The 118326-nt window shown below is 39.6% G+C and overlaps 1 protein-coding gene, 1 long non-coding RNA gene and 1 pseudogene across 8 annotated transcripts; 2 read left to right on the top strand and 1 right to left on the bottom strand.

Moving 5' to 3' along the window:
* Nucleotides 1-4998: 4998 nt before the first annotated feature.
* Nucleotides 4999-6730, top strand: LOC148351656 (uncharacterized). The gene is made up of 2 exons (XR_015852841.1): nucleotides 4999-5186; nucleotides 6309-6730. It is a non-coding gene; the product is annotated as an uncharacterized LOC148351656 (long non-coding RNA).
* Nucleotides 6731-8493: 1763 nt separating this feature from the next.
* Nucleotides 8494-104542, top strand: unc79 (unc-79 homolog, NALCN channel complex subunit). Of its 7 annotated transcripts, none has more exons than XM_088353988.1 (51): nucleotides 8494-8596; nucleotides 12912-13032; nucleotides 18262-18575; nucleotides 21101-21271; nucleotides 25233-25328; nucleotides 25425-25480; nucleotides 28497-28626; nucleotides 28720-28784; nucleotides 33785-33873; nucleotides 35872-35912; nucleotides 36150-36178; nucleotides 42479-42708; nucleotides 44231-44402; nucleotides 44525-44755; nucleotides 47254-47444; nucleotides 48657-48780; nucleotides 51085-51225; nucleotides 53382-53597; nucleotides 55213-55440; nucleotides 56037-56172; nucleotides 59136-59215; nucleotides 59293-59441; nucleotides 59521-59678; nucleotides 64146-64327; nucleotides 64408-64609; nucleotides 68425-68607; nucleotides 69702-69770; nucleotides 70844-71133; nucleotides 71225-71407; nucleotides 73125-73287; nucleotides 74799-74948; nucleotides 75022-76230; nucleotides 76412-76513; nucleotides 77708-77824; nucleotides 77903-78005; nucleotides 79402-79542; nucleotides 81842-81880; nucleotides 81978-82090; nucleotides 83199-83284; nucleotides 83636-83809; nucleotides 85990-86058; nucleotides 86138-86248; nucleotides 96191-96295; nucleotides 98712-98789; nucleotides 98855-98944; nucleotides 99002-99177; nucleotides 101591-101774; nucleotides 101849-102052; nucleotides 102658-102735; nucleotides 104090-104131; nucleotides 104202-104542. In XM_088353988.1, exons 1-51 carry the CDS (start codon nucleotides 8575-8577, stop codon nucleotides 104388-104390), a joined length of 8022 nt encoding a protein of 2673 aa, XP_088210114.1. In that variant the 5' UTR covers nucleotides 8494-8574; the 3' UTR covers nucleotides 104391-104542. The 7 variants fall into 7 exon arrangements, with proteins under 7 accessions (XP_088210114.1, XP_088210113.1, XP_088210115.1 ...); XM_088353987.1 differs by having other exon boundaries at nucleotides 70841-71133; XM_088353989.1 differs by having other exon boundaries at nucleotides 18421-18575; nucleotides 70841-71133; nucleotides 77708-78005.
* On the bottom strand, nucleotides 47915-48035 carry LOC148351655 (U2 spliceosomal RNA; annotated as a pseudogene).
* Nucleotides 104543-118326: the final 13784 nt, after the last annotated feature.

Below are 118326 nucleotides of genomic sequence, written 5' to 3'. Positions count from 1 at the left end.
CCCTGTCCCTGCTGAAGAAAAGCAGGCCCAAACACTGATGCTGCCACCACCATCTTTGAATGTGGGGAAGGTGTGTTGAGGGTGATGAGCTGTGCTGCTTATATGCCAAACATAACGTCTTGCATTGTTGCCAAATTTCAATGTTGGTCTCATCTGACCAGTGCACCATCTTCCACATGTTTGATGTGTCTCCCAGGTGGCTTGTGGCAAACTTTAAACAACACTTTTTATGGATATCTTTAAGAAATGGCTTCCTTCTTGCCACTCTTCCATAAAGGCCAGATTTGTTTTGCATGTCTTTCTGAATGCACCAAGTTGCCAGGTAGAACTCTTGGAGCGGCGAATGGCAGCTCGTACTGTACTATATTTTTTACTTTGTATCGTGAAAGACTTAGTGAACTGTCACTTGATGATCTCAAACAGGTGGTGAATGCGGCCAAACCGACAACTTGCCAGTTCGACCCGCTCCCAGGTTCACTTATTAAAAGTCTTTTTGGCGTCCTTGGACCTTCAGTTCTAAATATTATAAACATATCACTCTCCTCAGGTGTAGTTCCAGCAGCTTTTAAGTCCGCCGTTATTAAACCCACACTGAAACGACCCAACCTTGATCCAGAAATCTTATGTAATTATAGACCTGTGTCAAACCTACCTTTCCTTTCTAAAGTACTTGAAAAAGTAGTGGCACAGCAGCTGAATGATTTCATATCCGAGAATAACCTTTTTGAATCTATGCAATCAGGATTCAGGGCAAACCACTCTACTGAGACAGCTCTGATCAAGGTAACAAATGATCTTCTACTGGCAATGAATTCTGGCGCTTCATCACTTTTGCTGCTGCTGGATCTTAGTGCTGCTTTTGACACAGTGCACCACAATTTCATACTAAAACAGTTGGAAAAATGGATTGGTCTCTCAGGAACCGTCCTCTTGTGGTTCAGATCCTACCTCTCAGATAGGACGCACTGTGTTAAATATGGCGAAATGACATCTGAGCCCTTTAATGTTACCTGTGGTGTTCCGCAGGGTTCAGTGCTTGACCCCCTTCTTTTCAGCATTTACATGCTTCCATTAGGTGATATTACTCGCAAGTACAATATCAGCTTCCACTGCTACGCAGACGAGACTCAACTATATCTTCCGTTGGAGGAATCTCCCACACTAAACTGTGGAAATTTGGAGGCCTGCCTCATTGAGATAAAAGAGTGGATGTCACTCAATTTCTTGCGTCTTAACTCTGAAAAGACAGAAATGTTAGTCATTGGTCCATCTAAATGCCGTGACTTATTCTCAAAAACTGCTGTGAACATTGACAAATGTCACATCACACAGAGTGACTCAGTTAAAAATTTAGGTGTCATATTTGACCCTGATCTATCCTTTGAAACGCATGTAAAGAAAATTACTAGAACCGCTTTCTTCCATCTTCCTAACATTGCTAAAATCCGTTCAATACTGTCTCAGTCGGATGCGGAAATTATAATTCATGCGTTTGTTACCTCCCGTCTCGATTACTGTAATGCACTACACTCTGGTCTCCTGAAGTCTAGAATCAAGTCTCTTCAGCTGGTACAAAATGCCGCAGCGAGGCTTTTAACTAGGACAAAAAAGTACGATCACATAACACCATTTTGGCTAACCTGCATTGGCTCCCAGTTAGCCTTAGATGTGATTTCAAGGTTCAAGGTTCTCTTAGTATTATACAAAATCATACATGGACTTGCTCCCTCTTATCTTTCAGTTTTGATTTCCCCCTATGTCCCGGTCCGAAGCCTACGATCTGAGCGTGCCGGTCTTCTGGTGATCCCAAGAGCAAAGAAGTGTTCTTCTGGTTCGAGAGCATTCTCCATCCGGGCACCGGTGCTGTGGAATGCTTTTCCCCCTGAGATCCGATCTGCCACCTCAGTGGAAATGTTTAAATCTAAGCTTAAAACTCACTTCTACTCCGTAGCATATGAATAACCTACTCTTCCTGTCGGCTGAAAAATAGTCTGTGTAATATAGTGTAATAATCTGTGAAGCCCTTTGAGACTCTTCCTGATTTAGGGCTATACAAATAAAAATGACTTGACTTGACTTGACTTCTGTAACTAAAGGCAATATTTTCATGTTCATGAACTCTGTAACCTGAAACTTTTGTAATAAAGCCCTGCTTGATGTCTTCTTTCTGTACAGTCATTCAGCGCCATCCCAATTGTGTTTTAGAGGGACCACATTTCATTTTGTTTATTTTATTTCCCATTTTTGGCCCATAATAATGGGTCCTAATAAAATTAGTGATAAGGGTAAGGCAAAATTAAAATGTGACAACAACAATCAAGTCGAAGCAAGAAATGATTACCAAATACAATAACTCTGTGTTATAAGATGAGCAAGTAGACCACTATTAGTATCTTATACTTTAATTATTTGTATTTTATTTCTAATGTTATTGTTCGTTAATGCAACCTGCATTGCAGCCTGGTCATCCTGGAAGGGGGATTTCCTCATGTGCGGTCCCTTCTCAAGGTTTCTTCATTTTCCTCATGTTGAGGTTTTTGAGTTTTTCTTTGCCCTGATGTAGGTTTTCGATCAGGGGATGGTGTAATAATACAATTAAGTTTGTAATAGTCTTTGGTCTGTACAGCCCTTTGAGACTTCTTATGATTAATGGCTATACAAATAAACATGATTTGACTTTACTTGTATGTAGAGACATTTGTAAGTAGAGGTACCACTGTAGCCCCTCTTTAGCGACAATAGACCTTACAAACATAATGCAGCAGGACCTATTTTCTCACGGCAGACCATGTACAATAAAAACAAGGACAATTTGTGTAAACAACTTTATTTCATTTACCAAATAAACAACACTAATTCATTCGGCATCTTTCTTAGTTATTTCCCCACTTGGAATAAACTTAGTGTGGCTTCGTATACATAGCAGTATATTTAAAAAAATAAATCACCATACAAAAATATCCTAAAGGGCATACAAAATTTGAAATGATCAAAAACACATAAAATATTGGAAGTCATATAGTCAACAGGTATGAGGATAGAATAGAATAGAGTAGTCTTCATTTGGAGGGACGAAAGCATGACCAACTTAGGTGCTGAGGTGCCTAACTGGTTTGGGTGTTTGGGCATTTGGGTTGGCCATGGTCTAAACATTTTTGTGTGTGTTTTCTGCCATTTTTTTCCTTTTATTTTATTTGTTATTGTATGTGTTTGTCTTGCTGTCGGTCACCCCTCTTGAGGGACATGACCTAGGTAGATAGATAGATAGATAAATAGATAGTCTTCATTATCAACATGTAATAAAAGACTTTAAAGAAGAAATATGATTAGAAAAGAATATAAGGATATGTAAGCACATTTTACAAGGTAGTGCTTGTGGCTGACCTAGGTTTTAAATACACCAGAAACAGTGCAATGAAAACAGTGCAATTACACGTATCTGTCACGTTGTGCAGCACGGCGGCGCAGTGATTAGCGCGTGTGCGGCACAGTTCTACGGTCTTGGGAACCTCCTGTGTGGGTTCAAATCCAGCTACCGGACTTACTGTGCGGAGTTTGTATGTTCTCCCCGTGCTTGCGTGGGTTTCCTCCGGGCACTCCGGTTTCCTCCCACATTCCAAAGACATGCATCTCAGGTGGATTGGCCGGTCCAAATTGTCCCTAGGTGTGAATGAGCGAGCGAGTTGTCTGTCCCTGTGTGCCCTGCGATTGGCTGGCAACCAGTTCAGGGTGTGCCCTGCCCACTGCCCGATTATTGCTGGTATGGGCTGCAGCACCCCCGCGACCCTACTGAGGATAAGCGGTGCAGCTGATGAGATGAGATGAGAAGTTCCGAAATGAAAAGCTCTTGTATGTGTTATTTTCCCCTGCCATAAACTGTTAGATTCGCGGAAGATTGTAAGGAGGTGTGTTGTCATGGAGAAAGACGGTAGTTTAAATGCCTAAACTTAGTATCAATTCTCTCTGGGTTGGGGGCAGATAGTAACATAAAGATTCCAAAATGTTTGCAAATATTGATTACTGTATTCTTTTTTATCTTAGTGAACGACCTGTAAAGCCACGTCACATACCGTAATAAGCTGTAGTTGTTTTCTCTGCCTGTGGTAGGCGCTACAGGACACAGAAACGGAATATAGAAGTGTCATGACTCCCAAGTTAATTAACGTTGCTGCATCTCAAATAAATGACTCAATTTTTTTGCATACAACAATTAGAAGATTTTTAGAATAAAACGAAACTGATTGCTTACATTTAATACTTCTTAGACCACAAGTACTAAATTACATATTTTGTTTAAGTCATAACGTGCTGGTGAAGATCGTTCTTGACACATTATAATGATGAGCTCACACAAATGATCAAATGTTTTCTGGTGAAGATGCTTCTTGACACTTTATAATGATGAGCTCACACAAATGATCAAATGTTTTCATAATGAAGACTCGGGCGGCTGAGTGGTTAGCGCGTCTGTGGCACAGTTCTGAGGTCATGGGATCAAAGCCAGCTACCAGTCTTCCTGTGCGGAGTTTGCATTTTCTGCCCGTGTTTGCATGGGTTTCCTCCGGGCACTCCGGTTTCCTCCCACATTCCGAAAACATGCATGTCAGGTTAACTGGCCGGTCCAAATTGTCCTTAGGTGGGAATGAGCAAGGGAGTTGTCTGTGTCTGTGTGCCTGAAGATGGCTTGGATGGCCTCCAGCACCCCCGCGACCCTACTGAAGATAAGCGGTGCAAATAATGGATGGATAATGAAGACTCCACATCCGCTCAAATAAGGCAGAAAAACATTTTAACTCTGTTTATAATTGCTTTTTGTTTTGTTTCCATGGATAAACAACCATATTTGGCTTTGTTCTATTTATCTATGTTTATCATCCTACATCCTCATCGCGTCTTGATGAGATATTGGCTTGTGTATTTATTTACACAAAGCTCTGGAATTGACTCCTCCCAGGATGAGGGTTGGGAATTTCTTTCGTCTTTAAGATCTCATGGGAAACTAGGGAGAATGTCAAGAGCGACACTGTCCCAAGTTCAGTTGAGGAGAGTGACCCAAGCCAAGAAGAAAGATGTTCTCCGCTCTAAAGGTGCGTTCACTGACAAGCTCCAAAGTGAGAAAAGTCTTCCAGCAAGATCACAGGTCAATCATCCAGCACAAGCCACCTAAAGACAAGATCGGCCCTGTGGTAGGACTCGTTCAATTGGATTTTACGTTTTAAACACAGAGGTGAACATATATGAAATGATACAGGAATTGATGTCTCTCTGATGCTAGACAGTCAAATTAACTTCTCAGTTCAGTAGCAAAGCAAAGGTGTTTTCGTATTATTTTTTTCTCCATAAATGAGTTTTAAGGCTAAGAGGTCCAGATGAAAATGAATACAGCAGTTGCTTGTTTACCCATTTATCCGTCCTCAGAAACATGCACATGTCCAGCCCAAGTTAGCGAAATCAAAAAAATGATCAGCAAGAAAGTTTAAAATTGTAAAGTATGTATTGGATGTCCTAAAAGCCATAGACCTACATATTTTAGCAGCCGATAAAGCAATTATTTATTCTTTCCTTATGAACTAAAACAGTGGTCTCCAACCTTTTTAAAACCAAAAGCTACTTTTTATTACTAATTAGTGCAAAGGGCTGCCAATTTCACATGTATTTCTAAAGCAACAACATACTATTTTATTACTTTTCTATGTTGTCACTATGTTATTACCAGGTTAATTTTTTTGAAGTATTGATCTTTGTACCACTCATAGTTCTGTACTCTTCGGTCTGCATCATTGTCATTAAGAGCATGGACTGATCTTGGAATGCAACTTCTCCATTGACGTTTCATGATGCGATTTACTGATGATTCTGAAACGCCGACATCATTACCAGCTTGTTAAAAAGACTTTTGGGATTTTGTTGAAACGTTTCCAGTAATCTTTCTTCTTTGGGGGCTTGTCGTGGCCTTCCGGAACACTTGTTATGGAATTCCTAAAAGTTGAATCAGCTTTAAACTTATCTGTAATTCAAGTGATGGTAACTTGTGTTGGTGTTGTATTTTCACATCTCGAGCGTTTTTATACTTAGCATTTCAGAATAATTGCCTTTCATCACAGTCAAGCCTGGTTGCCATGGCACAGTTCAATGGGTTCGGTCTATAAAGAAAAAATAAATGATTGAGTTATCGGCTGCTTTAATGTGTATGCCTTTTTTGCGACGCCCTGTATATAACTGGGAGATTTGGTGAAAGTGACATGTGCACTAGATTGGCATGTAAACACCGACAGGCATGTTCTTACAAATGCTGTATATTTTTTCAGCAATCTACGTTCGCCCTATGCGTGTTTGCCGTGACTCTTCTAGCTCCAGCTGGATGGATCTTGCACCATATTCCTCACTACCAGCAAAGAGCATCTGACCAACACCATGATAGGGGAGCTGCTTGCAACTAGAACAGTGGTGGGAAAACTACGGCCCATGGACTACATACTTCCTGTCAAGCTTTTGAATATGCTCCCCCTCCCGGATGAAATGGTATATACATGTATATATATATATATATATATATATATATATATATATATATATATATATATATAATGGTAAACAATGTACTACTAATATAAATTAACTGTTGGTACCACTTAACCTTTGTGTGTTCTCCACCACCTTGAGAATATATATTATTATGATGCATCAATGTGTACTGCGCTCAAGGCCAAAATAAAAATAGCTGGCTACACTTTTTTGTACTTGCTATTTATTTAATAATTCATTTATATTATTTGTCAAGATATTTAACAAAGAAACTACTTTTGCATGAGTTTTTAAATGCATATTATCAGATTTAGCGCTTAAGAATTGACGTAACATAGTACTTTGCTTACATTCTATGTGTTTTAAAACCAATATGATAAAAGTAATCTACTGATTATAATATAAAACTAAATGTTACATGCATGTTTCTGCATGTATATTTTTTCAAATGCAAGTGATACATTTTAGACCGGTCTCCATTACCTTATTACGGCCATACCACCCTGAGAATATCCGATTCCAGGTCCCAAAGCAGGGTTGGGCCTGGTTAGTACTCGGATGGAAGACCGCTTGGGAATACAAGGTCAAGTCAAGTCAAGTCACATTTATTTATACAGCCCTTAATCACAAAAATGTCTCAAAGGACGGCACAGGATTACAATTACACAATTGCACGATTACCTGATCTTAAATCAGCATGCAGGCAAGGAACAACTCAAAAACCTCAGCGTGAGGAAAACAGAGAAACCTTGAGAAAGGACCTCACACGTGGTAATCCCCCTTCCAGGATTGACCAGGGTGAATCACAATTAGCATTACTGTACACAGAATAGTGAACACGAGGTAAGATGTTGAAAATGTTCGTAAAGTGCATGACAGCAACGACGCCCCAGCCTGTAAACTAGTCCACGACGCAGCTTCCCATCTCTGCCAGCTGGTAAATGCAGGGGTTGACATGCTTCAGGTCAGGTGCTGTAAATTGGTCATTTGGTGCACGTTCTGCTGCGACAGCACTGACTGTACCCCTGGTACAGTCTGTAAAAATGAATCTCCTGAAGAGAAGCAAATAAATTGAGTTATCATTCTTAATATTCTTGCTGTTCTTCTTCTTCTCCTCTTTTCCTTTTTCTTTCTTTTCTTCTATTCTTCTTCTTTTTATTATTATTTTTCCTATTCTTGTTCTTATTCTTATTCTTATTCTTATTTGCGTGTTACTCCCATATTGCGGAGGTATCAGATTTGAGACAATCTGCAGATACAAAAAAAAAAATCGTATCCGTCAATCATTTTTCTAAATTTCCTCTACAGGTCCTCTCCTGGGTTCTCTTTTAAATTCAATCTCCTAAATTACCAATAGAAGATCTGTTCTAAGGGGTGCGGATATCAAAGAAAAAAACCATTATTGGCCAATAGTGACAATGATGTGAACAGTATCAAAATAACAATCATGGCACACTATGTAATTTCCTTTGCAATTGTCCAATATTTAAAACAGACACGCAGAATAAACTTGTCAATAACATTTCAAAAATATCACCTTGTTAGGGTCCTGAGCCATCTGTTGCACATTTGTCCTCTTGCAAATATGCCCAAATATAAACAAGAAACCTCAAACCTTTCCAGTCCTTCCCCTGATCAATCATTTCAAAATGTTTAAAGGCAATGTTGGATTTCCTGAATGGCAATTTGTCAGAGCAGGGTGAGTCCATTTGGAAAGGTGTGCATGTTTGGAGCATCTGCACAACAAGCTGCCTCCGTCTTTTTTTTACTCCCCAATCTAATTGTTAGTATGCGCGCAATAACGATTTCCTGCATTAAGTCTGGCTCTTTTAATATGACTGAAAGCACCACAGAGAGAACAGAAATACTGTAGCGCACAAATCCATCGCGCGCAGTGGTACGATCAAGCTGAGGGGAAAGAGCGAGAAAAAAGAGAGAGAGTGTTCACTTTTCTACCAGTAAGGGACAGACAAAACACTGAAGAGGGTGCAAAAAATATCCAATCTAATTTTACAGCGTGGCTTTTATGTCTCCACAAGTGTCTCCGCAATGTCCACTAAGGCAGAGCAGTGTAAGTATATAAATGTCTGCGTATGTGTCTGTGTGCTGTTATCTTTATGTATACCTATATATTTAAAAAACATTTTTGGGAGAGAGGGGGCGAATGTATCCGTCCTTGGTGATGATGAGAGGTCGGTTGCCAAGGCAGCTTGCAACACGTTTTCACTGCAGAGGAAGGCTGCAAGATTCAATGTGTGTGTGCGCGTCCTTCTTCACTCCCCCTCTGCATTTCTTTGCACCTTAAAACAAGTCCGTCAATATTTTGTGCCGGTTTTTGAGTGACAGGTACATTGACAATTTCAACACGAAAGCGGGCGAATCTTTTCGAGACTCCTCTGTCAAGGTCGATTCGGCGTATGTTTTTTTTTCTCCCCCTGAGCAATATGGTGGCGGGGCGATTTCTCATTAATATGCTGGCATCATGCTGGTGGCAGGTTCTTTTCCCCCCTGTATTCCCTGTGAACAGGTGGAAAGAGCAACCTGTATTGTTTCATAATACTGTGAGCTCCCCTTCACACAGACTCCCAGTCATTAGTCATTCGCATGCTAAGAATTATGTCAAACTTAAAGGTGGTTGCGTCGTTTGAGGTGTCCTTAAAAAGTTGAAAGTGAAATATTTTCTTTATTGAGTACTCCATGTGTTAACAATGACCAACTGATTTCAAAGAGCCCCTAGATTTGTATTTCACCTCGCCTATTTGCATTTATCTTACTTTTAGCAAAGCTGTTCAGGCAGCAGAACAGAGTGTGGGATTTAGGGTAACTCCACGCTCATCATTGTCCTTCGATTGGTTAGTGTAATATGAAAATTGTGAGAAAATGCCTGTTTCACATACAGTCCAAATGCCAGCCAAAACCCCCAAAATGATGAAAAAAAGAAAAGTTTGTTTTTGAGCACATCTAAGAAATGCATGTACTTGCCCGTGCCACAAAAGGAGTTTGACAGAGGCTGCAATGATGATTTCAGCCAAAAAGATGGCCTTAGCAAGTAGAACATTTCCAAATTCTGTAGAGAACTTTAAAGGGGGTGTGCGTTGTTAGGGGTATCATTAAAAAGTTGAAAGTTAAATATTATGTCTATTAAGTATGTGTTAACAATGCCCAACTGAGATCAAAAGCCCTCATGCTTTACTTTCTACTGCGCCAATCTGCTTTTGGGAGAGCTGTTCGGGTTGTAACACCTTAGGTTTGAGTAACCTGGGCTGGGGGGAATGCTGAGAATGACGTCATGCTTGTCCTCTCATTTTTTTGTTAGTATTTGTCAGTGTAGCATGAAAATGGTGAAAGTAAGAAAAGGCTTGCTTCAAGTAGAGTCCATAAAAGATCAAGAAAGAAGTGTTTATTCTTGCACGTCTAAGAAATGGACGTACTTTCACGTGGATCATGAATGAACCTACTAGTGCTGTAGGAGTTCCAAATTCTATACAGCTCCTTTCAGTATTCACAGTTGGCTAAAAAGTGGTATCAATCATCCTTAGTGCTGTGCATGGGAGTCTGCAATAGAAGTAATGGCATCTTATACTAGGATTGTTTGAACTTTTTCCTCTGAGGACAAAATACAGAACATTTGAAAGCAATAAGGTCCATGTTTCTTTTTTTATTATAAATAACCAAACAGGACAAAATCTTTTTTTGTTCTTCATTTTTATTTTATTTTATTTTTAAGGGAAAGAAAAAAACATCAATTCAAATAGATTTCTATAAATTTAGTTTACAATTGTACGTAATGAAAGACTCAAAATTATCACTTTAAAAATTAAGATAGTAGATTTAATTCTGACCTCTCGTTGGATTAATTATAGTTTCTATAACATGCTGTGGGGTGGAAAAAAATGGTTTGCCAACACTGATGTCTTAAGCAACATAGATATTTCTGTTTGTTAGAAAGTAAATTAAATTTTGTACACATTAAAATTCTCAATAATGAATTAGGAATGTTTTGTCAAACCTACTGATTTCTTTTTATTGGTCGAAAAAATTCAGTTTCTGAGAAAATGAAAGAATTTACATGATCAACTTCTTTTAATGAAAATTCACGTCACGTTTCAAAGCAAAAGAAACAATACTAATAGTTATATTTACCCATCCATCCATCTTCTAGACTGCTTATCCTCAGCAGGGTCGCAGGGGTGCTGGAGCCCATCCCAGCTGTATTCGGGCAGTGGGCAGGGAACACCCTGAACGAGTTTCCACCCAGTCGCAGGGCACACAGAGACCCGACAACTCACTCGCTCAGTCACACCTAGGGACAATTTGGACAGGCCAACTAACCTGACATGCATATTTTTGGAATGTGGGAGGACACCGGAGTGCTTGGTGGAAACCATGCAGGCAGCGCTAGCTGGGCTTGAACCCTGAACCTCTTCTCCGTGGGGCTGCGCGCTAACCACCCAGCCGCCGTATGATTTTTTTCCAGAGGATATTTTATTAAAAAGTTGTAATAAACCAATACCCTTTGTCAATGCTTGGATTGGAATCTTTGATCATACTTTTTTTGTGTGGAATTGGAGAAATTCTTCCTGTGTGTGGCTTTTATAGTTTTTCATCTGTCCACCATGATAAAAACAACACCAGTATGGTCTCAAGACATTTTCACATGACTGTACTTTATTGTTCAACGCAATCAGTGCCTTTGATAGCTGTGAATGGCAAAAAATGTAACTATGCTAGCAGAGAAAGAGTTACTTTGAAGACACCTAGATAAAGCGACATGCAGTGAGGTTCTCATCTAGTGAGGCACGGTCAGATTTACAAATAAATAAAGCCTCATATTATTCATCATTGGATTGGCAAAGCGAGAAAGCGAAATATAAACTGTAACATAGAAAAAAAGCTTTTTTTGTCTTACCTTTGCTTATAAATGACCTCTATTCTTTTCCATAAAAGCATCAATCACTTTGTATTCCTACATTATGAAAAAAAGTCCATGCAAATAGAAACAAAATATTGGAAGTATTAACTTTCTTTTATTCTGTTGTTTGTGCATGAATTAGAATCATTGGTCTAACTATAGCCCTCTGCCGTTAGGCAAGAGAATTGCATGCCTCACTCTGAATCTGCAGTCAGCACACTTGTTCGTTACAAATTGCAGGGTTTGTTCAAATCCTTGAAAATGCTCGGATTTTAATGCTATGTTTTCAAGGTTTGAAAAGTGTTTGAATATTTCTTAATTTTTTGGGAAATGCTTGGAATTGTTGCCCACAGTCTGACTTAATACACCAAGTATTGAATAAAGACTTAAACATCAAGTCTGCTTAAAATGGCGCAGGCATATCTGCTCTGGTGGCTTCACTTTACCATTGCATTTCTTCTAATGGCAGCTGGCATTAGTTTGTATGACGTTGTCATGTGAAATATCATTGTCCTCTATGCGTTGCGCCCAAAAAGAGAGAGGAAGAGACCAAAATACCGAGTGCTGGAGAAATGAGAAAATTTGCTTTGAAAGTGCTTAAAAACTGCTTGAATTTAACCATGCACAAGTTGTTTGAACCCAGTAGTTGTATTACCAAAATTCATAATATAATCTTAAAATTCAGCGATTTGAAAAAAATGAAAATTGTGATGTTAAATGAGAAAGAACTTTAACACTGAAATAATTTAACCATTTAATAGATTTTTAATGGTATATTTCCATGATGACAGGTGAGGCATAGCCTTACCTGCCTTCCCTGACTTCACGTCACTGCCTAATAGCCCTTAATTAAAGCTGGCTGAGGTTGGCTTAGCCTCTGCATATGCAAACGTTTACGGTGGTTTTCTTTTTAATAAAAAGCGTCCCGAAGGTGATGTTCTAAATACAGAAAGACCTCTTTGCTGAGGTCTACTCCCAGCTGCTTCAACGATGTTCCTCAGAGAATTGCTTGCCCTGGGACTTGAACATCTTTTAGCACACGTTGATTCTCATTCTCATAAGCATTAGGTAAGCGCCGCCCTTAGGGCTTCTTTTGACCTCATGCAAATAGCTGAAAAGGTCATTAGGAGAGGGCCGGAAGGCATTGTAATCTAGCCTCCATTAAATTTTGTAACTGGAATTTGTGTGTTAAATGCATGGTAGAAACCTGCCGTATTTTAACTTGATACATTTCAAAAAAGGAACGTATCTTTGATGTCTTTAGCGGACAACCCTACACTGAATGTTTTTATGTAGCACTTTGAGTGGAAATTCTTTGTCCCCAAAGTTCTTCACAAATAAATTTTAATTAAATTTTTTTTGTGAAAGGCAATGAAGCTCAATGTCTTCATCGTGTTTTTGTTTTTCTTTGGAGGGTGGGGGGTGTTTCAAATCATTAATCCGCTTGTCACTCTGCTTTTTATTTTGTCTGTAGTTGCTTCTAAGATACGATACTTGCAAGAGTATCACAACCGTGTGCAACATAACATTTATCCCGTGCCCTCCGGAACTGACATTGCAAACACACTGAAATATTTCTCTCAAACCCTGCTCAGGTAAGTAAACTGCTCTGGAACCAACAGGTAACACAAGTCCAAATGTCTGATATTTAGATTTCTACACGGTCAGATAATTTTATTTTTTTGGGTTTGTTTTGGCGTAGTGTTTGTGACATATTTCCCACACCATCACACAAACAAAATTAAGGAGGGTGAATAGAAAAGCGCTTACAAAAGTACATTAAATGTGAAAACAGCTGAGGTGGAGCTTCAGGATGTTTATTGATTCAGTGGTCAGCTGCTGGATGAACGTTTCCCCGGTATGGCCCTCCCTTGGGGGCCTACAGAGAGGGTCGGGGGGCTGCTTCACAATTCTGAGGTCAGCCCACTCCCACGGGTGCCATGGAAGGCAGAGGAAGCAACATCTTCCAAATGGAAGGCCATTTTAGATACACCAAATAAACAATTTTGTCGTTCACATCGGAGGTAAGATTAGGCCTTAAAAAAATCCGACCCGACCTGGGGCCACAGGTATTAAAGCCCAACCCAGCCAGAGCCTGACCAAATAACCTAATTTGAAGCAGACTTGAAATTCCATATTTTATTTGTGAGGAGGAGAAGTAATTCATAATAACAACCAAATGATGTCTTTTGTAACAACTTGTAAGTTAAACAATACTGTATAAACATTTACATCTTTTATATTTCCGTGTCTTCAGAGGATCCATTAAACGGCAATTTTCCATCATTGACGGATTTTTTTAAAGAGTAAACAGTACAATTTTAAGGGCGTCCGTCATTTTGATGGTTTGAAAACTGGGCCATAAACCACAGCAGCAGTACGTCCTTCAGAATCTAGCATCGTACTTTATGAGAGATCTTACTTCTGATTGACATTATATTTGTGCACTCCATAAAGAAACATGGGCATTATTCATACACTATTAGCTATAACTCAGCACAAAGATAATATACATATTTTGACGAAGATTATTTCTCTGATTAAAGTTTCTTTTATTTTGGATTTTCAGAAACCTGTGTACAAACATCCCCAAAGTTTCGAGTTTGATATCTGTTGGAGTTTTTGCTAAAACTTATTTGACATTCATTGGTAAAGATTTGTGAAGTGTTTTCGATAGGTTAAACAGTCTCTCCACGTATTCACCAATGAATGTTAAAAATTGGACACGGGTTAAAAAGTGGAGAGACTGTTTAACCTATCAGAATGCACGATGCAGTGTTGTGACACCGTTAAAATACTGTGATGATGAGAGAAAGCTCTAATGCCATTTCATTTGTTTACTGTACCATTGGTAGTGTAGTGGTAATGTGTTGGTGCTCTCACTGGCACTACTTGGGTTCAATTCCCGTTCCATGCAATGTTTTGCGATTGGAGTGAGCATTGCATTAATATGTACCTGTACTCGCAGAAGTTCTTACATTAGTCTCAATCTCTTGCGCACTATGTATAAAAAATATATGACAAAAAAACTTTGTTTTGAGCGTATGCCTTATAATCAAGTGTGTCTTTTAGTGCGGAAAATATGGTCTTACAAGTTATTCATTTTAGATTTTACAATATTTTATAGTACTATTTATCATTTTCTAACCTGTTTTAAAAGTTTTATTATAAAGTTTTTTTTTCCTTTTTCTTTTTTTAGAAAAATAACAAAAATTATATTTCAATTGATCAAAAATGATATACCAGTGGAAAAAAATGTTTTACTTTATTCTTGTGTCAGAACCAGAACAGCAGAAGGACCCAGATGCGTAACATTTCTAACACAATCTTTATTTTACGGGAAGGGGGCAGTCATGCACGTTAACACAAACGCCAGTGATTCGGTGATCGCTGAGCGGAAGAAGTAAGGCAGAAGTCTGGCGTGGAACAACAGGAAGCCAGAAGCCGACGAGCTCGATACCAGTTACACGAGCAGATACCGGACAGATGGGGTCGATACCGGACAGGACAGGACAGACAGGATTAATATCAGATACAGGTGACTGGAGACAGATATCAGACAGGACAAGACAGACGGGATCAATACCAGACACTGGAGACTGGAGTTCGTTATCTAACAGGACGAGATAGACGGGAACGATACCCGATACTGGAGATTGTAGCAAGGTATCAGACAGGGGGAGACAGACGGGACCGATACCAGACACTGGAGACTGAAGTCTGATATCAAACAGGGCGAGATAGTGTCAAAACACACGTCTTGGGGGTGCAGAGGTTCGTTGACGGACTGACAAAGGTTGAATGAGAGCACTGAGCTTAAGTAGGAGAGAATCCAATCAGTCAATGAGCCGCAGCTGGTGCAAAACGGGCGGGGCCAATTAGGGGCAATGGGCACCCGTGACATCTAGTTTTTTTTTTGTTTGTTTTTTTTAAAATCAGAAAATATTTAAAATAGCATAATTATTTACAATTTTTTGTTTGTATTATTTATTTTTTTGCTTTGCAATCTTAAACAACTATATTAAAAAAAAAATGTTTTTTCCATAAAAATATATTTCCTGTACTACATCATGAGCAGATGATTAGTATATAAAAATAGTAATCTGCTATCACCTACTGATACTGATAAATATTACAGTTACTAGAAGAAAGCAAAGATATTGACCATTAGTATGCTTTTTTTTTTTAAATTTAAAATTGGAGTATTTCCTGCACCACACTAAACAAGGTCCGATACACTGGTTGAAAAACACTTATTTCGAGTGTATCCCAGTGTAGTCCAGAGAAATAATCTTCACATTTTTCATAACGGATTATTTAGTATACACACAAGTTTTCCCCGATATGAGCCGTCATCTCTGTTGCCATGCCTTTGGCACAAATGCAGCAGAGCTGGCACCGAAAACATGAAAATCTGTCTCAAGTGACAATGTCATCTAAATGAGACATCTTATCCTCAGCAAGCTTAATTCTGCCTTCCGTTAAACTGACTTGGGAAAAAAGATTGCATAAACAAATAATGTTTTCCCAAGACACAAATATGGAGAAAACTTTTTGGGGTATTATCTGACCATTTTATCAGCAAAAATAGTATTACTATTACATAGTTGTTATTTTTTATTTGACAGTTTAGAGTTTGACAGTCAATGTCACGTCTCTGTATCAGTGCATTTCTACATGTGTTTTACATGTATATGTTTGTATTTATTGTGTGTGTGTGTGAGCGTATATGTGTTTGTGCGTGTACCAGTCACGTATTTGTGTATGAGTGTCTGCGTGTTGTTCATGGTTCAATTAAAATGATGTACTTTGTAAATAAGCAAAGGGCAGTGAAAATCTGTGTATTGATTTGATTCTGTACCCAAGACGTACAGTGGATACAGTGGACACGCCCTTGTTGAAATAGTTTTTTTTCTGATTACAAAAAAATGAATCATAGTACTCATTAAATTATTCTTTAACTGTTCTTCAATTGTTGATACTTCAGTAATGAATTGAGAAGAAAATGAACATACAAACAACCATTCTAAAACTTTAACAATAAAAGCTAAAATACCAAAACAAGAAACGCCAATTTATTTGTTTTCCCAAAGAATTTCCATATCAATTGTACTCATTAATAATTAACAGTGTTTTAATGACAATAATTAATCAGAAAAATATAATACTTGTTATGGGGGTGTGTTTACTTACATCCACTATATGTGACCCACCAGTTCAACTTTAAGGGGATAATGTTGCATTTTCCTGCTAAAGCTCAAACGTTTACTGTGTAAAACTTTCAAGTGGATCGCCCGTTTTGACCTACTTGCCAAATGTTTTCAAAAAGTGGCCTTTTAACAAACATTCTTGGCCCATAAAAACGTGCAGCAAAAGAGCAATGCTCTCTGCCCCCCTCCCCCTCTCCTCCTACCCTAGACGCCCCCCAATAACCCCCAAAAAATGTTTTTCCTCCCCCTCTCCTCCTACCCTAGACGCCCCCCAATAACCCCCAAAAAATGTTTTTCCTTTTTTCTCCTTTCGTCCTTAAAATGCAAAATGTCCACCACCTTCCCCAGGGGACAGCAAACACAATTGTCCATCCCACATTAGCTCACAAACATAATTGTTACCAGTCATCCCCCCCTCGATACAACCTATTCCTTTGTCATTCTAGTTTCTCCTCAACCGTAGACTAGTGGCATTATTTTTAGAAACCCGAATCCATATGCCTGTTGGATCTCATTATTTTTCCCAATGATACTAGTCCAGTATCATACTGTATGCATACGGACATTATTTCTCTGGTGCAATAAACATGTGCTGTGAAATCGGAGCACTTGATCTTAACTCACACGCATGTTTATTACTGGCTGAAGCATGTTTCAAAAGTGTCACCTCTGTATTTTCCCTTAGCCAATTTGGTGTCACTCCCATCCTTGACAACCCTATTAAAGACAAGGAATTTTTTTTTCTTCCCGGCAAATTCCACTACAGTACATTGGCATATTTTTTGCATGGTAGCTGTCTCAGATTGGATAAAGGCAACCAGCAGGGGGGAAACAGATGTTGGCTCTGCCCCCTTTTGATTTGGAGAAGTATTACTAGTTTATTACTGGCTGAAGCATGTTTCAAAAGTGTCACCTCTGTATTTTCCCTTAGCCAATTTGGTGTCACTCCCATCCTTGACAGGTCTAACAAAGTCAAGGAGATTTCTTTTTGGCTCTGCCCCTTTTTGATTTGGAGAAGTATTACTAGTTCATTACTGGCTGAAGCATGTTCAAAAGTGTCACCTCTGTATTTTCACTTAGCTAATTTGGTGTCACTGCCATTCTTGACAGCCCTACTAAAGACAAGGACATTTCTTATTTTTTTCCTTCCCCACAAATTCCACTTCAGCACATTGGCATATTTTTTTTGCATGGTAGCCGTGGCTGATTGGAGGAAGGCAGCCAGCACAGGGGGAAACAGACGTTGGCTCTGCCCCCTCTTTATTTGGAGAAGTATGGGGTTGCCACTGAAAACATGCCATTTTTTATATTTTTGCTCCTTGTCACCAGATACGCATGAGATGCAGTGATCATGGCAGTATGTGTTCATACTTTTTTTGTCGTTCCAAGTCGACCAATCAAGAACAAATTGAATAGACCGAGCAGGGCGACACAGTCAAATAGTGAGACACTGCATCCTATGTGGGGTTTATCTGGGTTTGTTTTTTTCTATTTACGCTGTCTCTGTAGTGCCATTTCAATGTAATGTGCTGTTTTTTTGTGTCTTTGTTGTCTCTTTTTTCCCTTGTTCCCCTTCCCTCCCCCTTTCCTACCCTCTCCCACCCCCCGGAGCAGCATTCTGTCCCGCACAGGCAGGAAGGAGAACCAGGAAGCTTCCAAATTGGCCGTGCCCATGACCATGTGTCTTTTTCCTGTGCCATTCCCACTCACCCCATCTCTAAGACCACAAGTCAGTTCCATCAACCCTACAGTTACTCGCTCCCTCCTTTACAGCGTTCTGCGCGATGCCCCGTCAGACCGCGGGGGGCAGGGGCAGCAGAGTCGGGACGCTCAGCTCTCAGAGTACCCTTCTCTGGACTATCAGGGCCTCTATGTGACCCTCGTGAACCTGCTTGACCTGGTGCCCCTGCTGCAGCACGGTCAGCATGGTGAGTTCAAGGCCCCGGTGCACCACTGTTTGTCATCATCATCCGACCCCCTCAAACTTCCTCACCCGGCCTGCATGAAGCCACTTCCGCTTTTTTGGCCCCTCTTTTTGCTAACGGGATGGAGAGAAGTCCTGCTGAGGATCTTGAGGGATGCATGGGGGTGATGGGGGAGCACGCTGGATCCCGTCAAGCTAATCGTTCATAAGCCATCGGACCCACCGGCCATAGGCCTTCTCTTCTGTGGCATCATAATCGACTGCATGTTTGTTATGTGCAATGAGAGGAAATGTTGATGTACATTATGCTAAATGGAAAATGTATGCATACTGTAAGGCGGAGTTTGACTTTGTTAGAATACCAGGGAATGATTGCCAGTTCTTTTTTCAGTCTTGTTTCCTCATGAATATTTTACGATTGTTAAAGTACCGTATTTTCCAGACTATGAGGCGCACCCAAAAACCCCAAATTGGCCAGAAATTTGAACGTGCATCTTGTAATCCGGTGCACCATATATGAGCACAAAATTGACCTTGCATTACTACATCTGTGATATAATTGGTCAGTTAATAAATGTTGCTTAATAATGTGTTCGACGGGTTTTGAACCAGACAATATTGGTAAAAGCCCCAAATCCTAACTACTGGGCGGTTAGGGTCATGGATGCTTGTTCACAGTTGCATATTAGTTATCGCAACAGAAATCAAACCTGAATCACAGTGGGGAATGCTCCGGATTTTATCCACTAGACTGCAAGGGATACAAACAATACATAAAAATGCATTAGGTCTTATCTCTGTCACCATATTTTTAGTCATGTGCGAAATACAGAGAATATTGTTTCCCTTTTCCTCAGCTCTAACTAAAGGCATGGTCACACAGCCTTTCACTGGCGTATCGAGGCTGAATCACGGCCAGAAATTTCTGCCCGTGAAGCAGACGCTGTTGGACGCTTTGAGATCGCGGTACAGACGAGATACAGCCGTGCTTTACACGCGGTAAGAAATTCACACGCGGTTGGCCGCGCGAAAAAGTTTTGCGCTGCTCAAAACTTTAGACCACGGGTAACCGCGGGCGGCACACGTGGTACACACGAGGTAAAGACGCGGTACGAACGTGCTAGGACGTGCTACGGCCGCGGCCAAGACGTGGTTACACGCGGGTAGGACGCGAAATTTTAGCGGGTAATCGCGGGTGGAGCACGGTCATAGCACGTTTGTTCTGCGCCTGTATCGCGGTGTTATCACGTGCATTAGCGTGTGTAACGCGTGTAAGCACGGTCAAACGCGATGCAGCCGCGGTTACCCGCGATAAGGACGCGGAACAGTCGCCGGCGTCTGTTTCGCGGGCATACCAAGGGTAAACAGCGGGTTTAGCCATTTTTGCACATTTTCCACCGCGTCTGCTTCACGGGCAGAAACTTCTGGCCGTGATTCAGCTGCGATACGCCCGTGAAAGGCTGTGTGACCATGCTTTAAGTACTGTTAGTGAGAAACGATTAGAACATGTGCGACTATGCGTTTATATATTTCAGGATGACCCAATTAATTCCCACAATGCCTTTCATTTAATTCAGGATCTTGTGTGCTCCGTTGTGTGTATAATGGACGGGATTAATGTCCGACAATTTTCTCCCGGCCCAACCCAACATTAACAATTTGGTGCCGTGACTTAAAAAATTGTATGATGATTAGATAAGACCTAATGCCTTTTCATGTGTTGAACTGTCAACAGTGATACAGTATCTTTTGACTATTGAATCAACGCGAAAATATGTCAGTTTTTTATTTTTGTGCAATGCAAACCCTTACAGTAGTTTTAATTCCATATAGTACATTTTATATGAAAATAAATAACAAAAACTTTATTGGGGCTGCGCCTTATAATCCAGTGCGCCTTATAGTGTGGAAAATACGGTAATCCAGAAAGCATGAAATCCCATCACCTTGAATAGAATGCTTTTTCCTGATTGCAAAGGTTTATTTTAGGAGCTTTTTAAGAAAGCCCATACACCAATTGTCTTTTTTTTCATTGCTGTACTTCTCAATGCTGAAATGTAGTTAAAGTTGTTAGTATTGTGGCTGCATACAGTACATTGCAAAAATTTATTCTTACCCCATTGGCACTAGATTTCCCTTATTTTAAGTCTATTGTTTTTCTCATTCTCAGATATTTCTCCTTGTTTTTCTAGTGGAATAGGAAAATGTATAACCAATATATACAAACTTTAATTAGGTCATTTTCAGTATTTTTTTCTGATCTTGGTAAATACATTTCTTAAAATAAGAAAAATATATATAATCTTTTCTGTCAGTTTTTTTCAGCTTGTTTGAGGTTTTTACAAATTTTACAAATTTGATAAAATATCTAAAAATAAGAAAAATATATACTGCACATAAAATGAGCATAAGTTTCTCCCAATAGGATAAGAATTTATTTTTGCTATGTATGTGAGTACTGTATGGCAGCTTATTGAATGAGTGTGTGTATCTCTCTTTGTCCTTTTTTGCTTCTCTTCTTTTCCTCAGATCTGGGCCAATCCATATTTTACACAACAACTTGCCTTCTGCCCTTTCTCAGTGATGATATCCTCAGCACTTTGCCCTATACTATGATCTCCACATTAGCCACATTTCCCCCTTTTCTCCATAAAGACATCATTGAGTACCTCAGCACATCTTTTCTCCCCATGGCTATACGTAAGTATGCCCTTGTTACGTAAACACACCAGAAATACGATGGCGCATTGGCAAACATCAAGCATAGGAGTTCGAAATGATGACTCTTCACCCCAAAAGAGGACCTCTAAGTTAATGCCACTTGGGAGTTAACTCATACTTCCTTGAAAGACGGACAAAAGTTTAATGGTGAACACACTCACTAACAGCCAGTGTAAAATAATGCACAGATAAAACAGAAATAAATCAATGCAAAGAAGGTTCTTACAGGTGCTAAAAATCTTTGAAAATGCTTTTTAAATTGTGTTTCCAAGGATTGAAAAGTTCTTGAATTCCAGTTAAACATGAGGCCGCCACTCTTCCCTAGTGGTGTGGTTTTGCCATTTAAATTCTTCTTCCCTCATGATTAACAGCAACTGGCATTAGTTTGTATAGCATTGTCCCATGAAGCTACATCGCCCCCTACGGGACAGGTGCTTGCTATGCCTGAGCAGGGCACTATGAAATGTGTATTGTGCAACGATTTAGTATCAATTATGAACATTTTTTTTCAGGGCCAAAAAATGAAAGTAGCGTTCCCAGTGGTAAATTGCAATGGGAAGAACTTCTTACGACTGAAACTGATGCATATTACTGTTAGTTTCCACAACACCTATATGGGGAGAAAACTGGCTCAAAAAGAACAATATTCCCGGTTTACTAAACATGTAAAAATTATATGTCTTTATAAATGCACACGCACGATTAAAAATCGAAAATGTAAATGGTTGAAGTATTTGTGGATCTGCAAAATACATGATTCATACCGGAACTTTTTCTCTTAATGATACTGGAAAAATTTAAAAATTTGATTTAAATGTTCTTAAAATGTGCTTGAATTTTTCCAAGAGAAAGGTTTATGAACCATGTGTAAGAATAAAATCTTACCCCAAATAAAATTAAATATGTTATTCCATTTTTGGGTACTGGTATAATTTATCGTGTTTGTTAATATGAAAAGACACCCATAAATTAAGGAAAATAATTCAATGCAGCACATTTAAAAAAAATACTACATTAAAAATAGTATACTAAGAATAAGCTGATAGAAAAGATACATTATCTTATTTAAAGTTCAATTTTCCTTATTTTACTAGAAAAAACATGTAAAATTTATTGATTCTAGACAAATTACACCTAAAATAAGAAATTCATCTGCCTTTTATATGTATTTCGATAGTAATTCTGAATAAAACATTTAATACAAATTGTGCCTTAGAAAAAGTAAAAAAAAAACACAGGATAATATATTTTGTTTAAAAACGTAGTTGTTTTTAAAGTTATCGATATTGGTTAATATTTGTCCTCCATTTTCCTATGTATAATGATCCGGAACCATACATTAGAGCAGGAGTGGGCAGACTACGTCCCCGGTGCAACATACCGCACGTCAGGCTTTTTAATCTGGCCTGCAAAATGAAAATGGTCAAAATAGATAAACCTTCTAAACTAGTAGTATTGCAAATTTGAGTTTTTTTAATGAAAATGATTACATTTAGTGCTTAAAGAACAGTGACCTAAAATGTTTTTATTCAATAAAATTAATCATTTTACAGTGTAAACAGATATGAAATAATAGAACATGTAGAAATCTACATACATATTTATTTATTATGCAAATAATACAATTGGTCTATATGACCTTTTCCTCATGTTCTCCCAAGGTATCAAATTTGAGACTAAAACGAATTAAATAAATCATTTTCCTCTTGCCCAATTTTTTAAATCATTCAGCCCTTAACTCAAAGTTCGACAAGCCCTGCATAAGAGGAATAGCGTGCTGCACAAATGCTATTTATTCTATCCCTAAAAAGGGGTCAACAAAATAGCTTGCTCATGGACGATTATGTCAGTATAGTCTGTTTTCTTCCCACAATCCATCTTATTTATTGCAATCGCCACCAACAGAAAAAAAGTAAGAAAAATATATCCCTAAAATTGCATTAGCATAATTCACCACTGTACCAAGGCCAGCTCTGATCCATTGGCTTCTTTTTTTAGCTTTAATGACATTTGTAAGCCAGATCCATTTATTTGCTGATCATGAATATTAATTATGTACTTCATGTACAGTAGGGCAGGCATTGTGCTTTTTACATTCCTCACTAATTCCATCTAACTGAAAACTGTTATTTGTGGATATGTAGTAATTTTAATCATTAGTTTATAGTAGACACTCGAAATATGGAGATAAGATATCAATGAATGTTGAACTTGCAAGGAGAACATGGGTGGATTGTACAAGAAACCCTAACAATGCCAAATTCCAAATCCATTCTAAAAACCCTCCCGTGAACCCTTTGTTTTTATTAAATCTCCTTGGTTACAAAAAAGCAGATCCACCCTAATGGGTGTGAAAATTAAAGAACATCTAAATTTTTGGCTTATAGTGAACAATGATAAATGAATCAGAGGAGTAGCATAATTTTTCATGTATCATAAGTATCAAGTATTCCTATTTGGTGTCAGTATTGTGCTTACTCAAAACTGAAAGTTACCCAACTCAGGAAACAGTATTAGTGATTTAAAGGACACAATTCTAACCTGTACTATGTGGAAAATAAGGCAATTAGAATGATGACATCCTAACCAGAAATATAATTAGCTCGTATATCTTTCCAAGCGGCCTGATGTAATAAATGGTAACATCAGTAATGAATTAATTGACAGACCACAGTACGTTTGGCCTCGGGTAATACCAACAATCGTACCACTGCATATGAGTCACTGCCAGACTAGTACTGACATTTATTATAGTGTATTTAAAATTATTTTGTTGGAATGTTACTTCAAATATCTACTCTACTAAATTGTATGAAATGGCCATGTAATAATTTTGTGAACTATTGAGTTACATCAGATGGCAAAAATATCATTGGAACCACATAATTCACAGTTAAAGTGGAAGTCAATCCCAAGGATTTCCGAACAAGATTATGATGTTAGGGCCCCCTATCTGACCAAGCTCAAGGCAAACCCGAAATTTCATATTTAATTCGTGAGGATTCGGGAGGAGGAGATGTGATTTATAATAACGGATTAAAGCCTGTCTTTTTTACCTAAATCTAAGTCAAACAAGACTGAATAAACAATTACACCTTTTACATTTCTGTGTCTGCAGAGATTACATTACCCGCCAATTTTCCATCATTGACGGATTTTTTTCAGCAGTTGACGGGAAAATTTTAAGGTCGTCCCTGATTCTACTGGTTGAAAATTGAGCCTTTCACCCCAGGAGCAGTACAATCTTGGGAATCTAGCGTGGCACTTTAACAGAGAGGGAGAGAGGCAGAGAAACAAAGAACAACGATGATGGGTGGATAATAGACAGAGACAGGAATGAGTTTTTTGAATTGGCATCGCAAGAATTAAGTACAGTATCCACTCATCACTTAAGTACACATTTTAAAAACAAAGATTTATATTTTTAAAAGTGAGCGAGAGAAAAGCCTGGCTCGACCCAAACGTAATGGTTTACATTTTAGACCCGACACGAGCCGAAATACGGTCGGGCTCAGACTTTGGCTTGGCCTTAAGATCTTACCTCTGATCCGTCTACACTCATTTTGTGCTTGGATAATGTAAAGAAAATATACCTGTTTTTATCCATATTTTGGGATGACCATTTTGTGAGCTGTTGTTGAGGGATGTCGAGATCAAGGTTACTCAGGGCACTGCTAATGATCAATCTTGACTGTGCTTCAGAAAGCAGGTGAACTAAGAGGCATACAGAAAACATAGTCAGAAATTTGTCATCAATGAAAAGGTTTACCTTTCTACACTTGGAATTCCTAAAGTTTCCCAGGACACAGTAAATATTTACTGACTTTGGACTTGGTTCTACAATTCTACAAACTGTTACAAAATGACACCAACAAAAAAAGCCAACACTACAAAATATAATCATTCACCTTGTTAGTAGTCTTGTGTCTTTCAAATGCAGTTGGGTCCACCCGGAGAGAGGGGGGAGTCCCAGCTTATGTTAATCTGTCTGCTTCCTCCATGCTGATGATTGCAATGCAGTATACTACAAATCCAGGTAATTTACGTTTGCCGCCGGTGGACAAAACAATGGACAAACGTATCGTTCATAAGTTGTATGGAAAACTATTGTTCCCTTTTTCTCTTTCCTCAGTTTACCACTGTCAGTTGCTGGAGTGCCTGATGAAGCACAAACAGGAAGTGTGGAAGGTAGTTTATTTCATTATTACCGTAATTGCAATTGAATTAATGTTGATGTAATACGGAAGCCAATGTCTAAGCTGAATGGCAAGTGTATTTTGGTTGTTTCATGCCCACGGACGTATTAGCAAAGTACAGTTTGAAGTGGGAATCGAACCAGCCATCTCTTGACCACTAGTACTTCCAAATAGCCAGACGTATCACCAGGTGGTGTCAAAACTTGTGCTGATAATTAGCAATATGTAAAAAAAATGGCAAAGTAAAGTTAAATCAGTGATTTAATTTTCATCACGATATTATGGAGGACCAGGAAATATGTTGAATGTAGCAAGTAAACGCCCTCTCTGTGATTTTTTGCAATAAATTTGAATGGAATATGTATGAGTTTAAACGCACCAAACTTAGCTAGAAAAATGATAAAATATATTATAAGCGTTCGAAACAACATAAAATTATTAATCACACAACAAGAAGACTCTAATTGTTGATTTTGAATAATTATTTAAAGTAAAGCTATTCTTTCTGTTTACTATACATCACCAAACTAAATATCCTTTAGCTCGTGCTAGCATTACAGTTAGTAAAGTGGCTAAAAAGACAGCGGTCTTGTGGTGCTATGAATCATAGCCTTAAAGGACACATATCCTGTAATTTTATGCCTTTTCATAATACACTATAAGCATTCGTACAATTGTATCTTTCTCTTTAAAATAAAAGTTATTTCGGTGGAGATGATTCCCATTCGGAAGTATGCCTTCTTCCGCAAACCCCCAGAGAAGCACGCGCTGGTATTCTTAGCTGGACTCACTGTGTGTTTGAAAAACAGATACACAGCAGTATTTGAATATTATATAATATATCAATTATTATAAAAAAAAAATCCGAAAACATTCAAAAAAAAGCTTGGGCATCTGAAAGTTATTGTCATGATCGGTACGAGCAGACGACCCAAATGCGTAATGCTGCACACAATGCTTTTAGGGATCGGGGAAGTCAGAGCGAGAGGAAAAAGACAGCGATCTGGTGCTCGCTGGGCAGGAGGAGCGGTAAGCCCTCGCGAAAGAAGCGTGGTCAGAGATCGAAAGCAAGTCAGGCAGCCGGGACGGGAGACGGAGCGTGATCCGAGATCGGAACAAGTCGGGAAGGCTGGACGAGTGGGAAGCCTGAGATCGATACAGGAAACGGAATCAGGCAGGATACAGGTAGCCGGGACAGGAGAACGGAGCTTGGATCAGGGATTCATACAGGAAACGGAACCAGGCAGGATACGGGTAGCCGGGACAAGAGATCAGAGCTTGGATCAGGGATTGACACAGGAAACAGAATTAGAATACAGGTAGCCGGGACAGGAGAACAGAGCTTGGATCGATACAGGAAACAGAATCAGTATACGGGTAACCGGGACAGGATAATGGAGCTTGGATCGGGGATCGATACAGAAAACAGGTCAGGATCAAAACGGGGGCTAGAGTCAAAAGTGCTTGCCTTGCATGCGCAGAGGTTCGCAGACGGACAGACCAGGAGTGAGCGAGAATGACGTGCTTAAATATGAGGAGGGCTAATTAGGGAACGAGTGGCAGCTGGGGCTGAGTCAGCGCAGGTGAGGGCAATTGACAAATCATGACAGTTATTACATCAAAGGTTTTTCTTTAATTGATTTTCACTTTAAAACTTATTTCTCTGATAAAAGAGAATAATCAACATAGTTTACTACAATTTTAAACTGTTTATCTAGCAAAATCTAAAAGGATGTTACTCATTTTAATATACTATTTCTAACTTTTTTCCAGTTAGGGAAAAATAACAGATTGAATAAAATTTAACTAAATCGTGCTCTTTATCATTATAAATACAGGAAAAATTATTTATTAAAATACTGTAAGATAGTAATTGATTATTCTTTCTAATACTACTTCAACTACTAAAATATTCCTTAAAATGGAGAAAAAAAACTGCCGTATGAGATAATTGTGCCTATCTTAAAGATTATTATTTTACTTTGCTAGTGAAATACTTTGAGACTATTTAAATGTTTGTATTTTACTAGATAAATGAATCAGAATTGATTACAGTAATATTTAAAGGGACAGCTTGCATTATATGCCCACTAGATGTTGTCATGGTGTGTAGTGCAACCAAAAACGAGTGTTACAACGCACAAGGAAGAATACAAACTACTGAGACTCAAAAAGACCAAACCACCCCATTTTTCTTCTCATTTTATTTCACAAGGTTTTTGTATTTTTGGAGTACCTGTAGTAGCAAGATGACGGGAAATCATGTCAGTTCCCTCTAGGTTATGTAAAATAAATTTAAAAAATGAGTAAAAAAATACGAGTATCAAAAGAAATGCACGTTTATATTATAGTTCATGCATTTCTGCTTGTTATACAAATAAATATTTTTACTTTAATGAATCAATTTTGATTTACCCTTAGAAGGTGCTGAATAATACACAATGTCTCCTTAAGATATGTTTTGTCATAATACTTTTCAATTTCTATTATGATTTTAAAGAGAGCCTTACTTGAAAAAAGCTAAGTGTAAATCATTGAAGGGTCTCAACCTGACAACACTGGGAAAGTATTTTGAATCAGAATCTTAGTCACGTGTCTTAATCTATCGATCTAACCCAAACCACTTTATAAATCCCGATTTGTGTGTGTGTTTTTGTATGTGACTTATAGGCTCCGAAACTACTCAAACGATTTTCGTGAAAATGTACACATTTATACTTTTGGCCTCCGCAAGTTTCTTTAGCTAGGCTTCGTGCCAAGGCACCCCCAATAAATACCAACCAAATCAATAAAGAAATGCTTCCGTGAGGTTTGCTTTCGTGGGGTTTGCTTTCGTGGGGTTTGCTGTTGCGGCGTCACTACTGCCCTCTGGGGGCCCAATTTGGTACTGCAGATTCTGACCACCAACCACTCCAAGCAGCTAAATTTCCATCTTCTTGATTGATTCACTTGTTTCTTATTCATACATCCTTTTAATTTAGTTAATAAGTTTTGTCTCTGAATTACAGGACCTTCTCTATGTCATCTCGTACGGCCCTTCCCAAGTCAAACCTCCAGCGGTGCAGATGTTATTTCATTATTGGCCCAACCTGAAACCACCGGGAGCCATCAGTGAATACAGAGGGCTTCAGTACACCGGTTAGAGACAGATCTCAAATCGCATTTCTTGGCTGTTTGTCCTCGAACTAACCAAAGCCCTTCATTATCCTGTCTACTATTTATCCCTAACAGCCTGGAACCCCATTCACTGTCAACATATCGAGTGCCATAACGCCATCAATAAACCCGCTGTCAAGGTGACCCAAGTCGAGACGTTCCTCGTATGTGTATCGAGTGTTGCGTCGTGCTTACTACAGTGTTTGAGACGAGACACTTTTTTTTTATATAAAGAAAATATTTCTTTTACTTTAAAAAGAAGTTGTTTTATGTCAAAGAATTTGAAATTTTCTGAGCAGTATTCGAGGCAGTTGAATAGAGGAGAACAAACAGCTAGTTGTGTTATATAACCTTGTAACATTTATTTCCTCTAAAAATTAACAGATTTATCCTACACATGAAGTGCAACATAAATAAACAGTAAACAATACAATTAAACAACAATCAGCAGTAAACAATATAAAGTGAGTTTAATAAATTAAATATACGCTTTGTTCATAACAAAAGCCAAGTGTAAAATAATATGAAGTCTCTTTCACTTTATAGACTAAATCACAATATCTAGTCAAACAACTGCTCAGGTAGACATATGCGTCTGTACGTCAAATATTTTAATACAACAAAACTAAACAGATGAACAATATAAAGTGCATTTAAAACTGTAGTGTAAAATAAATAAATCTAACTTTTACAACCTGAAATGCTAGTCAAGTAGAAATAGGCAACTGCACTTCAAATATTTTGTTTACAACAAAAGTCAACAGTAAAACAATAAAACCATGGGCGGTGCCCCCCCTTATGTTTACAGTTGTATCTTATGGTTTACTTGCGAGTGACACAATAGTAAACACTTGTCCAGGCCAACACGCCTCGTCTCAATTCATTCAAAGTAACGCACTACTTTTGACCGTCGGTACCGGTCACGGCTTTGAAAGGGAGGAAAAAAATTATTCGTTACATTACCCCGTGAATGAAAAAAAAAAACAACGTTACGTTATTTATAATGGCGTTACTTTCAACACTGATTGTTATGCAATTAAAGACAGTATTATGCATTGAAACTGAATCAGAAACCTTTTTCCACAAATAACAAATAAGAGTGCGTATGTTACGTACACTCATATTTTTCCGTAATGCAGTGGTTAGCATGTTCGCCCACATGCGAAGGGTCCCCGGTTCGAGACCAGGTGGAAACATATGTTGAACCGGGGAAGGAAGGACGCCACCAGGCTGTACTTGCAGCCAAAGCCATTCGCCACTCCCGAAGCAATAATAGTTACATATATTTCTATTCAGCTTTCTTTATTACGAGAGGACAACCTCATTTTAGCTCGGAGGCCACATGATAGGAAAACATTCTTTCAGTGGTCGGACTAGTAAATGCATGGCATAAATAGTGTGCCTTAGTTAAAGGGCTGGGAGTAGTTTTGAAGGCTTACAATTGAATTATGATTTACTGATGTAAGATTTGATGAAATAAACGATTCTCGATTTTTTTTCTAGCTATTATCTATTAAAACAAAAAGAAAAGAGAAACTCATTCAAACTGTAAAGTGACAAAAAAGCATACACTTTTTAAAACTTTTTTTAGATAGATAGATAGATAGAATATACCTTTATTGTCATTGTTACAAATGGGCTAACATATTGTGACAACGAAATTGGGCATGACACTCCAGTTTTACACATAGTGAGGGTATGAGCAAGAAGATAAAGGAACAGAGAAGATAATGTTATAAAACAAGGGGTTAAAAGTCCTTCAGCTTTTTATTTTTTAATAAAAATATTTACCTGGATATGGGAACGTTGGTGTTAGATTTAAATTATAGAACATAGCTAAAGTTTATGTAAACTTCAGCAAAACAAACCCAGCTGCTGTTTAAAAAAAAAAGATGTATAGCCTTAAACAGAGTGACCATGACTTCCATCAATCTATTATCCGGACCGCTAATCCTCAGTAGATGCCCGGAGGACACCCACGCAAGCACGGGGAGTAGATGCAAACTCCGCACAGGAAAGCTGGTAGCTGGATTTGAACCTATGACCTCAGAACTGTGATGCGGATGCGCTAACCACTCAGCTGCTGTGCCGCTGACTACTATTGATCAACCTGAAGACATTAAGGAAGCCCAGTATATTTCACTTAAAATAACATCATGGTCGACACGGCGGATGGGTGGTTAGTGCGCTGCCCCACGGTGCAGAGGTTCAGGGTTCAAGTCCAGCTACTGCAATATCCCCGTGTGGAGTTTGCATGTTCTCCCCGTGCCTGCGTGGGTTTCCTCCCACATTCCAAAAACATGCATGTTAGGTTAATTGGCCGATTCAAATCGTCGCTAGGTGTGAATAAGCGAGTGATTTGTCTATATCTGTGTGCCCTGCGACTGGCTGACAACCAGTTCAGGGTGTACCCTGCCCCCTGCCCGAGGATAGCTGGGATTGGCTCCGGCCCCCCTGCGACCATTTTTAGAACAAGCATTTCTGATAATTGATTGATGGGCGATAGTAGTCAGCAAATACAGCTACAGTGAGTGTTTTCCGAATGGCGCCTGACATCCAGTGGACATATTTAAAACTGCAATGCAACACGATGCATAAAACAAACAATGTGATGGGCCACATTTGGCCCTCGGGCCACAAGTTTGACACATAGTCTGTATACCGAACAATGTCATTCTTTTTCGCAAAGATACAATCTGGCAATTTCCTGCGGCACACTAGACAAGCTGTCGCAGCATACTAGTGTTCCGCAGCACACTGGTTGAAAAATGCAGATTTAGTTGACGGGCTGTTAGCCTACCAGAGGTGCCTTGTGAGATTCACACATGAACTTCACAGGGACTGCATGTGGCATCCTGCAGATTGTACACATACACACACACATCAGATTGTTTGCTTTTGTGAGCCCCACGGTAAATAAATCAGTGCACATCCAGGCAGCTCTAATGATATCAGCATCGCTACGCGCACACACACTAACACACACTAAGACACACAAAGCAGGCACATGAACAGCTTCTGCTGTTTGTTGCTTTTTATTATTTGCTCGATCTGCCTCCACGAAGCCATGCTCAAAATCTACAAATAGAGTGTGAGCAGAAGCAAGGACAAGGAGAAGGATTTCAATTACTTGAAGCTGTTGGGGGGTTGGATGCGGGGGTGCTTAATGGGAATTGGTGACCCCATGTATCCTTGGGGGATAGAGGTGCCAGGCATTAATTCACAGTGCACTATATTCCAAGCACAGGTTGCAAGGGAGCAGAGTGCACCATATGCAGGAAACTGTTCGAAATCAGCCGTGTAAAGACTGTTAGGGGTGTGGCAGTATTTCATCAGAGAGGATAAAATAAAACTGTATGAAATAATAAAAAGCCTTTTTTGTCATTATCCAAGTGTAGGACATTCAAAGTTGGGTCCGATTTCTGTTTTGTAATGTCATAAAAATGATGCAACAATGTCAGAACATGTGCATCGAATACTATAATTAAATTCAATTCATTACAGTGAGTTATCTGATAGCGATTGAGCATAAGGTTTGGAGTTATCTCGCATGTGTAACGTAAAGGTTGCCTTGACAACCTCCCCCCAGGAGCCCGGCCACAGCTGTGGGAATTACCCCCACCCAATCTCCCAGGAGGCCGGAGCCAGGAGCCAGGACACCCCAGCACCTGAATTTCAGTTCAGTGCAAGAGGTGTCACGAAATGGACCGGGAAGCAGGAAGTTGGAACTCAATTGCGTCGACGATCTGTCACTTTAATTGAGAAAGAAAAGTTGTCCAACATACAAACGGACCAAAAACAAAACAAAGTAGGTTCAAAGGCAGGCAAAATTACAATCTAGGCATTACTCAGGTCAAACAGGCATGAACAGGTTTTCAACAAGGTTAAGCAACGATCTGGCAACGGGCAGTTCCAAAAGGAGCGTTTAAGTACTCCAAGAGCAATCAGTCCAATGCGTCTCAGCCGGTGTCAAGGGGCGAGGCCAGCTGGGCGCCATGACAACCGTGCAGGACATGACAAGAGGTCTGGCTTACAAGAGTCTTAGCTTAACAAGCAACGGAACAAAGAGTTCTGAAGTGGCCAGCCAGCCAGATTCCAATGAAATAATTCTTTGAAATTGCTATGTAGCCAATCCTTTAGATTAACTGAAAAGGTTTTTCATACCTTTTCCTGAAATGATTATCTAAAAACGTATGTGGCTCTCCCAAAAGGCGAGACTAGTTTGAAAAGAGTAAACTTCGCTCTTCAATTTAATTGTTGAATTTATTATTTGTTCAAAATGAATTATTGACTAACCAAATTTCTCTGCTCAAGTATAACGGAATTGGAGGGTTTCTGCTTTCAGTGCAAGCAAACCAAATTTAAAATGTAAAACATACAAAAGGATAGGAAAAAAACCCACGGTAAAAATCTATATATTGATGACATATAATAAATATGTGCATATTCACAATGGTATTTGTAGAGTACATTGTGCTCCTAGAGGCTGTACTGTAGATGGAAGTTAACACAGGTAATAAATCGTGGGGAGAAGCTGTTCCTCATTCTGTTGTTTTCGCTTTGATGTACCTGTAGCGCCTTCCCAAAGAGCTGTATCCTGGATGTAACATGTCCTTGTTGATGTCTTGGGCTCTGCTGAAGAAACAAGTGGAGCAAATGTCCATCAGGGAAGGGAGAGGGGAGGAAATGATGCACTGTGCTGCTTTCACTGTCCTCTGCAGCCTCCCTCTGTCCGTCTTAGTGCAGCTCCTGTATCATGTTAAAACGCAAGAGCTTAGATGAGTGGTAAAAGGCCAGCAGCAACTTCTTAACTAGGTTGTTCTTCCTGAGGACTCTTAGGAAGTCTGAAAGTTTTTCGGCCTTTTTTATGTGGTGTTTGCTGTCCAGGAACGATCATCAGAGATTAGGATCCCAAGGAACCTGAATGTGTGGTCCTTTCTACACACTTGATGTAAAGGGAAGGGTTAAGGGTGCGGGTCACTCCTGTTCTTCCTGAAGTCCAAGATAATCCCCTTCATTTTTTTGTATATTCTGGGCCAGGTTGTTACTGTTGACGGACGCCAATTTAAATATATCATAGTGGTTGTTAACATTGTACGACTGTTAGTATTCCTGCATTTATTTATTTTTTCTTTTGCAGATGTGTATAGACCCCACGCTCTCTGTTGCCCTTGGAGACAAACCGCCGCCTCTTTACATATGCGAGGAGTGCAGTCAGCGAATAGCTGGGTATGTCGGGTATATATTTTTGGGGAGATGTATCTGTCATTCAAAGAAACAATACTATTCTAAACAAATTTAGCATTAAAAACAACATAAAACCCATCTAAGTGGCGTTTTTCCTGGAGGCCTCATGTCATCCAAATGAGAACGTTTCTCCCAATGTTTTATGTCCACTCACACGGGACAATGTCTGTGCACATCCTTAAAGGTGAATTACAGATTAAAATGTTGACCAGTTCTTTTTATCATCCATGCTGCACCTATGCCTGGAACAGTACAAATAAATCCTGACTGTGTCAACATTGAACAAACAATCAAATATGTAAATAAATGAATAAATAAATACTGAAAGAGGACAAACTTGGCCTTCCTCCGCATCTTCGCTTTAACCTTCAGGTCGCGAGACGAGAGGAGCAGTTCTGTTGAGGTTTTATTACAATAAAACACACTTTTTCTGGCTTGTAAGTACAGAAAAAGACTGTTTAACAAGGTTTAACAAGTAAAGTTTCAAAATGGTTGACAACTTAAGTAAGTGGGAAATCCCCCAAATCCCAGCTTCACACCAGTCTTTTGTTTGACTGTGTCTAACTTGTTCTGATTAAACTCAAGGACTTTCAACACAATGTGAAACTCTGTAAAGACTGAATAACAACTGAATTATTTGATCCATCCAGGAGTTTGGTCATTACATGACAAAGTACACTCTTGTATATGAATAATAATGAGATTGATTCATTGCAACCGAACGAAGGAGATATAAATGACTGAAATAGTAAAAAGGTAATAGCTGAATAGTCTTACAAGAACTATGTATGCAGTGACATATTTCAATATTATTACACTACCGTTCAAAAGTTTAGGGTTACGCAAACAATAATGTGTATTTCTTGAAAAGTCACCCTTGTTTTTGTATTAAATAAATTTGTTGCAAAATTCATAGAAAGTATAGTTGAGGCATGGAGAAGGTTAGAAATATTTGTATTTTTTTAACCATTTCCATGATTCCTCATTGCACTCACCCGTGCCCGCTCATCTACTGCTAGGTGCCTGATTGATTCCCCTCCTATTTATACCCCATACTCCAGTCACTCCTTGTCAGTCTGTCATCAAACCTCTGCATACGCAAGGCAATCACTTTGACTCTGGCTCCCGTCGGTCTCGTCTTCATCCATAGCAACTCGTCTGTTCCTGATTCCCCGTTTGTCTCCGGCTATCGACCTGTTCTGTCCATTTGACCATGCTCCGATCTCCCAGCCCCGGGATACCCACTTCCGCAATCCGATCACACCCCGATCCCGTGAGCTGCTTGCTTCCCCCGTCCAGCGAGCACCGGACTGCTGGCGTTTGTTTCCTCAATATCCCAATAAACTTTTGAGTGAAACGTTACGCGTTTGAGTCTACCATTTGACCTGGTTCTGACACCATTATTATATTTAAAAAATACCCCAAACTTTCGAACGGTAGTGTAAATAAAAATCTTCCTTTAATGGAAAAAAAACAACTGATACGTCATGTAATTTTTCTTTTTTTTCAAGTAAAAACAAGACAAATTCGACATAGGGCAGATTGTATATTGATTCTTCTTGTTATTGTTATTATTATTTTTATTATTTTTAATCTTGCTCCTTTTGATTAATACTGGTGAAGCATGGGCAACCAACCAACATATGAAGCGTGGTATGAAGCATAATGTATAGCTGTGAAGCATGAACAGGATGCCAATAATGGTGACGATGAAATGGAAAATTCAAGAATTTTCAATACAGAAATGAAAATAAAATCCCACTTCAAACAAACTCGAAAACAGACAAAAGAGCAGAAAATGTAATGTTTTTATGTTAAACATTTTCAAAAAATTCCGAAAAAATATTCCTCTCTTATTTCTGGGTTTCTATGAAATTTTTGATATTATTGTACATCTAGCTAGCCTGTTTTTCATTATTTCTTACTTTATCCTGTAAGATGTATGTAATTTACATGTTGGAATTTGTATCCACTTTTCAGAGACCATGCAGAATGGCTTGTTGATGTTCTTCTGCCTCAAGGTAGGTGGTCCAAATTTTGGTGTTAAATGTGTAATGATTTTTATATCATGTAATATTTTGTTAATCCTCTATTGTGACAACCTTATTTTGGCTTTTTATGATTTAGAATTCTTTAACACAGTTTTTATTAAGTTTTAATGCATTGAGACTGCTCACTTTTTACTCCTGCTTTAAAAAATGCACATCATACCTTTTACTTGTTGATTATTTAAATGATTTTCTGAATTTCTTTTGCAGCTGAAATATCTGCTATTTGTCAAAAGAAGGTAAGAAAATGTTGAATAATAATTGGGAAAATTTTGACCTTTGAGTTGAAGAGTCTCCTTCCTCAAATACTCTATACCTCTATGGGGTTAATACAGATAAACAACACAGCTGCCTGCGTACAAAAAATGGCGCAATCTGAGATTTTTTATTGGCCCCTTTGGAATTTAACCAACTGCTCTGTGCCATCTCTGTTGCCAATTTGGCAGCTGGAAGCAGAATGAACCTTTCAGCTGCAAGAGGGTTAATGAAAATGTTCTGAGATGGTTTGTACATATACTGTAGAAAGGATGGATGAAGGCTTTTTGACTTAAAAGAGTATGTAGTGCAGAAGTTGTGGGAAATAGAATTAAAGGAAGGGCCTAATATGGTGATGGATGGGGTAAAATGTGCTCTGGTTGTGAGGTTGGTTAATCTAATGGATGCAAAAGTGTGTGGTAGGGAATTGATTGCAAGGTTAGTTAAGAATGACTGATAGCGACGTATATGATGCAGATGGGGCAAACCAGTGTATGCTGTCAGGCCTTTCTACTGATGAAGGGTTGCATGGCACTGCAACTCACCCCTTGTTGTGCTGTGGGCTTTATGTTCGGTGTCAGGTTAGGAAGAGCGAAGAGGAATGAATGTTTGGTGAATGTAGGAGCGTTCTTAATTAGTTATCGGTGAGTTAATTTGAAGTAAAGGCAGATAGATTTTGAGCTCAGTGATAAATCTGGCTCAAGCATTTATTAAATCTTCTGAATAATCACAGTACTAAATGACATTGACACATAATATCAGGGTGTAGGTCTGTCTTGTGTTGAGATTTTGTAGCAAAATATCCATTAGAAAATACAGTAAAATAAGTAAATTAATCATTTTTGACCAGTAAAATCGTCTCGTCCCACTGGCAGAAGATTTTGCTTTTCTCATGTAGTATGTGTCCTTATTATTATTTATTTGTTCAGGAATTACTTTTAGTAATGTCGTAAACCCACTAGGGGTGATGTGGAACCAAAGTGCTGACATACCGATTAGTACAGATTAGTACAGCAAACGGCAGTACATTGTAAGTCGGGTAGAGAGGCAACAATCGTGTTCCAAGCGAGAGGAAAGGGGTCTTTTAACAGGAATAACTGGAGGCTTAGACAAGTGTGCTTTGGATGTGACATGGAAGACAACAAACTAGCAAGGGACCAAAGACGACTAATTACTAATGAAGGGGAGAGACATCTGTGAGGAGGTAATTAGCACCCGGAAGTGAGTGACCAAATAAGTCAATGTCGAGCAACAAAGAGCGAGAGGGCGAGAGAGCGGGACAGCGAGAGAACATACAGAGAAGCAGAATTCAGAGTGCATTATCGAAAAAAATAAGAAAAACGATACATACCTTTGTATATATATTTTCTCTTTATACCACTAAAGTATTATTTTCAGTAAAATAGGACAATAATCTAAAATGGGCACCATAATTTGCTGGCCGAACAAGATTTATTTTGATGGCATCGCCAAGACCAACTTCTAACATCATGCTCAAGTAGCAATCATCTTGCAGTTCCCTATTAATGTACTTTATACCCTTTGACCTCCTTCTTGGATTTCAAGTTTAACATCTGCAATGTCAAGGACTGTTTTTTTTTCTTTTCCCAGCTTGTTTAAATAGGAATGAGAAGAGCTGCTTTGATTGACTGAATCAGCTCAGCAGTGATCACGCCCACAACGGCGGAAGCAAACCGTTTTGAACTGCACCAAGATGCACGAATGTCACAAGAATAACACAACTTCTGCAATAAATACATAAACAATAAAAATTAACATAACAATAATGACCTTACTGCCAGGAAATTTAGTTTATTTTAAGTGTTTTTCTCAATATATATTTTAAGTTGTTTTTTGTAAAATACGATTATTTATTTATTTTTTCACTTAAAATAAGCAAAAGTGTATTATCAAGCTTGGTAGGCTATCTTCCATTTGCTAGATAAGATAATTTTGCTAATTTAAGGATGACTTTCCTTAATTGATTCAAGAAACTATAAGGTGTATTTCAAAATAAGAAACAAATATATACCATATACATTACTTTATTTTTTGTCACATAGCTCACATGTCAAAGTCAAAGCCCGCCGGCCGCACCCGGACCACTAGTAGGTTTTCTTTGGCCCCGGAAATAATCTTGATTTATTATTGTGTTTTACAACAGGAATGTTGTGTATTTGTTTTTCCTTGCATCTAATTTTATTGTAGTTTAGTGAATCATAGAAACTGGCTATTCTTTTTTCTTTGGGAAAATGTCTGTGCACAAAGCTACTGAGTTGTGCCTGAATAAAACCACCTTCATTCTTTTAATGTACATGTAACAGAGATTTTTATAATAAGTACATTTGTTAAATGTGCCTGTTAAAAATGAAAGATTGCTGACAGAGATACAGTATAAGAAAGCATTGCTTTTTTAGCTGGAAATATTAGGATATATATTTTTTTAGCTAATCAGTTGATTTAATAAGCTCACTAGACCAGTGGTCCTCAACTGGTCTGACTTGAGGACCCACCATCCCAACCTGATTATAAGCCACGACCCAAATCAAGAAAAAAAAAATCTGTGTCAAATTTATTAATCGAGAGGATTTTGCAGTATAAAGCAGAGATAGTAGAATACATTCTTATAAAAGACGACCAATAAAGCCAAAATAACTCCAAGTAATAATGTTTCCTTTAATACTTAATTAGCTGCATTTTGAATTAAATCCAAAATGCTTCACTTTGGTGGCTTTGTCTTAAAGATAATAAACTCCACATCTAATATATTCTCTGCCGATTTCAAGTTTGGCCAGGCTCAACATGTGTAAATGAACTTTATCAGTCTTTTTCTTTGGTGTAAAATGCGGGTGTGAACTGGCATTTGCAAGGAATTATCGCCATCTACTGTTAAGGAGAGTTTATGATCCTCTGTTGTTCTTTTGTTTTCTTATTATTTTTGCAAAGGGGCAGCTAGGTTGATAGTGTGCAACCCCACAGTGGGGAGGTCCAGGGTTCAATTCAAGGCACAGTATCCTCTCCGGCAGTTGGGCGGCAGTAGCTCAGGAGGTAGAGCGCTCGTCTTCGGATCAAGGGATCCCAGTTCGAATCCCGGCTTGTCCGTGTTACATGTCGAAGTGTCCTTGGGTAAGACACTGAACCCCTAATACCCCCAATAAGCAGGTTAGCGTCTTACATGGCTGCAATACAAGGCCGCTATTGGGAAATGTGGAGCACATTGTGAAGCGCTTTGGGAAGTCATTGACTTGAAAAGCGCTATATAAATGTAGATCATTTTCATATGATCATTTCATTTCATTTTTTCCGTGGGGGGTTTGCTTGATCTCTCCAAAAAACATGGATGTCAGGTTAATTGGCCGGCCCAAATTGTCCTTAGGTGTGAATGAGCGAGGGAGTTGTGTGTCTCTGTGTGCCCTGCGACTGGCTGGCAACCAGTTCAGGGTGTTCCCTGCCCACTGCCCGAAGATAGCTGGGATGGGCTCCAGCACCCCCGCGACCCTACTGAAGATAAGCGGTGCAGATAATGGATGGATGGATACTGGACGAAAAACACTGCACTAGACTTTGTGCGTGATTTTAAAATTCTTCCACATTAGATAACCCCTGATGAAGATCCTAACATGACTCCTTTTTATGTTACAAAATTACATTTGCTGAATAAACAAAACAGAACTCTTAAATCCATAATTGATTGTTCTTGAATGACCTCAATGAGAGTGACCAGGTTGGAATATTGAATGCTAGATGAGCTTTGAGATTCCAATCAGGCATAGCAACCCGATGTGGTCAATAGAAACCGTCAACGCTGCCCAGGACATTTAATCCACATCCTCTCCCTCTTTGCTGCCGGCTTTGCTCCACTCATCTCAGAAAGCCCTTTCAACTCCCACCTGGATTTGCACCGGAGCTTTCATTATTAATTGAGTCATCTTCCCTTCCGCTGGTTGCGTGTCACACCGGCCATCGAGAACACACCGGCGTTCCTAAATTTAAAGCGAAAAAAATACCACGAGCGTTTCGAAAGGTAATGTCAGACTGCTGAGAGATAGTTTGAATGAGGCACAAGTGTCAAACTCTTGGACCGCAGGCAAAATGCGGCCTCCCACATAATTTCATGTGGTCCACGAGACAATGCTGAGAGAAAAACTAGAGCAAAATGGGCTGTATCACGTCAAACTCATATACATGCCAAGTTTGTGACTTTATTTATCTATGAGCAAAATAAAACCCATTTTCAGAATTAAAAAAAAAATACATGTGCTTGTTTAAAACTGGAAGTGGCAGACTTTTGATGAATAGGAAATCAAATGCAATTGTCCTGCGCTAGGACATTGCCTCACTTAAAGACAAAGCAGCAGTAGACTAAAATACTCATCTCGAGTATAAGATATTGTATTGCTTGAATTTAACCAAAACAGTGGATTAAAAAAAGATAAATCTGTAGGCGTTTTAAGGGGAGAAAAGCAATAGTCTATCAAATAAAACAGCTATCTGTAGTTTTAAATATGCCCACTGGATGTCCAAAACCAGGCCCCAATCATAAAGCACTCAGTGTACTTGTAGCTGTATTTTCCAACTACTATTAATCAACCAGAGAACAATGAAGAAACCCATCCCAATATTATTCTACTTAAAATAAAAGTCAAGGACGCGCTGTTTAGGAAAAGGGAAAAATACTACATGGTACTACATGGAATGATCGATGTGCCTTTTGATCAATTTTTGGAGTTCTGTCGTGTTGATGGTTTACATGGTCACAGATATAAGTTACGGGTGCCTAGACCTACCAGCAACTTGCATGGAAACTTTATTTCTTTCAAAATTTGGAATTTTTTGCCTGACCGGGTTATTAGTGCAAATACGGTGCAAACCTTTAAGCAAAGGTTGGCAGAAATAGATCTGTCAAATTTCCTTAGGGGAGGGGGCGTAAGGTGACCATATTTGGCCATGCTCACTCTCAGCATTAGTTTTTTTTCTTTGTGTCATGTTTTGATTAATGTATCCAACAATACCTTCAATAAACATTTCATTACCTTCAATTTCATACTAAATTAAAACAAATAGCAGCTGGGTGTCTTTGCAGAAGTTTGAAGAAGCTTTAGTGTCACGACCAGAACGGAATCAGGACCCAAATACGTAGCGTTAACCACAAGTTTATTGGTAGAGAGAGGAACGGCAGCGCCCGCGATCCGGTGATCACTGGACACGGGAAGTTAGCAGCTTACACAAACGGATAGTGATCTGAATACGGAAGTGGATCTTCCGAAGTGGGAGATGGCGGTGTCGAGGACTGAAAAAACAGGTCGGTAGCCGGGACAGGAGAGCAAACGTGGTCAGAATCAAAAACAGTTCGTTGCCGGAGACAAACGGGGAGATCAGGAACGGACGGGTGTAAAAAACGGGTGCAAAAGCGGGACAGACAGGAGTCAGGGTCAAGGTGCTTGCCTTGTCACAACAGAGGTTCGCTAAAGGACTGACAAGCGGAGAGTGAAAGGACTGGGCTGAAAAGGGGACAGGGAACCAATCAAGTAGCCCGCAGTGGCTGGCGCCAATTGAGCGGGCACAGGTGATGCTAATCAGTAATCATGAAATTTAGCCCCTTTCTGTAATGGACATTTAGATAATTATTTTGATTAGAAAAAGGAAAACTAAAAAGGTTACATTTTGAAATCAATTATTTAAATTAGTGTGCTATTTTTGTCACTTTTCAGTTGATCGAATTTAATAGATTGTAGTGGAAATGAATTCATTTGTTGTTTTTCTTGTGGTTTTTGAGAAACCAGCAGTTGGTAAACATTACAAAACATTTAATCTTTGTGGAAGAAAATAATTACATCCCTGAATCATAATTTAATTGTGAGCCTCTGAAAAGACCACCTGCCCTCCACCTAAGGCAGACTTTTGATACCATTAATTTAATAGTCTGGTGTGTTTTCTACCATGTGGCCCTCAAGCTTAAATAAGTGTGACACCCCCAGAATAAGGGATGTGTCTGATTTAGGACAAATATGTTAATTTGATAGGCTGTTCCTCATCCCTCTAATGGCAGAAGATTAAAAGGCTGATCAGATTAGGATAGTTTCCCTGTGCCGTGTTTTATATTTTTAGAAGCTCGACACTAGGGATTCAAAAATATGTATGAAAAATCCTAGCAGATTTGAAAGGGTGACTGTTTTTCAACAAATTGATCAATTACTCGGAGTTAAAACCTATCGTGAGATGAATTAAGCGGCATGGTGCGCCTTTCCTCTCTTGACTTGCTCCCTCCATCTATTTCTTATCAGAACTGTAGCTCTCACGTCAGGAGGGCCGTGGTCACCTGCTTCTCGGCCGGTTGCTGCGGTCGCCATGGCAACCGGCCCGTCCGCTATTGCAAGCGTTGCCATGTCAACCATCACAGCAATGAGGTGGGGGCCGCGGCCGAGACCCATCTGTACCAGACTTCGCCTCCTCCCATCAACACCAGGGAGTGCGGGGCAGAGGAGCTAGTTTGCACCGTGGAAGCTGTTATCAGGTAATTCACGTCTCTGTGATCCTGTTAATTTGCTTAAGGACTAAGACATGTTAAAGCAAGATTATAATATTTTTCCCTACACTTACACCAGGCGTCTCAAACCCGCGGCCCGGGGGTCAATTGCCGCCTATGGAATGAGAGTTTGAGGCCCCCGCTTTCATATGAAAGTTTAAAGAGACAGTGTGCATTATTAAGAGCCCCTTTGTGGTAAAAATAAATGTATTAAAAAATGTATTTATTTAAAGATAGGCAATAATCTATTAACTATGATATAAATATGCATGCTTTAAAGTACAGTAAAGTATGTGGAGAAATTTGCATTTATTTGACATAACGTAAACTAATTGTCCGCCATTGTGCAGGCAAGGGTACCTGAAAAGAACCCCCAAAACTTGCATGTCAGGTTAATTGGCTTGGCCAAATTGTCCCTAGGTGTGAAAGAGCTGTCTGTCTCTGTGTGCCCTGTGATTGGCTGGCAACCAGTTCAGGGTGTCCCCTCCCCACAGCGAGAAGATTGCTGGGATGGGCCCCAGCACCCCTGCGACCCTTCTCAGGATAAGCGGTGCAGATAATGAATACATGTAATTTGTCTAAATATGGCTGAAGTTGTAACTAATTCAAGAAAATCTCTACATAAAAGTAGCAAAATGTTCTCCCAATAGATGGCGATATTTTATAATTTACAATACAGGGTTGCGGCAATGGTTGAGGAACGCAACACAGTACAAAAATAATACATTCATTCTTTTTATTCTTTTTTTAAAGGAGCCCAGTCAATCTGATCTGAGATCATTCATCATATCATTACATCATTGCTCCTATTTTAATTTCTTATTTCATATGTTTTATTTTTTGTGCGAATTGTGTTCGTGTATGTGTGTTTTTGTGCTTTACAGTACAAATCTTCATAAGACTTTGGCTTTTGCTATTTATTTTCATCTCCTAGCTGACTCAAGTTGTTGGAAACTAGCAAATAGCAATAGGTGAAAAGTGGATGTGGCAGTGTGGTTTATGACCATACTACCATGAGAAGGCTTGGCGGATAACTTTGCTGAAGTTAAAGGGACACTGTGTAATATGTGACCACTAGATGTCATTGTTTCCTCTGGTACAACCGAAAACGAGTGCTAAAAAGCACAAAGAGGAATACAGACTACGGAGACTCAAAGTGACTAACCCGCAAAATTTTTCTTCTAATATTTTTCCCAGCCTACAATCCAAGATTAATTAAAAAAGGTTTTCACGATTGTTCACGTATTTTTGCTTATTATTCAAATCAACATTGATTATTCTGATTACTAAGGTTTTTTTTACCACTAAGAGGAAGTAAATAATACACCTGGTGCCTTTAAGTGGACCTGCATCAAACATATTGAAATGAATAGCATTAATCATGGATGTCTATAGCTGTCAACAGCAGTAGTGTAAATGAAATTTTCAGGTTGAGTTCCCATTTAAGACAAAGCTCAGTTTTAGATAGTAGGCTATTCCTATAATGATGTGCCTTTGATTCTCCTTCCAGCCTCCTCAAAGAGGCTGAAATCCACGCAGAGCAACGCGAATTTGAGTTGAACAGGCGTCGGCAGCTTGGCCTATCATCCTCGCATCACTCTCTGGACAACATCGAGTTTGATAACAAGGAAGACGACCAGCACGACCAGCGTCTCCTCAGTCAATTTGGCATCTGGTTCCTGGTGTGTACTGAAGGCCCTTGGCGGTGTCTGTCAATAATAATGTCATAACATTAGATAAGGATGGGAGCGTCACGTGGCGACCTTATCGCTCCGATACGGCTTATTGCTCTGCTTCTCTGCAGGTGAGCCTGTGCACCCCCAATGAAAACACACCGACTGAGAGCCTGGCCCGGCTGGTCAGTATGGTTTTCCAGTGGTTTCACTCTACCGCCTACATGATGGATGACGAGGTGGGAAGCCTGGTAGAGAAACTCAAGCCACAGTTCGTCACCAAGTGGTTAAAGACGGTGTGCGACGTGCGATTTGACGTGATGGTCATGTGTCTGCTGCCCAAACCTGTTGAGTTTGCCAGGGTAAGGCCATACAAGTATGGCAGTCTAATAGAAATCTTTTAACAATGCCCTATTTCTGGTGTTTGTCTTATTCTCCTTTTTAAAATTGATATGGTGTTTTATTTAGTGCGTCTCAGCAGTAAAAACATGTCATTCATTTTAAAAAACACCCAAAATCTGTTTGAATAAGAAGCAAAAATACATTAAATTGTCACAAATCAGACAGACAAGGACCACAATTGTGTCACGTTAAAAAAGTTTATTTAGGGATGGGGGACATGGGAGAGAGGGTCTTGGAGTGAAGAGATATCTTGAAGTGGGGATTTGGGACTACCTTTAAGGAACATGGCTTGATAGATGGAACAAATAGGAAACGGAGCAACAAGGTTAGTGTGGTAGGTCTTGGAGTAGGTAAAACACAAGTCTGGAAGACCGGGGCAGAAGAGAAGGCAGAAGGGTCAAACAGGTCCATTTTCAGAGTCAGAAGAGCAGACAAACAGGTTCCGGGTGTAGGCTTTGCAGACAATCTGATAAAGGTAGGCTGTAAGGCAGGGTTATAAATACAGATCTTGATTGGCAGGAAATTAAAAACAGCTGGTGGTAAACGAAAACAGACAGGTGGAAAGGATCAGGGTGTAGTGACAGAGCAGGGAGATGATTGGTGCTGGTTACTGGTAAAGAGAGAGCTCATGACAGAACTATCAAATAAACATGCATTTTTTTAAATACTCATAGGTCGATAATTCCTTTTTTTCGTCACTTCGTCACATGAACCTCACCAAGAGGGGGCTGACATGAGTGCCCGTCATCTTGCTGCTGCGGGAACCCAAAAACCCCAAAAATGCTGGCCTGAAAAATAAGAAGTAACATTTTGGTCACATTAACGTTCCGTTTTTTTATTCTTCCTTGTGCTTTTAGCTTTTGATTGCACTACACTATCCCGCAATATGTAGTGGTCCCTTTAAGTTAAAGAAGAATCAATTTAAGAATCAGTTTAAGGTATTCTATTTTGTGTAATTAACACATGGTAGATTGTTTTGTTTATTTTGTATTATTTTTCAAATATCGCTAGAAAAAAAAGAGAAAAACTAGCAACCACCTGCAATATCTGTCAATTTCCGTTATTTTAAGGAGAATTCTTCTTAGTTTAAAAAAACAAGCTAGAATATCTTAAAATGGAAAGGAATTACCTACATTTAGAAGAAAATGTTGTAATAATAATTAAATAATAAATAAAACTATATTTCCATGCATTGTCTCCAACGCTTATCCTCAAGGGGGTCACGGGGGTCCTGGAGTGGGCTGAGGACACCCTGAATAGATTACAGGGCACACAGAGACAGACAACTATTCATACACTCACACGTACCTAGGGATAATTTGGGGACACCATTAATCTTAAGTGAATGATTTTTTATTTTGGAACATGGGAGAGAACGGGAGTGCCTGGAGAGAACCTACACAGGCACAGGGAAAACATGCAAACTCTGCACAGGAAGGCTGGTAGCTGGGCCTCAGCACTGTGCTTCAGACATACTAACCACTTAGTTGCCCTGCCAACCAAAACGTGATTCATTAAAATTAAAAAGGATCATAAACATGATAGCCTAATTGGTATGGAATTGTATTTTGTTTTGAAGTAGTTTCTTCCTAATCCGGACCAAAGATATTTCTTTAAATTAAAAAGACAAATTACTAGGTGGTTAGCGCATGGCTGCACGGTGCGGAAGTTCAGGGTTCAAGTCCATCTACTGCAGCCTCCCCATGTGGAGTTTGCATGTTCTCCCTGTGCCTGCAGGGATTTCCTCCGAGTACTGCGGTTTCCTTCCACATTCCTAAAAAACATGCACGTCAGGTTAATTGGCCGGTCCAAATTGTCCCTAGGTGTGAATGAGCGAGTGAATTGTCTGTCCCTGTGCGCCCTGCGACTGGCTGGCAACCAGTTCAGGGTGTTCCCTGCCCACTGCCCGAAGATAGCTGGGATGGGCTCCAGCACACCCGCGAACCTACTGAGGAAAAGTGGTGCAGATAATGGATGGATGGACTATCCTCTAGACAGGATATATATTTTTTTAAATTCAAGGATGATTTTTTCCAATGTTATTCGAATAAGCCAATGAATTGTCTTAAAAACTGGAAAACATACTTGAAAAGCTACATTTTTTGCAAATTGACTAAGAATTTATATTTTTTAGTGTAATAATTCACAAAAACAAGCAAAAATACCTTCTCTTTTTTAACAATGAAATATGTTTAAATTAGCCAAATTTTTACTAGAAATGCTTGATGCATAAAACTGGTGTTAATCATGGCATTCAAAGTGCATCCACAAACTAGAAAATCGCAAAGATGGATGAAAATGCAATCGATGAACAAACGGCAATAATTACTAATAGTTTTGACTAAATGTGGACTGTGAGGTGGTTCTTTCTTCTTTAGCTTTTTAAAAAACCATCAGAGATGATTCACTTATTAAGGGTTGCAGGAAATAGAACTCACAAATGATTTTTGGTCTTTAGGTTGGAGGCTACTGGGACAAGTCTTGTACCACCGTGACCCAACTGAAGGAGGGTCTGAACCGCATCCTGTGCCTGATCCCATACAACGTCATCAGTCAACCACTGTGGGAATGTTTTATGCCCGAATGGCTGGAGGCCATCCGTACAGAGGTGCCCGACCAGCAACTCAAAGAGTTCAGAGAGGTCCTAAGGTAAGTACCAACTTAAAAGTAAATATAGTATTTTAGTAATCTTAGGGGCCGGTCACACAGACATTTGCGGCTGAATCACGGTAAGAAATTTCTGCCTTTGAGGCGGACGCTATTGGACGCTATTGGACGCATTGAGATCGCCATTCAGACGAGATACAGCAGTGCTTAACACGAAGTCGGAAATTCGCGCGCGGGTGGCAGCGAGAAATAGTTTTGCGCTGCCCAATTCTTCAAAGCGCGGGTACACAGCCTTTCGCGAGTGTATCGAGGCTGAACCACAGGGGGGGGGGGGGGGGGGGGGGGGGGGGGGTTTAGGGGTTTTAAGGGTTATTTAGCTTGTTCATAAATCATTTATCCATTATCCGTTATCGGTCAGTTCATAATACGCTACAAAGCCCAGGAGCCGGGACACTTACTCTCAGCCAAAAGGCCAAGCTAAGGTCCTAGCCCTAAAGCCTTGCTGCGATCATTGCGAATGCACCGTTCCCGGAGGTACTGCAATACCGGGCCGTTGCGTGGAGTGGACAGAGCAAGCTCCTATGCCATCTCCGAGTTGCAAAAATCAAAGATCATAGCTTTGTGACCAGCTGTAGTATACAAATCCATAAACCACAGTTGCATCGTTCCCGGAGGTACTACTATACCGGGCCGAACCTCAGCCAGAAATTTCTGGCCATGAAGCAGATGCTGTTGAGCGCTGTTGGACGTTTTGAGACCGCCATATAGACGAGATAGAGCAGTGCTTTACTCGCGGTCGGAAATTTTCACGTGGTTGGCCGCGCTCAAAACTTTTGAGCTGCTCAAAAGTTTGAGCACGTGTTAAACCGCGTGCCGCACACGTGGTCAACACGAGGTAATGACGCGGAAATGACGCGAAACGACGTGCTCTGGCCGCGGCCAGGGCGTGGTTACACATGGGTAGAACTGGAAATTTCAGCGGGTAATCGTGGGTGGAGCATGGTAATAGCATGTTCTGCGCCTGTATCGCAGTGTTATTACGTGAAATTAGCATGTTACGCGTTCTGTCTTTCTCTTTAATCTATTTGTCCGGCCAAAGGTCTCAAATGAGTTTGACAACCCTGCATTTCAGTATTCTTGACAGAGGAAAGTAATTGAGTTGTACCGACTGTACATATCGGTTGTACGTTTTACAGTTCTGCATAAGTATTGCACAATTATCATCCTTCTCTCTTGTTTATTATCTCCATGCAGCAAAATGTTTGACATTGAGCTGTGCCCCCTCCCCTTCTCCATGGAAGAAATGTTTGGCTTCATCAGCTGCAGATTTTCCGGCTATCCAGCGTCCGTGCAAGAGCAGGCTCTTTTGTGGTTGCACGTAAGCAGACGCCCACACACAAGCGCACAAAGACACACACGGACACACGCGTGGCTCATCCTCTCCACCATCCCGCGGTTCTGTCCACAGTGCGTGTGAATTGAACAGGTTGTGGTAAAGTGTCAAGTCTGGGCAGGAGCCTGCTGAATATGGATCTGGGTCACAGAATGAGATGGAGAGAGAAGAGAGATTTTGGCTTGTCTCCCGTACGCACTTTAGAGCTTGCCGTCATGGATCATTTTCAAGTTTTTGACACAACTGCGGTGGGGAGATTGCAGTCATTTAGATTTAGCAACTAGGTCGAAGCGGGAAGAGAAACTGTCTTGTGTCGTAACACAGTATAAAATTGGAACGCATTTGTTGTGGTAAAAGCAGTCGTTGTGTAAAAGCCAATTGACTAAAAGCCATTTAATCGGGGTCTCTGTGTTTTTTTCCGACACTTAAAAAATGTTTTATTTCTTTTAAAATTGTTTCATTTATTTTATTGTTGGGTGGCGTAAGGTTTAAGTGTTCAGCCTCCCCGTGCAGAGTTTGCATGTTCTCCCCTTGCCCGCTTCGGTTTCCTCCCATATTCTCCCCAACACATGTATGGTGAGTCTATTGGAGATTCCAAACTTTCCCAGAGTATGAATGAACAGAGGCTGGGTGGTTAGCATGCAGCCCCACGGTGCAGAGGTCCAGGGTTCAAGTCCAGCAACCGCAAAATTCCCGTGTGGAGTTTGCATGTTCTCCCCGTGCCTGCGTGGGTTTCCTCCGGACACTCCGGTTTCTTCCCACATTCCAAAAAAAACATGCACGTAAGGTTAATTTGCCAGTCCAAATTGTCCCTAGGTGTGAATGAGCGAGTGAGTTGTCTGTCCCTGTGTGCCCTCGACTGCCTGGCAACCGGTTCAGGGTGTCCCCTGCCCACTGTCCGAAGATTGTTGGGATGGGCTCCAGCACCCCCGCAACCCTACTGAGGATAAGCGGTGCATGAATGAACGTTTTGTGTGCCCTGCAACTGTTCAGGGTGTCCCCTGTCCACTGCCCGAGGATACCAGTATCCCTGTGACCATAGTGAGGATACGCAGTGCACAAAATGGATGCATGGAAAATTTATAATTATATTTTGTTATTTTACTTTATATTACATCACATTTTACATATTTTATTTCTTATATATATTTAAATAATACATTCATTCGTTCATTGATATAAGCATGTATTTATTTGTTTATTTAAAGGGACATTGTGTAATATTTTGCGCCTCCTACTGGTAAAAAAAAACCTTTCGTACATTAAAAAATATATATATTGATTTGAATAATAAGTATTAATACATAAAGTTTCATATAAACATTTTTAAATACCTGTAGATCCAGAAATTACCCCTAACAATCTTGTGTAAAATGGTGTGTTTTTGTCACTTTGAGTGGAGTTTTTTTCCTTCTTTTTGTTTTTTAGCACTCGTTTTTGGTTGCACAACAGCATATAGCAACATCTAGTGGTCCGTTAATACACACTGTTTTTAATATTTTATTGTATGTGTTTCTTGTATGAAATTATTTGTCAAAATATACATTTAAATAATAAATGAATGCATTCATTTATGTATGTGTGTATTCATCTTTTTTATTTTGAGGGACATGGTGTATGATTCAGCGCATCCCAGTCATAAAACTTGAAAAATAAGGAATTTGGTCTAAATACAAAGCAAAAATACATGAAATATCAAATAAACCTGCAATTTTTGAAATATTCGTTTGTCAAATAATTTGTATTTATTTTACATAACATGAGCTGACATTTTTTTCCGCCATCTTACCGCTAAGGGTACCTCCAAAAACGAAAAATATTGTGAAAGATCCGGGGGAAAAAAATGCAAAAAAAGTCAAGTTAACTAGAAAATGCCAGAAAACTAGAAAACCTTTCCAAAGCTGCTCAAATGTTCTTAGGAGGCCCGTGGACACCACGTTAGAGACCCTTTTTCTGTGCAATACTAATCTTTCAATACAACTGGCGAGATATATCTGTAGTATAGGAAGAATTTGTTGTCTCCCTGTTTATAGGTTGAATAAAATGCCAGTCAATGGCCTTTCACCTCTGCTGGTTTACTGATTACCTGAGTCGGAATTGGACGGAAATGGCCACAGCTTTATGTTTATTTATATTGAAGAGCATGAATACATGCACTCACACGCTCACACAAAAGAAGAAAACAAAGAAGGAGCATTGAAGAGAAAGGATCACGGATCAGATACATTGAGCTCCTGGGGAAAAATATAATGCCAGTCAATATGAAGCGCTGTTTTTGATTCGTCTTAGGTGCTATCGGAACTGGATATCGTGGTGCCTCTGCAGCTTCTAATCGGGATGTTCTCGGATGGTGTGAACTCTTTGAAGGAGCTGGCCAATCAGAGGAAAGCACGTGCCTCCGATCTGACTGGTAACACCGGAGCTCGCAGGGTGAGAAAGAAATGAATTGGATCTACTCCATCCATGATAGGACAAATTATTGATGCTCGTTTTTACTAAAGATTGAGTACATTGGAACTATTGTGGGAGTTGATTCCTACCATTCAGTGAGATGTACGGGATGTTGCCATGGTTACTGTCAAATTCTATTTATAGATTCCCGGAGGGCTTTAGTTTAAATTGAATACATTGTCCCCATTTACAATTAAAGCACTGTAACGGGCTAGTTTCGGTATTTGAATTTAACAGTATGAAAGCGTAATTTTGAGCCAAAAATGTAGCCTTAACAGCTAACACTTGACACTGCAAAAAGTCTGGTTATAAAATTAAGAGAAGAATGGAGGAAGATCAGTAAAATAATAAAAATTCTAAGTTTTTTTGTTCCTTTAGCAGATGATTTTCCCATTCAAAAAAATCAATTTTACTTTAAGAATATTTCATCCATAGAAATAACAATATTCAAAATGTGCAAACATGTTAGCCATATTGTATTATTCAATAAAGGAATTTTGTTGTGTAAGATGAAAAGTCTGCCTATATTAAATGAACAAATTCATGTTACATTTTAAGAATAATATTAAATTTAAATTGGGGCGATCAAATTGGATTCCCCCGCTCCTCCGAAGTATTTGTTGGAGTGTCCTTGGGCAAGAAACTGAATAAACAGGTAGGCGCTTTGCATGGCTGACACCGCTGTTGTTGTGTAAGTGGGTGTGTGAATGGGTAAGTGTGAAATACATTGTAACGCACTTTGGGAGGTCTTCAGTGATTTCAGTTCTATATGAATGCAGTCCATTTACCATTTATTTAAAATCATACTATTAAAATGTTCAAATATATTTAGCATATTTTGTAATATATTAAAAGGGACAGTGTGTTATGTTTAATGCCTGCTAGTGGTACAAGAAAACTTTCATTCTGCAATTAAAAACATTGATTTGAATATTGGGCAAAAATACACGAACTATCGTACCAATGGTAATTTGATAAAAAAAAATCATAGGTCGAGAAAGTAGTATTTATTTTATGTAATGAAATCCCTAACTAGAGGTCACTGCCATGTTTGTCTGGCATCTTGCTGCTACGCTGTGCTCTTGGCACTGTTTTCGCTCGCATTGGACAATGCAGTGCCAAATAGTGGTCAAATATTACACACTGAGGATTTAAGGAATTTTGTTTTGAAAAATAATAATTATAGCAAAATCATCTATCATCTGCCTTCGAATATAAAACATTATTTTTCCTTTTATAGTAGAAAACAGACATACCCAAAGTAGATTAAATCCTGTACTTGAACTGTTTGGAAAATATGGACCGTTTGGGTCTCTTTTAAAAGGAAATGCTCTGAAGTTTCTTCCTAAACTATAATAAACACTGTTAGTGCTACTAACCTTGAGTAATCTGAGTTGGAATACACAGAAAAAGAAGGGTATTCCGCCGACTGCATTTTTCTTTTGCTGGAAAAAAAGTGGGATAATAGCTTGACGCCTGAAATAGGTAACATTTGTAAAGTACAATACTGTACTTTAATCCGTTAAGCGTGTAAAAAGGGGTTGTTCTTTGGTTTTAATGAATAATGACAATTTACATAAGACAGGATGAATGTCCTTGTACTGAGTGTTGTATTAATTGTAACTGGTGGAATGGTGGATGGCTCTGTTGTATTGTGGACGCATCATCAGTAGTGTCACCCTGGGTCACTGGGCGTTTTGGACAAAACACTAGACACCCTCACCAGGGGTGGCCCGCCACTGAGTGATCAGCCCCGAGCTTGCGTCAGTTCTAATCCTTCATGAGAGTTGCTTTGATGGGCCGCACAATTCTCATTATGCATGGCAGAGACGTCCTTTTTCCTGAGTCAAGCCAAAGCTGACAGCATAAAATATTTGATAAAAAGATAAATGAACAAATAAATGTTTCTTCTATGTAGGTTTTACTATTTCAGGTCGTTTTTTAGAACGCAACCCACACAAGAATTGAGGGCTTACTGTACTGATTTTGCCTGGTGCAAACCACCTGCGAGCACATGGACACCAAAATTTGAATTTTTTCAAAATCCACAATTTGTAAAGAAACAATAGTAGATAATAATCGAAAAAACTGTTCACAGATGTAACCAAGTTTCGTGCTGGGTTGTGTCCCCACAGGTGAGCGTGGTGTCAGATCCAGGCCGGCGGGGGCAGCATAACACCCTCAGTCCATTCCCGAGCCCTTTCAGGAGCCCGTTTCGCAGTCCACTACGGTGCAGCCCCTTCAAGAACCTGGGCCACGCCACCGGCCATTGCGCCTTGGATTTAGATTGCGACGACGATGACATGAATCTGGGCTGTTTTATCCTCATGTTTGACCTCATTCTAAAACAGGTAACAAGTTACAATTATTTATAAAGCTCTTAATCACCAAAAATCCCAAAGGGCTCTACAAGCCACACCTACAACATTCCCCAATCTGAAAACTGCATATGGGCAAAGAAACAACAACAACAAAAAAACTTAAAAAGGGGCCACACATGAGGTAATCACCCTTGCAGGAGGATTATGGATTTTCCTCAGCCATCAGTACACAAAACATAGACAACATCAACAATAATCATAAGTAATAACTGAAAATGTGCAAGACAGCAACAGCACAACTTCCTGTCCTGCAGCCAGTCAATGCAGACGATAAGTGCTGGTCTACTAGCTCAAGGATTTCGACAGCATTTGGTGAATCTTAGAAAATATCACAAGGATGAAAAAAAATTTTTTGTCATATTTTTCAGGTTAGGACAAAAAAACATGACACCTAGATTTTGTTCGTTCGAACACCTTTGTATTGTTAGTTTTAAACCATTCCATTGTAGATGTATCTCTATGTTTAGCGTTGTGGCCTGTGGGGAGGGGAACCTGCGCTCCATTTTCAGGTCTTTTGCAGACTTCAACAGATTTTCTAACTACCTGCTGGAGAAAAGCAACCCCGGAGCTTGATGCTGCCAGCACCATGTTTGACAGTGGGAGGGATGTTTTCAGGGTGATATGAAGTGTTTCTCTTACGCCAAACGTAACGCTTTTTATTCAGTCCATAAAGTTCAACTTTGGTCTTATCTGACCAGAGCATCATGTTCCACGCTATTTGTGTCTCCCATGTGGCTTCTTGCAAACACCAAACGTATGGCATTTTAGTAAGGGCTTTCTTCTTGCCACTCTTTCATAAAGGGCAGATTTATGCAGGGTAAGACCTTTGCTGTATATGTCTGCAAGTCATCCAATGTGAAAATTGACCTCTTGGTTGCTTCTCTTAATAGTTTTCTCTTAGTTTGGACTGAAAGTTTGTAGAGAACAGGGCCAGGTTTTGCTGTGGTTTAATGCTTTCTCCATTTTGATATTATTGCTTGCACAGTGTTCTGGGAGATGTGTAAATGTTGCAAAATTGTCTTGTATCCCATTCCTGTTTGAACTTTTCCCAGACCTGCCTGGTGTGTTCTAAGTCTTCATAACGCAGCCTGCTCTCCAGTGTCAGCTTTCGCAGACCTCTGAGCTCGTCGGAGAGCAGATGCACTTAAACCGAGACATAATGCAAACTGTTCGTCATTGTTAGTCATTTAAGTCGACATTGGATCATTCAGAAGGCATCATGGAACTTTTTGAGTCCGTTGGATGGGCTTAGAGAACAGGAAACTTATATTTTTGCAACACCTACTTATCAGTTTGTCGATGTAAATATAATAAACTATGTTGAAATAATTTTGGTTCCACTTTACAATTGTGTCTTTGATTTTCAGGAAATATTTTAATTGTTTTGGCTTTAAGTTCGATACCTAAAATGTGGCAATATGATAAGAAGTTCTTGGGGGGGCCTATACTTTTGCTAGGCACTGTATATAGTCGTCACTCAAAGCGACGACAGCAATGCCCACAGGTGGGATGTTGAGATTTATGCATCGTGCTCTGCTTCCTTTTTAACAATCATTTCCCTGTCTTCATCTTCGCTCTGTCCCAGATGGAGCTCCAAGATGATGGCGTGATGCTCGGTTTAGACACCAGCCTGGGGAAAGATATCGTGGGGATCATCAACAATGTCTTCCAAGCCCCATGGGGGGGCTCGCACACCTGCCAGAAGGATGAGAAGGCCCTGGAGTGCAGCCTTTGCCAGTCCAGCATCCTTTGTTACCAGCTGGGATGCGAGCTTTTGGAGAGGCTGACCCCCCGGGAGGAGATACGCCTAGTGGTGAGGCGCAGTGTTCATTTTCATCCTACTGAATATTCAGGAAGTCAGGTTTTTAAATAACGTGCACTCCAAATACAAAAAAACCGAAAGGATTGTACACTGCTCTACACAATACAGCGACAATTTGTGGTCAAATAATACACTCTCTCACTCTAAGTACCCATTTTTACAAAAAAAATGAGCTAAAATATTTGATAGGTTTATTCTGTTTTTAATATTGGACACTTGAAAGGAAACAACATAGGAAGTCACCTCCTTATTTTGACTGTTATTGCACACTGTTGTTCATTGTTTTAACTATTACATCATTGTTGCTATCGGCCAATCATGTTGCTGTTCTTTGTTTTCCACACCTTTTAGGACTAATCTGCTTATTGTAACCTCAAAGATTTAATAAAAAGGGGGCTCAGGGTATGGCCTTAGAACAGGGATGGAAATTTCTCATCTGAAGGCTAATCTCTGTCCTCCATGTTCAGAATCCATTGATGTCTTCTCTCCCCATTTTCGGTGTCTACTGAAGTCTAGAATAAAATGGTCAATGTAGGTAAAGTACCCTTCTTTACGGATGATAAACACGTGAGCTATTTTCTCTGCAGGAGCCGACGGATTGTTTAGAAGAAACATTACTGCTCCCGAATTTCGCCCTCGGAGCCGAGAACGGAAGCGAAGAAGAAGACAACCCCGGTGCGGCAAACGCAGAGAATCCTGAAGACCGCTCTCTTGATACTGCACGTAAGTGTCGTCCCCGTCAAGAATCCTGTCACAAGACAAACTGTGCATAGAAAAACACGGCACTTGTGGCTAAATAAACAACAGCTCCAGTCTCTGTACTGCTCAAGTAGTGACAGGTGTGTGTAAGGGGGTATGCATTCTGTCATGCCTCTTGGAATAATGTACTGTATGAGAATATAAAATGTGACAAGCTCTCATAAATATGCTACAGAAAGGCTTTGTAGGGCTGACTTTGCCTTATAGCGACCTCGAACATAATAAACAAACAAAAAATCATGGGGTGTGAGCGAGTCTTCGGCCAGCCTTAATGAAGCAATGCAGTGCAGTAAAGTTAATGTCTGGTGAGGCACAGTCAGATTTACAAATACATGAAGCTACATGTTATTGATCATTTGATTAGCAAAGCAAGAAAGCAATATATGTACTGTAGTATTGAACAAGAGCTTAACTTATAAATGAAAAATTGGCTTTGAAAAACAAATCAAGTAGGACTAGATCAACTTCAATAAATTGGCTCAGATCAAATAATTACCCATTGCAGAGCAACCTATTTTTTTCCTTTTTTTTCCATTTCTTATACATTTGGGTCAACTTTCTGCGTTATTAGAATAAACCGATTAAAATTGGTCAAAATAAACCAACCCTAAATTTTTAAAAACCTAACTTAAAAAATTGGTTAAATCGAATGAATAACCCACAAGGCAGTTTTACATTGTTTTGTGGATTATTCATTTGATTCAACTTTTTGGACCTTAATAGAAAACAGTCTGGTGAGGCACACTCAGATTTACAAATAGATTTAACTACATCATTTCGGCAGAGCAGGAGAGCAATATATAAACTATAATATAGTAAAAAAAACTTTGATTGTCTTACTTTATCTCATAAATAGTCAATTATTTTGAATAAAAACAAAAGGTAGTAGAGGTAAGATCAGGCCTAAAAAATTCAGCCCGACCCGACCCGAGTTGCGGGTACATAAACCCGAACCCGATGGATTAACTTGATTTGATGATTGAGTCTCAAATAAACCTGAAGCTTTAATTTGCCACCAAAGTAAACACGGATCTTTACTCTGGCTGGCTGAACTACGCAGTTTGGGGTTGACTTGGGGCCAAGTACCTTGGATTTTAGGCGGTGCACTTGCAGTGCACACTTCATTCATTTAGGCCCTAAATGAACGGTTGGTAAGTGCGTATCTCAGTGCAGCGAACGAAAGTGTAACTGAACAAAATGGCACCGAAAAGAATATCAAATTATGCAGACTACAAGCTGAAGATAGTTAAATATTTAGCCAAAAAGCAGAAAGTTTGCAAAGCTTGTAAGCTACTGGCAAGAAGCAAAAATTAGTTCTTACGTGAGGGAGGTGAAAGCAGGAAGCCACGCGTCTTTCACCCCAACACTGAGGAGGAACATTTATTTCGATTGATTGATTTTGAGTTAAACTGCTTGGTAAGCATTTCTTTATCTAAATAATTACTTGAGTAAAAGTAAGCGCACGCTGTGTAGATCCTCCAAGAAGTGAAAAAAAAAAAAAACGCGCAAGTGAAGCCGAACCGACCCGACTTGAAAATTGACATCTTAAGCCGAATTTCGGCCCAGGCCCAAGATCTTACCTCTTATTGATAGTAATCCTCCATCATGATAAAAAGCCCTTTTGCAACAACAAAAAAAATACTGGATGGCTCGGCTCGCTGATAACATGCTAATACTATGACAAATTGTAATTTTTGAGGCTGATGTGTGCGCCAAATCAGAAACCCTGGTCTCACTATCGCCCTCTGCCATGAGGCAAGAGAATTACAAGCCTCACTCTGCCTTAGCGCAGTAATACATCAAATATTGCTCTTTTTGAGTATAAACATTGATAGATATGTAATCCTCCATCATGAAAACAACTAGGAAAAAATTACAACTGGCTCGACATGCTGTTAGCCTGCTTAACTTAATTCTATTGTTTGGGGCTGAGGTTTGCGCCAGATCAGAATTCTTGGTATCACTACCTCCCTCTGCCATGAGACAAGAGAATTGCCTGCCTCACTCTGCAGATGCTCAGCACAGAAACACATTACATACTGTATTGATAATATTCATAATGTAATGTGGAAATGCAGCAGAAATCAAAAATTTGTGAAGTTAAATATAATTAATTAATATATCATAAATTTTATACTTCCATGATGAAAGGTGAGCCAATGCCTCACCTGCTCCCTTGACTGCATGACACTGTAGCAATGGGTATCGTTTGACGTTTTTTTTTTTTTTATATAAATCCTTTTAAATGCGTAGGGATGAGTTAGTACACTGCAAACGATTACATTCTTACCTCATTGTTAAAAAAATGCTTTGTTTTTGTATATATTTTCTAATTTCAAGATATTTCAACTTTTTCTGGTAAAAATCCAACATTCTTAAATCAGTGTTTTTGTAGGCTTTTCTTGGAAATCACGTCATTATTTCATACATTTTTATAGTTTTATCCATCAAAAGTAGGAAAAGTCAAAAAACTAGAAAGTAGCTGTTTTGTAATCAGAACTGAAATGTGATTTATACTGTACATACTAAAGACTCAAAGTGACCAAACCACACCGTTTTTCATCTATTTTTTTATGCCCAGCCTTTTAGGTTTTCAGGGTACCTTTAGCAGCAAAATGGCAGACAATTATGTCAGCCCCCTCTATGACAAACTCATGTTATGTAAAATAAATGCATTATCTATTTTAAAAATGTATGTCATAGCTTATGTTTTTTTTACTCATTCTTAAAATAATATTGTTCACTAAGAGGCTTTATATTACACACAGTGTCCCTTTAAAGTTGTTTAAATAATTCCATTTTTCTGCCATTGGGGTATAATTGGTCTATCAAAATTCTCACTTTGATATACTATTCATGTAATTCATAGTAGGAAAAATGACTGGCTTGGACAATTGACATCTAAAAAGGACATTTTCCTCTTGCAGCTTTGAAAAACAACTCAGATAAAAGTTTCTCCTACCAGCAACTTCCTGTGTCTCTAAAGCTTATATACACCGTCCTGCAGGTAAAATTCAACGTAGACAGATACTGATTTAAAGGAGTTTTTGATAAGTCCGATTTATGGATCCATTTTTTTTTCAGGAAATGTCCAAGTTTGAAGAGCCCGACATCTTATTTAACATGCTAAATTGTTTAAGGATTTTATGCCTGCACGGAGAGTGCTTATACTTTGCCCGTAAGGACCACCCTCAGTTTCTGGCCTACATCCAAGAGAAAATGCTCATCCCAAGGTATGTACTCCATGACACCTCCCGCCACCCTGAATAATACATTGAAAACTCTGAATGCCCCTCACATGTTCTCCTTCAGTCTGTGGTCGATGTTGAGATCGGAATTTTGCCAGCTGGCCTCTCTGGCCGTGCCTCAGCTTCTTCACGCCCTCTCATTGTCCCACGGGGCCGACATCTTCTGGAATCTCATTAACACCAACTTCAACAGCAAAGACTGGAAAATACGATTTGAAGCAGGTAAAATGATATGTTTTGATTTGATTTTTTGAATCTACCGTATTTTCCGCACTATGAGGCACACCCCTAAAAATTGGTCTTTTGTATTTTTATGTAAAAGGCACACTGTACTATAAGGTGTATATATTTTAAACTGAAGTGAGGGTTGCACTATAAATAAATAGGTATCATATTCGAGCATTGATTTATCAGTCAAACTATAACGCTGATCGGAATAATGTCAGAACCAGAACAGACGGTGGACCCAAACACATAACGTATTCACACCAAGCTTTATTTTCCGGAAACGGGGCAGTTATGCGCGGGAACACAAACGCCAGCGATTCGGCGATCGCTAGGCAGAAGAAGTGAGACAGAGAAGTCAGGTGCGGTAAAACAGGAAGCCAGGGGCAGACGAGATCGTAACCGGACAGGACAGACGGGATTGATACCAGATACAGGATAAGCGAGCAGATACCGGACAGGACGGGACGATCCCTGATACAGGATGCATGAGCAAGATACCGAACAGGACGGGACAGACAGGATCTATAATAGGTACTGAATACATGAGTAGGATACCGGACAGACGGGATTGATACCGGATACAGGATGCATGAGTAAGATACCGGACAGGCCGGGACCGATACCGGATACAGGATGCACGAGCAAGCTACCGGACAGGACGGGACAGACGGGATCGATAACAGATATTGGATACACGAGCAGGATACCGAACAGGACGGGACTGACGGGATCGATACCGGATACTGGATACACGAGCAGGATACCGGACAGGACGGGAGAGAGGGGATCAATACCAGATACTGGATACACGAAAAAGATACCGGACTGGACGGGACAGACGGGATCGATACCAGATACTGGATACACGAGCAAGATACTGGACAGGACGGGACAGACGGGATCGATACCGGATACTGGATACACGAGCAGGATACCGGACAGAGTCAAAATGCATGTCTTCCAAGTGCAGAGGTTCGTTGACGGACTGACAAGGAGTGAATGAGAGCACTGAGTTTAAATAGCAGGGGAGCCAATCAGGCAACAAGCAGCAGCTGGCACCAAACGAGCAGGCACAGGTGAGGGCAATGGGCAATTGTGACAAATAGCAAAAACTGCAACGGTAATTGAACCAGTATCTCAATGGGAAGAGCGCTCGATACTATCCGGTGGACTACTAGGGATACAGATAACATAATAAAAGGAATTAGGTCTTATGTCATCATCACACTATTTGCAGCCTGCCACGTAAATGTAAATTATTGGGCCGGACCGTGAGAGTACTTTCAGAAATTAAAACGGTCTCTGGTACAGAAAAGGTCGGGGACACCTGAAAAGCAGTATAGTATCGCCGACTCGCAGTATTTACAAAGTTCACAAGACTCTGCACTAAATGAAGTAAAAAGCATTGTGGGAAGTAATTCTGCCATTCTGTAAGATATAAATAAGCGCATAGCCGCACGGATTCATCAACGTTTGTCACATGCATTGCTTAGTTTGAGCTGAGATAAAGCGAAAAAAAATTGTATACATATATGAAATCACATTTTTTTAACATTTGTATCCGAACACCATGACTAAAAATGGTGTGATAATCAGATCAAATCTATTGAATATCCCTGTATACTAGTGACCTAGTGGTTAAGATTCAGCGCCCTACTGTTGCTATCCAGGTTTGATCCCTGTTGCCACCTTTGTCATGCAATTGTGGTAAGTGATAATAAGTGACTAATCAGTATTTGCACAAAGATGGTAATACACACATATGCATTTTCGATTTTGTCTGTACACAAGGTGCACCGAATTATAAGGCGCATGTTCAAATTCGGGGCAAATTTAGGGTTTTTGGTTCACCTCATAATCTGGAAAATGATGGTATATTTTCAAATGACTACACCTTATGTCACACAACACCTAAATGAGAATGTCAGAGAAAAATTGGAATAAGACCTATGGCTTTATATAACATACGTCCTACGCCACAGCCCACCTCTCCTCCCTTGTTGTCATGGTTACGGTGGGGCTCGAACACTCAGCAAATAGGATTTCAAGGCTGGATATAACTTCTTTTTTTAAACGACCTTGTGTATGAGTGCAAGTCGACCTTGAGAAAATCCGGATGGACAGGACATGATACCGTCCTGGTGTTTTTCGTGTAGCATGGTGGATTTATGAGTTTCTTGGCAAGTGATGATATACTTAGATTTGTATTACTGTGATCTTTTCAGTCTGACTAAAGCCCAAAGTAATCTTAAGCTGAAATAAATAGAGTACTTATGATTCAGTGGTCATGTTTACTCGAGTGTGATATGACAAACAGGGCATGTAAATGTTTTTTTCTGCCTGCACTGACATCTAGTGTTGATTTTGTATAGTGTAGAAGTTAAGGCAAATATTTAAGATGACCATTTTAAATCCCGTGAGTTGGCGACAACTCGTGTGTGATTCACAATTTCGACTTTGGTATATAAACAACCATTTTTAATTGTATAGAATGTATGTATTCGCTGCATATTTACGAAAGTTGTAACGTAAAGAAAATACATTATAGGTACTGCAGGAAAGATATTTTAAGTATACAGTTCATCAAATATAGTCGAATCATTAGTACTTTTAGAACTTTGATTTTCCTTTAGAATACATTTTGCTCCCGTTTATATTTCAGTTTTTTAGTACATTACAGTATTTTGTCAACCTTTTAATACTTTTTCATATTATTTTGTACTTTGTCATCCCTTTCAGTACTTTTGCTACATTTGTCCCTTTTCATACTTTTCTGTGCTTTTTTTTATACGTTTTAATACTTTTTGTACTTTTTTAGAACTTTTCAGTATTTATTAGTACTTTTTCACACGTTTCACTAGTTTTTGTACTTTTTTTCTATGCTCTTCAGTTTGTTTTAGTACATTCTCATACTTTTACTTACATTTTACTACTATAAGTTTTTATACTTTTCAGTACATTTTTCACTATTTGAAATTTGTTTTTTAGGCACTTCACAGTGTATTTTCAAACTTTTCCCTCTTTAGTACTTTGTCATATATTTTTTTTTCTACATTTTTTTCATACTTTTTTAATTGTTCAGGAGGTAGAGCGCTCGTCTTGGGATCAAGGGATCCCAGTTCGAATCCCGGCTCGTCCGTGTTACATGTCGAAGTGTCCTTGGGTAAGACACTGAACCCCTAATACCCCCAATAAGCAGGTTAGCGCCTTACATGGCTGCAAGGCCGCTATTGGGAAATGTGGAGCACATTGTAAAGCGCTTTGAGAAGTCATTGACTTGAAAAGCGCTATATAAAATGCAGATCATTTCATTTTCATTTCATTAGTGTTATTTTTTAAAAATCTACAATTAATTGGTATTGATACCACATAGTGATTTTGTTGAAACAATTCCTAATTAGCGAATAATTAGTTGAAACATTTTCTAGTGCCATTGCCTACTGTTTAAAGATTTCTAATACGTTAATGTTCTTTAGCAACGTCTAATAAATTTGTAGGAAACATTAACAAAAATCGCATACTAGGTATGTAAGTAGTTAAGGCCGATATCGCATTCCAACAGGTTTGAATATTAATTGTTCCAATATTGAAAAGTCAATAAAAATATGAATAACTGAGACAGTCCTACCATGCTTGCATAAAAACAAAAATCCCCCAAAATCTGTACTGGTATTTTTATGTGAGATTAATAATATGTGTAAATATAAAAATACTAATAGGTCGAGAAATTAGCATTTATTTTACATAACATGAGCCTCACCTTAAGGGAGCTGACATAATAGTCTGGCATCGTGCTGCTCCATGAACTCGAAAAAGGCTGGACAAGAAAATAAATAGTAAAATAGTGCATCGGGTCACTTTGAGTCTCCATAGTTTGTATTCTTTCTTTTGCTTTTTAGCACTCCTTATCGGTTGCATTGCACCATACAGTCATGATTACTGATGCGAGGCACCTGAGTCTGCTCCTTTGGCGCCAACTGCCTCGGACGTTGATTGGCTGCTTATCTCTTTTCAAACCCCCGTCTTCCTGTCACCCGTTGTCAGTCCGTCTGCAAACCTCAGCTCCTGCTAGGCAAGCCTTTTCGACCCTGACTTTCTACTGTCCTGATTCCTGTTTGATTCCCGGCTCCGACCCCTTTTCTGAACTCGATTACGTATTACGTTTTTGCTCCACCGTCCTGGCCATCGACCTGTTCTTCCCCCGCTCTCGACCCTGCCTTCGCTCACCAAGTGCCACTTCCGCGTTCCGAGCGATCTGCTACCCGTGACCGATGATCACCGGATCGTGGGTGCAAGCCTTTTCCTCCTTCTAAATAAAACTGAGAGAAACAAACGCAAGTGGGTCCTGTCTCCGTTTCTGGTGTCAGACACATACAGCTAATTCTAGCAGTCAAATATTACACACTGCCCTTTTAAATGTGATTGTTTTGAAAAACGGTAATGTGTTTGATATTCTTTTAGTGGAGAAAGTTGCAGTGCTGTGCCGCTTCCTGGATATCGGTGCTGTGACTAAAAACCACCTACTGAAGTACTCTTTGGCACACGCGTTCTGCTGCTTTTTGGCCTCGGTGGAGGACGTCAACCCGGCGGTGGCCACCCGAGCTCGACTGCTGCTGGACACTATCAAGAGGCCGGCTCTGCAGGTGAACACTTTAAATCCAGAAACTTTTCTCGAATGGGAACAATTATTCTGTGATGTGTTTTATATGCGCGTGCTATGCAGGGCTTGTGCTTATGCCTGGATTTCCAATTTGACACCGTGGTGAGGGATCGACCCGTCATCCTCAGCAAACTGCTCCTTCTTCATTTCCTGAAGAAAGACGTTCCCGCCCTCAGCTGGGAATTCTTCGTCAACCGATTCGAGACGTTATCGCTGGAGGCTCAGTTGCATCTGGATTGTAACAAGGAGTTCCCGTTCCCCACAAGTGAGACTAATGTTTTTTATTTTAATGTTATTTGTACTTTTAGCAGTACCAACACACACTGCAAACCAATTCTTACACTATTGGAAGAAAAAAAGTGTCACTTTAAAGGTCTGGTGCGTTGTTTGAGGTGTCCTTAAAAAGTTGAAAGTCGAAAATTTTCTCTATTAAGTATCTGTTAGCAATGCCCAACTGAGTTCAAAGAGCACTTATACTCTTACTACCGTGCCTGTCCACTTTTATCTTACTTTTAGCAAAGCTGTTCAGGGCGTAACAAACTAGATAGGAGGACTCGGAGAGGCAGGGAGCAGAGGATCTTGTGTTTTTATTCGTTAGTGGGGCTACATGCAAGAAAGTAAGTAAGTAAGTAAGAAAAGGGCTTCAAGTACAGTCCAAATGCCAAGCTAAACCCCTAAGGAGGATTAAAAAAATTATTGTTTATTTGAAGATGCACGTACTTGCATGCGCAACAAATGGAGAGGAAGAGGCTGCAATGATTACACAAGCCAGGAGATGGCAGCAACCAGTAAAACAAAAATATCGAAATTATCAACTCCCTTACAATATGCAATTATTTCAAGATACTGTATCTTGTCTCTCTTAATAAATTTGAAAAAAATATATCCTTATGATTAGAAAAAGTATCTTATATAAGGGATAGCATAATATTTTCTAAGTTTTTGGAAATAAATTCTACACTTTCTTTCTTGACGCATTAGCAGAACATTTTCCTAATTTTATGTAGTTTTTCCCCCCAATTTAAAGATTTTTTTTCTTGTACGCTGAGAAAATATCTACTCATCATTTACATAGTGTATTTTTTTATTTTGATATTTATTATCACCAATTCAGGTATTATGTCTTACATAACATAATTTGCCTGTTTTAAATATGATTATTTTGATTTTAATAGAAAAACAGGATGAAAAATGCTAAGGTAAGAAAAAAAAGACAAAATGTGCAGAAATTACTGCCAACAGGAGAATAACTTACTTTTTGCACTGTACTGTATACAGCAAAAAAATATAGTATTTTTGGATAATTCACTTCCTTTATTTGACTATTACACTTAAATCAGCAAATATATGAGCAGTTGGCAGGAGGTTTTGCTCATTTACTGAAAAAAATAATTAACCAACAAGATAATAATTAAGTAAAAATTTGTGAGCTATAAATTTAGCGAAGCGATATTCCATCTGCTAGATGAACCACTTTTGCTTATTTCAAGTACACGTTTTGCCTATTTACTCAGGAAACAGGAACATATAAGACATCTTAAAAAATAGTTAAATTGAACAATGTATGCAAAACATATGAATACACTGTAAGTATTTGTTACTCCAACTGCAGAAACGTGTGCACATTTGATGTTAATTTTATCTCATTTCAAGATATTTGATCTTTTTTCTCGAATAAAATTAGCATTGTGATCGTATCTAATGAATGGTATTTAATTTTGTTGAATATAAAAAATATTCCCCACCAAGATTAGAAAAAAAACACATATGATAGGAAAAGGTTTGAGGCCATTATTCAGTATTTCAAGTAAATATTTTTGTTGTTTGCCAGAAAAAAATATCTTAAAATATAAAAAATGGCGGGCAGCACGGCGGCGCAGTGGTTAGCGCGTGTGCGGCACAGTTCTAAGGTCTTGGGAACCTCCTGTGTGGGTTCAAATCCAGCTACCGGCCTTACTGTGCGGAGTTTGTATGTTCTCCCCGTGCTTGCGTGGGTTTCCTCCGGGCACTCCGGTTTCCTCCCACGTTCCAAAGACATGCATTTCAGGTGGATTGGCCGGTCCAAATTGTCGCTAGGTGTGAATGAGCGAGCGAGTTGTCTGTCCCTGTGTGCCCTGCGATTGGCTGGCAACCAGTTCAGGGTGTCCCCTGCCCACTGCCCGATGATTGCTGGGATGGGCTCCAGCACCCCCGCGACCCTACTGAGGATAAGCGGTGCAGCTAATGAGATGAGATGAGATGAGATAAAAAATGGCACTTAAAAGTGATCACTAGATGTTGCTGAGTTGTGTGTTTGCAACCCAAAACGAATGCTAAACCTCAAGAATGAATACGAACATCGCCGACTCACTCCGACCAAACAGCACTTTTTTTCCTTCTCATTTTTCTGCCCATCATTTTGTGAACTTTTTTTTCGGGTACCCGTAACAGCAAGATTGTGGACAATTATGTCAGCTCCCTTTAGAAATATCAATCTTACCACAATACAAGTGTGCCCTCACAAGCCACCACAGTAACTGTAGAAATAAAGGCCAAACATCAGCAAAGGAATTTTACTTCTACAGCACACAAAGGACATACTTGCAGATTTAATTTCCCACTGTGTTCCCGTCCAGAGCCTTCATTTTGAAAATGCTGGTCTTCTAGTGATCCCAAGAGCCAAGAAGAGATCCGCGGGTTCGAGAGCGTTCTCTATTCGGGCTCCGGTGCTGTGGAATGCTCTGCCCCCTGAGATTTGATTTGCAACATCAGGCTTAAAACACATTTATATTTTATAGCTTATGAATGACCTATGTTTAATGTTGACGGTGTCTGTGTATTGCAACATCCATTGCAGCCTGGTCATCCTGGAAGGGGGATTACCTCATGTGCTGTCCCTTTTACAAGGTTTCCTTATTTTCCTCATACTAAGGTTTTTAGTTTTTCCTTGCCCTCCTGTAGGTTTCAGATCAAGGGCTGGTGTCTGTGCAGCCCTATGAGACTCCTTGTGATTGAAGGCGTCACAAATAAACATGACTTGACTTGAGGCTTTTATCCATCCATCCATTATCTGCACCGCTTATCATCAGTAGGGTCGCGTGGTGCTGGAGACCATCCCAGCTATCTCCAGGCAGTGGCCAGGGGACACCCTGAACTGGTTGCCAGCTAGTCGCAGGGCACACAGGGACAGACATCCCGCTCGCTCATTCACACCTAGGGACAATTTGGACCGGCCAATTAACCTAACATGCATGTTTTTGGAATGTGGGAGGATACCGAAGTGCCCGGAGGTAACCCACGCAAGCACGGGAAGAACATGCAAACTCCACACAGGATGTTCGATCTCATGACCTCAGAACTGTGCTGCACACGCGCTAACCACTGCGCCGCCGTGCTGCCCGACTTGAGGCTTATGTTATGTAAAACAAATGCAAATTTCTCAAACTATGAGCTTTTCCGATGAATTAAGTTTTTCTTTTGACCACTAGGAAGCGCCAGATAAGACACTCTGTCCCTTTAAAATGCAAGATATAGTGCCCAAGGGCTAAAGTTTTTTTTTCAGAGTTCCCGGGATCCTTGAAAATTCTTAAAAGGCATTTAATTAATTAATCAAAAAATAAGGCCTTATTGGTATTAAAATGTCTTAAATCCGATATCCGTAAGTCTTAAAACTGTGAACACATAAGATTTATATTTGTTTGAACTCATTTTTATGCATTATGATCAAAATGTTTCATGAATGTAGCAGAAAACGTTTTGGGAATTAGTAGTTATCTGTTACTGAGGATCCATGATGTACTGTAAACATCAGTGAGATTTATGGTTTTTCAAATGGAAAATGTTAAACTGGACCAAAAATGTAATTTAAAAAAGTGAAATATTTGTTTAATATTGTCTCTAATTCTTGTGTTGGGGGTTATGTTATTATTTTTGCTTTCTTTCAATTCTGTTTTTTTTTGTGGAGTTGGTCTTAAATGTGATTTCAAAAGGCATTAAAAAGACCTCAAAAGTATTGAATTTAACTTGACTTCAGCTGTAGGAACCCTGTTTTTTTGCAGTGTGTGTATAATGTAAACGCCAATGCACTTTGTCTCTTGCTAGCTATCACGGCAGTGCGAACCAATGTGGCGAACCTCAGCGACGCAGCAATGTGGAAGATTCGCCGTGCCCGCTTTGCAAGGAACCAGCAGAAAAGTGTGCGTTCTTTGCGCGACAGCGTGAAGGGAGGGCCTCCACAATCAAAGCGAGCGTTCTCACTCCCTGAGTCTCTGAGCAACCGACTCTGTAAGTAGTGCTGATCGGCCACATTTTCCTTTACGCTTCAACGTGTGATGTTATCATCAGTTTCTCGTCCTTCCCTGATTTTAAGACCCACCGTCCATCAAAAGTGTTTTAAAAATTTCCGGGCACATGTGTCTTTTAAAGCTTAAATGATCATGTTGCCTGAAATGACAGTAAAAAGTTTTCCTTTTATTATCATTCCTGGTAACGGTGGCTCAGCAGGTATCTGTCTGTCTGTCTGTCTCTGCAATATTTTGACTTTTATTGATATTTGTATATATATTGCATTGTAATCTTAAAATATAGTTTTACAATATATTGTACCACTTAATGAACAGATAATTATGACATAAAAATGGTAATTTGCTGCTAAATGTAATCAATTTGCCACCTACAAGTCAATGAAGACCTCCCAAAGTGCTTTACAATGTTCACACTTACCCATTTACACACACTCACATATTGATAGCAGCATCAAGGTTACTACCTGTTTATCGGGGACATTATGGATTCAGTGTCTTGCCCAAGGACACTCCGACACAACACGAGGAATCTGCAACCTCTTTATACCAAGACAAGCACTTCACCCTCTGAGCTATATATCGAATGTTACTGTTACGCTCACTCGCACTGTAGATTGGCTGTGGGGTCAGAAGCTGTGCGTGATTTTGGATGCATTTATTCATATTTGTAATCATTACCACTCTTTTATTTACATGTACTATTTAAATCAAAAATTATAGCATTACATTGTTCTCTATCTATTGGTTTATAACCTATATATAATCTATCAAATGTGGACAAGGAAATTGATAAGTAAACCCGTTGGAAATTAGTTATAACCAACTGCTTGACACCCTTTTTCGGTGGAGGAGAAACAATCGAAGCCAAAGAGTTACAGTTACTCGGCTAATAACTGGAAGAAAGTAACGTGACTGAACAATGGCATGTTTTTTGGTCAAAACAAAATTGAGTAATTCCCTGTGGCAAATTAGACACTGTCTCCTAGAACTCTAGCGTACCCTGGCACACTTGTTTAAGATCACTGGTCAATAATTACTCTGTAACTCCTTTGATTTTTCTTTGTATTTTTGTAGCTCTAAGGCTCACCAGGCAAGAACACTCTGCCCCAACACTCGGTGATATGATTGAAAAAGTCCTGCCAGGTAAACAGTAACCAATGTGAACATAATTAAACCAAGGGCATAGGTTTGGTCTTGGTGGGAACATAGCAATTTTTTTCAAGTCAGCATGTTATATTAATACGAGTAAATTATCCCAACAATTCCCATATTATCATCTCAAGGGATATCCTGACTGGATAAAAAAATTATCGTCGAAAGGGTTATAGTAACTGCACGTAAAAAGACAAAACAGAAGTGGCTAATACACAATCTTACAATAAAATCACAATAGACACACTATTGTGAAAAGGAACATATTAACTGTATAAGACTAGACAAACTAAGTTTGTCTAATACCAGTACATCATCTTCATTGATTTTGATAAGGGATATTGGAACTGAACAAGCAATTTACGATATTCCATTATCGAAAATGTGTGTAATATCGTAACTGCAAAGGACTAGACAAACTAGGAGTGGCTAAATATACGATCCTATAATAACATCATAAGCGACATTGTAATATCAACATTTATTTCATAAGAGCTATTGTACCTGAATAATCAATTTGCCACCTACAATTATTACCAAAAGGGACATTGTAACTGCTATGGACAAGCTAAATAAAGGAGTGACTTAAAGACAATCTTAAATTGTCATGAGTAATTGCATTGTTATTTCCCCAAACTGTTTGTGATATATGAGAATTCATAACCACATATTCATCCAACAAGTTTCTTTCTTTCCTCGACATGGTTAGAATGGATTGAAATATGAAAAAAACTAATTACACTACGTTATACGATGACACTACCTGTTGGATCCCCCCTGAATGTGTTAAATTTCATGCAGTGCTGATTAGCCAAGCAATGCCACAGGATCATCTTTGGCCAGTAATGAACAGGCGGGGCATGTCATTGCATATAAACATAATGAATAGGTGTGTCTTGACCTCCGCGGCAGGGGCTCAGCCAAACCCCTGAGATTCACTCTCCGAACCCCTAGGTTTCAAGAACCACTGGATTAGACAAACTAAGTGTGGCTAAGTCATCATCTAACATTATCAGCAAAGGGACAACCTACAAAACCTCGACGCCTTCTCCACTCTCAAGCAGGTCAGACGCACTCCCCAGAAGACGATAGCATCATCCGAGACCTTCTGCCGGAGGATGTCGGCATCGATCACCAGACGGTTCACCAGCTCATTATGGTGCTGATGAAATTCATGGCCAAAGACAAGAGCAGCGCAGAGGCCGACATCGGCAGCGCCAAGGCCTTCAACACAGTCAAGCGTCACCTCTACGTCTTGCTCGGCTACGACCAGCAGGAAGGTTGCTTCATGATCGCACCGCAGAAAATGCGCACTTCCACCTGCTTCAATGCCTTCATTGCCGGCATTGCACAGGTCAGCAACTTTTATGATATCACTTAATAATGGGAACCAATTTAATAGTGTGTGCTCTGCAAACTGAAGAGTTCAATGTCCTTGCCTGCAGGTTATGGACTATAACATCAGTTTAGGGAAGCAGCTGCTTCCCCTGGTGGTGCAGGTCTTGAAGTACTGCACATGTCCTCAGTTGAGACATTATTTCCAGCATCCACCACGATGCTCACTTTGGGCACTGAGGCCCCACATTAGACAGATGTGGCTCAAAGCCTTGTTGGTTATTCTTTATAAGGTACACAACTTTGAATTTATAACCATTTTTTGCATTTTGATAAACATAGTAAAGTCTCACTAAAAATGAAGATTTTCAGTCATTTAAATACAATATCTGGATCACTTTGATTTTTGATTTTTTTCCCAATAATGGCTTTCCTGGTTAAAGGGACATTGTGTATTTTTGAGCGCTTCCTATTGTTAGAAGAACTTTATTCATTTCAAAAAAGTTTTCGATGTGAATAATATTAAAAACTGTGTGAATTATCAGTAACGTGCAATTTAAAAAATATTCTTAGGGTGAAAAATTTGCATTTATTTTACATTACATGAGCCCTACCCACACCCGTTGCAACGGGCGGGCCCTAGCTTGCCTAACCCTTCCCACTAAGGGCTTCTGTCTCCCCATTGGAAGCCCGATTACTATTTTTTTTAAATGAATTAGATAAACACTCCTTGAGACGGATCTCTGGCGATGGGTCTGCCGTCACCTAGAGGGAACTAATATATTTGACTGGCATCTTTCTGACAAAGGTGCTGGCAAAAACAAAAACTTTGCGAAAGCCTGGGTTGATAAATTAGGCACAAATGATGTGGTTTGGTCACTTTGAAACTCCGTTGTTTGTATTTTTCCTTGTGGTTTTTAACTTTCATTTTCTGTTGCACTACACCAGGGGTCGGGAACCTATGGCTCGCGAGCCATATATGGCTCTTTCTACGAGTATCTGTGGCTCAGAGACAGATTTGATTGCATGCAAAATTTCTCCATCTTGTCCAAAAGTTGTTTCGTCTATCCTATCAAGTTACACGTAAAGCTAAACCGAAACTTACTGACAAATGATTACTTCGCAGTATATATATGGCACGTTTTTCACTACAATTTACAGTCAAGGTGTCACACAAAAAAATGGGGAAAAAAAACTCGTTTTAGCTGTACAACGCTAAAGAATCCTTTATATAAAAGTTCACTATGTAATCTGTGTTCAGTGTTCAGATACCTTATGATGAATCCACAGAACTGTAAATACGCCAAAACACCGGAAGAGAACTTAGTCATTTGATTGGGTGAGTGGGAGGAATGGGTGGAGCTATGCAAAAAGTGCAAGCACTCCCTCCCATCTCTCGCCAAAGGTAAGCACATAAGGCTCCCTATTCTCAGAATGTTGTGACGTTTTTACAAAATAAATGCTTGCATCTGGTTTTGAAACCAATATGTATGATAAAAAAGGGTCAAAAGGAGTTTAACCGATCTTGAGTCATTGCAAGAAAGAGACAAGTTTAAAGTGGTATGTTTGTTGATTTTGGGACAGGGGCTCTGGCATTATTCTCTTTTCATAATTTTTATCAAATCATCAAAAATAAATGTGCTGAAGACTAAGCTTTTGTCTGGGGCGCGGGTTTAGCAATTTAGTACATTTGTCTCATAATATATGGTGTGGCTCTTTCCCAAAATAAAATTAATATTTTTTGCTTTTATGGCTCTTTGAGTCAAAAAGGTTCCCGACCCCTGCACTACACAATACAGCCACATCTAGTGGTCACATAATACACACTGTCCCTTTAATCTTTCCAATGTAGGGCCATTGGCGGCTCATATAGGCAATTTTCATTGGTATTGTTGATTTCTAGTACAATTTTGTGGAAAATTAAACAATTATTGAACATATTTTAGATTTACCTTAGGCAAGTACATTCCATCACTGTCAAGTTGTTTTCAAATATGTTCAATGTTTCAGTATCCTTACCGAGAAATGGATGGGAGTAAAGTTGTCATCCATCTGATCTACATCACCATCAACACCTTGAACGCTCAATATCACAGCTGTCGTCCCCACACAACCGCCGGCCCCCTCTACAGCGACAACTCCAACATGAGCCGTTACAGTGAAAAAGAAAAAGGTTAATATATTTATCCTGCAGGCCAACTTTGTGACTCCCAAAAATAAAAGTCATGATTCCTAAAAGTGCACGTAAGTCACACTTGCAAAATCAATTAATCATTTAATAGAATTCTTACAGAATTGTTTAATGTGATCTAAAGTGGAACAGTGAGAAATTTAAGATGAGAGTTTGATAGAAATGTCATGTTCAACTTCTGTTTATACTCACTATTCTTAAATACTTTTAATAAGTAATACGTAATAAGTTTGGTCTTTTTTCTCTTATTGTCAGACTGCAAAAAATAAGCAATACTGCCATCGGCTTGAACATTTTTTCTCATTTTAAGTATAAATGTTTGTATTTTAAGATATGTTATCTTGTTTTTGAACATACGACGAAAATGTGCACTTAAAAAAAGACTAAACCGTCTCATCTAACAGATTGTTTTTCCAGTGTGATTTTTTTTAACCAGTAGAAAATATTTGAAATACAGGGTGTTTGAAAACATTTGATATCCATTAAATATAAATAATTAATAGCTTTATTTCCCTGTAATAACTCACGGGCAGATAATTTGTATATAAAAAGAGAAAAATGCTGCTGTTACCCAAGATATGCTTCAGAGTATTTGGTAGGACGTGGATTACTGACTTTACTTGTCTCAGGTGGTGCACATATTGGACGTTTGTAAAATTGTTCACATAATCCACATCCGTTTGTGTTTCTTGTTCGGATGTGGTGGAATAAATCTTATGCTCTTCAACATTAAGCCTTTGTAATTTAATTTTCCTTAATTTTGTGCTTTCTATGATATTTAGACCTCAAAAATATCAAAAGTTTTTGAGACACCCTGTGTTTTGAATTCATTATTATATGTATTTCAAAGATTATTTTTTTTAAATAAGAAAAATGACAAAATATCTATTAATAATACCAATAATACTTAAAATCAGAAGAAATGTCTGCCAATGTTGTGAGATATTTCAGTTATCAAGTTATTCATAAACATTGTTGTTTTTATTAAATAAGAAAATATATTAAGAGTATTTTCTTTACCAGAATAAGCAAAAAAAGTATTAAAAGAAGTAAAATTATCTCCCCGCTGATAAGATCATTTAGTTATTTTAGGTACAGCCTTTCTTATTTTACTAGAAAACAAATTTAAAATGTCTTGTAGTGGAAAAAACTATGTTCAAAATAACCAACATTTCCTACTAGGGTAAGGTCATTTAAATGCATTTTATTTTTGCAGTGCTACGCGTGAATTGACCAAAATAAGTAATGGGCTTTGCAGTAAAACAGAACACAATAAACCCTCCTTGAGAACAATAACACTTATTTCACTCTTTCGCTGCCATTGACGGCTATTGACGTTATCGGTATTGACTAAATGTGATCAAGGGCCATACAAATAAACATAACTTGACTTGACTTAATTCACTGCGACTGACATGAACAGGATAACTGAGGTATTGCCCCGTTTTATGGAATATTCAACACTGATTGTTTTCCTTTTTGTGTTTTTTTAGAAGAGGATAGCGTGTTTGATGAATCTGATGTTCATGACACACCCACGGGGGCAGCTAACAAGGAGTCGCAAACCTTCTTTGCCCGCCTGAAGAGAATCGGCGGCAGCAAGTCTGTGAAATATCAACCAGTTGAGCTGAATGCCAAAAAAAGTAATACTGTAATTTTTTCCTGCTGCTTACAGATGTCTTTTTAAACTAATATTTTTCCTTGTTTTTCATTAAGGTGAAATTGAGCTGTCAGAGTACCGGGAAGCCAGCGCACTTCAGGACAGTATCCTGCACTGTGTGCGAGAGGAGAGCACCAGGAAAAAGCGTCTGCAGGCCATGAACAAGCAGAAGTCTCTGGACATCTCCAACACAGACTCCATTCTCTTCAATTTGGACGAGCACCGACGCAAATCCTGCATCGACCGCTGTGACCTGCAACCAGCCCCTACCGCCCCGTCGGCCCCAGGCCACGGCCGTCGACACGGCAAAGCATCTTCTGACGGTTTTTGGGTCCGGGCGGAGGGCAGCGACCCGGCAGACAGGAGGGGATCCAGGGGCGGCCAGTCCGATATCTCCAAACCAGTCATCCCTGAAGTCCGCCTCAGTTGCATGGAGACCTTTGAGGACAAGCTGGGCCGCACCTTAGCCAGGGAGTGCACTGCAGGGAAGGAAGACCAAGACCTGATTGACCTCTCCTCAGACTGCACCTCCATTCCTGAAAAACACTCCCTGCTCTCTATGTCCGACAGTGACTCTTTAGTGTTTGAATCTTTACCGCCGCTCAGGATTGTTGAAAGCGACGAGGACTTCGACCTCAGCGCCATCACTGGGTCCAAGTTCACTGGCAGTCCAAAAGTTCTGGCGTCCCCCGCCAGTAGTAACACGTTGCGGCTGTCCCCTGTGGTGCAGGTGAGTGTTGAAGACTGCTCACAGATCACAGACCTTCTGACGGGTGAAGCCATTCCAGAAAAGAAACTAACTCCTTCCAGCTCTTTGGACTATTCTGAGCGATTGGAAAATATCTGCCAAGATAGCCCAATCATGACGTTGAAGCAGAAGCGAGACCTGTTGAGGAAGACTCCGCACCTTCCTGAAATCTCTTTGGACGAATCGTTCGGGACAGTCGAGGGATCCAGTCCTTCCAGTAGGACGATCTTCTTGCACATCCCGGAGGACAAAGCAGAACCTGTGTCCTCGCCAGAGAGGAGCAATGACGAGGAGGAGTACGGAGATGATGAGGAGGACGACGACATGGTTGATGAAGAGGATGGAGAACTTAAAGTGGGGGAAGGAGACGACAACGACGAAGCAGAGTTCAAAATACAGATCGTTCCTCGGCAGAGAAAGCAGAGGAAGATTGCCGTGAGCGCCATCCAGAGGGAATATTTGGACATTTCGTTCAACACATTTGATAAGCTTGGCAGTGACCAGGCCACGGACTCAGGTAAGATGAAAACATACAAAACTGTTTTACAGTACATTAGTGTGGCCCCAGAACACTGGTTGAGAAACAGAAAAAGATTATGTGACAAGACGACGTATAACCTGGCTATATGGCAACAATGCCAATATTACGGTACAACTCTATCAGAATATTCACTGACACAATTTCTCTTACCTTGCAGATCACAAAGCTTTGTCTACTTTGGAAAAACCACGGGAATCTTCCTCAGCGCCAACACTCGAAGCGGCTATGCCTGAAACAAGTCACCGCTCTTCAGTATCCGGTTGGATTCTCCAATATTGCTCACTTGTATTGATATCACTCGGGATGCTGAAGCACAGATTACTACGATTAATTGGTAGTCTTTTATGAGGGCAGATTACACAGAAAGGCAGGCAGTGAGGCAACAGTTTGCAAAACACCAGTGGCAAACAAACGTAGTCAAATAGACAGGGGAAAGATTCGGAGATCCAGTTAGTTCAAGCAGTGAAGTAGACAGTTTAATAGTTAGCAGTAATCTGTTTTGTACTTTTTTGTAATCTCAGAGGTCAGTCAGGGGTTTGGTACACCGAATAAATAAGAGAGCAGTGATACAAGTGCTTGGAGAAGAGACAATGCACTAGCAAAGAACCAAAGGGACAAGGAAAAAGGAAAGAGGAGAAGTCGTGATAAAAGGAAAAAACGGGGGGGTATTAAGACCAATGACATTTGTGTGGAGGAAAATAGAACTTGGGAGTGACCAAATTAGATAAGGGCAAGAGAGGGAAGAGAAGAAAAGGGAAAGATAGAGCACGGGCCTCCAACTTGGTGCCAAGGCGCAACAGGGTGCCCCTTAAGAACAGCTGAAGTGCCAGCGGAACGGTCCGAAAACAGCTCACCAGTGATTGGTCATTGTGAGATTGTCGCTGATAGATAGATAGATAGATAGATAGATAGATAGATTGATAGATAGATAGATAGATAGATAGATAGATAGATAGATAGATAGATAGATAGATAGATAGATAGATAGATAGATAGATAGATAGATAGATAGATAGATAGATAGATAGATAGATAGATAGATAGATAGATAGATAGATAGATAGATAGATAGATAGATAGATAGATAGATAGATAGATAGATACTTTATTCATCCCCGCAGGGAAATTCACACATAATTAAACTATTAATACCATATGACAGTAAAACCACGAGAAGTTATTATTTTGAAAAGCATGTTAAGCTGGGTGCCCTTTGCACTAATTAGTATCAAAAAGTACGTCTCAGCTTGAAAAGGTCGAAGACCCCTGATCTAGAGAAACAGAACTCAGAGTGTAGGATTGTGTTTACTAATTTGTTAGGGAAAAAAACCCTCGGTATAAGTAGAGAGGTTAAATCGTGTAATTTGGACTTACCATCTATTTGATCGTTTTTGAGACATTCATTGCTCTCATAGATAGTTCTAAATGAAATATTATTTGTGTGACCCTTTAGCTCAGTACCGGCAGGTGAAGCGAGGTTCTCTGGGGGCATTAACCATGAGTCAGCTGATGAAAAGGCAGCTGGAGCATCAGTCCAGTGCACCGCACAACATCAGCACCTGGGACACAGGTTGTGTCATTGCACCAATTCTGATTGTCCTGACAACTTTTGTTTGTTTTTTTGTCCTGACGATTTTGTTTCCTGCAGGACCAACAAAGACCAGTCTGCTATCCGCACCAAGCACAGTCAGCATGTTCGTCCCTGCACCGGAAGAATTCATTGACGAGCAGCCAACTTTAATGTCTGACAGGTGAATTGAGGCCTTTTTAGCCTAGAATTTTCTATTGATTTTTTCTTGATTAATAGGAATTGCCGATACTAGTATCAGTATCACAAATACAGATACTAGTATTGGTACTGGGGCATATGTACTGTAGCTAAAATGAAGCCCCCATCCGACACACAACCAAAGATGCAATCAAAAAGTGTATGTGCTAACAAAAGTTAAATCTTTAAATTTGAGTCCAGGGTGGAGTGCGTCGTTTAAGGTGTCCTTAAAGTTTGAAATTAAAATGTTTTTTTTCTATCAAGTATGTGTTAACAATGCTCAACTGAGTTCAAACAACTCTTATATTTTATTTTTCACTGCGTTTATCTGTTATTGGGCCTATTTGGTGCGGAACAAACCCCCCAAAAGATGAAAAAAATAAGACTTTATTTGAGTGCGTCTTAGAAATGCACGCAAATCATGTGTTGCTCTGCTACCATCTTCTGGCTTAAATTCATGATTGAAACCTTAAGTTTTTAAATGCCGCACCCCACCGTTAAGGTGTCATTAAAAAGCTGAAAGTAAAAATATTTTCCTTATCAAGTATTTGTTAACAATGCCCTACTGAGTTCAAAGAGCCTCTATAACTTTTTGTTCACCTCACTTATTTACTTTTATCTTAATTTTAGCACTGCTGTTCCTGGATTCACAACACATTAGGAAGCTGGAAGGGGGGGATAGGAATAGAGAGTGATTTCATGCTCGTTCACGTTTTTTCATTGATGTAGCGCTAAAATGGTAAAAGTAAAAAAATGCCTGTATCGAATATAGTTCAAACACCAATCCAAACCCCAAAAAGATGAAAAAAGAAGAACTCATTAGTACTTGAGGAATGAGCTGACCTAGGCTGCAATCATGATTTTAAACCAGGAGATGGCTGCAGAGAGTTGCAAAATTTCATGTTGCTGACACCACCTTTAAAAATTGAAGCCTACTTGAACTCAATAGTTAATATTTGCTACTTTAGAGCTTTTAATGTTATTATTATAATTATTAATATTATTATTAACTGTTTTGCCATATTTTTATCATTTTTTTATTACTAAAACTAATCATTTTACAGTATTTTAATATTTAATATTAGAAGTGTTTTACTTTTTGATGTTCTTTTAAATGTCCTCATATTATTATTTTATATTTTTAAAAACATCTATTAAGATGATGGAATAAATAAATCATAAATAAAACTAAAAACTTTCTTGCACCAACAGGATAGCATTTAGGTTGTACATTTGCGATTTACAATGAGGAAAAAAATATATATTTAATTTCTATCCAAATTTAAACTATCTAACAATATATTTTTTGCTTTGCATTAATTAATCACAATTTGAAAGTCAGTTGAGGCACGTGTTGTATTTCCATTCTACTTCTTCAGATGTCGGGATTGTGCGGCCGTTCTAGAAGAATACGATGAAGAGACCCTTGGCCTCGCAGTGGTGGTGCTTTCCATGTTCATCCACCTCAGTCCTGATTTAGCTGCTCCAATGCTCCTGGACATCATGCAGTCAGTGGGCCGGTAGGGAATTTTCACACTATATTACGAATATTATTAGTGCAATTAGCACATAGTAGAACGTATTACTGTGATGAGCGTCTGCAGATATAGAGTGAGGCATGCAATACTCTTGCCTCATAGCCGAGGGCGATAGTGAGACCAAGGAATCTGATTTGGCGCACACTTCTTACACAAATAATAGAATCAGTGATAGTATTTGGAATTTAGCAATTAGTCAAGCCATTCAGTACTTTTTTTTTCTCGTTGCATGGACATTTTTTTTTTTATAAAGGAGTATTTCCTATCTATTGTTGCTTTAATTCAAAAGGAGGAATATGTAAGGCATTACTGCATTGAGCGTCTGTAGAGGCTGATTAAGGAGGGCATTTTTATTGCATCATGGCAGAGGGCCATAGTGAGACCAAGTATTCTGATTTGGCGTACACCTCAGCCCAAAACATAGAATAAGTTATATTATTAGCAAGCTAAAAGCAGGTCAAGTCATCCAGTATTTTTTTTGTCAGGGTTGCTTCCCAAAACGGACCCACATGAGTCGAAACCCCGCAGAGTAGAAGCATTTATTTATTTATACTGCTATACATTGAAACCAAAGAACAAAGCCAACTTACAGACTTAAGCGTTTGATCAAAAAATACTAGTACTGTACTTTACAAATGTTCTTTTTTTAACAAATCACTTGTGTACTGTCAAATTACAAACTTAAAAACGAACATTGTTGGTATACTAAAATGCACTATAGCGTTGGAAAAGATCTCTGGACACTATCAATACTTCAGAATATATATTGACGCTATCCTGTGGACGTTATTGGGAAAACACAAATGTGGCATTAAAATATATATAACTTCCTTAAGAACCAGGGCGATTTTAGGTTTGGCTCGTTAAAGATTTTTCTTTCATTTCACTCAAAGTGATCTAGGATCATTAAACTAATCACCAAAAATATCATGATATATTGTAGTAGAATAGTTCAACACAACCACTCTATAACATACTCTCACCGTAATACACCGGAGCTTCCGCAGAGTCCGCTGCTATGCCTCAAGTGACAGTAGCAATAACAATAGCGGTGGTAGGAATCAAATGAACTGAACCATCACAAGGCAGTGGAGTATTTCCGACGCTGCGTTGTTCACTTTTTTGTTTCGGTTCACTTTTCTTTCTTTATTCATCCAGTGGTTTTAATCATACTTAAGCCTAACCTTTATTAGGGGAAAATATTTTAAAATGTTGTCAGAACCAAAACAAATGGTAACGTTTCACACAAAAGTTTATTGGGATATCGTGGAAACAAACGCCAGCAGTCAGTTCCTCGCTGAACAGGGAGAGCAAGCAGCTCACGGGATCGCAGCGTGATCGAAATGCGGTAGTGGATTTGCCGGGGCGTGAGATCGGAGCGTGGTCAGGTGGCCAAAACGGGTCGATAGCCGGAGCTGGAGATCAGAACGTGGTCGGTGGTCAAAAACGAGTCAATAGCCGGGGACAAACGGGAAATCAGAAACAGACGAGTAAGATACGGATGAAAACGGGACCGATGGAGGCTAGAGTCAAAGTCCTTGCCTTGCGTATGCGGAGGTTCGCTGACGGACTGACAAAGAGTGACTGGAGCACTGGGTATGAATAGGAGGGTAATCAATCAGGCAATTAGCAGCAGCTGGCGCCAAATGAGCAGGCACAGGTGAGGGCAATGAGCAATCATGACAAATGTGATAATTTTTGGGGTGCTCGGGTGGAATTTCGGGGCTCCTTGAGCACCTACAAAAACGTGTGGGTTATGCCCATGCTTTAGGATGTTGAGAAGTCGGCAAGAGCAAGCATTTTCCTCTGCCTTCTAGTGCTTTCGCCGGTCCACATGGTTTTGTATAGAGAAACTCGAAATTGAAAACGATTTGCGCATATACAATGTACGTTCTTCAAGCTGTTTGTGCACAACGTTATTGACGCACAGGCAGACACAGGCAGAAAAGGGGCGGGGTGACTGTTTAGCCAAACAGAATCCAGAACACAATGCACGATGAAAATCCACCAAGTAGCAAAACTGCAAAAAGGAAACAGACAAGGGATTACTGTACATAAAGCATCTAATGTTACTTTTTATCAAAATAGAGCAGTGTAAATACTTGAATAGGGTAACACAATAAAACCGTTTTTTTTCTATACTATTTCATATATATATATATATATATATATATATATATATATATATATATATATATATATATATATATATATATATATATATATATATATTCTTTTTTGCCTTCCCAGAGTCCTAATCCGCTGTTTTGGCTTCTTACAGGCTAGCTTCCAGTGCTAATTTTTCTGGACAAGCTGAGAGGTATGGCAAAAAGATGCCAGCTGCCAAGTACAGATACCCACATTTTCTTCTGTGTGATAAAATAACTCTGGTGGCTCTTCTTCCTTGTGTCTTTCAGCATGTTGATCCCGGGAAATGTTGCGGGAGTTGCAAAGCAGTTTCTACGTTGTATGCTTCACCAGCTGGCTCCAAACGGCATCTTGCCACAGCTCTTTCAAAGCAACATTAAAGGTGAGCTAACCCAATCCATAAAAAATTGACACCATCCGAAAATTAAATTCTTAAAAGATAGTGCTCATTTAAAGTAGATTATTTTCCTGGTTTATGATATTCTATCTTGTTTCCTGACTAAAAACATACACATTTTTCTAACCGAGATTAGAACAAAAATTGAGTGAAGAGAACAATTTACACTGTAAAAATAAAATATACCTCACTGAAAGAAATGTGCTTATTTTAAGAGTATTCTTTTACATTTTTAGACATTTCAACGTAAGAATTTTTAATTTATAGTAAATGTATACTTAAAATAAGCCTTCTTATCTTATATATTAGACAGTACAGTAGGTACAGTACAGTAGTACTTATGCTAAGATATTTTTTTAGAAAATCTAAACAATGTAAATAATGTACAATTTAGGTCAATGACTTTTTATATGCCTATTCATCCTAATATTATTTTTTTTTATCTTATTTTTCTCTTTTAAAGTTTTTAGTACATGTTTTTCCCTGGAGTGCCATGCCTAATCTCGTGTACAATGTTTACCAAATTTTTATCAATTTTTTGTTGTATTATATTATATTCTAGGAAATAATTAACCTTATATTATGGATTGTTTGTGTTTTTTTATTCATGAAACAAGATTTTTTTTAAATAAATGGTCTATTGTTCTATCAAAGGGTTAAGAGTTTATTATTTTTTGTGAAGTATCAGATGGTAGATAATTTTGCTTAAGTGTTTCCTTTTTCTAATCCATGAACATTATATTTCATTTATATTAGTGAAACAATCAGCGAATCTGCTCGATGTTTGTTTATTTTAAGGATGTTTATCTTATTTTTTTCAAGAATCAAATAAAAATAGAGTTAAAATGAGCAAACTTTTTCCGCCAATCGGGTAAGAATAAATATGTTGGCGGAATCAATATGTTTACAATCTGTTAAAATAAGAAAACTTATTTTGGATACTTGGCTTCTTCATTTACTACAATGAAGTTCAAAACATACAAAACTAGAATATTCAACATTTTCTACCAATAGAATAAGATTTTTAAAATATGTTCTGGACCCCTTTACTAAAATATAAAATTATTATCATCATTTTTTTTCTAAATCCCAGATGGAAGTTTTCTTCGAACGCTCGCATCTTCATTGATAGATTTCAACGAGCTGAGTTCAGTCGCTGCTCTCAATATGCTGCTCGAGGTGAGAATTCTTGGCGTTTGTCTTTTAACCAGCAGGGGGCGCTCCGGTCAAAGCATTGGCGAATCCTTTTGGAGACTGCGTTCACCCATTTTTAAATAACAAATCCTCAGGGTATACGAGTAAACCTGCTTCATTACCCTGCGCAACTGCATGGCTTTATTGTTATTGCCGAGCTAAATAAACGACACATCTAAAAGCCCAGTGAAGCGTACTGTAATCTATGCCTCAGTGTCCTATATCTGCAGCTGCGGCCCGAGTGTTGTGATTGATCAGAACGGAATGATCAGTTAAATGGAAATATCTTCAAGCTTATAGAATTATATAACTTGGTGTCGTCGACCTTCTCGGCAGGGTTTGAACAACAAAAAGAATTTGCCAGCAGGAGGAACTATGCTGCACTGCCTGGACAATATTGCCACCTTCATGGAGGCCCTCCCTATGGATTCTCCAAGCAACCTGTGGACAACCATCTGCAACCAGTTCCAGACTTTCCTCACTAAACTGCCCTCTGTGCTTCCTCTGAAGGTAGGAAGGAAAGAAAAGCGACTGTTCTACTACTTATTCTAGGTTTGACGAGTGGTAAAATGAAAAGAGGAAACACCAGAGTCTAAATGAATTAGAATAAAAGCCTGCGATTTAATGAAGAAAGGACAAGACAATAGACAACATGCTTGATAGTAAAATACACATTTGGTTTTGTCAGATTTGCGGAGGTGGACCCAAATGTGGGGAAGCCGAAATGGAGAACGGTTTGCTCAACAAGGAGCGGGATATATTGACTAAAATTTGGAACAACAAAACAGGTCTCAAAACAACTACCAAAATGTGAAAACCACAAACAAAAAACACAACTGACATAATAACAGAAGACCAAATGAAAGTGGCATGGATATGGCAACGACAATGACCTGATACAGCATACCTGTCAACCTCCACGGCTCCATGCCCGTACAAACTGTCGTATTTTCCCGTACAAAATACAAATTAATCGTACACTATATCTTTTTTTTCTGAATGATGCATGATGGAAAATCCCCAGGCTGCAGACGCATGCGATTGACGAATTTGCCTTTTTCCGTACAGATTTCCTTGTACGTTGTACTCGTCTCAAAATGCATAAAAAACGTACTTTGTACGGCAAAACCATACAGGTTGATATGTATGTGATATAGTGTGCTGTCCCAACAGTCAATATGAAGGCTTGATTTAATTACGGACATGTGTGTCCAGTTCCAAACCCAGTTGGCGCCCTCTGGGGGAAGGTGGTGTACCATATCTTTGCAGGTTTAAGGTGATGAATGTGAAGTTCTGATTTTGTTTAATCCTCTTTTAAAAACTGGTACCCTTTTTTTAAAATCTCTTTTTCAGTTATCTACTCTAATTTTGGTTGATAAACCTATAATTAGTGTGCACCAATAAGATTTTAAATTCAACCTACATATATCTGTTTTCATGTCAGAATTTTAAGTCAGACAGAAAAACACAAATTTCAAGAAGTTTCATTAACCAATCAAAGAAAAGACAAGTTTTCCAATTCAGGGAATCCCAAATCCATAGGTATCGCTGGTTTCTAACAGTTAAGAGTAAGAGAATGATTCAATTCTGACTGCGTCCTTGATGCATAGCTCTATGATGAATTAGGTCCTTGTTTCCTGGTCTGGGGTAGCTCGTCACTTGGATCACCAAGATATGCAGTCGTCCAAGGAATCGAGAAATTTTCCCGGAGGGATAAAAACCTGGTCTTTGAAAAAGGCCAACAAAATAAGTTTGTTTTTTAAAGAATAAACTTTGACAAAGTCTAGCTATCTGCGGCTACGTGTCAAGGCATAAACAGGGCGACTCGTAGTTTGAGCTTGTGACAATAACTTGTGAATTAAAACAAAGAATAGGCAAGTGAAGTAATATGTTGAAAATAAAATCAAAAGACACATCAAATATTAAAAGAAGAACTCAAATATGATTTAAATGTTACAATACAGTACAATGAGCCATGCTCTCTCGGTGCATCAAAAAACCCTTGAAACAAACTCCCGAAAACTAATCTAGTTCAGGTTTTTCGAATCACACCATCACCGGGTGGAGTCAAAAGGAAATGAAGATTTGGTTTTCCAGGCAGTATCTTGCTTGAGGTCCTGTCTGCTGTCTTTGCTGATGTGGGTGTTTTGCCTGCAGCTAGCAATGACGAGAGGCATGCTATTTGTTCTTGCTATGATGTTTATGATGTTTTTTTTTTACAAAACTTTATTGAAAGAGGAAATGAAAAATGTTCGCTAGTAAAAGCATTTATATTGTTTGATAATTTACTTATATGATCCAATCTTTACCACTATGTATTTCCTGTCGGATAGTAATTATTTTTCTAAACAGTCAAATTATCCACGTATATACTGTATTTTTTCCCAAGTCGCTTTGTAACGGGTGTTACACTTAGCCTGCTCCTGATATGCGTTGATGTGATTACGGGCCGGGCCAAAGCACGGAGCAGCGCACTTGTCAGCTTCAATCGGACTGAGTCTGGAGATTGTAATTGATTTGACTCCGCCGCTTCTGACCTTGGAGGTCAAATGAAAGTGTCCCTAATCATTTTATCCGCACATAAATTCGATCTGATGTTATGATTATGCATCACTGTGAAAAAGTTGCAAGAACTTTTGGACTTGGAAAAATCTTGTCATTAAAGCTTTTGCAATCTGTCTGTCTCTTAGTGCCCCATGGATTCCAGCTTGAGGATTATCATTTGCCTTCTGAAAATTCCAACCACAAACGCGACTCGGGTAAGCCCGCAGAAAATTTGGTTGAAAGCTAATTTATACAAATCCTGCCCTTTAACATCTCACCTCCTGCGTCATTCAGAGCCTTCTGGAGCCTTTCTCCAAGCTGCTGAGCTTCGTCATCCAGTATGGCATCTTCAGTCTGTCCTACTTAGTAGAACTGTGTGGACTCTGCTACAAAGCATTCAACAAGGTACAATAAAAGGAATTTAAAATCAAACACAAACAGTGTGTGACTAGGTCTTTATATAAAAGGAAGACAAAGAAAGGGATTGATTTAGATGGCTTGAAAAAATACTTGACGTAGAGACATTGACCAAGAATCTTAAGTGGACTAGGTGCTAAAGTTTATAGTTTAGTTAGTAGACACTCAAAATAAATTGATCAGACTGAAGGTGAAAGATGTTCTGGTGTCTGGCTTCATGTTCTTTTCCATGACCATACAGAGTATTTGGACTGGAGAAAAGCAATGCAGTTAAGGACAGTTGCATATAAAGACAAAATCAGAGTGCACTTCGGACCAATCGATGGAGATGCGCCTCCCCAAAAAGGCATCAGAATTTGTTAACCACAGTTTAAACAGGAAAGGGGTGTCGATTTGCAAAATGGAACATGACACGAATGGCAGCCACTCCAGCAAGCTCCCGTGTATTTTCGCTACTTTTGTGATTTATTTATTTGTTTAGTTATTTTTGCTTACTCTATCAGTGCCTTGCAACACTTGGATTACTTTCTATCCTATGGATATGGGTTTCAACTCGCAAAAATACGTATATTCAAGAAACCTACTCCTCGACCTGAGGAACTCTCGAGCCGGCACGGTCCCTTTTTTACCTACCGAGGTGAGGCGACCCTACCGGGGTTGCAGAGCCGGTGCTAAAGTAAAGGCTAAGCGGCTAGCGGCGAAGTGGCGATATAAGCCCACGGTACCGTCCATAATCATGGGGAATGTCAACTCCCTACCGAATAAGATCGACGAACTGGCTGTGCTTGTGAAAGACATCAAAGCATACAGGGAGTGCAGCTTGCTTTGCTTTACGGAAACGTGGCTCACGCCTAGCATCACGGACGCTAACATCGCGCTAAACGGCTTCTGCGCTGTTCGGGCTGACAGAGGGACAAAAGTCAGTGGGAAGCGCAAAGGAGGGGGACTGGCTATCTACGTGAACTCGAGGTGGTGTAACCCCGGGCATGTAAAAACCAAGATTTCTATCTGCTGCCGTGATGTCGAACTTTTGGCTGTAAGTCTCCGTCCCTATTACATGCCCAGAGAGTTCGGACACGCCATTGCTGTCATTGTTTACATCCCACCGCGCGCTGATGCGGAAGTAGCGTGTGACGTCATCCACTCCGCGGTGGCAAAACTCCAGACACAACACCCGGAGGCTGCAATGTTAATCTCAGGGGACTTCAACCACGTGACTCTTGATAAGACACTGCCCTCTTTCGTCCAGTATGTGAACTGCAAGACCAGGGGAAATAGGACTATTGACCTTCTGTATGCGAATATAAAAAATGCATACAGCGCTAAACCACTGCCTGCCCTTGGAAAAGGAGACCACAACCTCATTCTGCTTAAACCACAGTACAAACCAAGAGTGAGGAGGCTACCAACAACCACACGCTCATTTAGAAAATGGTCCACCGAGGCAGAGCAGGCTCTGAGAGACTGCTTTGGATGTACGGACTGGGATGTCCTGCTAGGGTCCAGCAGTGGTGACATTGAGGAGATGGCAAACTGCACTACTGACTACATTAAGTTCTGCATGGACAATGTTGTTCCGACAAAGACTGTACGCTGCTATGCCAACAACAAGCCCTGGATCACGAGAGACATCAAGTGCCTTCTGAACCAAAAGAAGAGGGCCTTTAAAAATGGTGATCATCAGGAGCTAAAACGAGTACAGAAGGAGCTCAAAGTCCAGCTCCGGAAAGGGAAGGAGCAGTACAGGAGGAAGTTGGAGAAAAAGCTGCTGAACAACAACATGAAGGAGGTGTGGGAAGGGATGAAAACAATTACTGGCTGCAGCACCAAGCAGGGAGTGGCTGTGGATATAGATGTGGGGCGAGTCAACCAGTTGAACAACTTTTTCAACAGGTTTGACCACTCCGCCTCATCCTCACCCCTGAGTTGTGCAGCTGTCCTTCCCCCTCCCCCTCTGCACACTAGCATGGAAGACATCCCCCCACTAAAAATAACTTCAGCCCAGGTGTGTGGGGAGCTGAGAAGGCTACGAACCAGCAAGGCAGCTGGTCCGGATGGAATATCCCCCCGACTGCTGAAAGCCTGTGCGTCTGAGCTGGGAGACCCTCTACAGCGCATCTTCAACCTGAGCCTTGAACAGGGGAGGGTCCCTCAGCTGTGGAAAACATCCTGCATCATCCCAGTCCCAAAGAAATCAAGACCAGAGGAACTCAACGACTTCAGGCCAGTCGCCCTGACATCACATGTGATGAAGACCATGGAGCGGCTGCTGCTGCACCACCTGAGGCTACAGGTCCGTCACGCCATCGACCCACTGCAATTTGCTTACCAGGAGAAGGTGGGAGTGGAGGATGCTATATTATACATGTTACACCGATCCCTCTCTCACCTGGATAGGGCGAAGGGGGCTGTGAGGATTACATTTTTGGACTTCTCTAGTGCCTTCAATACCATACAGCCTCTGCTACTGAGTAGGAAATTGACAGAGATGGGAGTTAGCTCACACCTTGTAGAATGGATTACTGACTACCTGACAGGCAGACCGCAGTATGTGAAACAGGGGGGCTGTACATCGGACACCGTGGTTAGCAGCACAGGATCTCCGCAGGGGACCGTTCTCTCTCCGTTCCTATTCATTCTATATACATCGGACTTTAAGTACAACTCTGAGTCCTGCCATGTGCAAAAGTTTGCCGATGACACTGCGATCGTGGGATGTATCAGAAACGGGCAGGAGGAGGAGTACAGGAAATTGATTCAGGACTTTGTCCGATGGAGCGACGCAAACCACCTGCACCTAAACACCACCAAGACCAGAGAGATGGTGGTGGACTTCAGGAGAACCAGAACTCACCCGGTTCCTGTAACCATCAAGGGAGAATGTGTAGAATTTGTCCAGACCTACAAATACCTGGGTGTGCAGCTGGACAACAAACTGGACTGGACTGCCAACACAGAAGCTCTATGTAGGAAAGGGCAAAGCCGACTTTACTTCCTCAGAAGGCTGGCCTCCTTCAACATCTGCAAAAAGCTCCTGAAAATATTCTATGAGACAGTAGTGGCAAGCGCCCTCTTCTATGCGGCAGCGTGTTGGGGAGGCAGCATCAAGAAGAAGGATGCCTCTCGTCTCAATAAACTGGCTAGGAAAGCGAGCTCTGTTGTGGGCAAAGAGCTGGACAGCCTAACAACGGCAGCTGAGAGACAGGCACTGAAAAAGCTGAGGTCAATCATGGACAATCCATCGCATCCGCTTCACAGCATTATCTCCGGACAGAAGAGCAGTTTCAGTGACAGACTGCTGTCACTGTCTTGTACTACGGACAGACTGAAGAGTTCTTTTCTTCCTCATGCCATGAGGCTCTTTAACTCCACCCGGCAGAGTAAAGGCCCACATTAAACCACACCACCTACATTGGATCTTACTGCATTATGTGTAGCACTATTTAGTTAATCTATATAACATGCTAAAGTGGGCATTTGCACGTCACACTGGGTATTTGTATATTGTTTTCTTTTGGCTTTATTATTGTATTGTTCTCAGCTCAGGGATGCTGCTGGAAATGTGAATTTCCCTTAGGGGATGAATAAAGTATCTATCTATCTATCTATCTATCTATGAAACTTCAACAGGCAAAGAAAGAACCTCATATCTTATTTAAGAGCCCAGTGTGCTGAACTCTGAGATCTGATCTGCATCCTAAGTGAAAGTGTTTAAATCTAGGCTTAAAAACACTTATATCCAATAGCTTATGAATGATGTTGACCTCATGAAGCTGTCAACTGGACACACAGTTATTACCTATATTTCATGTTGATGATGTGCCTTTATTGTCTGTACAGCCCTTTGAGACTTTGTGTGATTAAGAGCTATCCAAATAAACATGACTTGCAAGGAGAACAGGAGAGTGCTGTACAAAAACCCTCATATGCAAAATTAATTAAAAAACCTCCCCTGAGTCCTCTTTTGTATAAACTCCGCTAGGTTACAAAAAGCAGTTCAGCCCTAAAGGGTGTGGAAATTAAAAAAACTGCTACATGATTGGTCAATAATGAAAATGGTGCAAACACAATAGTCAAAATATCCAACAACAATAGGCAATATTAGAGAAAATGAATATGATTTTTTGTTCACATTTTCCCATCTAAGTGAAAAACGTTGTATAGGTGCATCCATGATTAAAATCATTTATTGACTATGTAAACTATGAACGTAATACCAACATGATATTCACAATGTATTTATTTAATGTTCTTCAAAGTCTGATTCATCTCTAGATACACCAAAGAGTTGTTTCTCCTGTCGTGCTTTACTGTGTTTAGGTATAGCTTCAGAACATCGTTCTGTTTTCGCATTCTCTACCCGGTTTCGATTCCCGTTGCATCCAATGTTATGCGGTTACGGTCAGCTTTTGTTTGAACTGATCAATTATTGCGCAAACACGTTTAGCCTCTTGTATAATGCCCACCCAAACTTTGAGTTCTTTTAGGTAAAATGAATGTGCGTTTTACATGAATAAATACGCTATGGGCCAAATTGCAATCCTCTTAAGATTTTCCCCATTTCCTTCAAGACCCAACAAATCGATATTCATTTTGATAGAAGAATCAGCTTCAAAAACAAGTCTCCATTCGGATCATCTTGGGATTCCCGGCACAATCGTAGTCATCGGTATCAGCCAAACCAACAACAAATGCTGTGTTTATGTTTCTGCTGCCTCTACAAACTAGATAGGATCATATATCCTCCGTGATCGATTTTGTCGGTCGTTCCCCATTTCTCCAAACAAGCGCTGTAAGAAACAGATCAAAGTCTAATCATCTAACGTCTTTTCTCTCCGATGACACGACGAAATAGCGATCGTGAGTCGCGTCCCTCTGAAGAGTTAAACCTTTTTAGCAAATTAGTGGCGCAAAATTGTTGAGTTGTGTTGTTTCTCGGGCCTTTAGGTCATTATTCTTTCGGCTGCGCGCTACTTTGCTGACTCCCCGGACAGCCAGAAATGTGGCTGTGCGTCACACGTGATTAAGTAGGCAATCAGCCTCCATTGATTAACATGATGAGTCGGCGCGCTGTAGGGCCGAGGTTCTGAAGTTGCAGGCTATTCGAGACCGTTTGGCCCCAAGGATCCTCAATCCTCCGCCACTGTCAACAGCGCATGCTTTATGTCTCCTGCAGTATCGATTTTCTACAACCGCTTCAATTTTTCACCACACAATATCAAACACCGGGTCTCTATTGACAATTACTCTTAAAACCTGTCGTCTGATTTTTTATTTTCATTTCTGGGATGGGCTCTCAGCTCCTCCAACAGTTTTTTGAGGTCAGGCTTTTTGTGAATTCTTTGGAGGGAGGACTGAAGTTGCCATAGTACGCATCAGTGGAAAATGCTCCAACTGGGCTTGTGGTTTTCTATTTACTGAAGGTGGCATGCTCCATTAAGTTTTAATTTAGAGAGTCCAAGTGTGGCCATGCACAAGCCACCACAGCGGATATAAGAAATAAACACAGTGGGTGTGTTAAAATATAGGCAATTTTATGAACATTTAAAAAGAAAATCGTTGAATTAATATATTTTAATGCAAATATTAGCCAAAGCTCAATCGTTTTTCTTTTTGAAAATTGAAAATTATGTTGTTGTTTTTCATTAGGCATTTTGGGTTAAATAGTATCAGTGGGTAGTTCTTGGAAAATAATTTGAGATTGCACGTATATAAAAACAACCCCAAAATGAATTAAAAAACATTTGACCCTGACAGTTTAATTAAAACATTGCATGACATAATGTGATTTCTGCTTCGTGCTCTAAATGTCAAAGTGAAGATGTAACTATGACCCTTTAGTAGCCAATTTTCTCTTCATCTAATTAATTGATAAACAAGATCTTGGCAGAATTAGCGGAGAAATATCTAATACAAAAAGTAACATATTGGCCGCGATTGAGACACTCCTTTGCGGACTGTGTAGTAGCAGCAATACTTGGTCTCCTCTCTATTACTTTGTCATGTGCGCAAGGAAGGAGAGGGCTTAAGATCATGAGATTCTTCCTAAAATCCCATCGGGCTTTTGTATTTTAATCAGTACAGTACATTAAGTTTTGATTTGAGAATGTTTTTGTCGCACTTGTGCGTATGTGTTGATGCCAATTTGATCAATATTGACTTTTGCGTTGGTTGATTATGATTGACAGCTGTAGACACCGTGTCCAAACACAATGTGTTATTTCTCTGTAATGGACATTTCCCCGCTGATTTTTTTTGATGTAGGAAATGGACATGAATGAGTTCATTTTGTGACTGTTTAAGCATGCTGCTTAAAATTCATTGTGGCTTGTACAAAAACTAAGTTGAATTTCTTCCTTAAATTTGCGCATGCAGCTTTTAACCATGTGTAGACTGTAGCTCGAAATTTATGGTAAATTCCTTCCGATGCGCAGTTGGATTTGACAACAGGGGTGCGTTCTCTCTGTCGGCACGCGACCACTGTAAGCAAAAATGTCGGCGCCAAGAAGAGCAGACAAAAAGTGGAAGCCAGTAGATGACAGTGTGGCTTGTAAACAGGCAGATGGGCTTTATGTGGAAGGGATGAACAAAGAGAGCAGCCTGTCCTCGGGGAAGGAGAAGGCAGCCTAACAGCCTTATCTGAGCTGCTTGGGACTCAGGGAGGAGAATTCCGGACTGGCCCAAATCTACTCCTCAGCCTCACTATTGTCAGTCTATTCTCCGGCTAGCTCTCTCCCACCTCCCCCCTTCTCTATTCAGCCTCGTGAGTTGATGCTCTACTCTCAGCATGAGTGAGGGAGAGCGATAATGGAAGGCAGTCTTGCTCTATGCTGTTAGGCTGAGGAACGAAAAGCTACTGGACTAGTTCTAGGTTTGATGAGTGGTGAAATTAATAGCTGTGCGGCATTAGAGCATCACCCACGTTGAGACATAAAACTATTTTTTGGTAGCATTTCCCTTTTTGGCAACGTCATTGGCACATAAGAATGGAAAACCCAAAGAGTAAGAGTGAGTCCGGTGAGACCAAAAACTGCTGTATGAGCAACACCCAAAGTTTTTGGGGCACATTTTAACCTCTAGAGTGACTTACCTAAAATCTTGTGAAATACTTTGATACTGGCCAAACTTGTTCTGGCCTGGAAGAGTAGAATGTTTTTTCTGGGAAAACTCCTTAGTCAGCAAAACCCCAAATGCAGAATCGGCTTTTTTTAGGCAGTTTTCCCATCGAGGGTAGCCTGCCTGACCGCCTGTAAAAGAGGGTGTTGATATTCAATACCGGTCTGGCCTGGGAGATTGGAATGTCTTTCTTGGAACCAAAAGTGCTGAATCAGCTTTATATTTGCATTTTTCAAATCTAGGGTAAAAAATAGTGCCCATATCTAAACTCCTTCCCTCTTTTATTTGGTGGGCAGACAAAGAAGCAAAAAAAACGAAAAACATACTCGGATCTAAAAAAAACAAAAACATTATCGCCACCCTTACTTTGTTCGCGGGTGATGAAGAACACTGTAAAGCATTTTGGGAGATCTTCGTTGACTTGAAAAGAGCTATATGAATGCAGACCATTTACCATTTAAGGTGTTAGATGATAAATGCTAAATATTGGTTTATTAACCCTGTTTTTCAGTATTTTCATTCAGTTTAATGACTGATCATCTACTAAATTTAGATTGATAAAACTCTTATTAGTCGCAAAATATTACTATGGTCGCAAAATATTACTATGCACATTTATTTTTGTTTGGATTCTAAAATCAACCTAAACCTTTTTTCGTGTCAGAATTTAAAGTCACACATTAATACACTTCGCATTTCAATGTCAATTCTAATGAATGACAGGAAAGTTTGACAAAAGAGGAATTCTGGCCAAAACTGGTCTAGATCGTGTTTTTCTTCCATTGTGAATCACTCCCTTACTGGGTGGAGTCAAAACAAACACAAGGAGGGAATTGGTTTTCCATGCAATGTCTTGCTAAAAATTGTTATTGACAATTACAAGTCCTGTCTGTTGTCGACATTTGCATGTGTGTTTTGCTCGCAATGAGAAATGACAGAAGATGCGCTATTGGTTTTTGCTACTCTGTTCTTTTTCATTTTTTTTTTTTTTTTACCAAACTTTATTGAAACGGAATAAAAAAATCATTGTTTCCTAATTACACAGATTTATTTCATTTCATAATTTAGTTATATAATCAAATATTTCCTACAATGCGTTTCCGATCAAATTATAATGTCAATTTGAATGTTGAGTCATTTTATTTATTTAATTCTAACTAAGTTTTTAATCGGGGTTACACATACTGGACTGTCTCAGAAAATTAGAATATTGTGATAAACTTCTTTATTTTCTGTAATGCAATTAAAAAAACAAAAATGTCATACATTCTGGATTCATTACACATCAACTGAACTATTTCAAGCCTTTTATTATTTTAATATTGCTGAATTTGGCTTACAGCTTAAGAAAACTCAAAAATCCTATCTCAAAATATTAGAATATCATGAAAAAGTATACAAGTAGGCTATTCAACTAATCACCTGAATCATCTAATTAACTCTAAACACCTTGCGAGGGTTTCCTGAGCCTTAAAAACACTCAGCTTGGTTCAGTAAACTAAATCACTGCTGATCTGACTGCTGTCCAGAGGACCATCATTGATACCCTCCATCAGGAGGGTAAGACACAAAAAGAAATTTCTCAAAGAGCAGGCTGTTCACAGAGTGCAGTTTCAAAGCATATCCACAAAAAGTCTTTTGGAAGGGAAAAATGTGGCCGGAAACGCTGCACAACCAAGAGAGATGACCGCAGCCTTAACAAAATTGTGAAGAAGAGCCGCTTCCAGAATTTGGGGGAGCTTCAAAGACAGTGGGCTGAAGCTGGAGTCCAGGTATCAAAAGCCACAGTTCACAGACGTGTCCGGGAAATGGGCTACAATAGCCGTATTCCCATGGTCAAGCCACTTCTGAACTCAAGACAACGGAAGAAGCGTCTGACTTGGGCTATGGAGAAGAAGCACTGGACAGTTGCAGAGTGGTCCAAAGTCCTCTTTTCAGACGAAAGCAAGTTTTGCATTTCATTTGGAAGTCAAGGCGCCAGAGTCTGGAGAAAGGCTGGAGAGGAGCAAAATCCAAGTTGCTTGAAATCCAGTGTGAAGTTCCCACAGTCAGCAATGGTTTGGGGAGCCATGTCAGCTGCTGGTGTTGGTCCACTGTGTTTCATCAAGTCCAGAGTAAATGCAACTGTGTACCAAGAGATTTTAGAGCACTACATGCTTCCATCTGCTGAAAAGCTCTATGGAGATGAGGATTTCATTTTCCAGCATGATCTGGCACCTGCCCACAGTGCCAAAACCACCAGTAACTGGTGCACTGACCATGGCATCACTGTCCTTGATTGGCCTGCTAATTCCCCTGACCTGAACCCCATCGAGAATTTGTGGGGTATAGTTAGGAAGAAGATGAAAGACACCAGACCTACAAATGCAAATGAGCTGAAGGCCGCTATCGAAGCATCCTGGGCATCAATAACACATCAGCAATGCCACAGGCTGATTGCCTCCATGCCACGCCGGATTGATGCAGTAATCCGTGCAAAAGGATTCCCAACCAAGTACTGAGTGCATCAATGGACATTTTCAAATGTTTGATTTAGTTTTGCTGTTATAAAATTATTTTTTTTACTTGGTCTGAGGAAGTATTCTAATATTTTGAGATAGGATTTTTGAGTTTTTTTCAGCTGTAAGCCAAAATCAGCAATATTCAAATAATAAAAGGCTTGAAATAGTTCAGTTGATGTGTAATGAATCCAGAATGTATGACATTTTTGTTTTTTTAATTGCATTACAGAAAATAAAGAACTTTATCACAATATTCTAATTTTCTGAGACAGTCCAGTACATTGACTCCCTTTTCTTCTCTCTTCTCATCCAGGAGCGAGACAAGTTCTACATGTCGCGGATTGTAGTGCTGGAGCTTCTCCAAGCTCTCAAGTTCAAATCCCCGCTCCCTGACACAAACTTGTTACTGCTGGTCCAGGTAAAAAGATAAAAAACTGTTAATAAATGAATAAAAACTTACACTAGATTCTAAATTGGGTCAGAAAGAACTAAAGTTTGGCCAAAAGTGGGGCAATCTACTCCAAGGGGTTTATCTGACCCAACTGTTTTTCATCCGTACAAAACCACCCCGCAACAATGACATAAAAGGGTTACTTATTCTGTAAATAATCCCTCAAAACTAAATATTTACAAATAACCCTTTTTGAAGAGACAGTGTGTATTATTTAACCACTAGATATCGCTCTATTGTGTGCAGGTTGTTGGACAATGATGTCAGCTCTCTGTAAGTGAAGGCTACCGTAGGATAATTCATGTGTTTTTCCTCATTATTAAAAACGCTATATTTTTTAATTAATTCTTTTTTTAACACTATAAGGCGCTGAATAATAGCCACTGTGCCTTAAAATAAACCCTCGTCTAAAAAAACGGTGTCATTTCGTGATAGTATAAAATGAAGGTCGGATACAAAAACAAAAAATTGTTGTTGCTGTGTAATAAAATGATCTTAAATTTGTAACAAAAACATACCCAAAACTAGTACAAATGATTTTAAACACTCCCCAATTTTAGATTGTTTTGAATAAAAGGGCAAATATCGAGGTATTTACATTTCGAACAACCCAAGTGATTTTGTTTTTCCGGAAAAAAATACATAATACTAATTATTTCAGTTTGTCTACAATCCCAACACAACCCCCTTTGCTATTAGTTCTATTTTTGCCAAACAAACCCCCAAGATTTTCGGTTTTGAACAAATATTTGTTTGTGTAAAAAAATAACATCCAGAAAGTTGGACCAAATTCATTGACACAAAATGGAGTCTGTGTCAACAACCCCCATAAATGGGTTGATCTGTTTTAAAAAGAATCATGTGTATTATAAAGCACCATTTAGTGGAAATAAAAACTATATTGATTTAAATAATAAACAAAAATTCACAAACTATCGTATAAAAATCTGTTTTTCAAAATACTCATAGGTGGAGAAGTTTTACCTTGACTCTTGAAGGAGGCTAACATAATTGTCTGTTGTCTTTCTGCTACGGGTACCCAAAAACATCAAAAAGTCTGGGCAAAAAAACCAAAAGTAAAATGGCGCATTTTGCTCACTTCGAGCCTGTAGTTTGTATTCTTTTTGTGCACTCGTTTTCTGTTGCACTACACAATAGAACAGCATCTAGTGGTCAAATAATACACAAATAAACATGACTTGACTTGACTGTCCCTTTCAAGCCTACACATTGTTTAAAGAAATTATACTACTAAAGATTTTAGATTTGTTGAACATAATATTCACCTTCAACCCTAGTTTATACCAAATAGACTCCAACAAATTGCCTTGCGTTTTTTTGAGTACCACCCTGTGTCGTAAGTTAAGCACAACCCAAATGATCAGGAAGTTTGCAAAAAACAAACCAAAAAGTTGAGTAAAAAAGTATCGTATCGCATAATTTCTGACCAGAGGTGGGTAGAGTAGCCCAAAAATTAGTAGAAGTACGATTACTTCAGAATAATATTACTCAAGTAGAAGTAAAATTAGTCATCCAAATACGTACTCGAGTGAAAGTGAAAGAATTACTCAAGTACTGAGTAACTGTAGCAACGTCGCATTTATTATTATTTTTTTTAAAAACAGATCATCAAATCATCAAAGTCCATCCAATCAACAAAAAAATACATTTCAGTTGAAAGTACAGTAAAATAATCAACGTCAGATCAAGTGCTTTAATAAACAATAAAATATAAATAAATTAAGCACATGTAGCACCAAGCGGCACATTTAAAGCCCCAATACTTATCTGAAGAGGCTCTGCAAACGTAACAACAAGCTAGCCCATCAATTCCAACAAAGGAGACATTGCACATTGTAGCTGGTGTTTCCCTCCCTTTTTAAGGGGAACATCCTTTTGATGTGAGGCCAGGGGTGCTCCTCCTCTTTTGTGTTTTCATAGTCGGTATTGCTAAGCAATACTTCCCATCTGTTTCATCCGTAAACAAAATTTCCCACCTGAAGTTGTATATGGTCACGTGACGAGGCTACTACGTTTGATTGGTTAAACATTGTAGAGCCTGGCGGAGCTCTGTGTCAAAATAAATACGCCTTAGCGGAGACAGACAGACGCGTACTTACGTGGAGGGGATTGATTAAGTCCCGAAGTAACGGCTTTAATTTTGCCTCATGTAGCGGTGTAAAAGTAGAGTTTTTTCTTCACAAATTTACTCAAGGAAAAGTAAAATTATATGGATATAAAAATACTCCTAGAAGTACAAAATTTCCCAAAACTTACTCAAGTAAATGTACTCCGTTACTACCCACCTGTGTTTCTGACCCATTTTTTTTCATTTTAACCAAAATGATTTTGAGTTTCAAACTTACTGTGCTATTTCCTGAAGTTCATTTGCGCAGATATCGGCACACGTCTAGCAGAATCCACCATCATCCAAAAGCACATGATCGCAACGTTGCCCGGGGTGAGATCTGACTAAAAACCTCATAAGAATCTTCATCTGAAGTTAAGTGTTCCTCTTTTAAACAGTGCACGACAGCGGCGATGGAATGCATGAGACAATACATAAGCGAGCTCCTGGACTTCATTGCTGACATGCACACGCTGACCAAACTCAAAGTGAGTATCGTTTCTCATCGCCAACGTACGATTATCGACCATGAACTTTTCCTGCAGAGTCACATGAAGGCGTGCTGCCAGCCGTTGCACGAGGACACGTTCGGAGGGAACCTTAAAGTGGGCTTGGCGCAAGTGGCCGCCATGGAGATCAGCAAAGGCAATCATCGTGACAATAAAGCCGTGGTGCGGTATCTGCCTTGGCTTTACCATCCGCCCTCCACCATGCAACAAGGGTAAGACTTCCAATGTCCTTGTCTGTGTTAAAGGACATTTGTAGGACATATCGGACCTTAGAAAGCTTTGAGTGCATTCGACTACCTGACACTTTAAACACATGTACTCTAAAACAGTGACTTGCAGGTACATCCTCATCGATCATCATGGAAATCTAAAATTAAAAATATATTACAAGGTTATCGTTTTTAGTGTTAAAGGACTTGTTTTACTTTGCATTTTTAGTTATTTAAATCTGATGAATTTTTAAATTGGTCACTCTGGGTCTCCGTAGTTAGTATTCTTCCTTGTGTTTTGCACTGGTTTTGCGATGCACGACACAATACTGCAACATCTAGTGGTCAAATATAAAAGTGTGTCCCATTAAAGGTAATTCTGTAAAAATTTCAACCATAGAAGCTTATATGATAGTGGTATCAGCATCTCGTATCGCAAACGAGCACTACTCAAAATTAGAGAAAAGAGTAATTAATTACTGTTACTAGTTACTTCACTCAAAAGGTTATTCTGTTACCCCCAGGGTTACCGACACCCTAAAAAAAGCGCGTTACTCTTGAAACAACTATCTTAAAAATTACGGTATTTACTCGCATTGGAGCCGACTACTTAAAACTGCTTAAAAATAAACAACTTATAAAAGAAATAGAAGTAAACATTTGCACCAACCTGTGGAAGTGGTAAAGCATTCATAAATCTTGTCTTACTTAATCTTGAGAGCTTGTAAACGAACACTTATCCGAGACACTCCACATCCATTTTGTTTATGGGCTTCATACCACTTTCCAAGACGTTTTCTTTTTTTCCAGATATGGCGGGTTGCAAAGATAAGTTAACAAATAAAAAGACCAACATTTAGATCAGGGGTCGGGAACCTTTTTGACTCAAAGAGCCATAAAAGCAAAATATATTAATTTTATTTTAGGAAAGAGCCACACCATATATTATGAGACAAATTTACTAAATTGCTAAACCCGCGCCCCAGACAAAAGCTTAGTCTTCAGCACATTTATTTTTGATGATTTAATAAAAATTATGAAAAGAGAATAATGCCAGAGCCCCTGTCCCAAAATCAACAAACATACCACTTTAAACTTGTCTCTTTCTTGCAATTACTCAAGACCGGTTAAACTCCTTTTGACCCTTTTTTCATACATTTTGGTTTCAAAACCAGATGCAAGCAGTTATTGTGTAAAAACGTCACAACATTCTTCAAATAGGGAGCCTGATGAGCTCATATTTGGCGCAGACGGCGTAGGGCGAGAGATGGGAGGGAGTGCTTGCACTTTTTGCATAGCTCCACCCATCCCTCCCACTCACCCAATCAAATGACTAAGTTCTCTTTCGGTGTTTTGGCGTATTTACAGTTCTGTGGATTCATCATAAGGTATCTGAACACTGAACACAGATTATATAGTGAACTTTTATATAAAGGATTCTTTAGCGTTGTACAGCCAAAACAAGTTTTTTTCCCCCCTTTTTTTGTGTGACACCTTGACTGTAAATTGTAGTGAAAAACGTGCCCTATATATACTGCGAAGTTGTATCATGAAATTTAGCTTTGGTTTGGCTTTGCGTGTACCTGAATAGAATAGACAACTCGAGTATTGAACAAAATGGGGAAATTTTGCATGCAATCAAATTTGTCTCTGAGCCACAGATACTCATAGAAAGAGCCATATAAGGCTCGGGAGCCATAGGTTCCCGACCCCTGATTTAGATGAAGTCTACCCTAAAATCTGTGCTCATGCTTGCCCTATTGATTTCCTTTCGATTTGTTCTTCCTATATAAGCCACAACCACTCAACATACAGTGCCTGAAATTCGCTACTGGTGACACAACCGAATTTGTGCATTTATATTGACCCCTTGAATTCAGTATTTAAATTTATAGTTGTAAATACTGTTAAGATATGAGTATATATGATAGGGAGAATATCAGTTGGAAGAAATTATTTTACTCTGTGTTGAGATGGTGCCACCGTAACTGTATTGTTGTATGGCCATATAAACATGCCAACTCTTCTTCTACAATATGATTAGAGGTGTGATGCTGACAGACTCAGGGTTATTCTATCTTGAGTGAAGGGGGAACAGGTACAGATAAGATGTCCTTGTGTTTCGTGAACTTTTTTAAATAAGTAACGGAGTAAGGCACCATGTTGTAACAACGTTTGAGTTCTAAAAATTCATTACTGACGCGCTACAATACCCGAGAGAAGTAATTGAGTTCATGGAACTAGTAAAGTGCTACTTCTTAACGCATTATTCCCAACACAAAATAACCGGTGCTTGTTTGTAAGTCATTTCTAAATCTAAATCTGATTAACTCCAGTTTCAAAGAAAATGTCGTGGAAAATCATTCATAAAACGTCTTGAGAAATTTGTTTCTGATGTCTGATTTTCCCCGTGCAGTCCCAAAGAATTCATCGAATGCGTCTCCCATGTACGTCAGCTGTCCTGGCTCCTTCTGGGCTCCCTCACACACTGCGCCCTGCATCAGGGCTCCACTTCCTGCATGCCCATCCCGCTGGACGCCGGCTCCCACATTGCCGACCACCTAATCGTTATCCTCATCGGGTTCCCTGAGCAGTCGAAGGTCAGCACACACATCCGGCACATACGACGCAGCGCTCGCGATCCGATTCTTCCCTGTTTTGCGTTTCCCTGCAGACGTCCGTGTTGCACATGTGCTCCTTGTTCCACGCCTTCATGTTCGCCCAACTGTGGACCGTCTACTGCGAACAGGCTGCTGCTGCCCCCTCTCTGCAGAACCAGAACCAAACTGAGTTTTCTTCTGGCGCCATTCTCACCGGCTTGGAGTTCTGGAGTCGTGTGACGCCCAGCATCCTGCAACTTATGGCGCACAATAAGGTGGTAAGTGCGCTGCCTCTTTTATCGTGATGTGTTGAGTCCAACGGCTTTAAGTGTCACAAACCCACTCAGAGTAATGTGGAAGCAAAGTGCAGAAATACTAGTGAGTACACTAAACAGTGTTCTATTATTCTGGCAGTGAAAGTCGGGTAGCAAGGCGATAATCGTGGTCCAGGGTGCAGGGAGGGGGTCTATGTTCCAGTGAGTCCAAATAGCAGGGGCAACTGTCCAAGAGTTCGTCAGGCAGTACTCGTGACTCAAGAGCAAGCAAGGGATTGGTACACTGAAATAGCAAAATGCTAACAAAGGTGTGCTTGGAATGAGACAAGGAAGACAACTAACTAGCACAGAGCCGAAGGGAACAGAGTGTTTATTTAGTGACAGGGGAGAGTACTGGTAGGAGGGAAATCAAGACAGGTGCCAACAGCTGTGAGGAGGAAATTAGCTCCAGTAAGCGAGTGAACAAATAATGTAAAGTCAAGCAAAAGAGAGCAAGAAGGGGAGTGAGGCGGACAGAGAGAGAACAAACTAAATTCAGGACGCAGAGTGCAGTACCGTTACATCAAGAGTGCAAATCGAGCGCCACTAAAAACAATTTCTTGTCTCAGATGGTGGAGATGGTGTGTCTTCATGTCATCAGCCTGATGGAAGCCCTCCAGGAGTGCAATTCAACCATCTTTGTTAAGGTTAGCAAGAAATTTGTCTGTACTGTAGTTTCATCATCACCAATTTAAAAGACGTAACTGAAGAATGTATTCTTTTTTAATAGTGGGCACCTGCAAAGGATGATTCTTAAGATGCCAGTCTGTTATTTTGACTTATCGTTGCGCACTGTTGTTTGTTGTTTTGAATATTACATCATTGTCGCATAAGATGCAAGGGTTGTTCTTTATTTCGACTATTATTCCTCACCGTTGTTCCTTGTTTTGACTGTTATGCGCGGTTTGCATCATTACTGTCAGCCAATCATATCATGCTGTTCTTTGATTTCACACCCTTGAGGGTGGATATGCTCTTGCAAAGTAGGATATGTCATAAAAAGAAAGGGCTCAGGGGAGGACCTTTAGATCGGCTTGGACTTTCTTATCTGAAAGCTTCTCTCCCTGTTCTCCTTGGAAGTTCTAAATCCATAAATGTCTTCTGTCCTTTTTTGGAGTTTTTACTAAAGTTTAATTGTATCAGTAACAAATAACGTATACTTTTGTATATTACTTTTTAATAAAAAAATAAAACTCAAAGTATTGTATAAAAACATAAAATGTGAAAAAAAAACACCTCCTTTCACCAGACTCATTTTCCCAGAAAGAAATACAGATTTCTTTTTTGCAGTCTTTTGTATTCATATTTAAAATTCTTAGCTTTCCACTAGCCCCAACTTATATTTTACGTTATAATTAAATCATTCAATAATTAGTTTCAAACGATTTACCGGTAATATGAAATATGATTAATATTATGGATCTTGGGGCAGCACGGCGGCGCACTGGTTAGCGCGTGTGCGGCACAGTTCTGAGGTCATACGATCGGACCTCCTGTGTGGAGTTTGCATGTTCTCCCCGTGCTTGTGTGGGTTTCCTCCGGGCACATTCCAAAAACATGCATGTTAGGTTAATTGTCCCTTGGTGTGGATGCGTAGGTGAGTTGTCTGTGTCTGTGTGCCCTGCGACTGGCTGGCAACCAGTTCAGGGTGTTCCCTGCCCACTGCCCGAAGATAGCTGGGATGGGCTTACGCACCCCTTGCGACCCTACTGAGGATAAGCGGTGCAGATGATGGATGGATTGGGGATCTTCTTCAAGAAAACCCTCCCACCCATAAAAATTGTATTCCTGACGTCTTTATTCGTCAATGGCAATTGACGATAAATGAGGACACCATCATCATGTCCAGCTTTTTATTTAATCAAAATGTGTTTTCATCCATCAACGGGAAGGAATGATTTAATTATAGATCTTGAAGGTATATCTTGAATGTATCTCCTGTGATAAATGAGGCCACTAGCATATTTATGATGTCTTTTTTTTTTACTTTTCTTTTTTAAGCTTATTCCAATGTGGCTCCCCATGATCCAGTCCAACCTTAAGGTACACCCTTTTCAAAATCATATCAAATATCAAACACTGTTTCTCTTTTAACATTCCCGTCTTGCACCAGCACCTGTCGGCGGGCCTGCAGCTCCGTCTCCAGGCCATCCAAAACCGTGTGAACCACCAGTGCCTGCAAGGTCAGAACGCGGGAGCGCCACCCTTAGCTTTACGCAAGTGGCTGCAGTGCACTCAGTTCAAGATGGCTCAGGTGGAGATTCAATCATCTGAGGCCGCCTCGCAGTTCTACCCCATGTAACTCCGAACCGGAAAGGAACGCTCGCCTCGGTTGAACCTATTTCCTAGAATATGTACAGTAGATCGACGCTAATTCGCGGGATATTTCTATTTATCTGTGTTGTGCTCTGAATGTAAATCTTTTTGGACTGCACAATAAAAGAGTTTTTTTTAAAACAAATGTCATTTCTTTTTTTCAACGTGACATTTAGTTATCCTATCCCAAATGTCCAATTTAGCATAATGTGAAGGGCAGTGCGATTAAATCAAGGCCGCCTTGTTTACGGTCGGCGAGCGAGCACCGGACCTCTCCGGGAAAATGACAGGACTCGCATTTAGGCCACTCGCAGTCTCTGATTCTTGTCAGAGCGGCCGTCACGCTGACTTCCTACATCGAGACTGGTCCTAACTCGATAAGATAGAGCCAGAGTATCAAATCTGAAAGGACTTTTTTGCTATTTTGGTCGGAGAGTCCACCTGCACCACATCATCTACCACAGTTCTTGTCAAGCTTTTTATTATGATTATTATTCTTATTCTTAAAGTACCCTTTTGAAATATTTTTCAGCCTAAAACTCTTAAACCGCACGAAGCCATCGAGTGACGAAATTTTAAAGAGACACAGGATGTTATTTGACCACCAGATCTTGCTGCATTGTGTAGTACAACCGGAACCAAATGATAAAAAGCTCAAGAATACAAACTGCCAAGACTGAGAGTGACCAAACCGCACTATTTTTCTTCTGTTTTTTTAGAAATTATATCAACTCCCTCTAGGTGAGCCTCATCTTATGTAAAAACATAAATGCAAATTTCTCTTTAAAAAGTGCATGTGTTTGCGCAAGTTTGTGTATTTTTGCAAATTTTTCAAAAAATCTTTTTATGAAGGAAATATTTTAGTACCTTAAGGAGGCATTAAATAATACACCCTGTCTTTTTAAAAGAAAATAGATTTTCTTTATAATCATACATTTTTCATCTAATTAATAAACTTTAAAGCATAATTTGTATGGTAGTCTTGGTTTAATTTTTTGGAGAAAAAAAGAGAAAAATATAGATTATTATATTAAAAAATTGTATACACTGCTGAAAATTCATTTGGGAAAAAATATCACAAAATATCTATATTCAATATTTTAGTATAAGGTTTTTTTTTCTTCTGACTTAATACAACAAAAAATAACTTATCAGTCATATTTGATTCTTTTCTCATTTTAAGTATCAATGTTCTTATTTCGTATATTTTTAAACTTCTCAGGTGTATAATTTTGCTCATCTATCAATTATTTATATTTTAATTTTATTATAATTGTTTCCAAGTTAAAACATTGCCCATTTGTTAAGTATTAATGATCGAATTTTGTTTTATTAATAAACTTGTTTTCATATAATATTTCAGTATCATAGGAAAAATGATACTTAAAATTAGCCAATAATTCCTCATTTATTTTTTTAGGTTCTTATTTAATACCTTATTTATTCATTTATTTATTTAGCTTTTCTGCATACACTTGAAATAACTATTACATGAACTCCTCGGGGGCTCTAAAACTAAACTACAAATTTATACTCAAATGAAAATAGCCTTCTGAGGTAACATGTATATTTTCTAAAATAATTAGTTGTATACTTTTACATAATTAAATAGATTTTAAAAATAGTAGCCGTCGTGTACCCTCGGAGCTACGCGCCCTCCCACTTGAGTACCACAAGCCAAATTGGAAGCCCCGCCCCCTCTCCTCTTCATCCCAGATAGACTTAAAGCAAGCAAACGCAATTACCTTAGGGCTAACGCGGTTTGTTATGATGAAGCATTGTTGTGAGGTCTAACCCAATTAGCCTGAATATAACAGATGACATCTCCTTTTCGAGCTTTACCGCCAACCCAATTTGCGGATCTAAATACTGCAAATCGGAGAGACATATCATTTGGGTTAATTCTTTTATTTTTTGTATTTATTCTTTTTTTTTGCATGCAAAAGTGGACCTGTGGTAATAAGAGGAGCGAGAAAAATGAGTCACGTGACGTTAGCAGTGACAGGCGCTCCACCCCTGAATCAGGTTTATGGGGGCCTTCATTGTCATCAACTTTTTCCCCTCTCCCCTCGCGAAGTTATGTAACCAGCAACCAACAATACTCTGCAATTTAAATTGACTGAAGGCCATCGGGGTCATCAAGGAGAGAGCATTTCTTAAAAAATTGTGAAGGTCACTCTTTCACTTGTGTAGTTGTGGGAAGTAGTCAAGTATAAATACGGTTGATTTCTCTGCTAGGTGTGATTTGTGATGTAAACAAATTTATATTGTTATTTTAATGGATCTATGATATCCCCTATCTTTAGACTGATACAAATTCACAGTGCTTTACTGGTTTTTGATCCTGTTGTAATATTGAGTTATGTCACTGCCTATATTTCAATGGGTTATTATTTTAATTCATTTATTGTATAGTCTGAGTGGCCTTAAGCTCCAGTATTATGTAGTTTGTAGAACTTGTGATACATTAAACCATAGCTTCCTTTAATTGTTTAATGTTTAACTTTGTAATACAGTTTATGGACAAGAGGTAAAATCGGGCCTGAAAAATCCAGCCGGACCCGAGCCGAGGTTATAATGCCTGACTCAGCCTGAGCCCGACCAATTAACTTGATTTGCAGGAGCGAACCCAGAGCAAACCCGAAATTATATATTTTATTTGTGAGGACTCGGGAGGTGGAAAGGTGATTTAGGCTGACCCCAGTCTCTGCTGCACGGTGCTGGCCGCCGCTGCCACTTGAACGCATTCCCATGGGGGACGGATCAATCACACCCTAGGCTCAAACCCAATTATGCTGGAAACCAAATGCTCACTTCACTCCCCACTCTCACACAAGCTCTGCCACCCACGCCATATATCCTCAACACTTGCCACAGTGCTAAATGCATACCTGTCAACCTCCACGGCTCCATGCCCTTACAAACTCAGGTATTTTCCCTTACAAAATACAAAATAATCTTACACCACATATTCTTTTTTTTTCAGAATGATGCATGATGGGAAATCCCCAGGCAGCAGACGCATGCTCACAGTAGCATCAAACCGCTCGCTTCATTTGCAACGAAAAAAACGATACCGAGATAGAGGCTACAGCGGCGAACTCGCTTGACTTGATTGATTTGCTGTTTCGTGATAGTCACTGTTTACCAGATGGTAGCCATACTTGCCAAATTTGCGTTTTTCCGTACAGATTTTTTTATACGTCGTACACGCCTTAAAATGCATAATGAATGTACTTTGTACGGCAAAAACGTACAGGTTGACAGGTATGTAAATAACATATGCTTTCTCTAAATCCATAAATGCCCAATACATCTTTCTTCCTTTCGCTATATACTTTTTACACAACTACCTCACTCCAAAAATCTGATCTGTACTGTACTGTACTCTTAATCCATGCACTATAATTCCTACAGATATTTTCACAGAAATTTTCCAGAGATATTTTCATATATAAGGCACACGGGACTACGAGGTGCATGAAATTTAGACTACTGTCAGAGCTAGGGTTGCTTGAAAAGAAACATCAGAACATGAAAATAGAACAACTTTACAAAAAAAACCAACTAGTATCACTACTAAATTCTTTGATTAATTGGTAAATAGATACTGTATGAAGTAGGAATTCATTGTAATTATGCACTACTAATTACATGTATTGTATTTTCTGGTACATAAGGCATACTGGGTTTTAGAGTTCCAAAGAAATATGGGGTTTATAAATGCGCCTTGAAGTCTGGAAAATAAGGGAAATCAATTTTTCTACTCATAGATGGACTTTATTATTATTATTATTATTATTTTGGTATGTCTTTTTATTTATTAGTGATTGATCATTGTATTTACTTAAGGCGGCACGACAGCTGAGTGGTTAGCGCGTCTGCGGCACAGTTCTGAGGTCAGGGGTTCAAGTCCAGCTAACAGCCTCCCTGTGTGGAGTTTGCATGTTCTTCCTGTGCTTGCGTGGGTTACCTCCGGGCATTCCGGTTTCCTCCCACATCCCAAAAACATGCATGTCAGGTTAAGTGGCCAGTCCAAATTGTCCCTAGGTGTGAATGAGCGAGTGAGTTGTCTGTCTCTGTGTGCCCTGCGACTGGCTGGCAACCAGTTGAGGGTGTCCCCTGCCCACTGCCCGAAGATAGCTGGGATAGGCTCCAGCGACTCCAGTGAGGATAAGCAGTGCAGATAATTGATGGATGGATGTATTTACTTCATATTTCTTAAATTGTATTTTTTGTTTAGAGGTTATTTTGTGTAGAAATGCAGCCCAACCTTATCCAGACCCAAGTTTCGCGGCCCCAACTCCAAAAAGTTGAATTTGAGACCCCTGCTATAAAGACTTTTTCTTATATATATATATATATATATATATATATATATATATATATATATATATATATATAGTGAGATTGATTGGTGTTTGTGTCGGTGCCCCCTAAAAACAATCACAAGAAAAAGGGTTGCGCACAACTGACGAACCATTGAAAAATAAACAGAAACAATCTCCCCATCTTGTCTTCCTCTGCTCATGCACCTTGCAAAAAAAACATCCTTTGCCTAGCTGCAGCTGATCCTTCCATGTACGGCCGGTGGAGAAAGTGACAATCTCTGGTTTCCCCCAGCCCAGCGCTGTCACTTTGTTTTTATGAGGGCAAACGCAGCACAGCCCAGGCTGGGCAATGCATGAAACTTGAAATCTCTTACGTTGTCCATCGACATTAGCTTCAAGCGGCTTATTCGCAGCCAGTGCGGCCGTCAAATTTCTCAACGGCGCATCATTCGCATTGGAATTCATTGACCTGCATTAAATAGTAGAGATGCATATACCATGACATTAGGTACACCTGATCGAGTAGAGGGTAGACTTACGGATGAAGCCCCATGAAAAATGCTATGCTATGGAAGCTAAATGCATAAGAAAATACTTGAGCGTTAACAGAGGATGGACTGAAGTCTTTTTTAAATGTAAAGAATTTTATTATAAAATGAAAACGGTTATTATACTATTACCATGTTGTTATTAGGTTATTACTAGCTTTTAATCATTACGAATGGGGCCAAAACAGAACTGATATGAAAGCATTTAGCAAATGGGTGCATAGAGTTTGAAGTGGCAGACAACCTAATTTTCATTCATATGAGTTGAATTTAGGAGTTAACTGAAACATTTGTTAAATGTTTCCCAACATGTGAATGTGTTTTTGCACCCAATACCCTTAACCGGGGCAGAAAACATTTTGTTAAAGGATGTCTATACATATATATATATATATATATATATATATATATATATATATATATATATATATATATATATATATATATATATATATATATATATATATATATATATATATATATATATATATATATACCGGTATATTTTATTTATACATTTTTTTATATTAAAATAAAATAAAAACAAAAATAGATCATGAGATTGTTCAAAAACACTTAAAAAATACAAAACGCTAAACAATAAAAAAATCTAACCCTAATTCGATTTAAAAAATAAACACATTGATATAAACACAACGCTTTAATAGGATTATGTGTATTCTGTGTGACAGTTATTTCTCATTTGGCTTCAAAGATTTGCGATTTTTTTTTCAAAATCACAACATTTCACACTGCCCGAAGACAGCTGAGATGGGCTGAGGCACCCCTGTGACCCTACTGAGGATAAGCGGTGCAGATGATGGATGGATGGATAGAATGTAACATATTACTGTGCTGAGCATTGACGGATCCAAAGTGAGGCACGCAATTTTCCTGCTACATGGGATAGGGCAATAGTTAGACATAGGATTCTGATTTAGCGCGCCCATCAGCCCCGATCATTAGAATCAGTGATAAGTATTAGTGAGTTCAGCCATCCTGTATTTTTATTCTTGTTGCATGGACTTTTTAGAGTGGAGGATTTTCTACCTACGTATACAGGTATGTTGCACTTTACTCAAAAGGGGAAGTGCATAGATTTCATTTGTAAGTTAAGGTAAGACAATAAAACATTGTTTTTCTATGCTACAGTTTATGTATTGCACCAGACACAAACCTCACTGACTGTCGCTGAATCCCAAGTAATGGATTAGTCCACTCTTCACGCAAATTGAGTGATTTTGTCACAGTTGCCCATTGCCCTCAAATGGCCCCGCCTGTTTGGCGGAAGCTGCGGCTCGTTGCCTGATTGGCTTCCCTCCTGTTTAAGCTCAGTGCTCTCACTGACAAAGGGTCAGTCCGTCAACGAACCTCTGCACCCGCAAGACGTGTGTTTTGACTCTGTCCGGTATCCTGCTTATGTATCCTGTCCGGTATCGATCCGTCTATCTCGTCCTGTTTGATATCTGACTCCAGTCTCCAGTGTCTGGTATCGATCCCGCCTGTCTCGTCCTGTCTGATACCTTGCTTCAATCTCCGGTGTCCGGTATCGATCCCGCCTGTCTTATTCTGTCCGATATCTTGCGCCAGTCTCCAGTTCCCGGTATCGATCCCGTCTGTCTCGTCCTGTCTGATATCTGACTCTAGTCTCCTGTATCTGGTATCAATCCTGTCTGGTATCCCGTCTGTACAGTATCTGCTCGTGTATCTGGTATCGATCCTGTCTGTCCTGTCCGTTATCGACCCAGTCTGTCCGGTATCTGCTCGTGTATCTGGTATCGATCCTGTCTGTCCCTTCATGTCCGGTATCCACCCCGTCTGTCCGGTATCCACTCGTGTATCTGGTATCGGTCTCGTCGGCCTCTGGCCTCCTGTTTCTCCACGCCGGACTTCTGCCTTACTTCTTCTGCCCAGCGATCGCTGAATCACTGGCGTTTGTGTTAATGTGCATGACTGCCCCACTCCCGTAAAATAAAGTTTGTGTGAAAACATTACGCATCTGGGTCCGCCTCCTGTTCTGGTTCCGAGAGATTTGTTTTTTGACCCATTTTTATTTTGGGTTTTGCCTTCTGGATAGAGAGTTTTCATCATAGGTGTCAAACTCAAAGCCCGCTGGCCACATTCGGCCCGGCGTACAATTATATCTGGCCAGTGAAATCATCTTATAATCTGTACATCTACTATAAGGGTCCAGCTCTATGAAATGCTGATAACTCTCAAACAACAGGTCCCATACTGCAACGATTCAGCTGCCTTCCAGCTGCAAGACTTCTCGGATAATTTTCCGCATCAATCGAGTTAGCTGTAGCCTGACGAGCACAGCCACGTTTAAAACCATCTACTGACAAACAACACCTCGGCCAGTTGAAAATCAAGATTGCCATATGCATTCATTAATAGTGAGTCTTTAGTATCAGGATGTGGAGACGCAACGCCCAGGGACGAATTTCTATCAATTACGATGTAACGGAGGGTAAAAAGCAGGGTGACATTTCTGTTGCTGTCGATTACGCGGATGCTCTACCCTCACAATGGCCGAGATGTAAGTTGATTCGGAAAACAGAGCCTTTCAAAACCGATTGAAGGATTACTATGTTTACTGACATTGCTGGTAAACCCGTGTGTCTTCTTTGTGGCTGGAGTAAGGACTTTAATGAAAAATGGCACTACAAGACAAAAGTACAGAGTAAGCTGAAAAACCTGGATGCAGAGCAGAAGATACAGAAAGTTTTAGGGTTAAAGAAGAATATGAGCACAAATTGTATTTATACTGTATTTCCATTTTTTCACATTTTGAGTTTGCATAATTTTGACAGGAGATATTTTTTGAAGCGCAAAGTTTAAGTTATTTAATGTTGAAGTTTGTTTATTCTGGAATAATAACCAGCTCGGTAGACTAGTTGGTAGGGCGCCCGCTCCGAGACTGGGAGGTCGCTGGTTCAAGCCCCGGCCGAGTCATACCTAAGACTTACAACATTGGTACTCATTGCCTCCCTGCTTGGCGCTCGACATTAAGGGTTGGAATTGGGGGGTTTGGTCACCTAATGACTAAGATGGCTGCGCCCTGTTTGGCTGCGGCTGCATCGGCTCGCTACAGTTTAACTGTACAGGTCACGTGTATCGACATTTCGTTCTGTGTGCATGGTTACAAAGAATGACAATAAAAGTAAATTCTTCTTCTTCTAAATCAGTCTGTTTTGAAATCATATTTATGTTATGTTTATGTTATGTTAAGCACATATTTTTGGTGTAAAGCACAAATTGTGTTTGTTTTAATTTCTTTTTATTTTAGCTTTTACGGAGAAAATCATGTTTTTGTGTATTCAATAAATATTTATCTGCTTCGGCCCATGGTTTGAGTTTTGGCCCTCTGTGAGTTTTACACCCTTTGGTCTTCATTAAATAACATCATTAAAAAAGTCATTTGAAATCATTTTAATATTGATAGTACTTTTTAAATGGAGAGCCCTCAATTGGTCTGCATTGGTATGGAACTTTTCAAGTCACTGAAGACTTCCCAAAGCCCTTTACAATATGCTTTACAAAAAGTACTCTGTGCTTTTGTCTTTACCCATTTACTCAAACTCACACGCCGATAGCAGTATCAGCCATGCAAGGCAACTACTTGCTTATGAGTTTCTTGCCCAAGGAGACTTTGACTGCGTCCCATTCTTCTCACTTTCACTCGCTATTTGCCCTAGCCACTCGGTTTTGCGCATTCACGTGAAAAGACCGAGGGAGAAGTGCCCTCAACCCATGACATAACCACTTCAGATCGAGGGAGGTCGGTACCTCACTTGGAGCGAAGTGACTACCCAGAAGGCTTTGTGAATTCTCAATATCAACATGGCTGGAAAGGAACCGCACAAATGTAAGTAGTTTTCCACAACTACGCATGTATACGAAATATATTGAGATATCTTGGTTAGACATAAATGCAATAGAAAATCGCATTTTCGCGTTAAAACATGAACATTGCAAAATCGCTACTTTACGAAGTGCACGAATCTACCGAGGGAGCCGCAAAAAAAAATCTTCACACTCCAAACCGTAGAGTAGGATAACTGCAGAAAATCACGGTTCAGCCTTGCAAGTCCCGTCCAATTTCTTAGCGGACAATCTTCACTTTGCACTCCAATCACTGAGGGGACTTCCCTATGGAGGGACCTCACTGGAGGGTTCTCAGGGCCAAGTGAAAGGAATGGGATTGGGCCTATGACATATAACACGGAGGAACTGGGAATCAAACCTGTTATCTCTTGATCCCTTACGGGAGACATACCACTATTGTTGATACTAAAATAAATAGGTAGCTCACAAAAGTGGTCTTTTTGTTTTTTACCAAGACAGTGTTACTTTTGTTGCCAAAGGTTTAGCGATGTGAATTGCACTGCTCCAATTTTGTAGAAAGCACTGCTGCCTCTCAATCATTCTCAAATGTAATTTTGACATCTTTATCCATTAAGATAAATGAATTGCACATGGAAAAAACTGTGAATCCTTCTTCCGTCTGCCCCACTTCAAACGTTGACTTTGTGGTCGCCTTCGCGACTGCTCATACGTGACCCGCTCGTCGGCTGGAAAAGGTCTGCTGATGGCACTTCATTAAAGATGCAGCGTGTGAGACAGACTTAGCACATGCCCCCTGCCACGCAGGGGTGGGGGTTGGGGGCCAGAGCAGAATGGGCACAGGCTAAATATAAACACCTTTTTTTTTTTTTTACACCTGACGGTATTGTCGTCCTTTAAACACAAGCAAAGATAACTCTGATGTTCTGTACACGTTTATTTACAAAACCCAGCAAGTATATGCACATGGTTGTTCCCGTCACGATGCATAAAGTATGTGTCGGTTTGTGTTTCCATCGTTGTATGTACATCAATGGCTTGTTCCGTCAACATGACAACAATAACAACTGTAAATATTAGCGTAGGGGTCGGGAACCTTTTCGACTCAAAGAGCAACATAAGCAAAATATTGAGATGAGATTTTTTTTTTCCAGTAAATGCCTCAACATATTTTTGAAACAATGCAACAATGATCAAACCTGATCTCCAGATAAAAGCCAATTTCTTAGTGCATTTTATCTCACTGCGTGACATTTGATGATTTCATCATGCCATCATTTCAGAGCCTGTGTCCCATATAAGTAGATATCCCACTTAAAATGATTGACTTTTTTACTCTTTACTCTTTTGTTATATTGGCTCCTCCGATAGGAACTAATCAAAGACAAAATTGGGACATGATCCAGAATGAGATCGAAATGGCAAGGGGAGGGAAGAGAAAGAGTTAAGGAAGAGAAGGTAAATTGTATCTATTTATTTAAACCTATATCGTACACTATACATCAGGCATGTCCAAAGTCTGGCATTGGTGCTAGTTATGGCCCGTGATCTTCGTCGAAAAAAATAATAATATGTGACCCACCAGTAATGTATGAAATTTCCTTTTTCACCATTTCACCAGATGATGGCAGTTTCCCTTTGGCCACCTTGCTCTTGGCTTTTTGTAAGAATTTTATTCCACTCCATTTCCGAAAGTTGATTTCAAGGGCTGCCACTTTCAGGAAAGTTGGAAATTAGAAAAAATGAATTGAAACAACTGCGTCTGCCTAATTTGCCAAGGGACTGTGGCTGTTTTCAAAGTATACAATATCAAGAGGCACTGCCAAACAAGACACGCTGACTACAAAAAGCTAACTGGAAACAAACGCTGTGAGAAGGGGAAGCAACCAGGAAGCGGTTTTAACAGCACAGCAGCGCTTTTTCACGAGACCCTGCAGGTCGAATGAAAATGCTACGAAGGCGAGCTACGAGGTCGCTACGAACTGCGGAGCTTTCACGGAGAGTGAATTTATTAAAGAATCTTCAAAGAATCCCTGGCTGATATCGGCCATCACACATTTCCAGTTTGCCTTTCTAGCCTGCTTACTGAAAAGTTTGGACACCCCTGCTGTACATGATTATGTTGATTTAGATTTTTTTTTTATGATTGTTTCTCTTGTGTAATGATAAGATGAAATTTATGTTACATATAATACCTTGTTATTAAAATTAGATTACAAGATTTGACTAATGTGAAAAGTGTTTAGGTTGTCCAGGGGACGGGACCAAGATAAGCTACGGATTTTTCCCGTCAGCCCTTTTTTTCCTTCTGTTCTGTCAATTGTTTATCAAAGCTGTTGATTTTGAATTCATTGTAACCTAGTATCTGATGATCAGTGAAAACCAAATAAAAATGTTAACCAATAAAAATGTGTCACCCCCCCGGGAGTTTAGATTGTTCTTTTTGACTGTCATTTATGTCATTATCAATGGTTTCAAAAAGAGGTGCGAGGAGAGATCTTTCGTAAAAATGTCACAAAATACAGAAAACAAAAATGTTACCGGTGTATTTATCTTACACCTATGTGATGTGGTCACAGTTCTAACCTTAAGGATCGAGTGCTCAACATTAGTTCTCTTTCTCGTTTTTATCGATGCTTTGACATCTTGAAATCCACAATTATTGGTCCTCTTGCATATCGATAATCATTTTGAATTTTTTTCACAATTTGTGCAGACCATGCTCTTGAAAAAAAAAATACACGAGGGGATGGTAGAAGGCAGATGTTACACTCGCATATGTATTCTGATGCATTTCATTAGATAAGAGACAAAAAACCTTTTTCTTACAAGTCTTAAAGGGAGAATAGCGCTACAGTGCTCCAGCTGCAAGGGGTAGAAACACTCCTAGCCTAAATGTGTTAAAAAAGTGAATAGGTCTCTGAGCGAAATATATTTCTAAAAAATTCACGACCCCTGCGCGTTTATGTTCCTTTTGACGTACATGTGTAAGATTTAACAGTCCAGAAAGGCAGCGATTTAAATAACGGTATTTACATTCATGCATCCATCACGTGAAGTCTCGCGTTAGGTACTTGGTTCAAGGGGTGCGTTTGTTTTTGTTGCAACGTTAGCTGACGGCTAAGCCTCGATGGCATTTTGCACACACACAAGCACGCACGGGTAAAACTGATCTCGGACTATTGGTCTAGCATCCTCTCTCTCTCAAGTCATGAGGTCAGCCCTCAGGTTGCTATAGTGATGGGTGACGAGTCCAGGGTGACACGCCTAGGAACGCAGAGATTGACGAGGCCACGCAAAAGTAGGACTTCTGAAACCTTCTGGAACCTCTAAAGTCGAGCATCCTTGATGACTTCAGTTCATTGAACATTAACTCTAAAAAGGTTTTGGCTTTTTGGGGTTTTTGTCTTCATTTTCTTTTGGCTGAACAAGACTAATGTGATGGTGTCTGTTACAAAAACACCATCTGGGGTGTTGATGAAATTGACCTTTTGACAATTAGTGCAGTGTTTTGCCGAGCTAATTGGAACAAATATTCAATAATTAATAAAGGAGGGCTCTCCTGTGGTGTCCCGATGTTTATGTCCATGTCTCATTGCTAGAACAACAAAAATTGAATTTGTTTAACTTGGTCGAATCAGTCACATTAACCTTTTTAAGTATGTGTTTACCAGTACTGAAGTTTTGAGTAATTTAGTGAAGTGCAGTCAGGGGAGGCATGTGAGGCATTGCCTCACCTGTCATCTTCGAAATATAAAATAAATAAAAAACACAAAGGTTATATATCACATCCCAATTTGGGGGTTTTCTTTTAGAAAGTTGCTACAATCTTATAAGATGTTATAAATATTATTTATAAAAGTAGTATTGTAACGTATTACTGTGCTGAGCGTTTGCAGACGCAGAGTGAGGCACGCAATTCTCTTGCCTTATGGCAAATAGCGATAGTGAAACCAAGGATTCTTATTTGGCACACACTAAGGCCCCAACAATAGAATTAATGATAGCATTAGCAAGCAAACAGCAAGTACATTTTTCTAGTGAGTTTTTTTTCTCATTGCAAGGACTTTTTTTACTTTGGAAGATTACCTATCTATTGATGCTTTTATTTCAAAAGGAACAGTAGGTAACGTATTACTGTGCTGACCATCTGCAGACACACAGTAAGTTATGCTATTTTCTTGCCTCAAAGCAGAGGGCGATAGTGACACCAAGGATTTTGATGTTGGGCTTAACTCAGCCCCGAAAAACAGAATTATCGATAGTATTAGCAAGTTAAAACCAAGTCCAGCCATTGAGTAAACAATTTTCTTCTCGTTGCATGGACCTTTTTAATGATAGACGATTGATTGCCTATTTATTGATGCTTTATTCAAAAGTAGCAGCACATAAACTTCATTTATAAGATAAGGTAAGACAATAAAGCGTGGCTTTTTTATGCTTATATATTGCTTTCTTACTCTGCCAAACAAATGATGAATACAATGTAGGGTCATATATTTGTCCATGTGACTGTGCCTCACCAGACACAAACCTCACCATACATTACTGATTGAGGGACTTTAATCCGCTTTTAATTTTTGAGGGGACAAAAAGTAAAAAGTACTTGGATATTTTTAGATTTGTAACTATTTTTAAACATTTTCATGAGAAAAAATAGAAAGGGTTCAAAAGACAATCAGTGTCCCAGAATGGATTATGTCAGACTTTAGAGGCTCCACGTCTTCACAAAGATAACCGATCACCAAGATAACTTTACCGAGTTACATCACTAGCATCTACTGAAGCGCACCGTGACAACGAGAAAAACACTCAATTGTGTCACACACGCAGGCGAACAAGTGATGGTGTTTTCTGCAACGATGCCTCTACGACAGTGGTCGGCAACCACAGAGCCGCGGACCAGTACCAGGGTAGTTTGGTAACGGGCTGCACAGAAATAAAACTAAGTTTCATTATACCTTACCTATTGTTGTTCTACTGACACTGCTTTGTTTCAGACTGAACTTGAACTAGCGCTTTAAGGTGATACATTTGAATGGAAACCAGTGTGGTTCGCACAGCTGGGCGCAGTTACCTGTGGGCCGGTATAACTGTCCCATTAGGAACAAGGATTTGTGCCCGCTGTAGGTACACTGAAGGATGGATGAAACTAGGATTAAGATTGGGCCTAAATATTGAGCCCGACCCGACC

The sequence above is a fragment of the Urocampus carinirostris genome, chromosome 15 (genome assembly GCF_059441175.1).
Source record: "Urocampus carinirostris isolate Australia breed hairy pipefish chromosome 15, RoL_Ucar_1.0, whole genome shotgun sequence".
In the NCBI taxonomy this organism is placed as follows: Eukaryota; Metazoa; Chordata; class Actinopteri; order Syngnathiformes; family Syngnathidae; genus Urocampus; species Urocampus carinirostris.
The sequence above is the reverse complement of the archived record's forward strand: the minus strand, read 5'-3'. Positions and strand labels throughout refer to the sequence as shown.

Bases quoted from the DNA above. Each gene is read 5' to 3' on its own strand.
- unc79 (XM_088353982.1), top strand. From the start codon at position 8,575: ATGTCCACTAAGGCAGAGCAGT. The intron at 44,403-44,524 runs GTGTGTACTGAA...GCTTCTCTGCAG, and splicing joins AATTTGGCATCTGGTTCCTG to GTGAGCCTGTGCACCCCCAA. The intron at 74,949-75,021 runs GTAATACTGTAA...TTTTTCATTAAG, and splicing joins TGAGCTGAATGCCAAAAAAA to GTGAAATTGAGCTGTCAGAG.